The 121,025-nt window shown below is 33.3% G+C and overlaps 18 protein-coding genes, 1 long non-coding RNA gene and 1 other non-coding gene across 43 annotated transcripts; 13 read left to right on the top strand and 7 right to left on the bottom strand.

The window, feature by feature from the left end:
- Positions 1-1,418: 1,418 nt before the first annotated feature.
- LOC107406443 (pentatricopeptide repeat-containing protein At1g19720) lies at positions 1,419-8,583 on the top strand. The gene is made up of 9 exons (XM_016013563.4): positions 1,419-4,214; positions 4,423-4,428; positions 5,226-5,463; positions 5,541-5,771; positions 5,973-6,482; positions 6,595-6,858; positions 7,045-7,521; positions 7,622-7,843; positions 8,000-8,583. The coding sequence occupies exons 1-9, from the start codon at positions 1,549-1,551 to the stop codon at positions 8,291-8,293; spliced, it is 4,908 nt and encodes a 1,635-aa protein (XP_015869049.2). The 5' UTR covers positions 1,419-1,548; the 3' UTR covers positions 8,294-8,583.
- Positions 8,584-9,290: 707 nt separating this feature from the next.
- LOC112490078 (uncharacterized) lies at positions 9,291-11,263 on the bottom strand. The gene is made up of 2 exons (XR_003054361.3): positions 9,598-11,263; positions 9,291-9,467 (listed from the first exon to the last, which is right to left on the bottom strand). It is a non-coding gene; the product is annotated as an uncharacterized LOC112490078 (long non-coding RNA).
- Positions 11,264-16,395: 5,132 nt separating this feature from the next.
- LOC107420502 (cytokinin dehydrogenase 5) lies at positions 16,396-23,031 on the top strand. Of its 2 annotated transcripts, XM_048475016.2 has the most exons (5): positions 16,401-18,060; positions 18,698-18,825; positions 19,275-19,550; positions 20,796-21,058; positions 22,163-23,031. In XM_048475016.2, exons 1-5 carry the CDS (start codon positions 17,451-17,453, stop codon positions 22,506-22,508), a joined length of 1,623 nt encoding a protein of 540 aa, XP_048330973.1. In that variant the 5' UTR covers positions 16,401-17,450; the 3' UTR covers positions 22,509-23,031. The 2 variants fall into 2 exon arrangements, with proteins under 2 accessions (XP_048330974.1, XP_048330973.1); XM_048475017.2 differs by lacking the exon at positions 19,275-19,550 and having other exon boundaries at positions 16,396-18,060.
- Positions 23,032-23,298: 267 nt separating this feature from the next.
- On the bottom strand, positions 23,299-28,158 carry LOC107435483 (uncharacterized). 5 transcript variants are annotated; one of them, XM_016047102.4, is made up of 10 exons: positions 27,669-28,157; positions 27,489-27,556; positions 27,267-27,363; positions 27,059-27,187; positions 26,717-26,825; positions 26,497-26,641; positions 25,871-25,913; positions 24,544-24,717; positions 23,811-23,967; positions 23,299-23,485 (listed from the first exon to the last, which is right to left on the bottom strand). In XM_016047102.4, the coding sequence occupies exons 1-9, from the start codon at positions 27,885-27,887 to the stop codon at positions 23,845-23,847; spliced, it is 1,107 nt and encodes a 368-aa protein (XP_015902588.3). In that variant the 5' UTR covers positions 27,888-28,157; the 3' UTR covers positions 23,299-23,485; positions 23,811-23,844. The 5 variants fall into 5 exon arrangements, with proteins under 5 accessions (XP_015902588.3, XP_015902592.3, XP_015902589.3 ...); XM_016047103.4 differs by having other exon boundaries at positions 23,485-23,619; XM_016047106.4 differs by lacking the exon at positions 27,059-27,187.
- A 2,636-nt stretch (positions 28,159-30,794) lies between these two features.
- LOC107435482 (probable ubiquitin-conjugating enzyme E2 16) lies at positions 30,795-33,635 on the bottom strand. Its single transcript, XM_016047101.4, has 6 exons — positions 33,474-33,635; positions 33,238-33,341; positions 33,040-33,142; positions 32,679-32,742; positions 31,123-31,211; positions 30,795-31,015 (listed from the first exon to the last, which is right to left on the bottom strand). The coding sequence occupies exons 1-6, from the start codon at positions 33,501-33,503 to the stop codon at positions 30,920-30,922; spliced, it is 486 nt and encodes a 161-aa protein (XP_015902587.1). The 5' UTR covers positions 33,504-33,635; the 3' UTR covers positions 30,795-30,919.
- Positions 33,636-38,010: 4,375 nt separating this feature from the next.
- LOC107420499 (BEL1-like homeodomain protein 7) lies at positions 38,011-42,685 on the top strand. 7 transcript variants are annotated; one of them, XM_016029476.4, is made up of 7 exons: positions 38,011-38,748; positions 38,878-38,954; positions 39,179-39,334; positions 39,455-40,501; positions 40,914-41,290; positions 41,411-41,471; positions 41,750-42,685. In XM_016029476.4, exons 4-7 carry the CDS (start codon positions 39,584-39,586, stop codon positions 42,344-42,346), a joined length of 1,953 nt encoding a protein of 650 aa, XP_015884962.3. In that variant the 5' UTR covers positions 38,011-38,748; positions 38,878-38,954; positions 39,179-39,334; positions 39,455-39,583; the 3' UTR covers positions 42,347-42,685. The 7 variants fall into 7 exon arrangements, with proteins under 7 accessions (XP_015884962.3, XP_048332137.2, XP_015884964.3 ...); XM_048476180.2 differs by lacking the exon at positions 38,878-38,954 and having other exon boundaries at positions 39,252-39,334; positions 39,465-40,501; XM_016029478.4 differs by lacking the exon at positions 38,878-38,954 and having other exon boundaries at positions 39,252-39,334.
- A 1,365-nt stretch (positions 42,686-44,050) lies between these two features.
- On the top strand, positions 44,051-47,732 carry LOC107435472 (BEL1-like homeodomain protein 11). The gene is made up of 4 exons (XM_048476183.2): positions 44,051-46,613; positions 46,728-47,107; positions 47,190-47,250; positions 47,373-47,732. Exons 1-4 carry the CDS (start codon positions 45,810-45,812, stop codon positions 47,526-47,528), a joined length of 1,401 nt encoding a protein of 466 aa, XP_048332140.2. The 5' UTR covers positions 44,051-45,809; the 3' UTR covers positions 47,529-47,732.
- A 360-nt stretch (positions 47,733-48,092) lies between these two features.
- Positions 48,093-52,557, top strand: LOC107435477 (uncharacterized). 5 transcript variants are annotated; one of them, XM_060817516.1, is made up of 14 exons: positions 48,095-48,590; positions 48,859-49,001; positions 49,199-49,315; positions 49,473-49,587; positions 49,767-49,904; positions 50,104-50,199; positions 50,310-50,423; positions 50,761-50,829; positions 51,066-51,136; positions 51,222-51,315; positions 51,541-51,669; positions 51,795-51,902; positions 52,132-52,198; positions 52,229-52,557. In XM_060817516.1, the coding sequence occupies exons 1-14, from the start codon at positions 48,213-48,215 to the stop codon at positions 52,270-52,272; spliced, it is 1,683 nt and encodes a 560-aa protein (XP_060673499.1). In that variant the 5' UTR covers positions 48,095-48,212; the 3' UTR covers positions 52,273-52,557. The 5 variants fall into 5 exon arrangements, with proteins under 5 accessions (XP_060673501.1, XP_060673499.1, XP_060673500.1 ...); XM_060817517.1 differs by having other exon boundaries at positions 48,096-48,590; positions 51,795-51,884; XM_048476182.2 differs by having other exon boundaries at positions 48,096-48,590; positions 52,132-52,557.
- A 1,076-nt stretch (positions 52,558-53,633) lies between these two features.
- LOC107435485 (peroxidase 9) lies at positions 53,634-55,497 on the top strand. The gene is made up of 4 exons (XM_016047107.4): positions 53,634-54,042; positions 54,265-54,456; positions 54,594-54,759; positions 54,862-55,497. The coding sequence occupies exons 1-4, from the start codon at positions 53,776-53,778 to the stop codon at positions 55,272-55,274; spliced, it is 1,038 nt and encodes a 345-aa protein (XP_015902593.2). The 5' UTR covers positions 53,634-53,775; the 3' UTR covers positions 55,275-55,497.
- A 1,056-nt stretch (positions 55,498-56,553) lies between these two features.
- Positions 56,554-61,084, top strand: LOC107420486 (uncharacterized). Of its 2 annotated transcripts, XM_048476133.2 has the most exons (7): positions 56,556-57,059; positions 57,285-57,427; positions 57,661-57,932; positions 58,271-58,425; positions 58,901-59,163; positions 59,911-59,973; positions 60,518-61,084. In XM_048476133.2, exons 1-7 carry the CDS (start codon positions 56,786-56,788, stop codon positions 60,773-60,775), a joined length of 1,428 nt encoding a protein of 475 aa, XP_048332090.2. In that variant the 5' UTR covers positions 56,556-56,785; the 3' UTR covers positions 60,776-61,084. The 2 variants fall into 2 exon arrangements, with proteins under 2 accessions (XP_048332092.2, XP_048332090.2); XM_048476135.2 differs by lacking the exon at positions 59,911-59,973 and having other exon boundaries at positions 56,554-57,059.
- Positions 61,085-62,023: 939 nt separating this feature from the next.
- Positions 62,024-66,226, top strand: LOC107435476 (26S proteasome regulatory subunit 10B homolog A). The gene is made up of 10 exons (XM_016047094.4): positions 62,024-62,221; positions 63,233-63,352; positions 63,695-63,831; positions 63,992-64,153; positions 64,293-64,379; positions 64,476-64,562; positions 64,653-64,790; positions 65,295-65,486; positions 65,564-65,662; positions 65,914-66,226. The coding sequence occupies exons 1-10, from the start codon at positions 62,122-62,124 to the stop codon at positions 65,986-65,988; spliced, it is 1,197 nt and encodes a 398-aa protein (XP_015902580.1). The 5' UTR covers positions 62,024-62,121; the 3' UTR covers positions 65,989-66,226.
- A 645-nt stretch (positions 66,227-66,871) lies between these two features.
- LOC107420503 (uncharacterized) lies at positions 66,872-69,390 on the bottom strand. The gene is made up of 5 exons (XM_048476289.2): positions 68,834-69,390; positions 68,520-68,660; positions 67,698-67,817; positions 67,306-67,401; positions 66,872-67,213 (listed from the first exon to the last, which is right to left on the bottom strand). The coding sequence occupies exons 1-5, from the start codon at positions 69,050-69,052 to the stop codon at positions 67,109-67,111; spliced, it is 681 nt and encodes a 226-aa protein (XP_048332246.2). The 5' UTR covers positions 69,053-69,390; the 3' UTR covers positions 66,872-67,108.
- A 3,114-nt stretch (positions 69,391-72,504) lies between these two features.
- On the top strand, positions 72,505-76,166 carry LOC107420494 (uncharacterized). 2 transcript variants are annotated; one of them, XM_016029465.4, is made up of 8 exons: positions 72,515-72,832; positions 72,955-73,047; positions 73,318-73,396; positions 73,504-73,582; positions 74,277-74,316; positions 74,409-74,543; positions 74,876-75,013; positions 75,574-76,166. In XM_016029465.4, exons 1-8 carry the CDS (start codon positions 72,633-72,635, stop codon positions 75,863-75,865), a joined length of 1,056 nt encoding a protein of 351 aa, XP_015884951.3. In that variant the 5' UTR covers positions 72,515-72,632; the 3' UTR covers positions 75,866-76,166. The 2 variants fall into 2 exon arrangements, with proteins under 2 accessions (XP_060673642.1, XP_015884951.3); XM_060817659.1 differs by lacking the exon at positions 74,876-75,013 and having other exon boundaries at positions 72,505-72,832.
- A 600-nt stretch (positions 76,167-76,766) lies between these two features.
- TRNAL-CAA (transfer RNA leucine (anticodon CAA)) lies at positions 76,767-76,850 on the top strand. The gene has a single exon. It is a non-coding gene; the product is annotated as a tRNA-Leu (tRNA).
- A 653-nt stretch (positions 76,851-77,503) lies between these two features.
- On the bottom strand, positions 77,504-81,653 carry LOC107420500 (uncharacterized). 3 transcript variants are annotated; one of them, XM_016029484.4, is made up of 7 exons: positions 81,382-81,653; positions 81,134-81,209; positions 80,069-80,160; positions 79,746-79,784; positions 79,204-79,619; positions 79,078-79,112; positions 77,504-78,960 (listed from the first exon to the last, which is right to left on the bottom strand). In XM_016029484.4, exons 5-7 carry the CDS (start codon positions 79,532-79,534, stop codon positions 77,995-77,997), a joined length of 1,332 nt encoding a protein of 443 aa, XP_015884970.3. In that variant the 5' UTR covers positions 79,535-79,619; positions 79,746-79,784; positions 80,069-80,160; positions 81,134-81,209; positions 81,382-81,653; the 3' UTR covers positions 77,504-77,994. The 3 variants fall into 3 exon arrangements, with proteins under 3 accessions (XP_015884970.3, XP_015884967.3, XP_048331381.2); XM_016029481.4 differs by lacking the exon at positions 80,069-80,160; XM_048475424.2 differs by lacking the exon at positions 80,069-80,160 and having other exon boundaries at positions 79,078-79,109.
- Positions 81,654-81,793: 140 nt separating this feature from the next.
- Positions 81,794-83,983, top strand: LOC107420492 (protein TIC 20-I, chloroplastic). Its single transcript, XM_016029463.4, has 3 exons — positions 81,794-81,951; positions 82,671-82,840; positions 83,185-83,983. The coding sequence occupies exons 1-3, from the start codon at positions 81,809-81,811 to the stop codon at positions 83,820-83,822; spliced, it is 951 nt and encodes a 316-aa protein (XP_015884949.3). The 5' UTR covers positions 81,794-81,808; the 3' UTR covers positions 83,823-83,983.
- Positions 83,984-88,538: 4,555 nt separating this feature from the next.
- On the bottom strand, positions 88,539-90,340 carry LOC107420484 (bZIP transcription factor 44). The gene has a single exon (XM_016029453.4). It carries the CDS (start codon positions 89,391-89,393, stop codon positions 88,920-88,922), a length of 474 nt encoding a protein of 157 aa, XP_015884939.2. The 5' UTR covers positions 89,394-90,340; the 3' UTR covers positions 88,539-88,919.
- An 11,911-nt stretch (positions 90,341-102,251) lies between these two features.
- LOC107420498 (mitogen-activated protein kinase homolog NTF3) lies at positions 102,252-106,248 on the bottom strand. 2 transcript variants are annotated; one of them, XM_016029473.4, is made up of 3 exons: positions 105,544-106,248; positions 104,730-105,158; positions 102,252-103,340 (listed from the first exon to the last, which is right to left on the bottom strand). In XM_016029473.4, the coding sequence occupies exons 2-3, from the start codon at positions 105,150-105,152 to the stop codon at positions 102,645-102,647; spliced, it is 1,119 nt and encodes a 372-aa protein (XP_015884959.1). In that variant the 5' UTR covers positions 105,153-105,158; positions 105,544-106,248; the 3' UTR covers positions 102,252-102,644. The 2 variants fall into 2 exon arrangements, with proteins under 2 accessions (XP_015884959.1, XP_015884960.1); XM_016029474.4 differs by having other exon boundaries at positions 104,730-105,154; positions 105,544-106,247.
- Positions 106,249-108,421: 2,173 nt separating this feature from the next.
- Positions 108,422-113,453, top strand: LOC107420491 (AP-4 complex subunit mu). 4 transcript variants are annotated; one of them, XR_009639103.1, is made up of 13 exons: positions 108,422-108,732; positions 109,312-109,406; positions 109,812-110,015; positions 110,453-110,569; positions 110,661-110,789; positions 110,999-111,125; positions 111,502-111,605; positions 111,707-111,811; positions 111,948-112,042; positions 112,131-112,218; positions 112,398-112,490; positions 112,574-112,647; positions 113,131-113,196. XR_009639103.1 is itself a non-coding variant. In XM_016029462.4 (13 exons), the coding sequence occupies exons 1-13, from the start codon at positions 108,675-108,677 to the stop codon at positions 113,227-113,229; spliced, it is 1,356 nt and encodes a 451-aa protein (XP_015884948.1). In that variant the 5' UTR covers positions 108,423-108,674; the 3' UTR covers positions 113,230-113,352. The 4 variants fall into 4 exon arrangements, 3 of the variants coding, with proteins under 3 accessions (XP_060673610.1, XP_015884948.1, XP_048332207.1); XM_016029462.4 differs by having other exon boundaries at positions 108,423-108,732; positions 112,430-112,490; positions 113,131-113,352; XM_060817627.1 differs by lacking the exon at positions 113,131-113,196 and having other exon boundaries at positions 112,574-112,648.
- Positions 113,454-117,682: 4,229 nt separating this feature from the next.
- LOC107420497 (alcohol acyltransferase 9) lies at positions 117,683-120,995 on the top strand. The gene is made up of 2 exons (XM_016029471.4): positions 117,683-118,305; positions 119,827-120,995. Exons 1-2 carry the CDS (start codon positions 117,877-117,879, stop codon positions 120,769-120,771), a joined length of 1,374 nt encoding a protein of 457 aa, XP_015884957.3. The 5' UTR covers positions 117,683-117,876; the 3' UTR covers positions 120,772-120,995.
- Positions 120,996-121,025: the final 30 nt, after the last annotated feature.

Genomic DNA, 121,025 nt, shown 5'->3' with positions numbered 1-121,025 from the left:
TGATGGAAGCTAATAATATTGGAAATGAGCAACGCCAACCAAAAATATAGACTTGAGAAGTGCCATTGCAATTACCAATAACCCGGCAATGAATGAAAATCATTTCAGCCGCTTTTTTTCATTTACTAACAATTTTCGATAGAGTAGTTATAAAACTAGTAGATTGATCTATAAAAAAATCTAATGATCATTTTTTTAAAACATAAACGAAAATATAATTAAGAAAAAACTGAGATGGCCTAAATAAAAGCTGTTGTGCATTTTTAAGAGAAGGACAACGGCGTTGCAGTTTACGATGACTGTTTTCAAAGATAGCGTTGTCCCCCTTTTAAATAGTTAAGATTAATTCACATGCGGCTGTCAAAAAGCAAAAAAGTTTTCTTAGTATTTATGGCTCATAATCATAGAGGACAAGTGTTGCATATTGATGTTTTTAAATCCACACATTATCATTCCTGAGGTTGACGAAGCTTGCTTCAGTTCTTAAGGCAATTCAGGTGGCCATTGCTTTTGGGTGGAAGTGTGTGTATTTTGAAAGTGATGCTTTAGCTGTTATTTAAAGCTTGGAGAATAAAGATAGAGGCTCTCTTCATTGGTCCGCTGATTATCTGTTTGGCAATCTTTTTGATCTTGTTTCTGCTTTTGATAATGTTTCTTTTGTTTGCTTTCATTAAAAGGCTAAACATGCACATATTATTGGTTAATGGGCTGCTTCTAACGAATACTTTGTTTGATCTATTGACCCTGGTAATATTCCAAAGTGTTTTGTTGATTGTACGATTCAGGAGTGCAAAATTTGAATCTATGCTCGGTTTTTGGCCCTTTTTGATTTGAATGGAATCCGATTTTCTAGCAAAATGAAATAAAATGTACCCGATGTTTTAAAAACATCCATTAATTATGTATAACTTAGCTGATAGTTAACGCGATTATCAAAGAATGCGAACTACTTGCCTCTCATATTGGATAAATTCTGACTAAGACCCACGGATATGCATCTAATACTGTCAGTGTCAGTCCTCCACTAAACGTTTGAAAACAAAAAAAATAGGAAAAAGGTCATACACTAAAAATTATTGGTTTTTTCGGTGAGTATATAAATTATTGGTTACAAGAATATTTGTATATCAATAATATACATAAATTTATAATAACAAAGTTAATATTTATAAATTTTTGTTTTTAAATTCCCATGCACTTCCGAATGAGTGACCATTGTATTTTTCTTTTGGCCAAAAATATTTTTTATTCATGTCTGTGTTTGGACTTTGGAGAAGAAAATTCGACGGACTATATTTTTTTTTTCTTTTTTTTGTCTTTTAAAAAAAAACAGATTTGATATCCTGTTTACACGTGGCAAAAAACTATTGACTAGATACCGAAGTGTGCGAGGACTAACGGCTGCGGGGAATATGTGCTTGGGCAAGTGATGTAGCTACCACTCCTTTGCATTATTTCAATCTCTTCTTCATCCTCCCAACAAGCTCAACGATGAACTAAAAACATAGAAATTCGAAACCAGAAAAAAATTAAAAAAATAAAAAGAAAATGTTACATATTTCAACAATGGAAAATCTAATTGTCCCATGCAGCTCAAAAGCTCCCATAGCAGCTAAACCATCCGAATTCTCACCAATCCCCACCAAGTCAACCATTCCTTTCTCCAAAGAATCCAGTTCAAAGTACCCAGATGTCCATTTGAATTACCTCTGCAAAAATGGACGCCTCAGCGAGGCCATTACAGCTCTAGACTCCATTGCCCAACGTGGGTCCACGGTAAGACCTAATACTTTTATCAATCTACTCCAGTCTTGCATTGATACAAATTCTATACACCTGGGTAGGAAGCTACATGCTCGTATCGGTCTGGTTGAGTCACCGAACCCTTTTGTCGAGACTAAGCTAGTCAGCATGTATGCGAAATGTGGCTATTTGGATGATGCCCGCAGGGTGTTCGAGCAAATGCGCAAGAGGAACTTATTCACTTGGTCTGCAATTATTGGTGCGTGCTGTAGAGAGCGAAGATGGAGGGAGGTTGTGAAGCTTTTCTACTTGATGATGGAAGATGGTGTCGTTCCTGATCATTTTTTGCTTCCTAAGATATTGCAGGCTTGTTGTCACTGCGGGGATATTAGGACAACAAAATTGATACATTCTTTGGCCGTTCGCTGCGGTTTTAGTAGTTCAATTCGTGTCAGTAATTCAATTTTAGCTGTGTATGCGAGATTCGGGGAACTGAGTTGGGCAAGGAGGCTTTTCGAAAACATGGATGAGAGGGACCGGGTGAGTTGGAATGCAATTATATCCGGGTATTGCCATCAGGGTCAGAGTGAAGAAGCTCATAGGCTGCTTGACACTATGACAAAGATAGGGATTGAACCGGGTTTGGTAACTTGGAATATATTAATTGCTAGTTACAACCAGTTAGGGTGTACTGATGCCGCTATGGAATTGATGAAGAAAATGGAGAGTTTTGGGATAAATCCTGATGTGTTTACTTGGACGTCTATGATCTCTGGGTTTGCTCAAAACAACAAGAGAAGCCAGGCGTTGGATTTGTTCAGGGAGATGCTTTTGGCAGGAGTAAAACCAAACGGGATTACAATTATAAGTGCAGTTTCTGCGTGTGCATCTCTAAGGTCGCTTCAAAAGGGGCTGGAAATTCACTCTTATGCCATTAGGATTGGTTTCATTGTTGACATGCTAGTTGGAAATTCACTCATTGACTTGTATTCCAAGTGTGGGGAACTGGAAGATGCTCGAAAAGTCTTTGATATAGTAATAGAGAAGGATATCTACACTTGGAACTCGATGATTGGTGGATATTGCCAAGCTGGGTACTGTGGCATGGCTTATGAACTATTCATGAAAATGCGGGAATCAGATGTACCTCCAAATGTTATCACATGGAATGCGATGATCTCAGGATATATACAGAATGGAGATGAGGACGAAGCCATAAATCTCTTTCAAAGGATGGAAAAGGACGGCAAAGTTAAGCGGAATACAGCATCTTGGAACTCTCTTATTTCCGGCTACCTGCAGCTTGGTGAAAGAGACAAGGCACTTGGGATATTTCGACAAATGCAGTCCTACCGTGTTAGTCCCAATTCAGTTACTATCTTGAGCGTCTTACCAGCTTGTTCAAATTTAATTGCAGCAAATAAGGTAAAAGAGATCCATGGTTGTGTATTTCGAAGAAACTTAGAGTCTGAACTCCCTGTTGCAAATTCACTAATAGACACTTATGCAAAGTCAGGGAACATGGAATATTCAAAATCCATATTTGATGGATTGTCTTCTAAAGATATTATAACTTGGAATTCTGTTATTGGTGGTAATGTTTTGCATGGTTGTCCGGATGCTGCCCTTGATCTATTTGATCAGTTGAGGATTTTGAGACTCAAACCAAATAGAGGTACCTTTGCTAGTCTTATCCATGCATACAGTCTCTCTGGACAAGTAGACAAGGGGAAGCTAGCTTTTTCTAGCATTTCTGAGGATTATCATATTATACCAAGTCTAGAACATTATTCAGCTATGGTAGATTTATATGGCCGCTCAGGTAGACTTGGAGATGCAATGGAGTTCATTGAAGATATGCCTATCGAACCGGACTCTTCTATTTGGGTTGCTTTACTTACGGCATGTAGGATTCATAGGAACATAGGCTTAATATTGCATGCTGGGAACCGTATACTTGAGTTAGAATCAGGGAATTATTTGATTTATCGCCTATTACTACAGGCATATGCTATATCTGGTAAGTCCGATGATGCTTATGCTTCAAAACTGAGAAAGCTTGAAAAAGAGAATGGAAGAAATAGATTTGTGGGTCAATGCTGGATTGCAGTAAAGAACAGAGTCTATTCATTTGATGCAGGTGATCGGTCTAAACCAGATCTATATCCTTGGATACAAAACGTAGCAGCAAAAGTAAGGAAACCCAATTCTTATGATGATTTCGCCATTGAGGAAGAAGAGAAGGAAGATGTGAGTGGTATCCATAGTGAAAAGCTTGCAATTGCATTTGCCCTTGTTGGCTTCTCATCTAAGCCCCGAACTATACGGATGGTTAAAAACCTGAGAATGTGTGGAGATTGCCATAAGACAGCCAAGTATATCTCTGTGGCATATGGGTGCGAAATTTATCTGAAAGACTCCAAATGCTTACATTATTTTAGTAATGGGCATTGTTCTTGTGGAGATTATTGGTAAGATCCGGCTTCATCCAAAAGGAGCAAGATCGTTAAGAGGGGTGCCGATTATGGTTCAAGCTGTTTCTTGGTCTTGCAGCTTGCTATAATTTCTACTAATGTGATTTTTTTTTTTTTAGAACGGGATACCTCTCCTTTCTCTTGATTTCAATTGATTATTTGGAAATATATAGTTCCTAGATGCTGACCCATGCTTTATGAACAGGCTTCCGCAAAAAAATATCAAACGATGGAAAAAAAAAACACTGGAGAGTATTTATATTTTTCTCCAAGTTAAATTGTTTATAAAAGAGAAGTAGTGACAAAAAATAATCTTGAATTCATCTTTACTTTAATTACAGTTAATACGACTAAGTTTCCGCTCGTTTACGTGATGCATGAAGCAAGTCAAATTTGCAGAATTGTTTCACATGAGAAATGTTAATTACGAATCTGAGTGCATCAATTTTTCCTATCACCTGGATCTTGAATATGCAAGAGTAAAAAGCATTTCAAATAAAAATAATTCTACAGAGACAAACAAGGTACGAGATAGTAAGATACCATGTCCATTGAAAGTGTTTACACAGTCAATTTTATCGTTGAAGTAGATGAAATGGTACTTTGAAAAATTAAAAGAAAGAACGGCATGATTTAGTTACAAAAACTCTGGGAAGAAATCGGCGTAAAAAGTATGTAACGGATTTGAACTAAAGAAAAAGGGTGTTTTTAGCTTTTTGATGGAGACACAGTTGATACACCAGAAAGATCAATTCCCTATCATCCACAATGATTGATTGCCCTGTACGTGTCTGATGCACAGAGAAAATGCTCCATATATTCCAATATGAGAATAAAGGGGTGGGCTGCTAGTTTTGTTTGGCTCCATTTTACGAATTCAATTTGTAATGCATTAAAGCCAAGTGATTGATTCATGGCAAGCACTATATGAATGTCTGTTACAAATGCCTTCTAGCTAGCAACAATAATGCTCTTTTTTTCTTGTCAGGAAAAACTATGGGGAATCTGATTCTTGTTCTTTCAACCCTTTCCGTTGTTAGTGGAAACCAGAATTAGCTTCTTCCACACGAGGGTTGAAATCTTTGTTTTCTGTGGACATAAAGAAACACCCTTTTTGGCTTCTCATAAATCCCCCACATTTCTTCCCGTTCTCAGCACACTCAACACTACTCCTTCACAGGTGACCACTCAGATTCAGACTCAGACTCAGGCTCCTTCACCACTTTTGACCACTATTCCAAAGATGGTAATTATACTTAACTTGTTACTTTGAAATGATTTACTACTTATCTATGCTTACTTAGAATTCATTGTCTTCTGTAGGACAAATTGCTTTCGCAGACTTTTCATGATTCAGCCAAGAAACCTGTAACCGTTGGACCGTGGGGAGGCGACGATGGTGTTGCCTGGGATGACGGAATTCATTCATCGGTGAAGCAGGTGGTGATAACTTATGGAACGGCCATTGATTCCATTCAGTTTGAATATGACGATAATGGAAACTCCATTTGGTCAGAGAAGCATGGTGGACGTGGAGGTTACATAACAGACAAGGTCAGCCTTTGATTTTCTTCTAGTGTTGCTCAAAGTTGAAGTGGATGCCCATTTTTAATTATTTAGTTACATACCGGTGGTTCTTATATTCTTAATTCTCTTCAAGTATTTCTCATGTACAATTAGTATAGAATTTGAAATTTCGTTGCTAATTGTTGATGTTCAATTGGCACTACTTATAACACAAGCTATACCTTACAGGTTAATCTTGATTGCCCAAATGAATTCTTGACCTCAATTCAAGGTTATTATGGTAGAATAATTGCATGGGGGCCTGTTTTACTTCGATCTCTCACGTTTAAAAGCAACAAGAAAACATATGGGCCATTTGGCAATGACGAAGGAACAAGTTTTTCACACACAATGAATGGAGGAAAGATTGTTGGGTTTCATGGCAGGTCTGGTTGGTATGTTGATTCAATCGGGGTTCATCTATTGCCTCGTCAGCAACAGAACTCCTCCAGACCTCTGGTACATACACAGAGTCGATGCATCTCTACGGGAACTGATAACGTTGGATTCTCAGTAATACAAGGTAATATAGGCCAAAGCTATGATATAATTCTTGCTGTCAAACAGAGGGAAGATGTAAGTTCTAAGCCTCTATCACTCAAGTCAAACAAAAATATTAAGCTCTCAAAGCAGTTCTCTAATGATTCTGATCAAGACTCTAGCAATAGTAGCAGTAGTGATGAAGAAACCAAAGAGAAGGTGATGAATTTTTTATTTTATTTTTTTTAATGTTTCTTTCATTTGAAACTTTTCATAAATTTAATTCAGTCATTGAAGAAAATAAAATCATGTTTGATGATTTTGTGTGTAGAAAAGGGCAACAACCAAGACTCCTGCTGCCCAAAAAATGCCTACTGTGTCAAAAGTTCCCTCCATGGTTGATGGTGTGGTAACATATGGTCCCTGGGGTGGTTCGGGTGGTTATGCATTTGATGATGGAACTTATACAGGCATCAAACAGATAAACGTTTCTCGCAACATAGGAATCGTATACGTCAAAGTTTTCTATGATAAAAATGGAGAAGCTGTACCAGCAATCAGACATGGTGGAACAGGAGGATTCAAAAATGACAAGGTAGATATTAAACTAAACTCTTACACAATTTGATACAGATTCACATGATTTTTGTGATCTGGTGGATATGGATGATTGAGCCTCACAGTTCCTCTCCATAAATACCTTAGTATATCATTCTTGTATATATATATATATATATATGACAAATTAATATTAACTCACATTTGGTTTGGACATTTGTAGATAATCTTCGACTATCCAAATGAAATTTTAACCCATATAACAGGCTCATATGGACCTGCAATGTACATGGGGCCTAATGTCATCAAGTCACTCACTTTCCATACCAATATCAGAACGGTTGGCCCATTTGGTGATGAACAAGGAAACTCTTTTAGCTCCAAACTGAAAGAAGGGAAAATTGTTGGATTTCATGGGAAAAGTGGTTTGTTTTTAGATGCTATTGGTGTGCATGTAATAGAAGGGAAAGTACCTGTGCCTGTCAGAAATCCTACTTCTAGTGCAATTGTTCCTGTGGGTAATCCTCCTTCTAATGCAATCTTTCCTGTGGCTAATCATCCTTCTAATGCAATCGTTCCCATGTCTAATCCTCCTTCTAAAGCAATTGTCCCTTTGGGTAAGCAACCTGCTATTTCTGAGATTGACCATCCTCAATGGCCTAATAAACTAGTTTTGGCAAAGCGAGGACCGGTTGAAGAGGTAAAAAATCTATAACAAAATTCGATTTTGCATGTAAGTGCTCGTTTGATAAACGTTTATGTTTTTTGGTACATTTTATTTATTTATTTATTTATTGTAGGTTGCTTGTGGAGTAGTGAAAGAACCAGCTCCATGTGGGCCAGGACCATGGGGTGGGGATGGAGGGAGACCATGGGATGATGGGGTATTTACTGGGATTAAGCAGATTTATTTGACAAGAGGACCAGAAGCCATTCACTCAATCCAGATTGAGTATGATCGAAATGGACAATCAGTTTGGTCTGTTAAGCATGGTGGAAGTGGAGGAAATATAATGCACAGAGTAAAACACCCTTTTTTTTTTTTTTTTTTTTTTTTTTTTACAACCTTTTTAACTATGTTTTTCACTAAAATCTGAATCTCAAAATCTCCAATTTCAATGTTTCTTTAGCAAATTTATGCACAGATTAATTAGAGTGAATTTTACACTATTTTGCAGGTGAAATTGGAATTTCCACATGAGGTGCTCATTTGCATATCCGGTTACTATGGTAGTATTGACAGAGATGAGAGGCCTAAAGTTATAAAGTCACTAACATTTTATACGAGTCGAGGGAAATATGGTCCGTTTGGTGAAGAAGTCGGAACATTTTTCACTTCTACCACAACAGAGGGCAAAGCGGTTGGATTCCATGGAAGGAGCAGCTTGTATTTGGACGCCATTGGAATTCATATGCAACACTGGCTTGGTAATCAGAAAACCACAAAGTCTTCCCTCTTCAGAAGATTTTGATTTTGGCATTTTGGGACCAAAGTAAGCTATCACGTAATAACGATACAAAAAGTATAGTACGAACTTTTAGAGGAAGTAAAATAATGCTCCGGTTGTTTCCTCTTTGGGTTGGAGGAGAGAGAAAAAGGAGAAAATTTGGGATTCAATAATGGTCTATATGATAAATGAGCCCAGTACTTGCTTGATTCGAGGCTAGAGCCTTGCCTGTATACGATAATTAAGATTCTTGTTAATGATTCCTAGTTCAGATTGAGTCTAATTATTCTAATACTCTTCGGCTCTTTGCTATCTTTTTGGGCCTCTTACTTTAATTTTTCCTGTATATATATATATATAATTGTATTCTTGAGATGGGCTATGGACTGTTGGGCTAAGCTAAACCAGTCCCCGTTGATGTGGGTTCGTAAATGGGTCTTTTTTGGAGATTGATCCATTCAATTATTGGGCCATCCCATGGAGAAGCCTAAAATACGAGATATAGCTTATCATGCTAAAATATTGATTTTATTTCCCTTTGTATCCATATTTGGGATTGATTTGACTTTTAGGTATTTAGAAAGGAATTGGTCACTGGATTGAGCATTTGGGAGAAAGTTTCGACACTGGGATTGCATTTTAATTAAGTTTAAGAGTAACAAGAAAAGGCGAATTTAAGCTGCTACTCTTTTATTTGGAAGTTGCTTAACCCATTCGAAACTCTTACTATTACTAAGCCTATAATAGATTATTTTACCCACAAAAAAAAAAAAAAAAAAAAAAAACACCTGTAATGGATTAGAGAATATTAATAACGTCGGTGCTGCGTAATTATCCTTATAAATAATTTATTGCATGGCTAATGTATTGCTCCTTTAGTTCTTTCCTGATAAATGGGTTTTCATCCCTCCCATCCACTTCAATTTAAAATTGGGATGGGTATTAATGTCAGATCTAAATAATTTTTGCAAAAAAAAAAAAAAAAAAAAAAAAGGGGATAAAATTTAATTAAATGACAATATTTTCAAAAGTAAACATCTAAACCTTCATCAATCATTGAGTTTCGATTCATAAAAGAGAGAAACATCTATCCGAAGATACAGGAGGAGCCATGGCCCTCCTCCAAGCAAAAATATTTAATCATAACAATTGAGGGCAAGCCTAGCCAATTCATGAGCCACCTTATTTGTTTTATGCGCTGCGGAGAAAACACACAAGCCATTATTTATGTGGCAGTCTTGGCAGTCTTTAAGTGGCGAAACTACTAATATTAATGACCAAAAATTGAAATTGAATTTGGATTTTTATTTAAATTCAAAACACTACACCTGAATGTATTTAAGCATTATTTGACAGCTTGCTATGAAGATGATACGCCTTTGATGGGTTTGGCAAGTTTGCAAATAAATGTAGCAGAAAAAGAGTGCTGCTTGTAGCATTAATAGACCATATATGAATTGTAGCATATAGTTTGGTAGACCTAATTAAATGTGGAATTAAAGTAGTTCGAGATTCCGTAGAGCAGAGTCTTATATGCTACGAAATTGACACGGGACACCTATCGCAATCGAAGGTATTAATATGCCACTTGCATTCTCTAACATTAATTCCAAAAAACAACCTCTCTATATCAGACTATAGACAGTCGAATCAACTTATATATTGGGTTTGGTATCAATTATTAATAATAATACTGGACCAAGATTCTGTGGTAGATTTTATTCCCCTTGCTTTGCCCTTTTCTTTTTTTTTTGCATGGGGGACTCAATTACGCATACCATACTAAAAAATCGTCAAACATTCAATATTTATTCTTCTTTATATATGCTTTGTATATCATTCGTCCTCTACCTCACCAGGTTTATTAATTACTGTATATATTATATATTATATATCATATATTCCATAAACATATTAGAAGGAATAATCAAAATCTCAGAACCCCTTATTAATTATTAAGGGTTACAAAATATCTATATATATATGTATATATAAAGAGTTTTGATCTAGTTGCCCACATATATCTGTATATAAGTAGATAGTTAGCTAGCTATATGCATAAGATTACTAATTAATAATTAATTATCTTCCAAAGCTTTCCACCAATCTAACACCTTCATCCAGAAGCAATATCCATCTCTAAATTATTGCAATGCGTGCATGTTTTGAAATCCCTCTTCATTGTTTTGTTATATAAGGAAATTTTCAGAGTTAAAACACTTTGCTTTCAGTTTTTCTCAACAATCAAATTGGCCGTACGCTGTCTAAGTTCTTTGGATTGGATTCAAATTCCAATACAACTCACGTGACTTAGTTTTATATATGCTTTATATTGGTATCATTTCAAGCTCCAAACTTACTATTTATAGCAGTTTGAACTCACTGTTCCATACGACATTATGAGCACAGCCATGCATATATGTTACACCATATTAAGGGGATGAATATGGCCCAGGATTCAGATTGCCATGATTGATGCGCTAGCTAATAGCTGTATATATATATATATATAACCTCTACGACCTTTATGGCCATGGAGTTGCTATCAATTGGTTATTTTAGTAGTGTTCTAGTTCGACTTTTGTTTAGAGATGAAAATGTTTGGCTAACTCTATCCCATATGCAAAAGTCGATGATCATATGAGGAATACAATTATTGGTTTCATAGTCAATTAATAATTTTGATTTCTTTCCAATTTTTGAACACTCTTTTTCTACGAACTTGTAATTGTCGGTTGGTTTTATGTGCTTGGGAATTGGGAAAATGAAATATGAATTTAGTCTTTATTTCGATGCATATATGTTGAGTTTTCTACACTACGTACAAGAAAAGACTTCGTATTGAAATGTTAATTTGTTTTTATTGAACAGCTTTTAATTTATGTCTTTCATGCTTCACTATCCTCCATTAACTTAGTTGATACGTACATTTGGTTGAATGAATTGTCCAATTGATTTAGATTTTTCCAAACACTTTACATGCATCTATCAAATCCTAATTGATCATGAGAAAGATAAGACCATTCTGCTATATATGTGTGTGTATACATATATATATATATATATATTGCTTTATTAACAGTAAAATAAATACTACTCAAAAAGGTACTATGCATGCATGCATGCATATGATGCTTTGCTCATTAAAAGATAAAAGTAAGAATAGATGAACCAATAATTATAATGAAAACAATTGGGAATGAGCTGTAAAATTATGAAAAGTGAGGAAAGCAACCTTTTTTACTTCTCGGATTGAATGCACTTTTTTTGTATCCTACTTTTTTAAAGTCTACCTATATGGATCCCTCTAACTCAGTAGGGCCATGAATGGTGAAGTTCTATATGATTTGGCTAGCCTACTAATTAATAATTATAAAATAAAACCCAAAAAGAATAAAAAAGAGATAAAGTAATGAGAAGAAGAATCTAATCCAAGGAATAATTGGTGTCAGGTAGGAAAAGAGGCAAGCAAAAAAAGGGGGATGTTTTTGCTTCTCGAGCTGCTTTGCCTGTAAAGTGAGAATTGTGTTGGTCCACGTAGCTACCCATTGGATTTCACTTTTGCTAGAGATGAAACTTTGGCAGTAAAAAGGATAAATTATTTGGCCTTCACCAAAGACAGGTTGAAGGAATTAATGATGAGGGAAAGACATACACTCAATACTTTTTTTCATATTTCTTTCAATTTTGATTGTGAAATTTGATTTGATTTGATTTCTTACACGTGGGAGGTGGAAACTTTAAGATATATAGAAAGTGGGCCCCACTGTCGGGTAAATTTTGTAGGTTAAATGCATATTAAACTAGCTTAGTTTTAATTAGAGATAGAAATTTATATGAAATAGTTGAGTGACAAAGTGGTTATTTTGTTTGACAAATGATTATGATTCAAATCATCAATTTTAATATTTATAAAAAAAAAATTAGAAGGAAAAAGCAAATAAATATAAATAAGACTTCGGAGGTCATCTATCAATGTAGGATTTGCACTAATTGCAATCAAATAATTCAAATGCATGTGTTGCCAGCTAGTGTTGGAAGCAACAAATATAGCAAATTATAGCTTAGTAATGCAATGCAAGTTGCTTCCAACCCAATTGGTGGACCCTCTCATCTATAATTAGATGAGTCTGTAGTTGGAAGAAATAAGCAAATATTGATAGAAATCTCTGATATATAAAATGTATACCAATTGAATTCTCAATTTGGTCTTACTTGACAAAATTACAAATTTAATTTGACTAAATAACAAAGAAAATATTGCCCACTTGCTTGTCCATCGTATCACCACTACAATATTCCCAAGTCAGTACAAGAGTTTGCATTCATTGATGATTTGGAGGATGGAAAATAAATAAATACTTGGATTTCAATTTTCGAAGCCCATGATCCTTTTATATACATATTTTCTAAATATATATTGTTTGTGGATGCTCTCTAGTTATGTTCTCTCTAATGTATATATCTGAAGAGAATGTCGTATTCTGAATGAACCAATAAACAATAAAGCAGAGGAAGATATTGAGGATAGTGTTTGCATCGCTGTCATTCCAACCTATATAACTTATTTAATTATAGTTTTGGTGAATAAATTAATTGTTTGATTGTGTTGTTTTGTAGGTTTTGGAAAAAGATTAAGATCCCATTACTATATTTTTAACAATCCACCGTTACAATAAAAGTATATTTCAGTATAAAAGTTGAACATGCATGTGGTTAAATTAATAAAGTTTCCTTATATCTTATTTGAGCCCCAATCTATATATGATAACTTGTTAATTTTTATTCCCCTGCCTTGGACGCCTACTCTTTAATATAAAAGTAACCCACTAGCATCCACAAAACGGAATAGCTTTTGATTTATATAACTGATTTTTTTTTTCTTAAACTATATATAATTTATATATATATATATTGCTGAATTATATAAATTATTGATATTTTGACCATAAAGTTTTTCCCTACTAACATTTATGCTACGATGCACATAGCTAATTCCTAGAGTTAGATAAAATATACGTTGATGAGTTAGAGACATCTCACTCGTGCGTGTATGGACGCGCGCATATTTAATTATTAATGTATAAACCCAAAAAAAAAAAAAAAAAAGGGAATCGAGATTGTAACCCACTTCTATCTCCTGTCCTTAAGAAAGATCGATTAAGATCTTCAACCCTGAACTTCAAATCTTCATCGTTTTTTGTAAACGATTACAAAAAGCAAAATATATATATAAGCCTTTTTTTTTTTTTGGGGGGTAAATTATATATATATATATATATATATATATATATGTTCCTGTGGAACTATGGTGGTTAATAATATATGGCTGAAGCCGAATGATAAATATCCTTAAACTTCCACGCTTTCAATTTTTGTTTCTTTCTTTCTCAAATATCCCATATTTCGCTTTTAACATTTATTATGAAAATTAACGAACAAAAAGATAAAGGAAATTCATTTAGAAATTTTCCTGATTTATATTTCAATCTATATTTTTTAAAAAATTATCACTAGCATTTTATCTATTAGTTTTTAAAAAATAACATTATATTTTTATAATTTTATTTAATTTTAAAATTATCAATAAAAACTAATACATGAACCTGTTTTTAGAGAACATGAAAAATAAAAAGAGATCAGTGATAAAAAAAAAAAACTTAATTAGTCGTTCATTGGGTTTTGAAGGAGGTTAGTGATGTACACAAATAAGTTTTCACGTACGCATGATTTTTTTTTAATATTAATAGAGATTAATTAGTCATTGTTTCAAAAAAAAAAAATATTAATCAGTCATTCATTTTAACATTAAAAAAAAAAAAGTTGAAGTACGGAATTGGAACAGTAATAAAAAATAAAAAATGATAATCATGCTATTCATTTATTTATTGAGTTTTTGCAGATGAACAATGATATAAATGATAAGATATTAAAATTGTGAAAATAATTGAGAAAATGAAGGCCAAGGGGGTGTGGGGGTGGGGTGGGGTCCTACACAACATGACGCATAAGTGTTTAGTCGTACAATTTATTATCCAAACTGTATCTGACTAGAAAATATTTGTCATTAAGCAGCAGGCAGCGCTCATGTTGCAATCCCAAGTGTGAAGGACAATAAGAACTGTGATGTACATATGGCTGTCGAGGATTGGCTCCATTTTTTAACAAATGAGTGGTTTTTTAATTTTTTTTGTTGCCCTAGACGACATAGACAATGTAATAGAGACCATCTTTTTTTTTCTTTTTTTTTTTTATATATTTTTGAAATCTTCCTTGTCTTTTTGTTTTTGAACATACAAACACTGGTTTTGAAAACAATTTAAATTAAATATTGCCCCTCGTTTAAAACATTGATTTGACTATCGAGCACTGGGTTTGAGTTGTTAGAAGATTAATTTCCACTCCTTTTTTTTTTTTTTTTAATGAAATAGTTCAACTGTTCACACTATGATTGAAAATGCGTATATGTACACCCAAAGAGTACGTGCCATTGTTTCGTCGAACCAAATGAGTATAAGATTTACCAAAAGAAAAAAATAAATAAATAAAAAAATAGAAGCAAATGAGTATACGGCACCGATTATATACATATATAACAAAGAATAGAGATACTATTTAATCTTAATTATGATGGTCTTATGGTTAGGTAAAAATCCATATTTGTCTCATAACTTTTTGCAGTTTTTCATTATCACACGAAGGTACATAGAATTATCATCCACTTTAGCTATAATTAATAGTTTGTAATTTGGCAAAAAAAAAATTCCACGTGTTTTTTTGGCTAAAAATAAATAGGTTATTTAATTCTGTTCTTTAAATCATTTTATATATACAATATTATGGTTGAAAATTATTATTATTATTTTATGAATGCCAGAAAACTTGAACTCTATTCGTTTAAAAATTAAAAAAATTTACTTTTGATTTTTGAACCTTTAAAATAAAAATTTAACCTTTAAAAATAAAAAATTTAGTCGTTAATAACCGCAAAAATTGTGAGAACGAATTATAAGTGAATCCCAACGAAAGGGCTCATAGCAGCCTTTTTTTTCTCTTGCTGAAAATAGTAAGCAGAAAAACTGGCAAAAAAATGGTGATCCACATTGACATTGGTAGTGAAAAAAAAAAATAAAAAAAATAAAAAAAATAAAAAAAAGAAAAAAAAGAAAAGGAAAAAGGAAGAAGCCATTGTTGGGTGGTCCAAGAAAAGTTCATCAAGAGCTTGAAAAGGTTCATTTATTGATTAGACAATCATTTTCATTCGGCCGAATTGGCCCTATCCGAGAGGTAGACAATACCATTCGTTAAAACCAATTAGAGATTTGGGTCCCTCTTAAATAATGATTTTTTTTTTTTGGTCATTGCAAAATTTTAATTGTGGAGACAACTCAATCTCCTCTATTGCTCCAATCATAATCTACCTTCACTTCAGCGCCAGCCTTTTTATGCTCCTCAATGCTATGTACAAGTTAGCTCATTAAATGCTTTATTGCACTTCATAAACAAACAAAAATAGTTACTCTTCGACATTTTAATGAGATCGATCCGCTGAATTTTTCCAAACCTGTTTCTTCCAGCCAAAAAGAAAAAAAAAAAAAAATAATAATAATAATGAAAAGCAAGAAAACCATAAATCCAAAAGTTAGGCGCCAAAGAGACCCACTTGGCAATTGACATTTTTGTCATATATAGCTAAACTAAAATTGTAGAAATACCAAAAAAAAAAAAAAAAAATTTGAATTGACTAAACTATAAGTCTATGAGGATAATAAATCAAGTGGAATATAGCCCAAAAAGTTGAGCATAACCAAACACCTACTCAAACATCCACTTGGGATGTGTGGCTTCAACACTGAAAACAAATGTTTTTTTATTTGAACAAAAGAGTAATTCTCCAAACACACCCCCTTTAAATTTGTTATTTGCAAAGAAGTACTACCGTTGTTTGTGATTGGGTATTTGGAAACTGCGCATACACAATTTATAATCTAAGGCTTAGATTCTGTGATATTTCTAGGGAATTCAAAAATGATAGGCTATGTTTGTAAAATATAATCAATAAGTGATTACGACCCCATCATTTTCATATTTAATAATTAAAATGATGAGTCTCGAAAGGGTGAGTTTAGAGGGAGGGAATCTTTATTGGGTTACAAATTGCAAAAATGCAAATGCATTAGAAGGGAACGCTAGGCTAACTTCGTGGCAGAGAGATAGATAGATAGATAGATAGATAGGAGTCTGTTTTCTCCTCCACTCTCACAGAGAGAGAGAGAGAGAGAGAGAGAGAGAGAGAGAGAGGCACAGGGTAGCAGGGTCACAGCACCCACGTGAAGGTTCATTTGGACACGTCCCCACACAGATCCTCCGTATCCAAAGGTGGGCCCCACACAGACACTCAGAGAAAAAAAAACACACACTTTGCCCTTGCGCTTCCTAGAAGAGAGGGGGGTGGGGTCCCATAAAACTGTACAATTCCTTCTGCCCACACGTGTCCACACGCCCTTGCACGTGAACGGCCACGTGTCCCTCATTCCCTACCACGCACACACCTCCCTTAGCTAAGTAAAGTCCTTCCCCCCGCCCCAGTCCTTGTCCTTTAAATTGAGAACCTGTACGTTATATCCTAGACACACCCACAGTCAGCACTCAGACGCTGTTGCTTTGCTCATTGCTTTCCTTTCCATATTTTTCATTTTTCTTTACGAAAAAAAAAGAGAGAGAGAGAGAGAGAGAGAGAGAGAGAGAGAAATTTGAAACAGTCCAAACATTTGCCGAATTCCTCGTTGCCTCCTTTTCTGCCCATATAAACACTATGTATTTATATATATATATATGTAGCAGAAACCAAAAAAAAAGAATCCCAATTTGTTTATAAATGATATTATATTTGTAACAAAAAAAAAAAAAAGGGTTTATTATGAGAACATAGCAGCAAGGGAATCTGTGCATGTTGCGTAGAAAATCTTTAAAGTGCAATCCGGCTTACGTTAGCCCCACGCCTACCCACAACGCTGCCACAAGATTTTGTTCCCTCCCGATTTGCACCACCAGTTCAACCGCCTGCTCAATCTTTCCGCCGGTGTGCGCAGTCTTCTTATCCTTCACCACCACCTCCTTCATTTCCCTATAAAAACACCAACACCAACAAAGCTACATACATAGCGTCGTCGACCTAAAAATGGCTACTAAGCTTCTCATAACCTTCGCTATTTGTAGATTGATTGTAACCGTTGGACTGACCCTGGACCCTACCGAGCTTCTCCGTCTCGCAGTCGAGGGTCAGCTAAGCCTAGACCCATCCGACTTGGAAACGGCTTCGCTCGATTTCGGTATGATGGGCCGGGCCAAACCGTTAGCCGTTCTGCATCCGGCTTCCGCTGAAGACATAGTGAGGCTCGTCCGAGCTGCCTACGGTTCGGCTCTTGGGTTCAGTGTGTCGGCTAGAGGACATGGGCATTCCATTAATGGGCAGGCCCAAACGACGAAAGGGGTGGTGATTGAGATGAGCGGCTCGTCGAAAGGGAGAGGAACACAAGGTGGCTACGGTAGTAAGCCGGCTCTGATGCTGCCTCGGGTTTCGGAGACGAAGAGGTATGTGGACGTGTGGGGTGGAGAGCTTTGGATAGATGTGTTGAGGTCCACTATGGAGCATGGACTCGCACCCAAATCATGGACTGATTATTTGTATCTGTCAGTGGGTGGAACACTTTCTAATGCTGGAATTAGCGGTCAAGCTTTCAATCATGGACCTCAAATTGCCAATGTTCATGAGCTCGACGTTGTTACTGGTACTACTCTTTAGTTTTCTCTTCTGTTTCTTTTTTTTTTTCTCTGTTTGCTGTTCTATGTTTTTCTTTCTAGCCAACCACTGTTTTTGTTTCCTATATATATATATATTCTTAGAATATCTCTAAGTTTCAATCTTCTTGAATTAAGTGGCTTACTTAATTTTTAAAATTAGTATGTGTTTTTAAGCTATATGTATAAGATCCACCTTTTTTTTTTTTTTTTTTTTTTTGGGTGTCACGAAGTATTAGTGTCCATGCATGAACAGTATGTTTAGGCCGGTATATATCTGTTCTCGATTTGTCTGCTAACTTTTAATTTTAATATTATGTTGCTTGGTTGATATTCCAAGTACGGGGATTTGATATCTTTATTTGTTTAAAAGCTATATAAAGAAATGTTGTTATTAATGTTTTTTCCCTTTTTTTTTATTTTTATTTTTACCAGAAGTATAACTTCACATGGGGTTCTTTTGTTGTGTCTGGATTTATTATATGGTAGAACATTCCGACATTATGTAGTTGTTGCGATGGCTAAAACTTTGTCTGAGTTTGATTATTATTGATGGGATATAAATATTATATATATTGTAGAATTTCTCTGACACCTAATGAATGCGATAAACCCTTTATATAACAGGGAAAGGTGAGCTCTTTACATGTTCAGAAAATCAAAACTCAGAGCTGTTCCACGCTGTTCTTGGTGGTCTAGGTCAGTTTGGAATTATCACGAGGGCTAGGATTGCCCTTGAACCAGCCCCTCAAAGGGTATCTCTCTCTCTCTCTCTCACTCTCATAAGATTATTTGAAATGGGTATTTTTCTTTCTTTTTCTTTTTTTCTAGATTTTTTCTTTCTTTTTTTACCTTTTTTTTTTTTTTGGGATAGAATTTGAAATGGGTTTTTTTTTGGTTTCAATGGGTGGGACATACTTTTTAGCAAATAAAATTTCCTAGTATTTGTTAATGACAAAAACCTAAAAAGCAAAGGTATCATGACCTAAAAAGAGTTTTAAGGAGGTCGGGGTCCATTGAAAGCTTTTTAACCCATTCAAACGGCTGTTCCATAGCTGGCAATGTTGTAGACGGGTCCTTTTGCCTCTATAACGTGGTCTCTTTCTCATCTTGTTGGTGCTCTTTATATATATATATATATATATATAAGAAAAATGAAAATAATTTATTTCTTTATTTAATTATTATTTGTTATTTTCAATAGGTGAGGTGGATTAGAGTCCTGTATTCTAATTTCTCAGCTTTTACTAAGGACCAGGAGTTTCTCATCTCTCTGCATGGACAACCTTCCTCTAAAAAATTCGACTATGTTGAAGGTTTTGTTATTGTAGATGAGGGCCTTATTAACAATTGGAGATCCTCTTTCTTTTCCCCTCATAATCCTGTTAAAATCTCCTCTATCAACTCCAATGGAGGTGTTTTGTATTGCTTGGAGATCACCAAAAATTACCATGAATCCACTTCGGATACTATTGATCAGGTATAGCACCTATTTAATTTTCCCATTTCCTAATAATTAATATAGAATAATTATTAAAAAATCCTATAAAAATATATTTATAGGTCATAGTTTTTCTTCTAAAACAATATGTATTCAAAGTAGGTGGCTTTGGCACTCTTATACCTGATAATTTTATTAGGGCGTTGGTGGTGACATTGAGTCTATAATAATAGCTATGGCCGTCTTCTAAATATGACCATTTTGCAAGCTAGCTGTATTTAGACAAAGAGCTTTAATTCGTTTTTATACAAAAACCAGCGACCTTTGAGTGGTGGGCCTAATCTGTCCCCGTATGGTAACATCATGTTTGGAACTTTTTTATCCAAAGCCAGTACCGCCTACTAAAACTCATATATTAAAAAAAAACAATAAAACCTAAATAAAATATTAATAATAATATTTCAATTTGGGTTTGATACAATTGAAAAATAAGATGAACATAAAGATAGATATATTTATATATTGGTTGCTTCCATTTTTTACGCTGTATTTATATACTACCGTGCATGCTAAAGCAACATCTATTATAATTGTATCATGTAGTGTAAACTTGGTGCTTCTAGATACTTGTATTTTTATAGACTTTCAAAATTTGACGTCGATTAGAGAAGGAAGTTTTAAATATAATTCCAACTAACCCTGTTGTTAAATTTTTAGCTTTCATCAAGGTTGTAACTTTAAATAAAGCATTGTTGTTGTCGTTCTCTTTGTTCGCTTTACACCTCCAAACCAATCTGAACCAATAATTAATTAGATTGATAAACTTTATGGGTGACCCACAAAGCTTAGATTATATGGTTGAGATTAGTGTTCAAGTGTATAGTTTTTGTTAGTGTAGTAAGCAACTGCATAAAAAAATACAATAAAACATACGCAAGAAAACATGGAAGATCTTCTGCAATCTATTTTCCCATTTTAATCCTAAGATTGAAGGCAACTTTTTCAATATTTTATGCTTTTTAAATATTACTAAATCTAGGCCGTCCATCCACCCGATTATTCTCCTTTAGTTTCTTTCATTAGTCATATAATTAATTAAAAAAATTGATTTGAAAAATCGAACTTGTCCTGACAAAAGCAACAGTTTGGTAGCAGCTTTCTTTTGTGTACTTTGGTTTTGTTCTCTTTCTTTGACATAATTACGGCACACACAGAATTTGTTTAATTACGATTTCTTTTTTTAATTTTTGTTATTATTATTTTTTTTTTGATGTTATCTGGCAGGAAATAGAGGCGTTGTTAAAGAAATTGGATTTTATACCGACATCAGTCTTCACAACTGATCTTCCTTACGTGGATTTCTTGGACCGGGTCCACAAGGCCGAGTTAAAACTCCGGTCCAAGGGTCTCTGGGACGTGCCCCACCCGTGGCTAAACCTTTTCATTCCCAAGTCAAAGATTTCTGACTTCGATAAGGGAGTGTTCAAGGGCATTTTAGGGAATAAGACAAGCGGGCCCATTCTTATCTATCCCATGAACAAGGAGAAGTAAGTTTCCAGATGCATATGATCCATCATAATACACCTTCCTTTTCATTTGCATCCCATGCGTGCAAATACAGCGACATATATGTAATGCTGCTGCATACATGCACCATACTAATACGTATGCATATTTACTCATAACTCGAAACGTCATAGTTTTGGCCTCCTCTTCAGGTGTCGTATTGTTGACCCAGCTTTCCTATAACATTCCCACATGACATATACATAAGGGCATACCATGCATACAATGCAATGGGATTATGAATACATACATACATACATACATACATCCATATATTCATTCACACATACATGAATCATCACATGATTCATGTTGTCTTAGAAAATACAATATGACACATATAATAAACGATATAATTGCTAAGCGAATCTTTTTAATAGTACAATATGTGGCCCTCCCAATTAATAATTGGGAAAGGGATATTAGTTACTGGGAGATTAATCTTATCAAAAAAATCGAGGGTTCGCACGAGAATATTCTTGTTAAAATATAAAAAAATTTAGGTGGTCCTTATCAATAATTATAACAAGAATCCTTGTTAGATTTCTCATTCCAATTATCAGATGGCTATGCATGAGTGTTTGAAATTTAGTATTGAATTTAATTTCATGGATAAATTAATTAAGGAGGAAACGAATATGCCTTTTTTTACTCCATGAATCATATAGTCGGGAGCGCTGATTTGTTTTTGCCAGCCAAACACTTGCCCCACATGCACGAACACTTTTTGTTGTCTTTCTCTTCTGGTTGACTGAAAAACGATCAACGGTGCTGATCATCCAAAGGGGAAGATTCTCATGTCAGGAGATCTTCTGCAGGGACCCACTGATGGGATGGCATCCATGTCCTGTTACAAAGTGGTTCCAGAAACATAGCCGTTAGTACATGTTAACGGCCAATCACCCCCCACGGGCATCGGGTCCCACTGATTCACTCTAAACCATCATATCCCAACTACCATCCCTCTCTCTCTCTCTCACACACACACACACACACATACACACACACACACACACAAGCACACCGGAGAAAGGTACAATACAAAACGTGTTTTGCTAATTTCGCTTCTTGGTGGTGGTGTATAGGTGGGACCAGAGGAGCTCGGTGGTGACACCGGACGAAGAAGTGTTTTATCTGGTGGCATTTTTAAGATCAGCTTTGGATTCCGGGGATGAGACTCAATCCCTCGACTACCTCACTAATCAGAACCGTCAGATTCTCAGATTTTGTGATGATGCCGGGATCAATGCCAAGCAGTACCTGCCCCACTACACTACACAGGAGGAGTGGCTGGACCACTTCGGCGATAAGTGGGCCCAGTTCTATCAGAGGAAGATGGAGTTTGACCCCCGGCGCATTTTAGCTGCAGGCCAGCGCATTTTTAATCCCACCCCGCTTTCCAATAATATAAAAAAATTAGCTTCATGGTGATGGTGATGAATATCATCACCGTGACCAAAAGGCATAGTCTACAATTGATCTTATACAATAGTCATCCAGGGTTATATTCTTGTACATACAAATAGATGTTTTGGGTGGAAGGACTTTCAAGGAGGCTGAATTAATAGAATTATTTTAGTTAGGAAATTAGGGAGGGTTTTTTTACGGTGTGGTGCGGTAAAGGTAGTTTTGGTTTTGTCAGACAACAACACGTATCGGACGGTGCAAAATGGGATCCAAATGGTGGGGTTTGTGATCTTGCGGTGCACATGTCGTGTTGTAGTTAGCAGCGCCCATGATCCCGACAGCCCGTCTGCTTTTGTCCCCGAGTCTTGTCCTTTAGCTTCTTCGCACACAGCTGTTTTCGGTTCCGTCCATCCTGGATTGGGATGATTTTACCGTCTTACCCTTTTAGTTTTGTCGCCGTAATTCATAGGAAAACATCATCTCACTTCTCTTGTAAATAAAATGATTTTGATCGAAGTAATTGAGTGCAAAAATTTTTTAAGTTGAATTTCTTCCAACGGTTTTAATTTTTACTCTTATCAGTGCAATTGTGATGGTTTGGCTTCAATCAACAACTTGATCCTCCAGCATTTTAATTTCAGTCAGCAAATACATGATTAAAAAGTTTCATGCGGTAATTCATTATGGTAAGTCCTCTCCCCCCCCCCCCCCCGCCGGTAATTCACTATGGTAAGTCCCCCCCCCAAAAAAAAAAAAAAAAAATTACTAAACAAGAAAACAACGCTAAATTCTTAGACAAGTAAATTTTATCACATATGAAAAACATCCTTTAAACTAATTAAAATAATAACGCTACAAGTTGAATATCCGTCACATTAATCCAAATAGAATCTTCTAACCTTACAATGCCCCCACTTTGTCCTCAACATCCCCTAGCTTAGGAAACCAGTTATCTTCACAACTGGCATGAAGAAAATAATGTACATGAGTTATCTTCGTACCTGAAAGGATAAAAAAGAGAACCTTGTCACATCCTGCTTTATAAAAACCACAACATGATCCATGTGCAAATTCGAAGAATGAATACAGAGTCTACAGAAGCCCAGTGTCCCACAGTTAACGCCTGGTTGACATTCTAATGCAAAGGACAAACATGATTAAAACATCAAGCATTAGCTTCTCTGTTTTCAAGAAAATTCTCGTGAGTCACATGCAAATACATTGTAGGTGTGAATGGAGATTTGGTACACCGCTTTGTGGAAAGTACGGAAAGAAAAAATGATGCATGCAAAAATTTCTACATATACAAGCAATTAAAAAGCTTACCTTTTTTGTTTTTTAAGCATGCAAAATATTAATCTCACTGCGGCCCACATGAATCTAGATCATCCTCTGACCCAAGTTGCTTTCCGAATTTCTTCAATGCAATTGAGTATATGGTTTTCCTTCTTGCTGATGTTCCACTAGCCACTAATTTGACAGCCTATGTGCAAATAAGATCTGTTAAAGACAACTAATTCATGGCAATGTCAAGGCTCATCATCAAGGATCAACGTAAAGATCAGTACTCCATAAAAGGTAGAAATGACAGCAATAAAGTCCCATTCATTTAAATTCAATAACGGGCCTAAATTTACTTATGAATAATTTAGTAGACAATTATTTATTTGGAAATGTCCCCCAAATTTTCTGGAAAAATAATTTATCATAAATATCACTATTGTTGTATGATAAACATTTCAATAAAAATAGTTTTAAACAAATTTAGTGACCCGGCATGACAACTTAAAGAATATTTTCTATCACCATAAAGTGGCTTAAATAATATTTTCTATCACTATACAGTGGCTGAAGTTTCATATTTCAAATGGTTCAGTACTCTTAATTTCTGATTTGGCATTCTAAAGAGAGTTGAAACTAAACTGGACATATAATCAAGCAAAAGAACAGATATATATATATATATATATATATATATATGTATGTTTCTTTTTTTACTTCTTCTGATTTAAAGAAAAAAAAAAAAAAGAAATGTAACTTGAGAAATTTAGAAGATTACTGTGGAAAGACTATGTCCATTGTAGATCAAATTGCGTAATTCATTCTCAAGCTCACTTTCTGATGGAGTTTCAACTGTGGGATTTTCCTTCCCTTGAATTAATAGAGTAATTTCTCCCTTCGGTTGACGACTTGCAAATGCTTCTTTTGCTTCCTCCAATGTACCCCGCCAAAACTAGTGAGGTATCATCAACAACATTATATAAAATATATCAAGGCCAAAAACATAATAAAATTAACAAATGTACAAATTAGAACATGCTAGCATATCTTCTTGACCACAAGTATGAAATCCTTAAATTTTCACTACACAAGCTTTCCATACATTTGCTCTTGAATAAAATTGAAAGCAAGATTCTCAAGAGATAGAAATGAAAGCATTGTTCATATGGTGACACAGGTGATCTATTCCAAATAGTAGTAGGATCAGGGTCCTAGGTGATTTCATGAAATCACTCTTATCAACAATTAGCAAAGGTTTACCATGATTTTAAGGAAATGTATCAGCAGCATCATATAGTTTATTGAATAATTGTATATCACAATCCACATGCATTTTCCCATAGAGGTTAATTTAATTATGTAATAACCTAATTATTAGTATCCAGTAGACAGGAACCACCACAGAATTACCTAATTTTTAACTAATTATTTGGGACACAAGAACTTAGACCACCAACTGCTTGACAGCCTAAACAGCCTCACTTCTTTCACCAGGAAAACAAAAAAGAAAAAGAAAAAAAAAAAAAAAAAAAAAGGATGAAAAAAGACAAGCGTCACTTCCTTTTCTTCTAAAATGTCAGATTTGTCTCTTTTACAAATGAGAAACTTCATTTATGAGTTTAGACATTTCTCCCTATACTTTGGACCACATACGAAGGCATTGAAGAATTAATCTCAGAAATAGAAAAGTCACTCTGGAGTGCCTGATTGGCATCCTAAATTAGTTATCCAAATCAATTAGAAACTGAGACATTCATATATTGCCAGATAAAGGACCACATGAGCAAGATCCACAAATAGATTCTTTAAAATTAAATCTAAATTGAGCCAAAATGATTTTGTTAAAATATGATAGAAAACATTTAGAAGGTCAGACATCATCCAATTCGTCATGGATGTAGCAGGAATATTTGAAAAAAATAAAATAAAATAAAATTAACAAGCTAGTTTCTAGTCAACATGACATCTAGTATACTAAAACCCACATAAGAATATAAAAAAGTATTTAAAAATAATACAGAGAAAAAATAAATAAATAAATAAATAAATAAAGCCAAAGAATATTAGCAAGGTACGTATAAGGAGAGATATCATTTACAACATACCTCTTCATGAACTTTTGTTATTTCACGAGCTATGACGCATTTTCTGCAACACAATTGTTTTAACAATTAAAACCAATCACTAGAACTCAATAATCTATCAACAGAACTAGTAAATTGGCTAATGCATATAAATTCTCCAATGGACATTGATTTTGTGATACCATTACAAAACCAAGTCACAAGACTAAATGACAATGAAAGTTCTAGCGGACTGATTTTCTTATTTCTATTTCAAGATGAATAATCATGACTTGGTTTAGTGTATTTGTCTGTGCATGTCTATGGTGTACGAAAAACATGCAGGTGGGCAACAAATGCTTATCACTCATGCAATGTGATTGACCATATCATAAATAGAGGCTCAATGCCTGCTATTCTTTTCATGTATCCGTTTCTCCAACATCTCCTCATTCTAAAGTCTCCAGCATATGTCTCAATTATTCTGCATAGGTCTTGTCCACACATTTCAACTGCTCTCTCTACATATACACAACATCATCCCCTCTTAGATGATGTTAGATAATGGTGACCAAGGATGATTTTGATGTAAAGAACATATTTAAGTAGTCATACAAGTCAACTGAGACAATATAAAATGTCAATCAAGCAGAGAATATGACAATTACCTTGAATCCCCAAATAATGAAGAAGTTTCTTCAAGAAACTGGTGAAGCTTGTGCGGAGGGACATAGAATATTTGTGTTGTCGCCTCATTTGCTGAAACCACTAGCCTTTCTCTTCTAGATCTAGCATGCTTAGGAAGAAATCCAACTGCAGCAGTATATTCGATTTTAGCTCCATAAAGTGTAATACATCAAATCCACCAAGAATCCAAAACAAACCTACCAAATGTGAACTCATCAGTGGCCAGACCAGAAGCAGAGAGAGCAGCCACAAAAGCAGAAGGCCCAGGGATAGGAATAATAGGAATATTTTCGTTTGCACATAACTTTGCCTGCATCAAAATTTTTATATAATAAAGTAAGTGAAGACACTCAAGCTAATTCCGCAAAACAATCTGACTTGGAGGAAAAACAAGAAGACATAAAAACCTAATAAACAATAAATTTTAGGCTATGTCCGTCTAAACTGTTAAGACTCTTCGAAACAGAAGATTGGCATTAGTCCTATCCATGCAAGCAAAGTTGCATATATATAAAAAGAAATTAACCTGTTAGGAAAACTGACCAATTCGGTACCAGGAGCACTGATGCCTGGTGTACCTGCATCACTTACGAGTGCAATAATTTCACCTTGTTTCAACCTCCTTAACACTGTTTGTTCCCTTTGAGATTCGTTGAATTTGTGATAGCTTAGCTGTGTTTCTAAAACCACAAAATCAGAATGGAATTTGGAACCAAAATTGGACTATGCTACAAGGAATCAAGAAACTCACAAGGGGAGTTTTGATGTTGTAATGCTGCAGTAACCTCCCCGAATGCCTTGTGTCCTCTGAAAGTATCACATGAGCTTCTCTTAACACGCGAAGTGCCCTACATTCCCAAATATTGCAGCAGATAAATACCGGATTAAAATTATAAAAAAAAAAAAAAAAAAAAAAAAAGAAAAGAAAAGAAAAGAAAAAAGTGAAATAGTTATGTGAAATTGAAACAAGTACCGTAAAGTGATATCTTCGAGATTTCCAATCGGTGTTCCAACAAGATATAAGCCGGGTTTTAATGGACCCTGAGACAAGAAACATACCAAAACAAACAGAATTTACATTTGCTTGGAAAGTGATAACATTATTACTATGTCTCGACCAAACAGAGCCCTAAAAATGGATAAGAAATCGTACTTGCTTGGATGATTCATGGGGGATTGTATTGGGAAGTTCTGCGCAACTTTGAGGAGTGGAATAGAAGGCGAGGAAGCTAATTTTGCTAGGGCGGAGGGTAAGCGATTGGGCAGAGTTGGACGCTGTTTGAGTGAGGACAACGTTAGGAGGAGGTCTGCACCGCCATGAAAGAGCTTCGGTGAGAGAAATCGCCGTCACAGGAAATCGTCTCGTTAACATTTGCGCCTCCTCTCCTCTCCTCTCCTCCTCTGTCGGTGTAACAGTGAAAGCAAACAGCAGAAGTTAAATGGATAATTTTGGCTCCAAGGGTTTGCGACTTCACACAAACTGTTTGTGAATTCTCTGGCTTCCCACTCTTCTGCTCGCCTAAAACACAAAACCGTCTAATGCTCTGTTCACGCTTACACGAGTCGCTTAAACTTGAGGACTTGTTTACTTCGCTTTTTAGTACGGACTTCTACGGTCCGGTGAGTCGGCTTTGGATGGTCATAGAATTACTTTATATATATATATATATATATATATATATATATTAAAAAAATAAAAACAATTTAAATTAATATATCTATACTATAGGTATATACTATAAAGGAGGAGAGAGGTAATTTTTGATTTTTTTACTGTTCATTTTGGTCCAAAACGGCATTCCTCCTATGTATTTTGCCAATATGTTTTTGGTTTTTTTTTACTGTTTATTTTTTTCTCATATTGTTATTTATTTTAGTTAACTTTTTTTTTGGGAGGGAATAACTTGTATGGTCTTAGCTTGATTTCAATGTTTACTCTTACTATTAAATTTGTTTAATTCAGGTCAATAATGCCTATGTTATTTATTTTATTTACAATATTAAACATAATTACAAATAAAATAATAATATTGTCTATTTTAAATTTTGTCTAATTTTGTCAAAATAAAAAGAAAGTGTGTAATTTTCACTTTTTGACATATGGAAAGGAATTTAAACTTTAATAACTTAGCAAGTTTTTTAGTTGCACTCAATTAAACACTAATTCATCAAAAGATGTTTAAATCATTATTTTAATATAATAGTGGTGCTAAAATGATAAAAAGTAAATAGTTGTGGTAAAATACAGTGGATATGCAACATAATATGATAATAGTCATACATAAGAGTTAGATATTATTTCAACATTAATATAAAATCAGGTTCAAATATCCATTTTATGGTTTGGATGAAAAAAGTAATATATAATAGAAGTGTTATTAGTAATGCAAAAAAATAGAAATAAATAAAAAGAGTAAAAATAAAGGGAGTACTGTCAGTAAGAGTTGGATAATAAAGCCATAGATTTATATTTCCATATTTTATTATTATATATCATTTTATTCTAAATAAATTTTAAGGATTTTTATAAAAAAAATCAATAATAAAATTATTGTTTTTTAAATATTAATTCTTAATTTAGTAAAGTGTTATCTCAAACAACACTTATAACCATACAAATTAGAAAATATCATTGAAGTATTACGTTTTGACTACATTTTGGATTTGATATTTACCATATTTGAGTATTGAAGTGTAACAATGCTGTCTATAAGGACAATCAAGTAGCTCTCCTCACACATTGTTTTTTCAAGATCAAATTCCCCAACTCCAATAAGAAATTAAAAAAATCAAAATTTTTATTTAGTAAATTACTTGAAAATAAAAAAAAGTATAATATAACGAATAAATATAAAAGGAAGAGAAATCAATGGCTTAGTTAAGTTAATAGAAATATAACAAATATTAATATTTTTATCTTTTTTACTATATGATGAAAACATAATCCATGATATATGCAAACATCTCTCTTACAGTATGATGAGAGTAGCGGGAAAAAGTTTGCTCAACATAAAGACGAACAAAGAATGCTTAATTGGCTATTATGAAATATTATTTACGTCAATATTGGAATGATAGACAATTGTAACTTTTTGTATACTATTACAAAATACTTTATTTTTAATATCCTACATTAATAGCACTAACATTAATATTTTGTAAAATGCAAGATGTAATAGAAAATAGTTTAAATATTACATATTTTTCTATTAAATCTTGTAATTATCTTATAAAAGTATTAATTTTGCTAAAATATCATTATTTATAATGCAAGTATTTTGTATTTTTACTGTTCATTTAATTTTTTTCTTAATAAAAGAATGTTCTATTTTCTACAAAAATAAATCACTCTTCATGAAATGCTTTATATGATTATTTTATTCAAACAAATTTTCTCCTTTCTATTAAAATAAAATTAAAAAAACAATTAATAAATAGATGATTTTTAAATTATATTATCATAACAATCATAAAATTATTTTAATTAGAAATATTTTATATAAACTATTAAATATCTAAATTTTATATTAAACCACATGCATCGCACGAGGCCAGACCTAGTCCTTTATTTAAAAACTACAATTTTCATCTTTTTCATATAATTTTTTATCACTTAAAAAGCATCTCCAATGGCTTGGCTCTTTGGATCGCTAATTTCCCTTTTTTTTTTTTTTTCCCCATTTATATATATATATATATAGACATTGCCATGGAGGCTATAGATTTGCCATTATCAGTTTGTTTATTTTTTAAAAATTTAAAAATAGATATACATATCATTAATTATTTAGAATTTATACAGTCACAGAATATGAATTTTCTTCATTGTCTACAAATCCTTACAAATCCTTTCAACCAATGTGTCAGAATCACATACATAACAACCCACAAAGCCACTTGAGACGCCCTTATTTATTTTATAGCCATAAGGTAATACACCATTGCCGCATCAACAACCAATATTTCTTTTAAAGTGGAAGGAACAGAGCTAAATTATAAAATCAAAAAAAAAAAAAAAAAAAAAAAACAAACGATTATAAAGTTTTAATCAAATTAATCTTCTTTGCCAAATCTCAAAGGTAAAAATTAGAAGAGCACTAATATTGTTTAATATTTGAAAGTACACGGGCTAAATAAATTGTTCTTTTAATCAGCGAGTCGTTTAAACGGCAATGCAAGATTATGGATTAAACTAAAACATTTACCAAAGAGAGAACGACAGTACAACATACCAGGTATATGCAAAATGGATGCAAATGCAACACATGCGAGTAAAGGGTTGCTGAATCTTTTATGGTGGCAGTACTCTTTTCCACCAACCACCAATCTTGATAATTAGTACTTAAAACTCCATCATTTCTTTTTATACATATTAAATATTTTATTAATCCATTACATATAAAATTACACTTTATCATCGTGAAACCACCATCTGGTCTCCTTCGGAGATCTCCCATTCCTACAGTTCTTCACATAACGATCATTATCAGCAGGGCGTTGCTGCAAATTCCATGAAAAAAATTCTCATCAATACATGAGTAAACTATGTACTTCGCGTAAAGTTACAAGCGTGAAAGATAGAAATTTTGAAGGCATTGATTTAGTACCTTCACAGTAGAACTCGATAACATAGAGAGAATGCTTATACAGATTGAACTAACAGTCATAGCTGGCGACCATGAATCATACAGGATATCTGCAAACATAACAAACGCCTCAGATTTTGATACTAATTTCTCCCCAACTTTATTATATATGGAGGAACAAAACGAGAACAAAAATCAAAGACATAGTCATCTTTTCATATTTTACATTTATAAAGACTCTTGCTTCTTCTGTGTTCAGACACTTAAGTTGTTTGAAGAAGCGAGTTTATAAATACAATAATGGCTTTAAAACTAGTGACAAAGTTCGCCTACCTTCCTACTTACTCATGTCCAATAAGCATTAAATACCAGAAAAGTTAAAGTTCTCCATTGGGTTAGCAAGAAAATATTAGAACTGTTAATCTGAAAATTATGAATCTAAGTGGGGGCCAAAAAAAGGCTGGTAACCTCACTTAGCCTCCAAGCCTATATTCCACAGGGAATGAAGTAAAACAGTTAAGAAAATAACAGACTTAAAATTACCAGCAATCAAAAAGAAGTTTAGACAGAACGAAATGAAGAAGCATAACAGATTAGGAGTATCCAAGTTACATTTCTTCATTTATGGCTCCTTCACAGATAAGTTTAGAAAAAATATGACATCTACAAGGAAATATACAGAAACTATCATCAAACATGTTACTTTCTTTATCCCTTACCATCATAGAAATGTGAGATGGAACATTAAGTATGGCCAGTCAAGTCTTGCATGCTAGACGTAAATGTAAATATTATGGATGACAATCTACCCAAAGTTCATTTTAAATTGATAAGATCCAATATTGTTAACATTCTTATAAGATTAAATTGCAAGAACTTTAATACCATTAAAATGCAACCAGCATTGACGTGCCAGAAAAACCTATAGAGCTTACAACTAGATGACAAATTCAGAGGCTAAAATTAAAAGCTCTCATCCACAAATACAAGCTTTATGTGTACATTAGTAGTTGGTCCAAAGTCTCCAGATGCAACTTTTGCCACCTGGATGCTTCCCTCTAATACTCACCTTATCACAACTACTCTGGCTTACACTTACCTCATATAGCCTCATATCACAACACTTACAATGTAAACATTGTAAAGCAAACAAAAAGAATGTTCTATTTACAAAAACTGAAGCTTAAAAATAACCTATCATCACTTTTCTTGAGCACTAGTTTCACCAGTTTGGTCCTCAATGGTCAAAGTTGCATGCACTACAAATTCTAATTAGATGGTAATAAACTTACCCCAAAAAAAATAAAAAATAAAAAAAAAAATTATGACATTTTATCAATACACATTATTAGCTATGGGCATAGAACGTCATCTTGATGAAATGGAAAAAGACCAGAATTTAAGTTACAATCCTTTAAGATTAGCTAACCATGTAATTCAACATTTAGTGTAATGGGAAAGAAAGGATATAATTACTGAAAATTGGTTCATGTTCATAAATGCTCGAGTATAAACGAACACAGTAGTGAAGCTAGAGAAGATGAAAAAGAACGTAAAAGTTAAGACTACATCGGTACCTAAACAGATGTGGCCATTGCTATAGATGTGAGGATGCAGGGGTGCCGGATGGAGAAAAATCACCTGGCAGAGCAATACAAAAAATGTTAGTACTATTAAGATTTTAATAACATTGAGAACAATTCAAACAGAAATTTCATTTAAGTCTCAGTTTGGTTGCTAAGAAAATAAGAGAGAAAAACACACGCGTATTTATTTGTTCGATTATCTGAAACGCTAAGAAACCTTCCCAAACACACACAATGCAAATATACAACTAAATGGAACCCAATAACGTTTAATTTAATTTAAACAACCAAAATAACTGGAACGAAAACCAAATAGGGAATTGAGGGGAAAAAAAAAAAAAAAAAAAAAAACCTGTGGTGCTTCCATAGGGTAATGCTCGGGAAAATCAACTTGAAGCTGATATGTTTCATTAGCGTACAAAGTCCCAGGGGCTCCATTGACTTCGATAACCCATCTTTAATAAAAGCCAAACAATAAAAAATAAAAAATACAAAATAAAACCCAGAAGTTTTCCCAAAAAAAAAAGTGGAAGAATTCTAAGAGCAAAACCTTTGAAGATTATCAGTAACTTTGTGTTTGAATCCGGTTGGAGGATTAACCTGCCACTCCACAAGTTCTTTCTGAAGCCTATTGCAGGCGATCTTGCTTAGAGCCTAAGCACGTCAAACAATTACGAAATTTACATATAAAGTCCAAATTAGGGCTTTACAAAAAAGGAAAATAATAATTCTATCTATATATATATATATATATGCAAAAGTCGAAAGGTAGAGGAAGGAAAATACCTTGCGTGAAGAGGCAGAGGTGCTTGTCATGGCTTCTTAAGCAAGCGACTATGGAACCACAAAGACGAAAAGAAAGAGAAGAGACGAAAGAGAGAGGTTGACAGCACGGTCCCGGTCCAGGGTTTTGGGTGGTGTATTTGAAATGGGCAAATCTCTAATTTTTTATAGTTTTTTTTACGAGAGAAATTTACGATTGGTCCTATTAAACCATTTTTTTTTTCTTTTTTTTTTTTTTTTTTTTTTAAGGAGCACAAATCGGACGCTCCCAAACTCTTAAGATCGCGTTTTTGCTTTGTCGCGTACGTACATGTTATCATCTACGGGACCCGCCAAGGGGGAGGCTTCCTAGCAAGATGATCTTGCCATGTGGCAACCACTTGCGTAATTTCCGTGATCGATGGTGATCAACTTTTTTTGTCCTTTTAATCTTCATTTTTTAACCCCTCCGTTGGGTCTTTTAGAATTTGCATCGCTGGGACTATATAGCAGTTAGTCGTCTTTGCTCCTTGACTTTCTGAGCCTGTCCTTATCAAGCCACGTCATTGAATTCTTTATTTTAATTATTTTTACAATTTTACTAATCAGGTGAGGTCCCGCTCCCGCGTAAAATGTCGGTAAGAATGGGAAAAACAAAAATGACATTTTGTATTTTTTTGATTTTATCTTATTTACAATAACTTTTGAAAAATAAATTCACCTTTATAATTAAATTAGAATGGCAGGAGTAAGATTCGCAATAAATGAATAAATTAAAACATTGCGATTCGCAATAAATGAATAAATTAAAACATTGCGTTAGTTGATACTAACAAACAAACAAACAAATATTATAAATTAGTTGGTACACATTTTTTTGGTAAATAATTAGTTGGTTCTCATAGTATTAATGGATAAAATAATATGGTATTAAGTTTTTTTTTTTTTTTATAGAGATATGTGTATTAAAGTTCATTTTAGTTCAATTATTTAATCATTACTTTTATAAATAAAAAAAAAGTATTTAAAATAAATATATTTTGTTGATAATTTAATTGTGTGTTATATTTACAAATTTTAATCAAAATATATTCTGTAAGTAGAATTCAATTTAGTAATATACTTTGTTCATATACAAAAAACTTTGGCTTAAGCTTTTTGGTGATAAAATCGTCCTTTTCATAATCATGCGCCAAAAACAATAATTACTTGCTTTAAAACTTGCCAATAGAAACTCCTCAATGCTTCTATTTAATCGGTATACATATTTGATTAGCTTTAGTTCTTTCTTTTTACGATGGACGAAAGAAGATTTGACGCCTATAAATCAAATCAAAGGTATGTGTCTCCATTGACAAGTGACAAGAGTTTTGTATCACTTTAAAGTTGCCCAATCCAAAATAAGCCGATTTATTAGTATATCCATCGTTTCTTTTTTCTTTGTAAACTCCTACAACCCAATACTACAATGGTGCCTGGTTGGCGTCAAAGAGAAAAGAATCACCATTTTTTCCAAAGTCCATCTCAACTACCAGCTTCGTTATGACCTTCACTCCAAGATAAAAGAGAGACAATAAAACAACAGAGGATCCCTTTAGAGTTCAGCATAGTTACAACCAACCTCACACACTCATTGCACCTTTAGTAACATTTTAAGCACGATTATTCTTTAACAAAATTTAGACCAACCATCCTTATTCTTTTTGACCCAATTATATATATCTTTAGGGTTCTCTCAATATTATTCCATGGTACCGAAGAATTGGATTTAACATTTATAATAACCTGATTTGACTATTCAACTCGTGATCAGTTTAAACCGAAATTTCCTTAAGGCTTCCAAACCAAGTAACATCGAATTTTTTTTGATTAACCAAAGTTGACCGGGAGACCGATTACAACAATTGACCCCAACTCAAAAATTTCCATGAAGCAACAACTTTCATTTTTTTGATAAACTAAGCAACAACTTTCATGGACAAAGGAAACCAACATCAATAGCATATTAGTACTTTCGTCCAAAGATCAAAGAAACCAAAAACAAGGAAGCGGACCAGACAAAAGATTTGTAGTTTGAATAAAATTCAAACAAAAATTAACGAAAAATTTATAGTAATCTTCTAATTAAGGTTTATAAAGTTTAAACCTTGTTTTACCAAATATATATATATATATATATAAATATATATATATGTATAAACCTTAAATTTATAGTAATTCACACTTCTGAATTCATTGAAAATAAATTGCCATAACTATTCCTTATGAACTCGATCAAAAAATCCAACAACAGATTTTTTTAAATCATTAAATATTATTAAAAGATGTGGAAACTAGTTAATATTGAGAATGCATATGAATTATTATTATTAATATAGTTATTACTATCAGAGAATGCATATGGATTTATGAGAACATATGGATTTATGAGACACATATTACTCTCACCATCCTTAGTTTGGATATGAATTAGCATAACAATTTATTATGTAGCGCTAGCATAATTCAACATGCATCTAAATTATAAAGTACCACTGCATATGAATTAGCATTCAAGCCCGTATACCTGCCCAATTCAAATAATTTTCACTTTTTATTTTTTTATATTAAAAGTGTGAGAATTTAAAATTAAAATTATAGTTTAAAAAACAATAATTTTTTTATTAATGGATAGTATGAGAATTTAAATACAGAAACATTATTGAAAAAATAATAATTTTATTACTGGATTGTCTTTACATAAACTCATTTAAGTTAAGGTACTTTGAACAATCCTTAACACCGTTAACAAATAATTTTTTTAATGAAAGAAATAAGTATATTTAATTGTATATCATAAAATCAATATGATTACATAGAGAATACCCATCTTAAATAATTTGGACATTGAATATATCAAATGTAACTCAATCAAGGAAGACTGCTTTTTAGGTTTACCAAAAAAAACAAAAAAAGAGAAAGACTGCTTTTTAGTGTAATAGCATCCCAACTACCACTATGAATAAGATCAGCAACTTACGCATTCAATTAAGCTATTAATTAACGTTATTGTTTATCCTTTATGATATCATACAACTTTTGATTTGAATGTTCTCAACCTCTTTTAATTATAACAATTTTCAAATGATTGAACTATCCCAAATGACTTTAGATTTTTCCGTTATTCTATTTTTTATTTTTATTTTTATTATTATTTTTTCATATGATCATTGTTCATTCAGTAGCATATTTGAAACTATTTACATAATTACCATACACATATTCAATTTCTTTCGTAAAGAGCTTTTCAAGAGCTAATTAAGTTTCAATTTTTTTTTGAAAAATATTTATTTAGATTTTTGAAGTTTCAAAAAATTATCACTTACTTACCCTTTTGAGGTTGAAATAATTATCATTTAGCACAGTCAAAGTTAATTTTTGATAAAATTAATTTATAAACAGTCGTCTATTTTACCCTTATACATCAAAATAAATATTACATAATTATTCTATCACACAATTATTTTATCATTTATTTTATAATAGTGTATATTAAAAAAATATCGTTTATTATAAATATCGTTTATATAATGACAAACAATATAATTCGAAACTGATAAATAAATTGCAATTTGTGATATATATTATTATATAAAAAGATCATAAAATAAAGTTTTGATATTTATTTTGAAATTAAGAAGTGAAATAGAGTTTTCAAAAATGAATTTATCAAAAAAAAAAAAAATCAATTCTAACAATGATAAATAATGATTTTTTAAAAAAATTTATGGAGATATAAATGATGGTTTTTCAAATATCAGAAATCAATAAATTTTTATTAAGTTTTGAAGGTGTAAATATGGTAAATTATGAAGTATGTATATTTGTTAAATTATCAAATTTAAAAGCTTATATATGGAAGTCTAATGCTCTAAATTTAAGAGCTTACACAAACCTCAACCAGTTCGTTTCAAGACGATCTTAAAGATGCACTCTCTCTGTCGACGTGGTGCATTTGGAAGTGTTATTTAAGAATTCTCTCCAAAAGAATGGTGCAATTTTGTTGACAAAGAAAGGATAACCTCTCCTTAACAATTAAGTTGTCATGCACGCTTTGCATGTGTTGATACCTGTGGTACTTCTTTTAGTAATTAATTACATATATACTTTTTGAAGATAAGTAAATAGGACAAAAATATTCTTGAAGACAAAGTAATCTACAACATTGTGTCGTACTATTGTAGCCCATTTTTTTCTTAAAGTTATTTTATTTATTGTAGGTTTTAAAATTTTGAATTACATGAATTAACTAAGAAAAAGAGGCTAAGACGCAAATTAACAAGAACTTTTCCAAGGAAAGACAGCTTAAAAATTACCAGTAATTAAATTAAAAGCTAAAATAAAATCAATTCAAATAGATAAAAAAAAAAAATCTTATTTTATAATGCTCCGGAAAAAAAAAAGAAAAAAAAACGTGAACATAAATGAGTTAATATTTTGTCTCGTTCTCCACCACATGCGTGCAACTGTTGAATCCTGTGGTCGTCTTCTCTACAACGCACACGTTTACCCCGGAGTTTTGTCGTTCACATGTACTGAAAACAAAACCAAATGCACACAGCAAGCTCTGACCCTTTTTTTCTTTTAAGAAAATTTATTTTTATTTTCTCGTAGTTATTAATTTATTATTATATTAAAGTGGAAAAATTCAAAGACCAATCAGATGAGAAGGTTGGAGATGCTTTCGCAGTCTTGGCAAGTTGCAAGCAAATGGGGAAGGAAAGAGAAGAGTGGTTTTATGCGTTAAAAGGAGGTTTAAGGGAGTGTTTATAGGTCTACCAACTGGTGGTTAGGGGCTTTGAACCCTCTTAAGCAAACCAAACTATCCACCAGCCATGTTTGCTCCATTTATATTTTTCCATGTTTTTTTTTTTTAATTTATTTATTTTCTCTCGGAAAATTCTAGGCGCGTTTTTGCCGTGTCACACGTGGGAAACTCTGAATGATTGGTGAAGAAAAAAAAATTTTTATTACTATTTTTTCCATTAAAATATAAATAATAATTAATTGTAGTTGGTAACCACTGTTTTTTGTGCAATTTTAATATTTTTTTAATTAATATATTAATATTATTTTTTGAGTTGGTGCCGTTGTTCCAATGATAAGGAGGTTGGTCTTGTGTGAGACTATATCTCTCGGGATTGGTTATTGTCTCCGTTTGGGGTGGATTTGTGTTGGCCGACGATACTAAATATATTTTCTAAGCTTTCCCATTTGCTTCCCACTAGAGGCGCATCGTTCCTCTTTCTGGAGCTTTCAGGTATTTGAATATTTTATTTTTCCTTTATTTTTTTCTTCTTTTTTTCTACTTTGTTTGAGATTCTAATTATGAATTTGTACTGTTATTTATTATTTTGCGGATGCTTAATTGGGTTTTATGAATTTTTAGTTTAGTATGATAGCTTCATGATGATGCTGATGATTATCAGAACAGGTTGTAAAGAAATAGAAGTTATATTTTACCATGTAAGGCTTTTAAGCACCTGGATAATTTGGATATGCTTTTTTTTTTTTTTTTTTTTTTCAGTTTTCTTTTTCTTTGTTGGGGTTTTCTTCTGGTTCATGGTTTTATGGGTTTCAGGGGATTTTTGTTACTCTTCAAGATTACCTTTGAAGATGGTCTTTGAATTTATCTGCGATTACTCTGCTGTCCCACTTGCTTCTTAATACTACTTCTAATTTTGTTCTAGGCGTGTTTGGGTTCTCCATTAGCATTGGCATATTCTCAGTGCTGATTTTATCTCCGGCTACTCTTTGATATAGTTAGCTGGTAGCTGCTCTGTCGGTCATAAAGTAATTTGTTGTGAAAATTAGTAGACGCAGTTTTCTGGAAATGACAAGAAACGGTAACAGCATCTGGTCTTTACTAAAACCTGATAGTGTATGCTAAAAATAGTAATTTTAAATGGGAACTTGGTTGTGAAAATGTATGGGAATTTAATGGATTTCTTTCTTTTCCCTGATAGGACTTTGCAGCTGATTCTAAATGGACATCAACAATTAACATTATTAGATGAATTCAGATTGTGAAGAGCGTTTTTAACTTTTATCATTCAATCACACTTGAGGATCTTCAGATAGAGGAAGCAAAAAGAATGGCTACTCATTTGTCAAATTTAAGCAATCCCAAATACGACCTGTTGACTCCGTATCCGGGAGATGAGAAATTTGCCTCTTATCCCAAACCACCTTTTGGTCCTGGAAACATGATGATGTATTTAAACCAAGCTTCACCTGCCGGATCATACTCAATGATTATGCCTGTTGGTTCTACATCTTCCAACAACTGTGTTGATTCTGTTGAAGGAAGAAACGAGATGATGTTTATTCCTCCTATGGGTGATCCTGGTGGAAGCTCTGCCAATGGGGATACCTTGGCTGTTCCAAGGACACAGCTACCTGGGTCTCTGAATGGTGAACAGAATGTTCACTATCAGGGGTTATCTCTTAGCCTTGGCACACAGATTCCATCTGCAGTTTCTTTGCCTTCATTTCCTTACCAGTGTCCAAATCCAAATCTCTCTTCGGTTTTGGGTACGTGTATACCAATGTCGGTGAATGATGTGTTATCTTGTAAAGATGATCAGAGCAATCCAAATGGGGAGTTGAGAAATGTTGAATACTTGACATCTGGTTTCTTTGGAGGGGGTCATAACGCAATCAAAACAGAGGGTTTCTACAATCAACTTTGCTCGGTTAGCTCCAAAGAGATGAACATTGGACAGTACCCATTTGAACCATCAGGTGTTGCGCACAATATCTTAAACACCAAATACCTCAAGGCAGCACAACAATTGCTTGATGAAGTGGTAAATGTCCGGAAAGCTTTGAAGCAACCTGGATTGAACAAGCAGGGGATTGGTTCAGAGACTGATGGGAAATCCAATCATCGATCTTTACAGATATCATCAGATCCTAGCGAGTCAAGTACTAACTCTTCTTCTGAGCTTTCTCCTGCTGAACGACAGGAGTTGGAGAACAAGAAGACAAAACTTTTGTCCATGCTGGATGAAGTAAGCCCACTGCCTGCATAATTTGATAATTTATTAGATTTTTTTTTTATTTCCTTTTTAATAACAATATTTTGGTTTAGATGATTGTCTATTTTCACCATCGAAGATAGCTTGGACCATAATGTGTTTTTCTGCTATGTTTTTAATCATCTATCACTAACAAATACAAAACGGTAGACAATAGGAAAAGCTTTTGCATGCAGCATGCTTATTGAGGTGTATGGCATATGGCTTTACAAAGTCCAATCTGGTAGTTAACAATATTAGCCATCTTTTCGGTTATTGCAAAAGTTTTATAGCTGTTATATACATTTGCTCTCTTTGATCACTGCCTAACTTTTTGTTTCAATATTCTTGATTTAATTTATCATATTGTTTGCTCTAAGAGGCACTTGTTTTGCCCTTCTTGTAGTTAGATGGAAGATATAAGCAATATTACCATCAGATGCAAATTGTGGTTTCATTTTTTGACAATGTTGCTGGACCTGGAGCAGCCGAACCATACACAGCGCTTGCTCTAAGGACAATTTCCTGCCACTTCCGCTGTTTGCGGGATGCAATCAGTGGTCAGATTCAGGTGATCCAGAAAAGCCTAGGGGAGCAAGGTACTCCAGCAAATGGTCAAGGAGGAGCTATACCTCGTTTACGATATGTTGACCAGCAGCTCAGACAGCAGAAAGCAGTACAGCAGCTTGGTATAATGAGAAATGCTTGGAGGCCTCAAAGGGGGCTTCCAGAAAGCTCTGTTTCCATCCTTCGTGCCTGGCTTTTTGAGCATTTCCTTCACCCGTATGTTCCTGGACGACTATTTCAATTTCTTTTTTTTTCCTTTCAATCTTTTTGGCTCTGAGAACACGTATCTGGAACTTTGATCCACTAACAATTTGGTGTTTTTTCTATGTTCACCAGTTACCCAAAGGATTCAGAGAAACTTATGTTAGCAAGGCAGACGGGGTTGACTAAGAACCAGGTAAGGTTGAATCTATTTTTGGATTTCTGGACCATGAGTACTTGGTCTTTATTTGGGAACTAACAGTCAAGGGGTTGGTCACCTTAAAATTAAAATTAGTTGCTATTCTTCGAAACCTGTCAAATTGTGGGGTTGCTTTACTTACACTTCAAATCTGCAATGAGTGCCTTGTTTTGCCTTAATAAAAACTTCGGTTATATATATATACACACACACACCAACACACATATACATATACACATCATGTTTATTTATTTTGTGGGCCGACTTGTAATTAGGTTGCAAATTGGTTTATAAATGCACGGGTAAGACTTTGGAAGCCCATGGTTGAAGAGATGTACAAAGAAGAATTCACCGATGCGGAGTTGAATTCTAAATTGTTAGCAGAAAACGCGCTCAATGAAGCGAGAGAGTCCCAGAGAACTGGAACCAATATCGACATGGATCAAGTTCAGGACCGTAAGGCAGAACTGAGCGGACCAACAGGCAGGATAGCTGTTCAAAATGATAGTTTTCATGAAGGCAATACAAGGGATTCTGGAATGCCAAAATTACAAGGCGATCATAGCCAAAAAAACCTATATAATATGGATGAAACTTTCCGGATCAGCCAAAATGGTGACAGGAATCTCATGGCCAATCCTGCAACGTATGATGTATCAGAGTTGGGTAATTTTGCAGTTGGCAACCAAGTGTCACTTTCGTTGGAGCTCCGGCATTGTGAAAGTGATGGATTTTCTACGTCCGGTGGGTCCCACGTAAGAGGCAATGATGCGGCAGCAGCAACAGCTTCTCTGGATTATCATTGCGTGGATGCTGGGCAACAACAATGCAGGTTCAGCAATCCCCATCTGTTGCATGATTTTGTAGTGTGACATTTTCTTTTTCTTTTTTTTTTTGGCGTCTTTGTCAAAAGGAGGACTAAAACTTGGTTTGTTAAAAAAAAAAAAAAAAAAGATAATTGCCTGTGCTGTTAACGTCAGAGAGCTAATAACCGCTTCCAATACCCAATACAAATAGGGATTTAATTTGTACATAGATATATTTGATACCAACTTGTGATATTACAGAGATTGGTGGAACTCTTAGGCTTATTTGTAAAGATAAATATGAAAATAAGGAAATTCGTTTGAAGCTACTCTCGAACAATGATGTGGATGTACCATAGTTTTGAAATAAATGTGAAATGGGGAAAACAGTGGTTTGTCTGTAAATTGGATATGCTAATAAGTTCGTTTATGTTATGTAACTGATGGTTCCAGCGTAATACCCATTATGAATTTTGGACATTTTTTATGTCCCTAACCGAGAATAGATAGATTCTTGTTTCCCTGTGATTGCACTGTTTTGTCTTTTAGTTGTGACATGCTTTTTTTTTTTTTTTTTTAAATTTTTAATTTCCTTCTTTTTGTAACCCCTTGGTCTCATCATTCCCAAGTTGGGTCTCTATCAATTCACCAAAAAAATTAAAAAAGTTGGGTTTTTTACTAGCGTCGAATCATCTATAGTTTAGACGCAAATTTTAGACTCTTCATTTTGAACACTGCTAATGTTTGATCTCAATTTTCCATATTTGAAAATTTAAAGAAAAAAAATTTTAAAAAAATTACAGTTTTGCATTATTATCTTTCAAGTATGGGTTTCCATGTAACGAGGTCCTTTATTGGATCAAATTCTGGATATTAAATATCTCAAACAGTGAAAAAGGTGAAAGGATGGAGGGAAGGTGGATGAACATGTACGTGTTCAACTTCCCATACTCGGCTAGCTAGTTTGAAAGTTGAAACCAACGATATATAGTGTTTGATTGCCGGCGGCTTGTTGTCAGGGGCTGATTCTTCCTAGCATAGTCGGTAAAATAGGGCATGTAGCTGAATCTCTGACTTGTACCACTTTCCTATGTTATTTTTTTTTTTTTTCTTTCTTCTTGGTGGTGGCAATTTATTCCCATTCCTTAACCCTTAGTAAAGCTTTCTTTTAGTTCTTTCAACAAGCAAAATTTTGTTATATTACTTCAACACCAAGCTTTACAATGGACGACGAGAGTACTGTTGCATTGATATGTGGAGAAACTTATCCAGATCACTAGATTTTTTCTCTTAATGTTAATAAAGTAACAATTTTTCTCACCCAAATATATGATTTTTTTATTTTTTAATTTATTTTTTTTAGAATGGGAAAGGGAATCAAGATTCGAGTGTTTATCCCAAAGCAATCAATATTCACGGGGACAATCCTGGCTGAAAAAAAATTTTGGCATTTGAATTTAATTTTTTTTTTTTTAACTGAGGATGGTTTCAGAAAAAATTTGCAGGGTTGGCAGAGACAGCTTTAATCTATGAAGGAGGTGGCCCTTTTTTTGGGGTTTTGGGGTTCCTATTAAACAATAAACAACAAACTTACGGAAGGAGAGAGTGACAACTGTAGGAGGCCAAAGGAACAAAGATGGCAATCATTACTAAAGCATCCAAACGGACCAACCCAAAATGCACCTAGAATCTCAGAGCAAAAAAAAAAAGAAAAAAAAGAAAAAAAAAAGCACCTAGAATCAGTCTTATCAGCACACCAAACCCCAAACCCCAACAAGAAACAACAGTAAAACCATCCATCTCTCTCTCTCTCTCTCTCTCTCTCTCTCTTTTTTCTTTTTTTTTTTTCCCCCTCTCTAAGCGCAAAAACCCATTTTATTTTCTATTCGTTCTTGGAAGATTGTGATTTCAGTGTCCTTTCAACGTCTCTATATATGATTACATTAGCCTACAGGAAAAAGTTAGATATTCTCATATGCTGCTTACAAATGCAGACTCACAAGCTGACAGTCCTAGAACTGGAAGTGTGCAAAAGATAGCCCACTTTTTCTCCTCCTTTTACAGATACTGCAGCAAACCTTACTGTACACAACAATTCAACATTTTAGGTCTTTCTTCTCTCCTCTCTCTCTCTTTCACCCTGTGACTAGAGGGAGACGAGAGATGTACACTGTTTTTAGCTGCCAAGTACTTTTGAGTCTCCCGAAGAAATGTAATTTCATGCACTAAAGCTGGACGATTCTTGCTTTTCCTTATATTGTATTATAGTCACAGAGCCTTGGGGGACCATTTGTATTTGTATTTTTACTTTTATTTTTATTTTTTTGGGTGGTTTTTTCACTTGTCTGTCAAATTTTCTTCAATTTTTACTTAGCCAATTAACTTTGATTCTTTAAAGAAGTAGCAGAAGTCGGTCTTTAGGATTGACAGCTTTATGCAGCTTAGAGATAGAAGACCTGGGGAGAGAGAGAGAGAGAGAGAGAGAGAGAGAGAGAGAGAGAGAGAGAGTAATAGAGAGTTGGAGGGATGGTTCTTTGACTTATTATCAATTAAGGTATGCTTGCATTCATAGATTGGTTCTTTGCTGTTTGCTTTGGTATTTATCTTTTTTCTGCTTTATAAAGAAAAGTGAATATCATTTTTAGCTTTTGGTGGGTCTCCCTTATCACAATGTTGAAACTTTGTTAATTCTTCTACTCGGCCAATCAGGGGTTGAAGTTAGTTGGCAAAAAGTCTAATTACCATCATCAGTTTGTCTTGTTTTCAGCCCTTCCGGTCCCCGTACGTTTCCTCCTTCCTTTTTCCTCTCCTTCCCTTTGACGATGAAACCCTTTCACTTACCCCCTCTTTCTCTTTCTATCCTACTTCCTAATGAATGGTACAATATTTTACTGTGTCAGTTTTATTTTTCAGTTTTTCCAGCCCAAATTCCTCTCAGATTTACTTCCACTGAGTTATTTTTCTCCTTTCTAATGGATTTTGGTTGTCAAATGTGATCCAAACAAAGTTGATAAACTCCAGTATTTGATTCTAAAAAAAGCTCAGGCTTAATAAATTCAGGATCCTTTTTTCTGGTTCTTTAATTCAGTAGCTTTTAGGTGCAAGTGTTCGGTACAGAGATTTTCTCTCCTAGTCTCTTAGGCCTTCACCTAGAGATGGGTATTTATCCTTAATGATCCAACAACTTCGTACGTGTCATGTATTAAGCGCACATGGAAGCCCCAGCTTTTAAGCTCTCTTTTAGAGCGTGCTCTTACCAATTACCGCTTTGAGAGTCAGTCTTTGTGAAGCTCTGATTCTTCGCTTTGCACTGTTGGGTTTTAGTACTCGGTTCTTTGAATTCTCTCGTCCTTGGTTACGCGCCTTATTAGATTCTCTGCCCCTTTGATATTTCCTAATCAAGTTATGCTTCTGCTGCTCCAGAGCAGGACATAGACAACTTGGGTTTGTTTATACGACAAGCAGACCAACTCATTTATAGTTTTCAGGTTCCAACTTCTTTTTTTTCTTTTTTCTTTTTTTTTAATCAATGGTTTCACAAGATTCTCCTCCACATCCATCTTCAAATATTCTTCACCAATTTATTATATCAGACTCCATTACCAATCAAACCCAGTTTGAAAACCAACAATTTGATCCTTATGGGTCTACTTTCAGAGGTGGTATTGCATTTCCTCCATCTCTGGGAGTATTGCCAAGCATTCAATCTCTTGGGGAAAGAATGTCTAGATCAATTGACCTTGTCCAAGCTCCAAGTGTGGCAGAGGAATCCGAAATCAGCCAAACAAGGCATTTGATGGATCTTCTTGGAGCAGCAAATGAGAGCAATCAACATGCCCAGAGGCTCTCTCTGTCTCTTGGCTCTCACATGTTTGTCCCTCCTGTTCAATATAGGCAGAGGTCCTTGAATCCAGATCTCATGAACCCCAGTTATTTACTATCTGGAGAAGAAGCTAGGGAAGCTTGTAATGTAGGTGTTGGGCATGTAACCGATGACTACTCTTTCGCAGGAAGCGGACTCGCTTCGTCTTCAACCTCTTTAAACCGTCCTTGTTCCACATTGTATGGAGCAGAATCTTTATCCACTGTTATTGGGCAGTCAAGGTATTTGAAACCAGCTCAACTGCTCTTGGAAGAGATTGTTAATGTGGGTGGGAAAGCAGTTGAGATAAGCAACGAGAAATATGTAGGGAAGTTATGCGGTGGGGGTCGAAGAGGAGCTATGAGTCTTTCATCTGAACTAAAAGCAGAATTGTGTAGCAGTGGGGTTGTATCAGCTGATAAACATGAATTCCAGATGAAAATTGCAAAGCTTATTGCCTTGTTGGAGGAGGTAGGGTCAATTAAAAACCTTTATTCCTGATCCTGCAGAACCTGTCAATTTTGTTTTGCAAAAAATTACAGATTTAATTCGAAACCATGAATATTATTACACTCCATTTTTCAGGTTGAGGGAAGATATGAAAAGTACTACCATCAAATGAAGGAAGTTATGGCATCGTTTGAAATGATTGCAGGCCTTGGTGCTGCAAAGTGTTATACAGCTTTGGCACTTCAAGCTATGTCCAGGCATTTCTGCAGCTTGAGAGACGCTATAGTCTCCCACATAAACGTCGAAAGAAGGAAACTGTTGCAAGATTTGCCAAAAATCAGCACAGGATTATCACAGCTTAGCTTGTTGGATAGAGAATCCAGGCAAAACAGAATGTCTCTACAACAGCTTGGAATAGTCCAAAGCCAAAGACAAGCTTGGAGACCGATCAGAGGGCTTCCTGAGACCTCTGTGGCAATCCTTCGCGCTTGGCTTTTTGAACACTTTCTCCACCCGTAAGCAGCTTCCAGTTTGTAATTACATTTTGAGAAACTTATTATCTTCCTCTGGTTTTTGACTCTTGTGGCTCGCATACAGTTATCCAAGTGACTCTGAGAAGCTAACTTTGGCATCACAAACGGGCCTGACCAAGAACCAAGTAATTGCATTTTCTCTCTGCTTTCCATATATTGTTTCATTCTATGCCACGGAATTGGTTCTAATGGCTATGGAAATGTGTACAAAATTTTATATATATATATATATATATATTTTTTGCAGGTTTCAAATTGGTTCATAAATGCTAGAGTCCGGCTGTGGAAACCTATGATAGAAGAAATGTACAAAGAAGAGTTTGGGGATTCATCAGAGGACTCCAATCCATTGGTTAGCGGTTCCATGACAGGGGAAGCCGTCACGGACCATGAAGAAGATTGAAGTTCGAATGCAGTTGAAGATATCATTCAGATGTTGAAATATGAGTTTGTGTCCAGGAATTTTTAAGTGTCTCAAAGTTGAAACTACTCCTCAGTCTTAGGTTATTATTTTGTTGGATGAATCCCACACCGACTGGGAAGCTTAAATTTTTGATTCGGACTTTGTAGGGAAATGAAATGAGAGCATTTCGTTCCAAGTTTTATCTTCTTGCTATTTTGGATTTTTTAGTTTTTTGGTACCAGTTTGATCAGGTTGAGATTCGTTCAAAATATTATTATTTTAGTAGCATAAAATCTAACATGGAGTCCATAAAGTACATAAACACAATCAATATTCAATGCAATAAGGATGAAAAATAGATAAAAATTAACAAAATATTTCTAAAAGGAGAAGTTGTGTGGTTAAAAAATGAAAAAAATAATCGACTAAATACTGGTGTCTTTTATTCAAAAAAAAAAAAAAAATAATACTGGTGTCCTCTTTAGTAGAACACCACCAATAATCAGAACAAAACGACAGTGCATTTAGATTTGAACCATTTTATTACCCAAAAAGAAAAAAAAAAAAAAAAAAAAAAGCCGTTAAAAATAACCACAAAAACGACCTCCAAGTCCAAACAGACTGCTTACAGTGCACCAGTGTTTGGTTCCTCCAGCTTGGGAGAGACGGAAAGCAAATCCTATCATGAGCGCATGTTTTTGTTCCTCACTGATTCGTCCCTCACCTCAGTTTCACGAATCCTATCTTCGATGGCTATCCGTAAGCCCTAATCCCCAAAATTTCCCTCTCATTCACAGAAAGTATCCTAAGATCTCGACGAGAATCTTTGCCAGAGTTCTGCAACAAGGCATCGGGGTCGTATCCCCCGACGACGTATCGTTGAATAACCCAGTGGTTGATGATACCAAAGAAGAGGAAGGAAAAGAAGTTGTCCATGGAGCACTCGATGGAGTCGCAGATGCCAAATCCGAAGAGAAGGTCCGTGGTTCTTCGAATAGGGTTAAGAAGAAGGCCGAAGAAGATGAAGGATCAGATAGGTTTAAGCTTCGGAACGGAAGGGAGGTCCGTTTTCACTTTTACACGGTTCCATTTTAATTTGAGATTGTGTTGGTTTGGCGCGAAATATATTAGGCAATGAACAATAAAGAGAAAGAAAATTTAGATAGAAGGATTTTTCTTGGTCCAACTATACATGTATTTGGACATTTCGAACCAATGTTTTTAGTCAATAGGCAATATAAACTTATTTTAAACACAGGACAAGGAAGAAAAAAAAAAATTTATTTGTACAAGTGAGAAGTAATGGAAAATTTTTGTATTTTATTTTTAGGTTTTTGAAGAGAAAGCGTACCTTGTAGGAGTTGAGCGCAAAGGTGATATAAAGGACTCATTTGGTATAGAGGATTCAATCAAGGAACTTGCCCAGCTAGCTGACACTGCTGGGCTTATGGTCGTTGGTTCTACATATCAAAAGTAATTATCAATTCAGTGCAACTATGCTATTGTTATGTGCCTTGGTAGAAATATAATTATATATGTACTCTAGCATTGTTGATTTTCGTCAAAATACTCATTGTTTATGATATGACGAAGAGGTCTCGTCTGTGATCATTTTTTGTTTTAAAATATTTGTGCGAATCGTTTGTTCGTTTATTCTATATGCATTGCAGACTAGCTTCTCCAAACCCAAGGACATACATTGGATCCGGAAAAGTAGCGGAGATCAAGAGTGCAATTCGTGCTCTGGGAGCGGAGACTGTAGTATTTGATGATGAGCTTTCAGCGGGGTAAGAATCAAATATTTGACAGATTCTTCGTATCTGTTTATATCATATACAGATTGAACACCCCAATTGATTTATCTATTCTTCATGCATAATTATTTATGATATAAAGTTTGTAATATGTATTTATTGTTTTGGGGTTTAAATGTCAAATTTCCAGGCAGTTGCGTAATTTGGAGAAGGCTTTTGGTGGAGATGTTAGAGTTTGTGACCGCACAGCGCTCATCCTGGATATCTTTAACCAGAGGGCAGCAACACATGAAGCAGCTTTACAAGTATTTTTTTTTTTTTCTTTTTTCTTTTTCATGCTTTTTAATTTTTAGTCAGTAAATTGTATATTTATTTTTCATACTTTATGCCGTTTTGTCATTTTACCTGTTTATCTGACCATAAGTCATAAATAAGAAAGAAAAAGTTATCAACATTTTCATGCTCAAAATTATGATATTTCTAGGTTGCATTGGCACAAATGGAGTATCAGTTACCTAGATTAACAAAAATGTGGACTCATCTTGAGCGTCAAGCAGGAGGAAAGGTTAAAGGAATGGGTGAGAAACAAATTGAAGTGGATAAGCGTATCTTACGTACTCAAGTAAGCATCTTTTTTATCGAATCATAAATGTTCCCGTAATTCCCAATTTCCTATTATAATAATAATGTCTACTTTCCTAATGAGTGTCCTTTCTCTGGACGTTTGGGATATCATATCATTTGTTCCTTTCAGAGGCTATCTTACATTCTTTTTTGCCACTGAAAATTGATTTTTTTCTCTAAACATGTTTGACTGTTAGATCGGTGCTCTCAAGAAGGAGTTAGAATCCGTTAGAAAACATAGAAAGCAGTACAGAAGTAGGCGTGTTTCTGTACCTGTCCCAGTGGTGTCTTTGGTAATTTTTTTAAAAAAATTTTTTTTTTATTGGTTTAAAGTTGCAATTGGAAGACTGCAATTACCTATTGGTTGATTGTAGAAGCTTAATGCTCTTGAATAAAACTTTAGGTTGGTTACACGAATGCTGGAAAGAGTACACTTTTAAATCGATTGACAGGAGCTAACGTGCTTGCCGAGGATCAGTTATTTGCAACACTTGATCCAACTACTAGAAGAGTTCAGGTCAGGCAATCATATTCAGGGAAACTTCTTCTTGCAATATGATTTTGAGTCATATAATATTTATACAGTCATATAATTAGATGCAACTTTGATTTCATGGTGTAGCAAGTGGGCTGCGGACTGTTGAACCATTGCATTGACAGGCTATTCCATCTTTAGTTTTTCTATGACAATGGAATACTTTGTAGAGTCTATAGCCATTTAAACCTTTTATGCTGTTCTGATCATTATTTTCTTTTTGAGAATTACTAATTTGAGTACTTTACTGGTTTTGAAGAAAATTTTAAATGAGTTTGTGGTGGTAAATAAGATGCTGTTTCACTGTCTTGTTTTCTAGATGAAGAATGGGAAAGAGTTTCTTCTCACGGATACAGTTGGTTTCATTCAAAAGTTACCGACTACACTGGTGAGACACTATTCAACTTATGGATGGATCTACCACTATATTTCTTTTCACAAATGTGTGACTGGATTTCTTCCTTCTCTCGTTTCTATTAATTTTAAATTCACTGTTTTTTTTTTTTTTTTCCCTCTCTCTCAAAATTTTTATTTCACTCCTTAAAAAAGGTTTTGATGAACATCAACTGAACCTTAATGTTGAATTTGAATAATGTTGTCACTAAGGCCAATACCTACTTGCAGGTTGCTGCCTTCAGAGCAACATTGGAGGAGATATCTGAGTCATCACTGTTGGTGCATGTGGTGGACATCAGGTACAATTTAAGAAATCCTGTTAAAGAGACATATTTTTGATGACAGAATTTTTTTTAACCTGTTGGATTTTTCCATCTACTTCAGTCATCCCCTGGCTCAGCAACAGATAGATGCTGTGGACAAAGTCCTATCAGAGCTGGATGTGTCTTCAATTCCAAAGTTGATGGTCTGGAACAAGGTACAAGGAAATGTTTTCGCTGGCCGCTCTGGTTCTAATCTAGTGTCAAATATACAACTTTATTATTTCCTCTTTATATGTGGATCTGTATCATGGTTTTAAGTTGTATTTAAAATACTGGGCTTATAGATAACAGTAATCATAGACTATATTATTCATGTCGGTCCAAGGTTTTTACCCTGCAACTTGAACTGATGCTTGATCAAGTGCTTCTACTTATGTCAGGTTGATAGGGTTAGTGAACCGCAAAAAATTAGGTTAGAAGCAGAGAAGAGAGATGATGTTGTTTGCATATCTGCTTTGAATGGCGATGGCCTGCTTGAATTTTGTGATGCAGTTCAGGAAAAATTGAAGGTAAATAGTAGACATCAGTATTTGTATTATAGCTTGGTTAGATGACATATTTTGCTTCAGAAAAGTGAAACACAAATTGTTAAAGTCTTTTTCTTGTTGAATGAGGTAAACTTTTCGTATGACAGGATTCTATGATATGGGTTGAAGCCTTGATCCCTTTCGAAAATGGGGAGCTTCTTAGTACCATCCATCAGGTTGGAATGGTGGAGAGAACTGTAAGTACATTGAGGATGGTGATTTGGTCTTTTACATTGCTTCCTTTATCTTTTTGTTATTATGCATTATCTTTAGAAATCAGGATTTTTCGATCAATACTTAATTAGTTTTCACCGGACAAACATTCAATATAAGAAATAGAAAGATGATTAATGCTTGAACTTTTAATATTTATTAATAAAACTGTAGTTCGCAATCTGGTTAGACATTAATATCTTATTTCATTTTCTTTCCTGAATTTTACAGGAATACTCAGAAAATGGGACATTGGTCAAGGCACACGTTCCCCTTCGGTTTGCAAGGCTACTTACACCAATGCGGCAATTGTGTATAACATGATCGCAATTTTCTTTGATGACCTGTATAGCATCAAGAAGGGTTTTTTAGTATTGTTCCTGAGCAGAGAAGTTTTGTACTGTTTCAACAAGTGAAAGAACAGCTTTTGCCCTGAGAGGAGAAGATGGGAGAATGTAATTATTCTGTATATATTTTATAGTAATATTACTCTGTTCAACAACCAACTCTTACCCCTTTTTTTTAGAAAACAGATTAGAAACTAGTAGTTAATTACCCGCTGTATTTAAGAATAATTTTGTGACTCATATACTTAAAACACTTAATTAAACCGAGGCTTTTAAGCAGCTCCTCGAAATCTGGCAGGAGTTTTGATGAGATGGTTGAGGTTGGTTAGGAGTATGCAATTTAAGGTGACAAATGCTGAACAAATAGGAGATGAATTTGTACTAGGCTAGAACATCGAAATAAATATCCGATTTCATAAAAGTGGAATGTGAGTAACCATCTCTACATCATTCAACACTAAAAACCGTTTATGATATATAGCCGAAGAAGCAGTCCAACTTAATACATCATATGGTTTTCTAACCACTATCCAATATCTAGTCCAATGGGTTAGCTCAACTGGACATGTCGTCAACGCCAACCTGTATGCAGTTTTGCTACGTTTACATTACTAAACCTTAAAAGAGCATATGAAATGGTAAATGCAATTTTAACATCATCATTTTATATTTTGGCATTAACATCAGCATTCTAATAGCAATTTTAATGTCAAATTTGAGCATGTGAATTTTACGTTAAAAAATAAAAATAGTAAAAAATAGTATTGTCAAATTATAAATATTATTAAATGATTATTGGATCCGTTTCTACCATTAAAAAAAATAAAAAAAATTAATAAAAGGTTTAAGGGCTGGCATATCTAATGGTTGTGTGATCCAATTTTCAAATTTGGCATCACCATTGAAGGCACCAATTGGAGGTAAAATGTTAAAATTTAACAATGGCACTGCCCAAATGGCATATGCTAAATTTAATATCTGTTATGGGTTGAAACCCTTGATTTCTACGTTATAAATGCAGGAGGACATTTTCAACAACCGGTTCTTTACAACTTTAATTGTATATATATTCTTTATTTTCAAGGAGATGGAAAAATATATGTAAAAGTTTATTGAAATTTGAGCAAACAAAATTGCCAAATTTGGATTCGTACCTGGAAGTAGAAGGGGAATCTATACAATTCCTTTTTTTTTTTTTTTTTTTTTTTTTTGGAGCAGGTAATACCAGAAACACTGTAACTCAAACCCATCTCTCTCTCTTTTTTAACACACTTTATCATAATCTCCAACGTTAAAACAAGACTAATAGAGACGAGAAATTGGAAAAAGTCAGAGTTGGGCTACTCGTGTTAGGTATTCCGGAGAGGATTTGGTAGGAGAGTGGTTGATCTGATATATATGTACATATATATATATATATATATATAGAATACCCCTTTGTCTCTATAAACATACTATCAATTTCCAGTGAATAAGGCACTACTTAGACACTGTAACTAGCTTTTTAATACTTTGATTAAGCTTCCATATGGCAGTCTTTAGCGTGACTCTGAGGCTTGTGGCAATTACTCTGCTCTCAGCCACACTCTCTCTGGCTCACCCTGGTTTCAACTTTGGGTGGGGTGGACATGGTGGAATATTTGGAGGGTCCTTTGGTCTCTTCCCAGAATTCTATCAGTTCTCTTGCCCTCAAGCTAATGATATTGTTCTCTCAGTGTTGCAGAAGGCCATCGATAAGGAGCCCAGGATAGCTGCCTCTCTGCTTAGGCTTCACTTCCATGACTGTTTTGTTCAGGTTAACTTCAAATATATATATATATTTATATGTTTCAGGTTATCATCGAATATATAATAATTTTGACAAGTAAGAAGAAAATAATAATAATAATAATAAAGCAGAACAAATTTTATAAGTAAGGAAGTTGTGACTTTGAAACGTTTATAGTACAGCTTGTTAATTGCATGCATGCACATAAATTTTAATGAGCAAGGCAAATGTGTGTCAAAAATTGAATAGGGTTGTGACGCATCGGTGCTGTTAGACGATAGCGCGACAATAGTGAGTGAAAAAAAGTCAGGACCAAACAGAAATTCCCTCAGAGGATTCGAAGTGATCGACGAGATCAAGGCCAAACTGGAAGAAGAATGTGCCAGTACCGTCTCTTGCGCTGACATTCTCGCTCTTGCTGCCCGCGGCTCCACTGTTCTGGTAAATCAAACACCAATTATATATTAATGCTATATTATTAATTAATATATATATATATATATATATATTTTTTTTTCTCAAAGGAGTTGTTATACAATTTCTAAGCTTTTTGGGTTATGATGGTGATGATGGAGCAGAGCGGTGGACCCAACTGGCTACTGCCACTGGGAAGAAGGGATTCAAAAACTGCAAGCCTAAGTGCCTCAAACACCAACATCCCAGCTCCAAACTCCACTCTACAGAACCTCTTAACTTCTTTCAACCGCCAAGGCCTTGATGAAGCAGACCTCGTTGCACTCTCAGGTTAAGGCTTTGGATTATTATTCCAATTTAATTTATTTTCCTACTATAAAATTTAACATGATTTATCGTTTTTTTTTTTTTTTAATAAATTATAATATATAGGGGGGCATACAATTGGGATGGCACGGTGTACGACATTCAAGCAGAGGCTGTACAACCAAAATGGGAACAACCAACCTGATGAGACTCTAGACAAATCCTACTACCTGGGTTTGAAATCGGTTTGTCCAATATCAGGTGGGGACAACAACATCTCGCCGTTGGATTTTGCTTCCCCTGCCAGATTTGATAACACCTACTTCAGACTCATACTCTGGGGAAAAGGACTTCTTACTTCGGATCAAGTCCTTCTCACAGGGAATGTTGGGAAGATAGTTGAGCTGGTTAAGAGCTATGCAGAGGATGAAAATCTTTTCTTTGACCAGTTTGCTAAGTCAATGGTCAAGATGGGAAATATTAACCCTCTCACTGGATTTAATGGTGAAGTTAGGAAGAATTGTCGCCGACTTAATTAATGTTAGAAAAAAAAAAAAAACTGTTTGGTTTATTAATATTGATTATAACTTTGCGTGTTTGGCTAAAAGAATAATGAGAGTTTCCAGTGGTAAATTAGTAAATGGGTGTTTGTTTTCCCGTGTTGATGATTAAAGCGTAAACTCTTTAATATTTCTTATGGCGGAATATGATTTTGTAGACGAATTTGTCTGTTTCTTCGTTTAAGAGGAAACTTCTTTTATCATCTGGTTCAGTTCTAATCAATTTCACGTAGTGCTTCGTAAAAGAGAACATGTAGTAGGAATGCAAAGCGTTTCAACTTTCAACACACGTGTGCTTCCATCTTCTAAGAGGTTTATTTCGGTTCAATTGTAGTACTTATAGTACCTCCGGGGGTTATCGATAAATCAGAAGTTACAATTGATTCTTTTTTAATTTTAAAAAAATTATTTTATATAGACAAAAGTGATATTATTATAATGAAAACCGTACATAATAAATATCACTTTTTTATATATATTTTTAAAGTATATGAAAGATATTTGTGATAAAAATTTTTACTTTACATCTTTTTAATTCCTATCTTAAAAACATACAATATAATTAAGACATTTAATATAATAGATTTTTAGTTTATATCTTGTTTTGTTCATGAATCTTATATAAAAATATTATATATTTATTTATGAATAAACTGCAATATCATATCATTTATATATATAAAAAAAAAATTATGTGACATTTCATCATTGTATACCACCGGTTATATGAAAAAAGTTTTTCCTTGGTACATGAAGCTCGCCAAAATAAACAGAATCATTTTTACTTTTTATTAAAATTAAACAAAGTAGCAGCACCGGCTTAACCAAAGTATCAATGATATTCTTTTCTTTCATGACGAGTCTATGACTTTTTCATCTCCACGTCTTCCAACTGGGTACGCTTCCAAAATGTTCTTTCCTCACTTGTCTTTGCTTCATGTTTTTTCTCATCTCTTTATTCCCTTTTTTTTTTTTTTTTTTTTCCCTTGCTTTTTTGAAAATTCAATTTTACGCTTAAAGAATGTAACGTGGTATTTTTTATACTATTAAAGTGAAACACAGCTATTGGCAAAGTCGTTTGCTAATTTGTCATAAAAGACTACAAACATGTCGGACTTGGATGTGAAGCCCAATAATCACGGCCTACCGTTGTGCTGCGTTAATTAGAAGCCCAAGAAACCTAATTCCTAAGGAAACCCAAGTCTGCCGTATGAGTGTTTTAAAAGCCCAAAATAATTATTTAAGTCTGCATAGCGCTTATCACCGCAAACAGATGGTTGAAAATGGAGGTCAATTCCTAATTCACATGGTGAAAGTTGGTTATTGTGAAACATAAAGTGTGGTGGTCGAGATGAGTAGATCTTCCACATGTTTTTGTTGCTGTTAAAGATCTTGAAGACGAACTCGAGCAATGCCAAAACACATACTGTTTGATATTTTTCTTTGAGATTTTGAAATCAGTAAGAGAGAGACAGAGAGACAGAGAGAAAATGGGTAAGGAAAAAAATGCCTGGATGGGGATGCAGAAGAAGCGGTGGGCATTGATGGTTTTGGCTTTGTTTTCTCTTTCAACGGTTATGGTGTTCTTCATGAGGACGGCTTTCGATTCGTGCAGTGCAAGTACCAGTACCGGTTTTGGTGGAGGAAAAGTTAGAGAGCCTGAGATTCACTCGGACGATCGACTCCGAAGTGTTGCACCGAACCCTCTCCAATTCATGAAGTCTAAACTGGTCCTCTTGGTTTCTCATGAGCTTTCATTATCCGGTAATCTTTCTGTTTTTCATTTTTTTTGTTTTTCTTTTCGTGTGGGTATTGAAAGGAATAAGAAAAGTTAAAAAAAAAAGAAAAAGTTGAAGCGAATTAAAAGTGCTTAAAATTGAAGGCTTTCTTTTCTTTCTTTTTTTTTTTTTTTTTGGGTTTTTTGCTCTTTCCATCTAACAACATTTTTTCTTTTCATAAATTTTCCACAAAAAAAAAAAAAAAAAAAAGGAGGTCCATTGTTACTTATGGAGCTGGCATTTCTATTAAGAGGTGTTGGCGCGGAGGTTGTTTGGATCACTAACCAGAAACCAGCGGAACCTGACGAAGTGGTCTACAGCTTAGAGCATAAAATGTTGGACCGAGGAGTGCAGGTTAATTTGATTTTCTGAAAATTCCTAAAATTTTGCCATCCTTTTTTTTTTTTTTTTCTTTTTTCACAAAAATAAAATGGGATTTTACAATGTTTTACCAGTTATGGCACAAGTGCATATTGAGCAATTTTTAGGATCTTTTAGATTTTGTTGAATATATATATATATATATATATATATATATTTGGTAGTTATTGGCCTTTTGATTGTGGAATTTTGATAAAAAATGTTAGGTGTTCAATGCAAGAGGTCAAAAGGCCATAGACACAGCTCTTAAGGCGGATTTAATTGTTCTGAATACTGCTGTTGCTGGGAAATGGCTGGATGCTGTACTAAAGGAAAATGTTGCTCAAGTTCTTCCAAAGGTTTTATGGTGGATTCATGAAATGCGGGGGCATTATTTTAAAGTGGAGTACGTTAAGCACCTCCCTTTTGTTGCAGGTGCCATGATTGATTCGCATACAACTGCTGAATACTGGAAGAACAGGACTCGAGAACGCCTACGGTATGTTCTTCCGAGATCAAATGACATACCTCGAACCCATTTTCATTTCATTCCTGTTTGCGTTTACTCTGTTAATGTTGAAACAGATTTGTGGTGAATTGTTGCTTTCATTGTTCACCTTTCGTTTCTTGCTTCAACATATACTGAATTGAGCGCTTTCAGAAGGATTATATGACTTGTTTAAGCATGTGCTGTGTTGGAGTGGGATTTTCTTCTTGCTATCTAATTCTATAAATTAAATTATGTTTCCCATAAAATATTTCCTTTTGTTGTACCTTATTCCATAAACCTTCCTCAATCTCATTTGTTTGATGTATACGTTTAATTGTGCTTTCTAGGATTGAAATGTCTAAAACTTATGTCGTGCACCTTGGAAATAGCAAGGAACTGATGGAAGTTGCTGAAGATAGTGTATCAAGGAGGGTTCTTCGTGAGCATGTACGGGAGTCTCTTGGAGTGCGAAGTGACGATCTACTCTTTGCCATCATAAATAGTATGCTTTCCTGGTTTATATAACAATTAACATATCCTACATTTGCCTGTTTGATTCACTTAATCTGCATCAGCCTGTATTCAGTTTTGGTTTGATATCTTAGATTGTTAAATTGGGTCCTTCCCTAATAAATTTAGTTAACGTTTTGCATTGCACTCATTATATTGGGTTGATGAAACTATTTTGGGTTATTTCCAGAAAATGTGCTGATTTAGTCTTGTCTTCTTTCATTTCCTTGTATTCCTTATCAATATCTGCATTATGTTACATGGACTTGGCTATGGGTCACGCCTAGTACAACTTTGATTTATATCTCTGGCCCATAACATTGAAAATTCTGCAAAATTTTCCATTTTAGTGCTCTGTATTAATTCTACAAAATTTATAGTGCTCTGTATTAACTTTACTTACTTATATTACCCCTCATATATTGAAATACAATATTTTCTGAGCAACATGCTTCCTCTAATTGCAGGTGTTTCTCGTGGGAAAGGACAGGATCTATTTCTCCGTGCATTTCATGAAAGTCTGCAGTTGATCCAAGACAAAAAGTTGCAGGTGCCAACAATGCATGCCCTTGTAGTGGGAAGTGACATGAATGCTCAGACAAAGTTTGAAACAGAACTGCGAAACTTTGTATTAGAGAAAAAGATAAAGGATCGTGTTCACTTTGTGAACAAAACCTTGACTGTGGCTCCTTATCTGGCTGCCATTGATGTTCTTGTTCAGAACTCTCAGGTACATTCTACTAACTACTAAGATATCATGCTAAATGTTTATGACTGATTCTCTTCTTCGCATTTTTTTTTTATTTTTTTATTTTTTTAACCCTACTTTTTTAGCCAACATGAAACTTTGAAATTTACCTTTTTATTCATGCCTGTTCTATTTTTGGGATTAACTTTTATGAGAAACAAGGTGGAATGTCTTCCTTTTCCTTTTGAATGTCCAGCATTATTATTCTTTACTTCTTGCAGTAGGTGTCCCATCTTTGATCCTGGGGCTTGTGTCAAGCATAAGGTTTTTTTGCATGATTGCATCCTCTATACTGCAGGAAAAGGAGGGATAGGATCTGGAATAAAAATTCACACACCTAATGCTTGAGCATATCAGATTGCCATATGCTTCTGACATGAGCTCTATAAAGGTTTTCTTGAACCATTGCTAGATATCATATGATACTTAGTGGAGTCCAAACTCCCTTATCTGATTGTGTGCTGTGACTTCTGTCGATACACACTGTACATGCACACAGACACCAGAATGGAACATACTAATATGACAAATGTTAGGAGGGCGTGAGAATTGGTTTATCTGTGTTACCTTTGTCTTTTATTCTTGGTTAGCTTACGTTAGAAACTGGGCCACATTATGATATCTCAGCTTCATATCTTCCAATTGTCTTTATGCCATTCTTGTGTTTTTCATCTTCACAAATTTCCATTAACTACAACATATGAGGCTTAAATTCTTATTCTTGAGTAGGCACGGGGAGAATGCTTTGGAAGGATAACAATTGAAGCGATGGCCTTTCAGCTGCCTGTATTGGTATGCCTGTTATAACTAAAATAGTTTCTCTTCCTCTGTATTGTTGAACTATCTGAATGACCAGTGCACTGTTGTTCTGATATCCTTCCAATTTCCTTCCCCAAATTGTTAATCATTCATGCTATACCAATTTTACAATTTTATATTGAATAGCTGTTTCCTTGCAATATAAAATTGTTTTGTTTTGCATCAGGGTCTATGCAATGGATTTCCATAAGGGTCTGTCCATTTCTACGGTTTTGTTTGGATCCTGATAAGCCCCCATTTTCTTATAAGTCGTTATCTGGCATGTTTAAGACCCACTTTCTGTTCCATTATTAGATGAGTGACTTAACTTGTGTACAGAATCCTACTTTCTAACAGTTTAAGCTTTTGGAATTAATATAAATTTGAGAACGTACAATGGTCCTTATGTATGTATTGGTAACTTTCTGTTGTTATGTACGCATGCCCTTGTGTATTTTGTAATTTTGATGTATTGGTCTTTAATTTTCCAATCAATGGTAAATCGTGTTTCCATTCCGTGCATTGAAAAATATATCAGGGAACAGCCGCTGGGGGCACGATGGAGATTGTAGTGAATGGCACAACCGGCTTCTTGCATCCTGTTAGTAAAGAAGGCATAACTCCGCTGGCCAATAACATTGTGAACATGGCCACACATGTAGAGAGGAGGCTGAGAATGGGCAAGAAAGGATACGAGCTGGTAAAAGAGAGGTTCTTGGAACAACACATGGCACAAAGAATTGCTCTGGTTTTGAAGGATGTGTTGCAGAATGCAAAGAGCCGTGCTGATTCTTAACTTGCAAAGCACTTCACTATTCACTTGAGCCAAAAAAAAAAAAAAAAAAAAAAAGAAGGTCCACCAATTAATTTCGATGGGATTGGGACTTGGGACACATACAATGTACTATTTTAAATTCCTTTTTGTACCATACGTAGGAGGAGTTTCCGTAAATAGACAAAGTGAGTCGTGAATATGGTAGTCATTTTCTCCTTCCCGTAAGGTATACTTTGGGAGAAGTGTTTGATTATAAGTGTGTGCTTGCTTTTGTAAATCACCTTTTTGTAGTGGATCGATTTTGGTAAAGCATGCTTCATTTTTAGGTTACATGGATTTAGAGAATTGATTTTGGTCCTTTTTTATTTATTATTTGACGAAGAAGGTTTTTTTTCACTTTTTACCGTAAATTTTCAAAGAGATGAAGATAATTTGAATGTCTTGGATCCGAGGTCCGGGTTCCTTTTCCTGGTTTCGCCATACACCTCATAAATCATTTTATTTTTTATTTTTTTTGGGTGAATCACTTTTACGTGTTTTGAAAACAAAGGATTGCTTTTATTTATCAGTGAGTTGCAATAAAATAATTAATTGTGTTTATTACAATGAAAAATAGGATTCGTATACATACGTGTGCATGGCAAAAAAAAAAGAAAGAAAGTATAATGACAAATTATGGTGCCCTCAAATTAGAGTTTTTACCATCCAAAATAAGTGAATATAAAATAATTAATTGTATTTTTTATTAATAAATAATTAATTGTGATTACAATGGAAATAGGATTTTTATAAGGAGTGCAGGAAAAGAAAAGTATAATAATAAATTATAGTGCCCGGAAACTATATTTTTCACCACCCAAAATAAATGAATATATTCTTCGAAAAAAAACAAATAAATAAAGACACTTTGGCTTATTTACAGAAAAATAAATAGAGCAACGTAATATATATATATATATATATATATATATTCTTAATTATAGATAGTGATTGTGGAGAAGGAAGATCTGGTTTAATAATTAGGCAGCACAATCCATCAAAAGAGAGCAAAAAAGAAATAAAAGGAAAAAACAAATCACTAAAATTTTCTGTACAAAATAATTTATGAACTTTTTTTTTTTTGGCCCAATAACATTTGAACTCCACTGACCCTAAAAATAAAAAATAAAAAGATGGAAAATAGCATAAGTATGTGTTCTGATATGACCTAGAAAACAATATTAGGAAAAGGAAAGGGTAATTTAGCAAATATAAGACAACCGATATAGAAGACGCAGTCGAGGAGGTAGCTTTTTAAGAACTCTCTCTCAAGCCAAGCCTGAACGTTTCTTGTTCCCAAAGATTTCTGAGCTGGAGAAAGGGCAAAAATGAGCGACACTGAAGATGTAGTCCGACGTCGTAATGCGACGGCAGAATACCGCAAGAAGCTTCTCCAGCACAAAGAGCTCGAGTCTAGAGTTCGATCTGGTCTGTCTCACACTTCAGACCCTAAATTATTACTTTGCGGCTATTCGTCCAATTTTTGGATTTGGTTTTCGCTGATTCTTTGATTTTTAGGGTTCTGTAATTGGATCGCAGTGTTTTAGGCCACCTTCTTTTTCCCTTTCTTTTTTTAAAAAAAATAAAATTACTAGGACTTAGGGTTTGTTCTATCTGTATCTTACTGAGCTTTCTCATTCTTGTGTTGTTTGATGTAGCTGCCTTATTTGATTGATTGGTTTTGTAACTATGGTTAGAATGGGAGGTATGCATCTAGACGTTGGGAAATCGTATAGAGAGCTCAATCTAGGATGTTATGGAAAGGAGAAGTGTGGATTTAAACTTGATTCTCATTTTAACTTCTTCTTGTGATGAGCTTTGTTAAGCTCAGAGAATCGATTTATAGAAATACATAATTTGACATTACAGAAGTATGGGAATGCAACTGAAGTTTTAGGGGAAAAACTAAAAAAGATACTTCATGTGAGGATTGTGTTAACTAGGATTTATGCATAAATCAACTAAGCAAACATTAAAGTCGAACAAATACTGAGATGATAGTTTAAATTTGAATTGGGTTTGATATGAGGTGCAACTAAGGGACTAGTTTGAACATGTGGGATGCTTTTCAGTTTTTTAATATGACAGGTTCTTCATGTGGTTCCCTGGTTATCAACCTTATGAGTTATAGATATGGTATACCATGCATGATGATATTAACTTGTTTAGAATCATCAATTTTATCAAGTGCAAAAGAATACCAAAGCTGTTCATTAATATCATCAAAAGTAAAAGAATACCAAGCTGTTCTGAATCAGCATTCATGATTTTATATTGTTTTTTTGTAATGAAATATTGTTCTTTTACGTCTTTGTGTGCTATTGCATGCATCCCTATAATTATATAGTGAAACTCCTTTCATGAGTTGTGATTGTGTACTTGCTAATCTGTTATTTCTTACTGGTGAAATAATATTAAGTTAGAATTTCTCATTTCCAGTTAGGGAGAATTTGCGAGGTGCAAAGAAGGAATTTAACAAAACAGAAGATGATTTGAAGTCTCTTCAAAGCGTTGGGCAGATCATTGGAGAAGTTCTCAGGCCTCTTGACAATGAACGCTGTAATTACCCTTTTACTTTTATGGCCATACTGAAATCTTTTTTCTATAATTTCTAGATATTGTTTGCATAAGTATAGTTGCAATCTCAATTTCTCATAATCTTCACCATTTCCTCAATTTTGTTTCTCTTAGGCTCCTGTACAACTGTTCTGTGATATAGCAAAAATTATAGGAGCTCTTGATGTTAAGCTGTTTAACAAGATTATTGTTCTTGTATTGGAGTAAAAATTTGGCACTGTTTGGAATTCCTTTCTGGATTTTTTAGTGGAATTATCAGTTTTATTTTCTTGATTTCCTACATCTTTGAATCATTCTACAATGTAATTGTTTGTGTATTTTTAGTGATTGTAAAAGCAAGCAGTGGACCTAGATATGTGGTTGGCTGCCGAAGTAAAGTGGATAAGGAAAAACTTACTGCTGGAACCAGAGTGGTCCTTGACATGACAACACTAACAATCATGCGGGCTCTTCCACGTGAAGTAAGTTGTTACGATCTGTTATCCACATCACACTGTCAATTAGATAGAGATAAAAGTATAGATAACCAATTTCTCTTCAAATAGCAACTTTAGTTGCAATTGTGAAATCAAAAGCAATATGCTCGTTCTTATTAATTTGTGAGTTAACTTGAATTTCCAGGTTGATCCAGTTGTTTATAACATGCTTCATGAGGACCCTGGTAATGTTAGCTATTCAGCTGTGGGTGGTTTATCTGATCAGATCAGAGAATTGAGGGAATCAATTGAGCTACCTCTTATGAATCCTGAGCTGTTCCTCAGGGTTGGGATTAAACCTCCTAAGGTTATTTTTCTCCCTTCTTTTTTTGGGAAGTGTGTAGATATACGGTTTATGTGCTGTATTATCAGCATTTGAATGAGCCCCTTACTCCGTGGTAGAATAATTTTTTGACGGGTGAACCTTTTCTTCTCTTCTCTTAAAGGGTGTTCTATTATATGGGCCTCCTGGTACGGGCAAAACATTGTTAGCTAGAGCCATTGCAAGCAACATTGATGCCAACTTCTTGAAGGTTAGAAATTATTTCAGTGTCATGGTTTTGAAGTTCTTCGCATTTCCATTTTTCCCCTAATTCTTGTATATTATACCTTTGTTTTGCCTGATATAGGTTGTTTCAAGTGCCATAATTGATAAGTATATTGGAGAAAGTGCAAGGTTGATACGTGAAATGTTCGGCTATGCTCGTGATCACCAAGTAAAATATCTACTTGTTTATTGTGTATTTTTCTTTATAAATGTTACTCTCTCAAGATTGAACTTTAATTTCTTGCTTCTTTTGATGAAGCCCTGCATTATATTTATGGATGAGATTGATGCCATTGGTGGGCGTCGATTTAGTGAGGGTACAAGTGCTGATCGTGAAATTCAAAGAACATTGATGGAGTTACTTAATCAGCTTGATGGATTTGATCAGCTTGGAAAGGTATATCCCAATTCAAGATTGCATCTTAAAGGCAGAGAACTTGTATTTGCATGCTCACACATACACCAAGTTGTAAGGTAGAATGCTTTTGTAAAACCATCCTAGAATAAAGGCCAGAAAAGGGCTTGGTTTTGAGGGAGTAAGATACTTACGAGTCATCATTATCCTGTACTGTTTGTTAGTAGCATATTCTTAGATAGAGTTTACTAGATGAGAAGGAATGATGTGGTCGGATCATTTATCGCATGCCCTTAGTATGGTTGGTTGATTACTATTGAATGGAGTCATTTAATTCTGCTGATATTTTGCTGTCGACTTTATTTGTCCATTGTTTTATATGTGCCTGCTTTAGTATTTCCTTTTTTTGTCAGGAAGCATTAGAAATAGTGGCTTACCTTGTTCATAGTGATGTATTCTGTATTCCTGAATATAAACAAATCATCAGACTAGTTGTGTTTGTAAACCAAAAAAAGAGTATTGATTGTTTTTATATTGGTGTTGCAGGTTAAAATGATAATGGCAACAAATCGACCAGATGTTCTTGATCCTGCACTTCTTCGCCCAGGTCGACTTGATAGGAAAATAGAGATTCCTTTGCCAAATGAGCAATCAAGAATGGAAATTCTTAAGATTCATGCGGCTGGAATTGCCAAACATGGTGAGATAGATTATGAAGCTGTTGTAAAGCTTGCGGAGGTGAGTTAGTATATCTTGTGCCAGTTCAATCTAAATATTTAGACAATCTTAATTTATTCAATCTGTAATTGTTTTAGGGCTTTAATGGGGCGGATCTTAGAAATGTTTGCACGGAGGCTGGAATGTCAGCAATTCGTGCAGAACGTGACTATGTTATCCATGAAGATTTCATGAAGGTAAGGCTTAAGCAGTTAATTTTAGACTATCTGGGGGGAAGTACAAAGGAGCTTTCTCCCTTTTCTTTTCTTTCTCCTTTAGTAGATTTCAAATTCAAACTGCATTACAGAATCCATTTAGAAATGTATTCATAATACTTGAAACGGGTTGCTTTTCGCGGTGCCTATTCATTTGTATTTTGCGTAAACATATGAGCATAACGAATGCATGTAATTGAGACTAAATTTATCTTCTTTTTATAAATGTCCAGGCTGTTCGGAAATTAAATGAAGCAAAGAAACTTGAATCAAGTGCACACTACAATGCAGATTTTGGGAAAGACTAGGACTGTTCTTTATTTCCTTTTCCAAACAGTGGATGGATATATATATATATATATATATATTATATCCCTGCATCTTCATTTTGTATGTCTTTTGCTGGATATTAAACGACTTCAAGGATAAGAAAGTTGCAGAAAACTGGAAGGTCATTTGCTTATCATCAAAAGTAGATGTCATTTATTGAATTTGTTTCTTTAAAACTGTTCGTATTTTCAAATAACGATTTTATTTGCCGCGAGACATATTTTCTTTCATCTTTTTATTTTATTTTTGATCAGAAATTGTTCCGCCAGTCACTATTAAAATCTGCTTTTAATTAATTCACCGTCTATATTAAAGTCCTTTTCAATTGATTTACCAACTATATAGGATTTAATATTAGGAATGAGAGTATACTAAGGGACAAGGAGAAGCTGGAAAAGGTTTTCTTTTTTTTATTTTTAATTTTTTTTTAAATTAAAAGACTATGGTTTGTTTGGTATAACTGAAGAAAATAAAATTTTAGTGTTTGTTTGGTATAATTTTTTCTTTGGGATTAAAAGTTTCTATGTGAAAGTCAAATTTTTTTATTTTTTATTTTTAAAAAATAAAAATTTATGGAAAAAATTAATAAGGATTTATTGATTAAAAAAATAATTTTTTTAAAAGAAAAATTTTAATTTTATATTTTTTTAGAAATTTTTTTTTGTATGAAAATTTAATAAATATTTAATACAATTTTTTTAATTTATCATCAAGCATTTGGTACAATTTTTTTACTTATAATCAAATATTTATTATTTTTTAATAATAAATTTTTTTTAAAAAAATTTATTATACAAACATATTAATATTAATGTTTCTTTAAAGAGAGCTTTTAGATATTTTCAAAGCAACTCCAAAGTGAGCACCAAAATCAATTAATCATGGAACTGAATTTGCCGGATAGAATTTTTACTCTTCATCATTTCCGCGTCACTGATTGTACACAGAATTCTAATTGAATCTTCTGGGCATGACTCTATTCCAGTGGTAAAAATGACAGCGGGTTCTTTTTGGATGTAAATTATAAAATGTTGCACTTTTTTTTTTTTTGGGGTAGTAAATTTTACAATGTTGCTCTTTTTGTGCATAATTAGCCAATTAGGCAACCTTTAAATTATTCCTCTTGGTTAATTTGTATTTGACCATCCTTGCTATCTTGTAGAACCAGAAGGCGCTGACCAGCTGCAATCCCACGGCCATGATCTGGAGAAAGTACACAAATATTTTTTAAAAACATGTGGAAAAGTTGCTGTTTAGGGCTCCACCACTACTGCTTTTGTTTGTTTAATATGTACCTTTATTATGAGAGGATTGCTAGTTGATAGGGTCACGTAAAGGATGTAAGGGCCAGCTACCATCCTTGCAATGGCAAATATCACTGCAAATAAAACCTTAAAATAAAAAAAATAAAAAAATAAAAAGTTAAATCTGGCTTCTAAAACTGAGCTTTGTGGGGGTTTGAGGAAATGTTATTTATTTATTATTTTTTATGTTTTGCAAGAAAATTCATATATAAGTTTTCCTTCCTTGGACCAGTTGGTCAAATTTTAGAAAAGATTCCGGGTCAAGAATAAGAAGATTTAAAAAGTGAATTCGGATTCTTGAAACTTCAAAGACAACCAAAATAAGGGATAGACATACGGGTATATAATATGCCTAAGAATGGTAGAGGAAATCTTTAACTTACATCAGCTGCCAAGTTAAGATCGGTATCCCTGTAGCCTAGCTCTTTGAGAAGTTCTCTTAAATGGAGGAAAGGGCTGGAGAGCTCTGTTACCCAGAGTGCTGCTACCAATTCTGATCCACACTGGAAAAAAATGGCATAAACAAAAAGCCTAAAATCATAATCCTACATCAAATATAAATTTACAAGGTGATCCCCGGATTCAGCTTTTTTTTTTTTTTTTTTTTTTTTAATATAGGTTCGTTAAATATCACCCACCATCAATCTTCTTCTTAGTTGCTTCCTCCTTTCAAATTGCACTTGTTTGAAATTGAAATTTGAGTTTTACAATATTGTTCAAGTCTTCATTGTACAGTACTTTTTCCTTGTTATAGGAAATAAATAAAAAAGATGGGATCCATTTTCTCTCACTTCAATAGAGCAACTCCCTCTCAAACACAGCTAAGCTACTGAAAAACAAGTTTGCTTCTTCTAAACCAAGACTGACTTTATCATATCTAGTTCATGGGGAAAGGTTAATTTTGTTTTCTTATTTCTGTTTCTATCGGGATTTGTGGGTATTATAGTTTGGACACGCTCTTTGTAATCTATAATCCTCTTTCCTATTTCTAATTAAATATATATATATATATATATTGGTCAAACTAGTAAAATATATTCGCTAGGAAAATGGTTAAATTGTGGAGTATGTGGCCTAATGCTATTGGAGAGATGGGAAAGAAGATTATTGGAATTCAAAGACGAAAGAACCGTTTTAGATTTGGTCATTGAAAAAACTTCTTAACACCAATATCAGACATTGAAAAAAACACACAGAAAATTTACCTTTTCATAGACAAGGCCAGCTCCAATTCCAATGATGCTGACTAAATGATGGAAACAATTGTCAAGACTGAATTGCTTGTCAAAGAGGCAACATACCAGATCATAGATGAGATAAGAAAGGCTCACGGCTAGTGCTCTCATCTACTTTCAAAATCCACCATGGTTTTTATTAGGAAAAAAAAAAAAGGTCAAAACAAATTTTTTCATACAGAAATTCCCAATCTAAGCTCTCCAACACCAACCATTGCAAAAAAAATACAAATCTTGCTCCAAAGAGATCTAAAAAGACAAACTTGGGTTTGGAGAAGATTTACCTGCTGAGGAGAAGATTTCAAAGCTACAGGGCAAACAGGGCATTTCCAATCTTCAACAGATAAAGAAGATAATGTCACAGCCAGAATTGCATGGGTAGTTGAAACTAGACGGTTGCAGAACTCAAATGAGCGGTTTGGTAATGATTTTCTAATCAGCAGAAAAGCTGTTGTCCATGAAAGAACTCCCAAGAGAAGGAGATTTCTAACATGGTCTTCCATATTTTTCACTTTCTTTCTTCTAAAGGGAAGGCATCCAAAAATACTTGAAGGGCTTGATAGAAGAAGTAAGTTGTGGTGTACAGAAATTGAATGCTTTGTCTATCTATAAATGGTTGGAAACAGAAGCAAGAGATCTAATTCCAGTCTATGTCAAAACAGAAAAATAAAAAGCAACTCAGAAAAATAAAAATAAAAAATGAATGTGAACAGTGTGAAAAATTAGTTTACATTTTTGTAGTTGAACCTCATTAATGTTAGAAAACTAAATTTAGGTGGAAGTGGATAGCTTGTCAAGTAACCAAATTTATTCCAATTCTGGAAGAAACTCTTAACTGGCAATTGCCATGAAAATGTATTATGTAATAGAAACTTGCACCCATAAACTCTTAAACAATGATTTGAAATTTTATAGAATTTTTATTCCCATTTTCTGGAAAAAAAAAAAAAAATTGAGTATGATTTTGAAAGATGTTTGAAGTCCAAGACAGAGATTGAGTGAGGAGTCACTTTCAGGTAGTTGAAGTAAAGCATTAAGTGAATTTATCAGAGAGAAAGAAATAAGTGAATTAAATAACACAGCCTGTTCTTCAAAATAATATGAATGAGGTGGTTGAAGCGGATTTTAATGGTGGCCGAATCTTAAAAAAAAAATGTGTGTATTTATTTGTGGCTGCAGTTCTTTGATAATTTTTGTTATGTATTTTCTTTAGACCAAGTATTCTTGGTTTTTACAGTTTTTAACCAATAACATTCTGGAATTAATAAAGAAACGACAGATAATTTGTAGTAGAATATATATATATATATATATTCTATTCCAATTATATATAACATGTAACAATGTAATTGACTGTTATAAAAAAGTTCAATTTTTTATATTGAGATTTTAGTATAAAAAATGAACACATAATTAAATGCATTCAAGTCATATTAGCCAGCATAGATCTCATTGGTTTATTACTGACAAATAATAAAATTTTCATATATATATATATATATATAATTTATTTAATGAATATGCATCATTTTCTAATGCAAACTTTACTAAATCTGATTTCCAGCGCCTGGACGCACTTTGATTTTGAGACTTTAAGCCAGCTTTTTCAATTCCTAAACGGATAGCTTTAATAATTAAATATTTTTCTATGTGTCTATAAAAATAAAAATATGAATTCAATAGTTGAGTATTTCTATATATATTTATAAAAATATGAATTTGAGTTACACAAAATATGAAAAATTTTAAATAGTTTATAAATTAAGTAATTTATTCCAACAAAAAAAAAAAAAAAATCCCTCTCATTAACCAGGAACTTATATTAATTCTCAGATTTGATGAGAACCAACCAAGTTTTCTTTCAAATCTACATTGCTCTGCATTTATCTACTCTCTCTCTCTCTCTCTCTCTTTTTTTTTTTTTTTTTTCCAAGGCATCTGATTTCCAGCCAATTTACAATAATGTTAGTATTAATCATTTTGACTGGACATGATCATTCATTGGGCCGTGACGAGTAGGCCTTCTTCAACTTCTTTCCAGTCCAACAAGGCCTTTCTACACATTTGTTTGCAGCATTGGGTTTGTCCTGAATATCTAATCGGCCAGGCCCTAATACCTCCTCCAATTTTCAGACCCACTATTATTGTTCTGTTTCACCGAACAAAGAAAATTTGTCCACGTTTAATCAAAAATTATTACCCTACAGGGAGGCAAAACTATAAAAAAATTGTCTTCTAAGCTCCAAAAGGTCCACAATTCATACGGAGATTTTCTCCATAAATGGAAGATGGCCTTATTACTTCCCGTTTTACAATGAAACCACTTGTATGTACTCAAAAACTCTTTTAACACATCTTTTATTTCACCAAAATACATATATATAAAAAAATTTTATAATGACCATATCTAAGTCGATACTTTTTGAAAAAATATGTTATTTTTGCATGACATAATAAAGCTGATATTTTTTTTAAAAAATATCGGTTTAAATATGATCTATATGCGGATCAATCTGCATCATATATATATATATATATATATGTATATCTTTTAAACGTGGGATACATATGGCTTCAATGAACATTTCCTTTTATTTGCCAGAGAACTATCCAAAAGCCTCATTCTCTACAAGTCTTCTACGAAAACTATCTTGGTCTTTTGCTTTTTACCACTAACTAGGCTTAGGTTGTCCTAGACTGAAAAAAAAAGACTCTTCTTTTGGGATTCGTTTACTTATATATTTTTGGGCCTCAGAAATAGAAAAAATTCTATATACGTAGTACAATATTGCTTAGAGCTAATTGATGGTCGCCGAATATTGCTGATCGAAATTTAAATCCTTCGTTTGTAAATATAGATATTCAGATGGCAGCAATCAGCACAACAGCGAGAAACCAGGTGATTTTCCGAAGAAGCATTCGACCTCATTCGGTAATGGCATTTTTGGTAGAGTACTTATGCTTTATCTTGGAGCTGTTGGAGAAAGACAAACAAGTAGAAAAACTTTTGGGAGTGGTTTGTGGCATTCGACAAGTTTTTGTCTTTTTTGGATATCAAATTCAAACTGAGTCGCAGAAGAGTAAGCTGTAAAAAAGCAAAGGTACCATTGCTACCGGTTCCACCACCCAAATGGTGAGCCTCATATCTTGAACAGAATTCGAGGCATATATAATGGCACTGTCCGTACTTCACCTTGTTGGCACAATAATTTCGTTGATGTTCCATTCTGCTTACTTGGTTTTGGTACCATTAATTCTGGCTGGACTGGAATTGATTCCACACGAGGCAGCATACCATACCACATATTTCAAACTCAATACTGCTGTTGATGATCACCAGGAAGAAGAAGTGGCACAAAACCAAGGCCTCGTTTTTGATGTTGAAGATGCCGCCCAACCACAAACACCAGCTGAAAGTTACCAGAGTCTCCATGGGTACTCCTTTAACATAACCAGAAGAAATTCAACAAGTTGAAATTAATTAATAGCTAAAGAATGGAAAGGATAATTAAATATATCCAATGTGATCATTTTTCTTTTTCTTTTTTTTTTTTAATAGAAAATGCGTAGACCGATGAGTTACATTTTAAAAACTTAAATATAATTTTAAGCGTCTTTCTTCTGATTTTGGAACTTGGAAATTAATGTCAAAAGTATAATTATTATTGAATTAAAGTGCATTCATCTGTATTGTTCTGTGTTACATTATGTAAAAAAGAAAAAACAAATTAAAAAAAAAAAAGAAAAAAAAGAAGAAGAAGAAGGAAAATGACATTGTTTTTATTTTTTTTTAAATTTTTTTTTATTATTTTTTTTTTGTGGGGCTGAGATTGGCTTACTGTTAATTATTGGTCCGTTATTAATTATTGAATATGTGGCATTCTTTTTTTTTTTTGGTAATTATATTTGGCATTCATGTTTGTTTAGAGTGTATAAACACTGTTTTGACAAATTAATATCGAATTTCCATTTCTCTCCCAAAAAAAAAAAAAAAAAAAAGAAGTTATTTTTCTGGATTTAGATGCAGGGAAATATAGAGAGGGACGGACAAGAGTGTGAGACGGCGAGTAGTATTTGTAGTAAATGGTTGTGTCTGTGTGCCATACAACATATGCGCATAGCGGCATAGCAGTTGGTCCATCTTGGACCCGCTTCGCTGCATCTTACAAATTAACACGTTTCGTAACTGATTCATGGGAATCCAAACCTCCGAACCGTATATTTTTTCTTGGGATGGGTTTCGTCGGCCAGTTCTTTGCGCAAGAGCTCAAGAACCAAGGATGGTAAGTCCTTTTCTTTTTCATTTTGGTTTTTCAGGGTATTGATTTATTAATACTCGTCCGCTTTTGTTAAAAAAAAAAAAAAAAAAAAACTTGATGATGTGAGTGGTTGACTATTATATCAGGGCTGTCTCTGGAACTAGTACGAGCATTTTGAAGAAGAAGAAACTTGAAGATAGTGGATATGATGTTTTCCATTTTGATGCAAATGAACCAGAGTAAGTTTATCATTGTTGTTTTTAACAGGGATAAGTCTTTAACCATTACAATAATCGATTAAAAAGAAGGGGGGAAAAAAAATGCATTGAACACTTGAATATAAAATGGGTATGGTACTTGTGCAAATTGTTCAAATGTTAATCTATTGTGGCAATTTGGATTTGTCAGATGAAACTGTATCGGTATCTATCAGTATAATCTTTCTTATGAGACTGGCTCTTATTTGGGTTTGTGCTTATATTGGGCAATTTATGTTGTTTACTGTTCAGAACAAGCATCCTTGAAGTTCTGAAATATCACACACACATGATTGTTTCTATCCCTCCTCTTGTGGGTATTGGTGATCCGGTAAGCTTGAAGTATCTTCCAAATTTATGTTGAACAGTGTTTCTGTTTGCAAGATGATTGTTTTGTCTATAAAGCTATTTTGGACACACTCTCTGAGAATTTTTTAGATGCTTCATCATGAAAACCTTCTAAGGAGTATACTTATGGATGGAAATCTACAGTGGCTCTGCTATTTGTCATCGACCAGTATGTTGTATATCATATATATCCTTCCTTTTATATTTATATTTCCTTTGGATGGAAGATCTTTCTTGCTACTTTTAACTGGCTTATCCTTGTGCTTACTTTTCAAATAAATTAGATGGCTGTGCTATGTGCTACTTGTGTCTTATAACAGCATTCAGAATTTGAATGTCCCTCGAATCCCATGTATCTAACGAGCCCTTTTGGCATATGGAATTTTATAATATTCTAGTGGAAAACTATTTGTTGTTATAGCCAAAAGTCATAATTGGCAGCAAATTTAGTCAACTATTTATAAACTGTATTCTAAGCGATACTTGATTAATAGTATTAATACTGGATCTTATATGAAAACAGGAAATTAATTGCACTATTTTATTGGATAGAGATTGTGTGGATGCTGTTATATACCAAGTAAGAATCATATATACAAATATACAACAAACAGATGAATTTAATAGGTAAAGGTACACATAGACCATAGGTAGTTGTTGTTTCTTCATATAAGCTGCATTATGCATGTTCTTTTCTTTTCCCTTTGATGAGAAGTAACAATACTAAAAAGTATCTTAGAGTTATATTTCTAATCTGATACTTGCATATGTCACTTCTACTCCTGGAATCAACTGGTTATGATTAATTTTAAATGTTTCTAAATGTTATTTTTAACTTGGAAAAATTTACTTATATTTTGCAGGTGTATATGGAAATTGTGGTGGTGAATGGGTCGATGAGGAGTGAGTTCATCTAAACTAATCACATTTGTCATGCCAACTGTTTTCATGATAATCTGTTGTCAATTGTCCCTAAATACATTGTGGGTTGGCAGCTCTCCTACTAACCCCTCAGGTGAGTTGGCTAAATTGAGGTTAGCCGCTGAGAAGGGATGGTTTTCACTTGGCCATTATCTTGGGATTTCAGCAAATGTTTTTCGGCTTGGAGGCATCTATGGTCCCGGTAGAAGGTTGTGATAAATATCTTGTGATTGTCATAACCTCATAAGTTAGTGCTTTCAGTTTTGAATTTTAAGTTAGTATTAGATGCTCTTTGGCAGTATCTCTTGGCTCAAATTATTTTTTTTTTTTAATTTCCTATTAATTGTTATCCACCTAAGCATAATTTTTTTCCAGAATGTATGTTGACTTAATTTTAATGCATTCCTTCTTAGGTAACCGGCCTTTGAAATATTTCTTTTGGACATTCTACCATAAGGGGGAAAACATTTGTGTCTAATTTTTCCATGCTAAGTTTAGGTTACTTTAGTTTAAATCTCTTTTTCATTCTTTTTCATTACAGTGCAGTTGATACGATAATCAAGCAAGAAGCCTTGTCAAAAAGTCAGAGATTGAGAGTACGTAAACAGTACACGTCAAGAGTTCATGTACAGGACATCTGTCAGGCCCTTAAGGCCAGTATTTGTGCATCTACCCACAGGTTGGTTTGAGTTGCAACCTTGCTAAACTAGTTCAAAAATATCCTGTTATAAATAGTTTAATCTAGTTGTGAGGTAGCAGGATAAAGTGAAGTCATAAAGCTTTAAAATACTTAAGAAGTTATTACATAATCTCTCTGTTTAACTGAAACTAAACTTCAATTCAAAGGCCTACATTATTCAAAGGCCTACATTATGCAAAGGCATATCATTATTGTTCAATTTCACCCTTTTTAATGACCGTATATGCCATATTTGTTTCCTAGACACACCGTTCTTAGCTTGGGCTGGAGTCCAAAAATGATCATTTTACTTGTCTAGTTTTATACAGAACATTAATTCATTTTTGGAACTTCACATGCATGTCTAGAACCCTGTACACAAAAAATTGTGAGCTACAGCAGAGGTTTTCACCCTCTTCCTGGGCTATCCATTTTTTCACAGCAAATTTAATCAGAACTTTTTAAGTTTATTGGAAGTGAATCATTTTACTCTTTTCTGCTATCGATGTCAGAACTGGGCAAAGTATTTTCCAATCACTCATGGGTTTTGTCATTTTCAGAGAATTGTATAATATCGTTGATGATGATCCAGCCCCTAGGGAAGAAGTATTTGCATATGCACGGAACTTGATAGAGAAAAAGTGGCCCGGCCAACTCAAACAGTTTTCCAATCAAGATGAATCTTTGGTTACTGTCAAGAAAGAAGGTGTACTTGGTGAGAAGCGAGTTTCTAATGCCCAGATGAAGAAGGAACTAGGAGTGAGGCTTCTTCATCCTAGCTATAAGTCAGGATTGCAGAGCATTGTTGATCAAATGGAGAACCCTTTTCAATACAGTGCATACAGTTCATGATTAATGAAACCATCAAAACATCTAGATTAAAGATCGAATTATTTCAGAAGCTGCAGTTCCATTTAATCGTGGAGAATAGGCACGTTATTTATTTATTTATTTATTTTTCTGGATTTCTTGGTATGCTTTTTATGTTGTTGCAATACAAGTGCCTCGTAAATGTAAATGAAAATTGTACTTCATTTTGTCTACAACATTTTGTTGTCCGTACGATGCGATACGTGTGGGCGTCTCAAAATGTCTTAAATGCGTTGTTCACAATTTGGCAAATAAAAATCATGGTATACAGGCCTTTTGTTTAGGTTGAATTGTGTGAAGATAGGACTTGCGTTGGATTAACAAACTGGTGGTTTAAGCTTGCCTGATTGCTTAAGTAAGTTCCTTTATCTCTACTTATAAATGGAGGTGCCAATGAAACAAGTCTAATGGGATTTTTCATTCCTGTTTCCATATCTCAAGAGACTAATTAAATCCTAAATTCTCCGTATAGTGTCAAAATAAATAATTAAAAAAAAATAAGTGCTGAATTATCATGCATTTTGCATTTTATCCTTCAAATTAAAAAAAGTGTCACATTATTCCCTAAATTATTATCTTTTATCACTTTAGATCAGTTATGGAATTTTTTTAACAGATGAATTTTATGAAATTATATACAATTAATGTAACTTTAATAGAAAACTATTTTGTTCTATTTTATTTCATTTTGAATTGGTGTGATGGATAAAATTGAAAAATTGAACTAAAGTGACAACAACAACAAAAAATAAAAATAAAAAATTTATGGTGCAATGTAACACTTTTTTAAATTTGATGGGTAGATATGTAATGATTCAGCGGCATAAATATACTTTAACCATATATTAGTTTTCTAAAATATAATTGATAAGTGTCACAACCTGTTAGGATGGCCGAGTGGTCTAAGGCGCCAGACTCAAGTTCTGGTCCTCTTACGAGGGCGTGGGTTCAAATCCCACTTCTGACATTTTTTTTTTTATTAATTTTTTTTTACCCTCTCTTTTTTTATTTAAATTTTTTTTTTTAATTGACTAACTGCGGTGCTTTTGTACCTAATGAATAATGACTACATGGCAGAAAGCGTGTCGATGCCCCTGTGCCAGTGGTAAGGAGTCAAAATTCTCAATTTAGGTCCAAGTCCACAAGATATCTAAAAGTCTCAGAAAACAAAAACTCCACGTAGAACAACCATTCATGGAGCAATGATAGCATCCGAGGCTAAGGAAAAAACCTGGAAGGTAATGTCCAATAATTGTTCTCCTGTCAGACGTATTGACTGAAGACTTGAATTACGAGATATGCTTCATCTTTTTCTTCAATTTACATATTAAAACAAAATAAAATGAAAAAAGGTTTTTCTTGTGTTATTCCTACACAAACTAGTTTACGCCTTCTTGCCCACAGTAATATAATAATAATAATAATAATAATAATAATACATGTTTGTTTCACTGTAATTACTTGGCAGATCTCACTACCAAAACTAAAATTCAAGGGAGGGAAAGGAGAAAATCCATTCCTCATAAAAATTGTCGGTGACATGTAACTAAACAAGCTCCATAGAAAGCCACGCCAACTAATCTCTAGCACAGCGTTAAGCATGAAATAAATGCAAGTATAAAAGCCTTAAAATCGACATTTACTAACATTGAAATGCCAGACCGTATTAATCCTTCACATATATATACATACAAATAGACAAATAATTGAATATTATCCTCGCCTCTTTTCAAACCTACAATAGAATGAGCTTATTGGCAAAGTTTTCGTTTCTATTGTCTAGACTTTCAGTGCATCATCTTTTAACTTCAATTTGCATTTATATGCAGAGCCTTTCACTAAATTTGACAACACATACATCGTAACAACCTCATCCATTGCATCCCTCTCTTTCTGCCCATTCTTGGCAACTATATAAGGGCCTTCTTTTTACATTTAGCCTCCACCTCATAGAATCAGTCACCAGAAAAACCCTCAAAAAGGAATTTAAAATGGAACTAAATTTTATTAGCTAAGCTAGACTACAAATTAAAAAGGAAAAAAAATTCCTAATACCGGTATAACACCTCTAATGATACCATTGTTGGCCTATATTACCAGAGCTACGGAACTCAGTCCTTGCGATATCTAGCCCAAAAGCCTTTCTTCCTGGTTGAATCATTTTCTGACAGGGACCTACTCCACTTGGAACCAAGGGAGAAGTGTCGTTTCAAGAAAGGCTTTGCAAAGGAGCCTCTCGAGCTGGAACTGGGTTCCATCTTTAGACATTTTCCTTTTCTGTCAATGCTACCTTGGTGATCAAAAACATCAAAATCACTGTCAAAACTATCCACAACTCTATTTCTGGATATCCTATGATTTTTTGCCTTTGAATCCAATTCTGCTCTCATCATAGCTTTTCGTGACATCTTTATGAATTGCTTCTCTCCAACCAGACAAATTGGGCAAGCCGGGTCATACTTGTCGGCCTCTGGGGTCATTGTTTCCAAACACTCAGCATGATAAACATGTCCACAGATCAACACAGCAACCACAGAGAGGTCTGGGCCAGCAATAATTTTCTGGCTGCTCCATGAAGATCTCTCAGTTAGGAGCTTAGAGCAGGCTACGCAAGACTGCAAATCTATGGAAGGGGAACATGAAAACCTGCTGCTAGATTCACTTATCTTGCCATGAATAGAGCCCAGGTGCTCACTATCAAAAGACCACCTTTCTCTTTGAGAAGAGGCCACAAGCTCAGAAAAGGTGCGCATAGACCAGCCATCAGAGGACCCAACTTGGGATCCAGTTGCCAAGTCATTGCTGCAAGTAGAGAGTACGAAAGACGGTCTTCCTTCAGAAATTGAGTTGTTATTTGGTGCTTTCAATCCCAGGATTCGACTATCAGAAACTTGTCTTAATAGCTGGTGTCCTGGTGAACGACGGGCACGTCTTGATGGGGTTGAGTTGGGAAACAGTGGATAACAATGTGTGGTCATAGGATCTGCAGTTGGTGTTGAAAAAGCTGAAGGTATGGAAAATGAAAGATTTGGTGCAGATGAATCAGCAACTCCAGGCGATTCTACCAAATTCTTCACCTGAAACACATAAGGGAACCGGTGAGACATTGACCCAAATGATGATGAGAAGGTTTCAGCAACAAAAACAAATAAGGCCCATGATACTAAATCCAACTTCAAATGAATCAGACTCACCTCTGAAGAATAATTGCTTGCCATGGATAGATCTGCTTCAATTACATATTAAATTGTCAGCATAAAACAAAAAATGAATAAGGAAAAGTGATGCAACACAAAGAGCAAGCAAAAATTAAAGTTTACCTGAAGATGAAGTCATTAAACGTGTAACCATTCGTCCATGAACTGGAGACTTTTGGGAGGTGGGTGATTCAAAATTCTCCATTGGGCTACCTGCATCTGAAAAATTACCCCTTTCAGAACCTAATGGCCCTTTTAACTCCATGCTAGCATTCCTGCTGATTCCATGAGAAACTTGATACAAAGGAGTATCAGTTTCACCAGCAACACGACCTCGATTATCCCACCGGAAGCTCCATGATGGTGAATATATGACATTTCTATGTACAGTTTCACCTCCAGTTCTATTGGGGTGTGTTCTTTCCCTCGCAGCCACACAACAAGCTGACCCCATGACAACTCAGATACTGGAGGTCTATTGTAATAGCTTCCACACCACAAGAAAATGCAAAAGAAACAAAATCTGACACTAGATTCTCCTGTTTTTGGAAAAAATGCACAGTAAAAATCAAGTATTAATCGAGATAAAATCTTTTATCAATCACTAATCAAAAGGATATGCATCTAAAGATGAAGGTTTTTGAACAAAAAATTTCAAAACCTACCTCATATCATTTTCTCATAGAGCACCACAGTACTACACCCTGAAAGATAACAGACGAAATATTTAGTACTGCTCGGTAAATAACATTAGGAATGGTTTAATCACCAAACACAAACTTCAAGTAGAAATTTTCGAAACTATTCCTCCTTGGAAAAATCTTCTTACAGAAAGGAAGGGAAAAAACATCGTTCACGTGTTCAATAAACAAAAGTACTTGGGGAATCAGCATGTGAAATTTCATCAGACAAGCTAAAGAAAAATTAAACCTTTTAAAACTAAACTGAAGGAAAAGGGAAAATTCTAAAATATTGCACGTTTTAGTACCTCAAGAACACTAAAACAACAGCAAGAAGATCGACAATTTTCTTTGAAAGGTAGAACAACTGAAAGCATCGCATCTCTTCAAAATTCCATATCTATATCAATTTGACATTTCATGGTGTGAGATCAACTCCTATTACTCCAGAGAAGATAGATAGCATACAGAGAGAGGAGAAAAAAGAAAAAAGAAAACAGAAAGGGGGAAAAAAAAGGGGCCACTTCCTAAAACAAGAAACCCAGCAAAAAGGAAAACTGTCTTGGCATATCACCTTAACAGGCAATAACAATTTCAATTCTTTACAGAAATGAGAACGTTGCATAGGGCAGAAAACATGAGATGCATTCAGTAGAATCAGTACTATAATTCTTCCAGACTAAATGTGATGTGATCTTCTGCTCTAAATGAAAATGCATCACCAGATGTGTAAAACTCTTGTGGATTCAATTACTATAAGATGCGAAACTAAACACAGTAGGCACAAAAAAAAGCTCAGAAAATACAAGGGATTGGACGGTACTTTACAACAAGAGGTTCCCCTTCCTAAAACGACCATAGAGAACTTTCATCTGGGATCAGATACTGCAAAAGCAGCTATGCTAGCAAAAGTGATATGAATCAAGGATTTCTATTCTAGGAAAAAAATAATAATAATAATAATAATTCCTAACACTATCATCTAAATCTGTAACATAACAAAAGTTGGTCGAAATAATATCAATATGTTAACGCAGAAAAACACAATCTACTACAACATAAAAATAGAAAACTAATACAATGGAATTTAAATAAATTTCATATATGCTTTTATATTCAAATTCAAAAACCATACAAATCCAGCTCCACTTGAGACCACAAGTAAAATAATTCTCCAGCAACTGAGAATGAAAAACTTTCACAGTGATACGGACGCGATAACCCTCTAAATTAGAGACGTAATTAACATCCCCTCCATCTTGTGAATTCTGAAGTATGTACGTAATTATGAAAAATAAAAGAAAATATGCTTATGAATGTTTATATGCAATTTATTAAATGCAGAGAACAAACAAAAACCAGAAAGAAATTACCTATAGGCTATAACAAAGATTCACCATTTCCATTGCAAAATAGCACAGTGAACCTCAAACGAAATGCCCGAAAGATCTGCAATTGAAACCGAAAAGGAAAATCAAAATTCGTCAGGAACGAGCAAACGAAAATCACAGAACAAAATTAGGGTTTCTAATACGACAAAATTAGCAGGAACGCATAAATAGCAAGAATATAAAAATAAAAAATAAAAAATGGGAAAGTGGAGTCTCTCTCTCTCTCTCACCGTATAACTTGCCTTAGGGCTTGTTCTTTCAGAGAGCTGTAAAACTCTTCATCATAGTCTTCGTCGAAGCGACGAGCGAAAGGCCAAAAAAAAAAAAAAAAAAAAGCTAAAAGCGTTTTAAACGGTGTGGATATGACGGAGTTGGAGCTTTGGATTTCGCGGCAGAAAGGGACGGCGTTCGTTATGACGAAGTTAGGGAAATGGAAGTGATATGTGTGAGTGACCGGGCGAACCCAAAAAAAAAAAAAAAAGAACTTGGGAAATTGTGCCACGTTTATGTTTTGTTTTCTTCATTAATTTTATTTATATGCACTTGAGTGGCCCGACCCGAACTGGCATTGACGGGTTCATTCAGTCAACACATTTCATAAGAGAGATGTCGTAGTATTATTGGGTGACTTTAGATAACCCATGGACCCTTCCGCAGATGATCACTAAGAATGAAATTACAAACCTAATCTACCGGCCCCTTTTTCAGTCTCTCTGGGACTCTTCTTCGCTTCTCTGCTCCGTCTTGTGGGTCTCCATTTCCAACTCTCTTTCGCATTTCTCTGGTCCGCCTCCGAGCTGGTAAGTTCATTTCGTTTTTTCTTTGTATATTTTTTTATTTAACATTGAATATCTGAATTTGATAAAAAAAAAATTTTTTTTCAAGTTTTTGGGATTCTTTGGGAGAATCGTCTGTGGGCCTTTTTTTTTTTTTTTTTTTTTTCCTTCGGGACTAACAGTCGAAAAACAATAATTTATCGTTTTCCTCCGGTAGAATTTAATTATTGGGTTTTTTACATTTCTTTTTCTTGCTTCAATTAATTTGCAATTGCATGTCTGAGCATCTTATCTTGTTTCCTGGAGAAAGTGAAGAGTGACACTTTAATTTACAAAAATAAAATCCGATAATTGGTTTATTTCGTTATCATATGGAAAATGATTTGACTGGGCACCAACTTTTAGCATCGTATTAAGTTTAATGTGGTATTCAAACCCAACCAGAATCTCATGGTTTAGTCAGTTCCTGCATACCAAATTGCAGACTTTATGTGTTTGGCTTTCAGTGCCAGCTAATGTAGTGCATTATGAATGATGTAAAATTATAAACATTGGGCTGGAATATTGAATTTCGAAAATAAAGTTTATGGAGGTAATAGGTAAAATGAAAAAGACAATGAAAGGGAAATGATAATGTTGATGTAGATAGCTCAAGGAGTGTTTCTAGCTTTCTGAAACCGTCCTATGTGAAACTCCTAATATCCTTATTTTTACTTGATAAAGCTTTTGTGAAATTGGATCAGGTACCTGGCTATGATTCTAAATGGATGCATCATGCCCACCGTTTGTGTGTCAGTAAATTCCAGAGTAGATAGGTCATCGGTGCCCAGATGTTCTGTCTCATCATGTATTCCGCGTTTGCAAGTGAAGGCTTCTTTTCCGAGCGTCAGCTCAAGGACACCACATCAAGAGGGTAAGCATGGTTCTAATAATGTACTGTATAGAATTACTCTAGAATTCTTTTTCCTGTTTTTCACAGTTTCGTTTCAGGTTCAGACAAAAGGGTCATTTTAATTTTATTTTATTTTATTTTATTTTTTAATTTGGAGCTCTTACAGTAAATGGTACTATGGTGAAATTAAAACACAATGGAAACATCAATGGCATTTATTATAAAGCTAGAACATTTCATAATATGGTAAAGATGTAGACACCAGGAACATTTGAAATAATTGACTTATAGTAAAGGTCCATACAAAATAAAATGGTTCTCGAATGTTTATGCTTGTTTATTGATTCAGCACTCTGTGATTGTAGCTATGCCAGTCCTGCACCTTGCAGCTGCATCAACCCCACTTTTAAGTGGGGATCGAGGTAGCTTGTTACACACTATCCCTATGTTACCAAGGCGTTGTGGATCTCGAATGTCGCCTCGAGCATCTAAGGATGTCCCATACAGTTATCGGTATCCTCCGATGACTAAAAAGCCAAGATGGTGGTGGAGGACGCTAGCATGCCTGCCTTATTTAATGCCTTTCCATGAGACATGGATGTATGCAGAAACGGCTTATCACCTGCACCCTTTTCTAGAAGACTTTGAATTCTTAACATACCCATTTCTTGGTGCCATTGGAACATTGCCTAGCTGGTTTCTGATGGCGTATTTTTTTGTTGCATATCTTGGAGTTGTGAGGAGAAAGGAGTGGCCCCACTTTTTCAGATTTCATGTGGTGATGGGCATGTTATTGGAAATTGCACTGCAGGTCATAGGGACTGTGAGTCGTTGGATGCCCCTTGCTGTATACTGGGGCAAACTGGGAATGCATTTTTGGACAGCCGTTGCATTTGCTTACCTTTTTACGGTCATTGAGTGCATCCGTTGTGCTCTTGCTGGTATGTATGCTGACGTCCCTTTTGTTTGTGATGCTGCATATATTCAGATCCCTTATGATTAAAGGTGAAGGAATGTAAAAAGAAAATTTCAGCCAATCAGTTTGGCAAGCTATTTGAGAGCACCTTTTTTTTCCTGTTGAAACTGTGGTGTAAATTTTTTAATTTGCTCAGCTGTGTTTATGTGTTGTATCGAGATTAGTCAAATAGCAGTAACTTATCTGTCGATCGTTTCTCCTTTGGTTTTAAATGTTAATTTCACATGCTGCTCATGTATCTGTCAGTATTAGTCGTAAAATTGGAGTTTCAGTGCTTCCTTCAAATAACCATTTAAAGTCTTCCTCTATAGCACAATTCTTCCTCATTTCGCTTAATTTCTCTAATTTTAACATCCTGGTGGTCCAATGACAATTTGATATACCAGGTTTTCCTATAACCTGGAAGAAAATTTGTTCAATTACATGAATTTAACACCATCTAGAAAGCATGCGGTCTGTTGAAGTGTATCTCATAAAGTTCATGTTTATCTGTGAATAGGTTTCGTTCTATTTTAATTGCATAGTTTGTTGCATTTTTGTTCAAACTAACCGGTGATCCTCTTAAAGAAAAATGTTTATTTTAGCTCTATGTGATATAGATGATCATCATGCGTGATCTTAGGAATTTTGGCAATTTTTCTGGAAATCTTTGGGGTCAGCTCTGGTATTTCATTTGTATTGGGCTGAAGATCCTCAAGTCCTACACATGATCTTCCTGTTTTCACCCAGAAACTAATTCCCAATTCAATTGGGATTTTTTCCTTTTCATTTTCTTGGAATTTTTGGGGCGGGTTGGGTTTGGATTTTACGAGTTTTTTTTTAGCTAGGTCCATTGGTATCCAATAGATATAGGATTAAGCCTCATTCAAGCCCATCCAACCTATCTTTTTCTCGAAAATAAAATTGGAAAATTGCTATGTCAGAGCCTTGTAGGTACTTTCGGTGAAGTGACAATGCATTTCCAGGTTCCAACATAGATAAAATGTTTGAAGGCAAAATTTGTCTTACACACCATGATGCAATTTATTAGTCATTACCTCTGAAAAATATGGGGGGAATTAAAATAAAATTATATACGATGAAGAAAATTTTGGGGATATTTACAGTTTGTGGAAGATAGTGAGCGTGTGTTTTGCACTAATTTGTGTAATTGTAAGGGCATATGTCAATTTTAGACTCGCATCATCTTCTTTGTTTGCCTTCCATGCTGCAACCATTTCTTAAAAGCATACAACTCCAAAATTATTAAAAATAAACAAGGTGTTCTTTGGTTTTCTGACTTTTGATTGGGATTGGATTGCCATTGTCCTTGTCATTGTAATAATTCGTAAAACTGTTCAAAGAATCTTCTATGAAAAATGAGAATTTTGTATAACCATCTGAATGGCCCGGAAAAGAAATAGATTAATTCAATTTTACCAACCAATCCTAATTCGTTGTTTATTAAGATTGTTATCTTTAAATATTAATGTTGATTCAGTCGTTTGCTCCTCTGTATATGTATATAATTCTTTGTTTTCAAAAAAATTCTCTAATTAAAGTTATGGAAGTTGTTTTCTCAGGGGGGGCAAAAGAAAAGGCATTATGATCTTTATTTTCTTTGGTCTTTGTTTTTGGATTTAAAAACAAACCCAAAAAAAAAAAAAAAAAACAAAACAAAACAAAACAAAAAAACAAGTAGAATGCTGTCTCTTTCTGTTGAGAGAAAAACTCCAAGTCCTCCACCTTACAAAACTAAACTATTAATAAGTCTCAATCTTTTGTTTGTTCATTTGTTGTAATTAAAGTGTTTATGAGTGGCAAACAGACACCCCAAACACTCTCTCACGCTCTTTTCCAACATCATCAAACCCAACATTTTACTCTCTAAAAAGACACCATAAATTACCAACTCCTCCACTCAACAAAAGCGTCTGCCATTGATATAAAATGACATTGTTTCCATTAATTAAAAAATCATAAAACTTAATAGCGTGATTTTTTATTTTTTTATTTTTGGTTCTTTAATATTAATTTAATTGGCTTGCCTCATGCTTGATCATCATCTCCTAATTAACAATGTTTTATCATTTTTACTAGTTCATATTGTAATGGCATGCAATCAAAATCGATCATCGAAAAGTCATAGCCAATGATTTCATCACCCTTTGCTTCCTCTTTTAGATAATATTCCGTCGCACTCTTATTAAATATACCATCCTACCTAAATTCACCCACTTGCTTATTGCATTTTGCATGCCTTTTCTTTTCGTTTTTTAACCTTTTATTGATGGTTGGTTTATGGGTTATTGGTTTACCCTGCTTTCCCACAGCATGAGTTCTCAATCAGTGACAATTATTTCATTCATTTCAAATCAACAATGAAGCATTTTTCACTTCAAATTTTTTTATACCTTTTCTCTGTTTTTGGGGGGTGGAGAATATATATATGTAGATGGGGACACAATAAATGTATATGCTGTTTTCTTTATCCTTTTTCTAAATGATTTTCCACCGGTGGGTTCCACTAAAATAGACGAGAAACAGGAGTCTAAAAACGTCAAGCTAATTTTGGTAATAATTCATTAATGCATCGGCCTGGATAGAAAATTGAGATAACCATACATACGATCCTCTCCAAATTGCTTTTTGATTTCATTTGTTTATTATGTATATATGAAATTATTACTTAAACGATAGAAAACAAAATACTATTTTTTCTCAATCTTGCAAACTAGAAAAATTTTGGTGTCAAGGACCTGCCATGCCAACCCATATTATCAGAGCAAGAGGATCAAGAGAATCAACACTAAACAAGTACATAACCTGTACTCTTTAGTACGTATAATATTAATTAATACATAATATTGGAGCTGTGGCGCCAAAAAAGGAAGAAAATATTTATTAAAAAAAAAAACGAAAACAAAAACAAAAAGGTAGGTTTCTCCTGCGACCGAGCTTAATTCTGACAGCACACCATGCACTTAACTTTTTCACTACCTGTTGCACTACGTAATGTAATTTTGGTGTGCCTTTTTACTGTATTTGTTTGTACTCCTTGCTTTTCTAGAACTTGTCAGCTATAACATTAAAATTTTTTTTTTAATGAAATATTTGATAAAAATAAAAATATTGAATAAAATTGATTTTTAAAAATTAATTTTTTAAAATTTAATTTTTTGATAATAAATTTTTTTAATAATTTTTTGTTTACAGTATTTGATTAATTAGAGAAGAAAATAGAATTTATAAGTAATTAAATAAATTTATATATTAAAATTTAAAAATAAAATTATATTTAAAAAAATAGATAATATCAATTTTTTAGAATATTTTAGAATGATATATTTTTTAGTAGAATTTATTTTCTCCGTCAGTTTTTTATATTATTAAATTTATTTTTTATTGAGATTTATAAATTTTTTTTGTTAAAAATTATCCAAATAAAAAAAAAATTATTTTTTTAAAAAATTTTATATTCTCACTAACTTTACAATTACCCAAACACCCTATCAATATCTTAATAAACATAATTTCAAAGGTATAAAACAAATAATCAAATAAATTAAATCTAGACAAATTGAACTTGCTCTTTTTCCTGCGAATTATCGTGGGAATATATATTATTTACTTATTTAAGTGAATAAAAGACCATACTCTGTTTTGATGTTTATTAGAAAGTCCTTTCTTTCTTTTTCTTTTTTCTTTTAATTTTTATTATCCATTGCTAAAGCGAGGGCACCGTCTGCACCATTTCAAACACAAATATGTGACTGTTTAATTAACTCATTGGACGACTGGCCAAAAAAAATTATATTTAACTCATTGGATGCTATCTATAACGTCCATACTTTAGTGGACTACTCGTGAATTTGGTGGACACAACAATAAGACAAAATCCTTGGTTTGTCACGTTTTAGCAGAAATCTTATTGTAGATTTAGATGCATTGAACCAAGGCACGCAATTATAATATGAACGCCCAATGAGCCGGAAACAGGTACAGACGAAAAATAGATGGAAAATTTATTATAATATGTTTTATAGGTCTACTCCTCTGTATTCTTCCTTGATATATTAATTTAACTTGTCAGCATCCCCAATAATTACACTATCACGTTATCTGCTCATACGTGATTTGTTCTTCCTTCCACTTTTACCCACAAAAGCAACTTGGTTTGTCAGAAATGGGAAATTGAATTTTTTTTTTTTAATCACTATTATCTTTGGATATTTGAGAATTTTGAATTTCCGGCAAAAAGAAAAAATAATGGTTTTCTGTTCATAAAAAGACAGAAAAATTGAGGGTTTAGTCTTTTATAAAACATATTCATATGTATTAAGTCTTCAAATAGAATCTCATCAATGTTGGAACTAGTGTCTTTAAAATAATTTTTGCATAAAAAAAGCAAAATCGAAAACTTAGATCAAATTCATGACTAATATATACTGTGATCAGTCTCACCTTGTTTTATGGGACTAGGGCTTTGCGTAGATACTAGAAAGTAGAAGTTTTTTTGATCATGCAAATAAATATGTGTGAAAATAAGGTATTTATTTTCTATCAATACCAATTCCCCATCTAATCACAAATCATCTCATTAAGCATGTAATATTGCCCCACAAGCATCCAAAATCTCGTTTCATGCTAGAATTTCTCATATTTTTGTGCGAGAAAGTGAAGGACAAAACTTCTCCATGAAAAAACAGTTCAAAAGAAATTTAATCAGACAAGGAAGAAAAATAAAACACACACAAACAAAAATAAAAACAAAAAGGTCATGAAAATTAAGATTGAAATAATTATATAACCACCACACCATGAAGAAGGACCCATTTACACAAGAAGAATCCAGTTACTGGGTCCCTCAATGTCCTTTGAGAAACCCTTTTTCTAATTCCGGAACCCATTTTCACACAGTCAAATTATCTGACCTAGTTACCAATATTATAATAATAATATATATAACTATCAGAACAAAAAAAAAAAAAACAAAAAAAAAACCACCCTGTTTTCTTCCTCTCCACTCGTTGAGACCATAAAACAAACACCATCAATAAAACCAACAAAGACAAATAGAAATTGACCAATCTCTGCACAAGGCTTTTTGAGCCAGCCTGTATGACAAAGATGATGTTGATGATTTTAGTACGGGAGCATATCTGCAGTGGCCATGATGGGTTGGTTAAAACAGAGCAAATTCCAAGGGTTCATCAAAGTTTCCGCATTGTTTTGAAGGTTATGATGATCAGATTCAAGGACTCCATTGCTGTTGTTGTTGTTGATATAGTTTAAGATGTCATTAAGAGATTGGAGTCTCTGACTGAGTTCAGCCATCTGAGCACGCAGGACTGAGTTTTCAGATTCAACCTTCATAAGGTCTCGGGTGGTGAAGTTTATCCTCGTGATAATTTGATTGCTTTCTTTTCTCAGCTGTGCAACTTGGGCCACCAGTTCATCCAAGTGTTGCTGTTTTCGCATTCGTGATCGCCGGGCTGATTCGCGGTTCGATTGCATTCTTTTCCTTTTTCTCTGATCCATCAGAAGCTGCAAGTCTTCTTCTGAACCAGAGTTCTGAAGCTGAGTGGAACCTGAGGAATTACCACTAGAAGAGGCCATATAATATATATATATATATATATGTATATCTACACCCAAGAAACTGATTATAAGTCTCCGAAAACCCAATAATATTAAGATTTTCTAGAGAAAGTTATAAAGACGCAGGTCCCAGATACCAATAAAACTGTAGCTAATAATGTAATTAATATATATATTATATGATATGGTTATGGTAAATATATTTCAGGGAGTGATTGAAACTGACTTATGAAAAAACATAGAACCAGTAAAGGAACACAACAGAGAAAGATTGAACTAAATGGGTCCTGCGTCTGAGTGAGGAATTTATCATAAACCCTGAACGGAGGATTTCACTGACTACTGGAGACATGAATTTCAAACATTAAGAACAGGATATTGATCATCAATATTTTCCCAAGAAAAAAAAAGGAGAAAAAAAAAAAAACAGAGCAAGGAAGAGAAACAGAGTTTTTGTTTTCCTGCAAAAGATCTCAGCAGAAATCAAAAACTTTTGCTGTGAAAGGTGTATATTTTTTTTTCCAAGGGAATGGAAAATATTGGGATTTTGTTATGGAATCCCCCAAGAAGCAAAGATTCAATAACAAAAGCCCAGAAAATCAAACCCCCCAAAGAAGTAAAAAATAAAATAAAAAAGCACAAACCCACTGTAGGGTAAGAGAAAAACAGAGGAAAACAGAGCAGAAAAACAGTCTAAATTTCCTAGAACAAAACTAACAGAACCTCGACCTGCTCGAAGAAATGAGAAAACAAAGATTTAAAGGAGGAAGGAGAAAAGAAGAGGAGAAGAGGCTGTTTATGGTGTTGAGGAACCATTTTATAGGACAAAAAGGCAATGGAAATGAAAATGAAAGAAATTTTGAGAAAAATAAGAAATAAATTTATATTATATAAAATAAATAAATAAATAAATAAAAAGGAACAAAAAGAAGTAGAGACAGTAGAGAGTAAAGAGCATTGGAAACTCCTTCAAGCCTTAGAGGTAGTTTGTTGGGGGAGGGCAGGAAAAGTTGATTAGGCATGTAGGGTGGAGAGTGGAGACGAAATTTCCGCAAACGTCCAATTCCAGCTGGTGGCCAGGGGGAGCTATTAATAATTATTAAATATTTGTTACTCTTTTTTATTTTTTTATCTCTCTTTCACCGCTGGTATCAGATTTAACCGTTCAACAGTAATTTATTTTGAGGTTCCTTTACGGGATGGTATAGAAGATTACCGTGTCATAAGAAGGCTAATCAACACTTTGATTGCCCTTCGGAAATGGAATAGGTGACATTTTGCCTTATCACATAAGCAAATCAACAGCTAGAAAAGAAGTTGGAGTACATTAAATTCAGTGAAGGGGCTGTTAGTACTAAGCAAAAGCATGAGGGAATGCATTAATATATAAAAATCTCATGAATTCTGGTTGGCTAAGGGAGATAAAAACACTAAAATATTCTATTCTAGAGTCATTATGCGGAGAAGGCACAATAGAATTTATTTTATTTTCAATGGCAATCAATGGTTGAATCTTAACAAGCATGTGTCAAGTTATTTTCTAAAAAAATTTGAGGAGATCTTTAACATATGCAAAAAATCAGAAATTGATATGAATCCCTACTATCGAGGAAATCAGAAAAAGTGTTTGGTCCTTACACCCTCTAAAGCCCTTGGGCTAGATGCAGATTGAATTAAACCCTTCGGTGGGTTTTTTTTGTGCGTTAATGCAAATTGAATTACCAAAAAAAATAATAATAAAAAATAAATAAAAAACAGTTGTTATTTTGACCAATGGAACCTGAATTTAACAAAAAAATAAATATTGCATCAGCCTTCCAGTTTATCAACATACTTATCAGAAATACATGTGCCATCGATTAATTAATATATTACTAAAATAATTAATATATTACTAAAATATTATTTGATTAGTTAACATATTATTTAAAAATAAATAAATAAATTATTAAATAAATAAATATTATTGAATATAAACTAATTAAATAACAATATATATTTTTTTGATAGATATGTTAGTAGATTAAACGATAACAATATTACTATTCTTTAACCAAAAAAAAAGGCAAGGGATAAAGATGGTATAAGAAGTTTGAGCAAGGATAATTTGATCATTTAAAATGAAAGATTGATATGGGCCTTAAATCATTTAAGCTTTGTTTGATAGGAAAATGTATTTGAAAGTTAATCAATCAGGCTTTTTTTTTTTTATTAAGCAATGCACAAATTTTATTTACACCGTTTTGTCATTATTTTACATAAATTTTATATTTTTCTAAAAATCATTATTAATTTAATTTTAATTTTCTAAATATATTGAAATAGGTCTATTTGTTAGTTTTTATCAATTAAAAGCCAAAAAAAGAAGTTAAAAATCCGATTTTATGATTGAGTAAAATTGTAAAAGTACAAATTTGATCTTTAATTATTAAAATCAACTAGTAAAAATTAACAAAAACTTATAAATTAGTCTCTTTTGATAACTTTTAGAATACTAAAGAGAGACAAATAATGATTTTTCAAAAACATTTCTAGGATATAAGTAAAATAATGATAAAATTGAACGGTGTAAATGAAAATTTCACATAACCAATTAGGCTTCTTAAAATAATAATGATAATGCTAACAATATAAAAGCTAGTAGATTCTATTGAATTCACTCTAAGTTTGGCAAAAACCTCTTAGAGCATTGTCAATGGTATTGCATTTTATTGTTGCATTATCAATTTTTGGCATAATAGTTGTTTTAGACTTCTCTAATAATAAATTGCAAAATATGTCAATTGTATTTTTTGTATTAAATTTGGTATGAAAAATGCTATTGGTAAAGTTTGAAATGGACCTTATTATTATTATAATAAAGTTTATGAGATTTATACCATTTGTTAATATAATTTAATTTTTAATTGTTAAAAAGCAACATCGATTGGTGCCATACTTCAAAACATCTCAAACATTTATTTAAATAAAATTTTTATTTGTCAATGTTATATTTTAGCATGTATTATTGGAAAGACCTACTAAAATTTGATATTGACATCTACTATTTATAAACTTCCTCTAAACAAAATATTTAATCTCCAATTAATAGTTACATGGTCGACTACTTTTGCTTATAGTTATATTTTTAAAAATATAATACTTTATATTCACAATCACGTGTGAAATTAATGTGCAGATTTTATTTGTTATGTGAAGAAAATGTACACACACACACACATATATATATATATTTATATCATATAGGTTACCCAAAAACCTAACTATGATTTGTAGCATGGTTAGCCAAATGAAAGAGATATCATATAAATTAACAATATATTTATATTTGATATATGTTAGATTTAAAAAAAAAAAAAATCGAACAATTTAGATGGTTAACTTCTTATTTTAATGATAAATCATGAAAAGACATAAACTAATTCCAAAACTTTCTTTTCACTAGTTGTTATAGCGTGTGAAATTTTTTTTTTTTTAATCTCGTTTTAATAATCAATATTATATTAATTTAATTCCTAGATCAGAGTAATAGGAAAGATGGCATTGGATTTGGTTCTAAATTGGGAACATGATGAACTCTTCGGCAGAGAAAGTTACAAAATTTCCTAAGTCAAGAAAAATGGTATCCCATCTATTTTCTAATTTTTTTTTTTTTTGACACTATATTTTCTAAACTACCCATATGCAGCATTTACGGCAATAATAATAACTAGACGTTTCCATGGCCATTTCTTCTATCTTTTCTTTTTCCCCTTTTTTTTTTTTCCCCCCTTTCTTTTTTCTCTTTTACGTTGGTCCATTAGTAGTCCAATCACAATCAATGTATTCTTCTGAAACTTAATGGATTTACCCAAAAAAAAAATGAAAATAAACTTAATAGAGTGTCTACCAAGTCAAAAAGGACACTTATGTGCATGTTTTTTTCAAAAGGCAAATTCAACTACATATTATATGTATTTCTTTATGTTTTAAAATTGTTGTGTCAAAAATCTCGTTGAAATAAGATTATACTGATTCTTGTAAACCAAGACCAACTAAAAGATTCATGCCACCAACCAAATGTGTCTCCCAGCTTACCTTTTCTGGTTTGGAAAAGAAAAATTTTAAAGTATGGTACTGTTGAATTGAATTTATTGTTGAATTTAATTGACTAACTTGGTAATTAATAATATTAAGATGCATCGGTATTACCCCTAATGGAGCAACGCAGAGCTAGAGATTCCTACCAATAAGTTCTCCAGATTCTGAATCCTGTAGCTATACAACTAGCTAGCTGGCCAGCTTTAATAAAAATCAAAGACACGTTTTTACCACCACGACTTCGAAAATTAGTGAACGTCATTCACTTTGGGAAAATACCCAATTTGACCCGATTAACATGAATATCAAAGAATGTAATTCATTATATGCGTTTTCAATTAAAAGTAATCTATGACACATATTTAGTATTTACAATACGGATGCGGCATATATACAAGTGATACTTTATTTTCATTTACCAAAGTGTGATACTTTATTTTGTAAATATTATAAATAACTGAAAGATCAACCATGATCTGGACGTACGGAATATCAAGATCTATTAGACTCCTCTGGGATTGTGGTAAGTCTTTTCCTGGTAATGGATTGTGGTTCAGTCTAGCTCAAGTCTAGAGCAGATATATATATATATATATATTATATTCCTAGATTTTCACCGAATTAAGTCTAAAAGTATATATACATATGCATGCATAATGCATGTATAAATTCATCCTCGTAATCAAAAGACGCACAGCTAATACTAATAGTTATAAACAAGGAGGCTGCTCGTGATGAGCCTGTTATTTACTATCTAGCTAGCGCGTGGTATACTGCAGTAGTAAAACATATTATTAATTTTATTTTATTTTTTAAAGAAAAAAGGTAAAAGGAAAAAGGCAAGGAAAAACTTTGGTGTGGGGGTCGGATTTCACAAGTTTGAAAGCTAATGGGACTTAACTTGAAGGAAAGACTAATAATATAGCAATGGCATCTAGAAGCAAAAAGATGACAAAATAATCTGATTGGCTTCTGTTGACAAGTTTTGTTGCTTTTTGATATAGAGAGAAGACCTAACTTTTTAACTTATGCAATTAGAAATTACTTTCTTCACTTCCAACATAAGGAAAAAAAAAAAGGAAAAAAGAAAAAAAAGTGTGCGAGAGAGAGAGAGAGAGAGAGAGAGAGAGAGAGAGAAAGAAGATGATAGACAGCCCTCCATCAAACCCATCATCATAAAGCAAAAGAAAAGAGAGAAAAGACTTAAATATAATGGCATTGGGGATCCTTTTCTGATTTTACTATGATCCTTTCTTAATTTTTATACCATTTTCAAGCTTATGCTCTTTTGTTTTTTTAACCTTTGCAACTTGCATATGGCTGTAGAAATAGGATCTCCTTATTTATTTAATCTGAGGGCCGGTTGTTTAATCTGATAGTGACAATACAGGCATATGTGGTTGCCCCTTCCACCACCACAATGGCTTTTTTTGGAATAACTAATAATATAAAATAAAATAATATATATATATATTTTTACATTATGGAAACGATCCATGAAAAGGAAATTGCATCTTTTAGCAAGTAGGGATAATATACATTAGTGCAGACGAATTTATGTGCGATTAATATAAAGGAGGGCCTGGTTTTGTGCATCAATAGAGATTTACCAAAAGCATATGAAACTTGAGGTCAATTATTGTAGGAGGATTGTAAAGTTTTTGTAGTGTTTGCTATATGTGTTTTTGTTGAAGACAATTTGACAGAGAGATGGCAAAAGAAACATGGTCCCTCTGAGGCCAAGGATAGGAAAAGAAACGTAGTGTCAGCAAATTGGCAAAAAGATGATTTAATGCAAACGGAGAGAGCACAAATGGGGTATAGAGATTGCACAGCCTACTACTCTCACGGCACAAGCTTTGGTTCTTTTTTTTTTTTTTTTTGTGCTATAAATGCCACAAGCTTTGTTTCGGTGCACTCTTGAAAGTGCTTTTCTTAGCTGGGAACTGGCCGGCTTTGGAGAGGACAGTAAATATCCCCTCTTTTTCTTTTTTTTAGTTTTTGGAGGAATAAATTTGTCTCCATGCTTGTTATAATAGAAGTAAATCTCTCTCTTTCTCTCTCTCTCTCTCTCTCTCTCTATATATATATATATATTTGTTTTTATTTTTAGGGTTTATAACTTTCTTTTAAATCATGAAATGGGTCAAAGCATTTTTTTTACTATATATTATTCGTTTTCTCATTTTCTCATGGGGCATGTTGATTAGATTGGACGCCAATCACAGATAAAGACACATATATCCCTTAACTAATTGCACATTTTTTCAATTATTTCCCCTACCATTCTGCATTCTCTGAAATATTGCATCAGTATGACATGAATATTGTTAAAAAAGAGGGTTTGGTAATACAGTGTGAAAATTCATTGAAACTTTTTCTGTTTTGTATTAATTAATAGTTTAAAATTTTATATTTTTAAACAAGTTATTTATATCTTTTTAAGTTTTATATATCTATTAAAATAAATTTATTTATAATAATTTATTGTTTAAAGTTAAAATTATATTTTTATACTGTTAATCAATTATAATATATTAATTTTTAATTTTTATTTGACTTTTAATAGGTAAAACTTATAAATAACCTGATAAAAACTAACACATATATAAGTCTGTTTTCAAATGTATAGAAAACCGAAGAAGGTTAATAATAATTTTTTTAAGATAAAATTGAAAAGGTATTTTAAATCCCACAATCTCTCAAATGTAAGTCGAATATTTTACCAACTAAATCCATCTCATTTTATGCTCTAACATATATGTAGACAATAAAAGTTTTGTATATTATTTTTCACAAACTTCTTTTGTGCGTAAAAAGATTTTTAATTATTTTGGTCAAGTGAAATAATACATGAACAGACAACGTCACTAATAAATTACTTAATGAAATTGTAACTCATGATTGAGTGAAATTTTAAAGTTACAAAATCTCAATTTGTATTCTTAAACAACTATCGATAATAAGTTGTACATATAGTTCGATCTGTCTACATATTTACAAGAGATAATAAATAAAATCTATTAGCTAAATGGGAACTTAAGGTAGGCTGAAGCCAAATAAGATAACGGTTTTTTTTTCTTCTTTTTTTTGAAAAATAAAGCACGAGGCTAACTGCATATAAATGAGATGTAAAAGATTTGATACCCCTTAAGAAACTAAACTCACAAAAATTTATTAAAAAATGCAAAATCCATACAAAATTTGGTAGGAAATTTTGCAATAGCTAGCTGTGGTAAACTAAAGATGGTTTAAATATTTCATGCATGTAGAATATTTTTTGAAATAAGTACATAGTATAAATATTTATATATATATAAATATATATCTATATATATAGTCTGTCTATAGTGCGGATGGTCTTCATGCGGACCACAGTATTGGTGGCAGTTTTTCATAGTATTGGTGATGATTTTCTAAAAAATCGTTGTTAATACTATGAAAAACCGTCATTAATGCTGCGATCCTCATGCGGACCGTCCTCACCATAGAATTTCTATATATATATATATATATTTAAAATTTTAAAATCTAATTAAATTTAAATATTTATGTGACAAATGTTTATTGGTTGGTTGATAAGTTATTATATTTAAATTTCAATTTAAAATGTTAAAATAAATTATTATAATCCTTTAAGGTGTATCACGTAAAAATCTATTATATGCATAGGGGTTTATTTATATATATTTGATACAATTATTGGAGAAATTAGCGACTCGCTTTTCATGTTTTTGTTGGTAAATGACTCGCTTTTCATGTTGAATCTATTTGGTGCGTGCTTTCCCCTTTCGATTTGACACAAATATATAAAATAAAATAAAAAGTTAAAAAAAAATGGCTTTATAACTTGAAAGCACGAAAACAATTACGACATATTTCCACCTAAGTATCAAAATAGGCCCCACAAGTCATAATACAATGGTGATGAGGGAGATCTTGTAGACATGTGGCTGGAATCTTATGGTGCTCAAGGTATATTCTCTTTTTCTTTTCTTTTATTGGTAAATGCTACCATGTGAACATGTGAAAACCTTCTGAGTCTACCCTTTTTTTTAATGACTTTTTTTTTTTTTTTGTTTTAATGAAATTCCAGTTTAAGTAAAAATAATAATATACGCTCAAAGTAGGCCTTTATGCACGTATACGGTAAAACAAAAATTTTAAGCTATTTTAGTAAAATTTAAATTTTGATTTTTTTAGAATTTTTTTTTAACTTATATGAAAATTTAATAAATATTTAATATAATTTTTTTATTTATAATTAAATATTTATTTTAATTTTTTTTAAATATCTATTAAATAAAATTTTACAGACTAAAACTATATTTTTATCAGTTATATCCAACGAACACTTTTCAAACCTTTTTAATTTCTCCATAATTTTAGTTTAATTATTTGTTTCTTTTTGCTGATTACTATGCGATTTCTTTTTACTATTATTTTCTTTTTCTTTTTTCTCTTTCCTCTTTCATCCACCATAAGGTCTAGTATTAATCCAATATACCATTTTATAAGAAGTGGCTTTTGCCATCAAACAAAGATTTTGATGGAGGAAAGTTGAAGGAAATGTAATATCTGGAACTGCAAATAGTTGCTTTCAGCACCCTCAAAAAAGAAGATGCTAGATCGGCATCATTTGAGCCATGATTCTCTACAAAATTATATATATATATATATATATATATATAACCATTAAATTGCTTTTTCAGGTGCTGTTATTTTCTTTTCTTTGCTTTGGAGATTGTTTGGAAGCCAAGCGAAAAAGAACAAGTCGAAAATTTTGTTATTTAGGTTTTTAAATTTATTTAATATCCCTCACGATTTTGTATGTGTGTGTGTATATATATAAAAAAAAAATTTTAAGTCAAGACCATCTGTCTTTAAATTACTTTAAGAAGGATATCATTGATTTGTGGGATAAATGCAAGAATATAATTAATAGTTATTCCATAGATTTAAGTTTTTCTACATTCGGTGTATATTAAAATTTGAAAATAACTATTCCATAAAAATAGGCAAGTTTTTATATGAAAGAATAGCTATTCATTTTATAACAAAATCATAATTGTTATTCATGTAGTTTAATTTAGATAATCTTCAAAAATATACTTACCACATTTTGATAAATTTAGATTTAGATTGATTATACATAAATAAATATAAAGATAATTGTTTAAATAATTTATATCAAATTTGAAAATTTTTGAAAAAAATATTTCAAAAAGGCTAAGTTTGATTCTCATTCAATATTTTTATTCAATATGTGAACAAGAATGACCATCTTTTTTCTTTTATCATTTTTTTATTTTTATGAATAGTTATTTTTATTTTTATGGGTAGTTATTTATAATTTAAAAGAAATAGCATTTTATGTACTATAAGTCATTTATAAAATTTCAAAATTGTATTTATGGTTTATAGAATTGCATATAAGCCTCATTCTTCCCTATTAGGATTTTTAGCATTTCTATCCCATTCTTATAATTACAAATATAATTTTCAATTTTAACTTTTGAAACAATTACTACAAAATTAATAACGAAAGTGATGATAATAAATCATCTGGATGTCATGAGTATAAAATAACTATACATGGAGAGAGAGAGAGAGAAAGAAGGGAGAGAGATATCAACATAAGTGAAACTGATATGGTCGGTTGGTAGGGACAGACAAGGTCCATTTTAGCTTTTTCCCTTGGGGGGTCCCAAAACAAGTACCATTATTTTAGTTTCTGTAGCCAATGATTTTCGCATGCTTGCTTTTCTTACTATCTTCTTTTTCTTGAACAGATATTTTAATTTTCTCAAAAATTTTGTTGGCCTTTCTATTCGAAGTTTGTTCACAGTACGTGTTGCTGTGAAATTGGAGGACGTAGTTGATGATGCTTCATTCATTTGACATAAAGGGTACAAATTATCCATTTATCTAGAAGCGTGCCTTCCTTCCCTTCTACTTCCATTTCTTTTCCTTTCCCTTCTCTGCTTAAATTAACTCTGAATCAAGTTCATTAAGTCCCTAAGACTAACATACAAACCTTAGCATACAAGCTTGATGCTGATATATAAAGCTATTAACTTTAGCAACCAAGCACGCATATATATATATATATATATATATATCTCAAACAGCAAAAAGCTTTAATATCCACATATATCTCAAACTTTTTTGCAGCTTTATTTATCATCTTTAATATTCCTAGATTCTAAAAGAAAAGCGCGTAGATAGGGATGTGATTCATATGATGATATGATCGATAATGCAGGTCAGATACAAGTAGTGTAAACGTACTAAAAGTAATAGAACATAGGGTGGTCTTGTCTCACATCTTTCCGAGTCCATGTTACGTTTTTATTTTCTTCTATTTCTCTTTCCTATTAGTCCTTTCAGATCTGCATTCTTTCTCATGGTAATTTTTTACCCTTAATTTTTTTTGCTTGCATTGCATGCATGCATATATATATACGATAGTATAAATTATAGTCAGAATTATATAATTAACATTGTTTATGTCTTTCCTTAATTATAAGATTAGCAATAAAATGTATAATTTTGCTATCATAAACAAATATAGTGTCCAATAATATATAATCTGGAATAATATACCGTATAAAATACCTATAATCTGAAAATAATAAGATATCAATTAGCTTTTTTCACAAATAAGTTGTATTAATTGGCATTTAATAAAAAATTATGATTCTTTCAAAATTTTATTTTTGGGAAATATCTATATGAAAAACATCCCATTATGTTGGTAGTGGCTACAATATCGGAAACACAGATTCCAAAAGCAGAGACTGGCAGAGGGAACTCAAAAAAAGAGGAGAGAGATAAAAAAAAAAACAGATACATAGGGTTCGTACATGAAATCCTACTTGCAATCTGTCAAGCAAACAAAGCAGTCAGCTATCCGATTATAAGAGGATCCTCTAAAGCAAAACCCAAAGCGGTCAAAACTTGGCAGCTCTACTGTCTTAAATCATCATCAGGTGGGGAAACTAGTAGGTATATATTATAGCCTGTATAGGCATGTTTGTGTGACTTTGTTAAAACAAAATAAAATTTCAAAAGCTGATCTACAAGCTGACAAAAGAATTCCATTATGCTTTCGCGCAACTTTTGGAAAATCAAATCTTATCGAATTGCATCGAATTTCTTTATTCATGCATCACAATGTACACATTCATCATCATCTACCACTAGACAACCTTCATCTTTTCATGGTACTAATTAACCTAAGTTGGTATTTCACTCTCAAGCCCATAAAACCACTAAAAAAGGACCATTATTCATCAAAGAAAAAAAAAAAAAATGAACATTGTTCTCAACATGACCAACTTCAATTATTCCCATATACAGTCTAAAACCGTCATTTAAACCATATATTCACTTTGTCAAATTAATATTATTATAAGAAATCTACATATATATATAAATATAAAATATATGTTCACACCGTTCGATGTGAAGATATATGTATGACATGATTATTTTAGTTGATTCCAGTAAATGAATTTTGAACCAAAAAAAAAAAAGAATATATATATATAGCAAACCTAAAAAGCCATTTGCACAGTCCTATAAGTAGGTTGTCGCGAGTAGCCCCCTTACATAAAAAAGGGGTGGAGAAGATGGTCGGACAAGCCGAAAAGCAGCAATTGGAAGCAAACATTTGGTGAAGAGGGTGTGCATGCAAGTGGAGCCACCTGAAGCCAAAATGTGCCTGCCCAATTTGCTTCTAGAGACTCATAACACAACAAAATCAATAATGGACCCCACTATTTCCTTACGGCTGTTTTATTTCCTCATTATACATACATGAACCCTTTGCCCCAAAAAAATGAAATTTCTCGATATTATCATTATTATCGCAATTTGAGAGATATATCCATAATTGTCAATTGCTGATCTAAATGAAAGTAGAACGTGAACTTCTGACATCTTGATTAAAATACAAATTCCTTATCCACTTATTTGTGTTTTTTTTTTTTTTTTTTTTGATAAATTAAATTGAAAATTTTTTAGCACCAAACTTGACCAAATTCAGAACCTAATTTTTTATTTATTTATTTATGTTCACATTAAATTAACTGTAGATTTACCATTAACTACAAATGCTTTCAAAGCCAATGTTATTTCGGAAAAGAATTAAGGTGATCTAATATTAGTAGTTTTATAAATTTCAGTCCAATCAAACTCAAATTAACTCTATGGTTCAACCAAATCCAATTCATTTAACTTCATTTTGGAAAATGATTAAGCATCAAGCAAATTAACTTCGTTGAAATTTTTCTTCCAAATTAAAACTTAAACGTAATGTTTGGTAATGTAAAAAGTTGGAAACAAACAGAAAAAAGCCATAATAATAAACAACGTAATGTTTACTAATATAAAACACTTACAAAAAAAAGCCCATTGGATAATGCTTCTTGACTAGATGTTCGGCTTCAAGATTAACTACAGATCCAGACAGCCAATTGCTTTGTTCCACTGAAAATGGCCAATGATTACTTTTTGTCATTGGGCTTGCTCTTCCATTCTTTTGTTCTCAACTTGTCACGAATCCTTAGCGGTGGTGCTTTTGTTTCTTCGCATTGCTTGCTTCATTCAATGTTTACCGTGTCTATTAATTAAATAGGATTTTTTTTTTTTTTTTTTTTTTTTTGTTGTGGCACCAAAAATTAAATTATTGGACGAAACATTTATCTTGAGGGGGGGGGAAGAAAAATCTAGTAATTAGAGCTTCATATTAATGTAAATAGCAAATATAATATAACAGCATCGCAATACTAGTTCAATTAAAAAAACAAGTTTCATAGAAAAGCTGATTGTAGAAGTTGGATCATACAAAATTGCGTCAACATAAAACAGTGTCGTCATAAATCAGCTCTTAATTTACAAAACAAGAACAGGTCTCAATAACCATACAAACACAGCACACCTATATACAACTTAAAAAGAGACCAATTACCATGCAGAGGCTCAGGCTCAGTTACCATTGACAAATAGATTCAAAAAAAAAAGGGGGGGTTATTTCACAGAGTCACAGGAAAGCTAACCATTTCATGCTGCTTCAAGATTAAAAGACGAAGTCGACAAGGGTTCTCTAAGATTAACATAAAAATAAAGCTACTTAAAAACCAGAGCCATTTTCCAAGCTTCTCCATAGAACCTAGAAAGAAGAGGTTAGGATATCACCTCCACATTCGCTGTAGCAGCTTCAGGATGGTAGTGAACCATTTCTTTCCACATCATCTCCCTTATCATCTCTTCCCCTAAATCCTCATCTATGTCAAGATCAATCGGTACCTGGGCCGGAGGGTTGGAACTAGGATCGTACAGTGCGGACATATAAGGGTGTTGGAGAGCATCACTCACGGCGATCCTCTTTGAAGGGTCAAAAACAAGCATCTTTTGCAGCAGATCAATTGCCAAAGGATGCGCATTGGGGTAAAGATGCGAGAAGGGGGTCCCTGGGGTATATGGGATTGATTTAATGTACTTCTTTGCCTTTGGATTGTCTATAAATTCAAGATCCTCCTCTCTCTGGCTGCCAAGGATGTTAATTATCAACCTGAGCTGGTTGAGACACTCTGTACCGGGAAAGATGGGTTTCCGGCCTAGCAGCTCAGCAAAGATACATCCAACAGACCACACATCAATGGATGTCCCATAGTTGTCACAACAGAGCAGGAGCTCAGGTGCCCGGTACCAGCGAGTGACAACATACTCAGTCATGAATTGGCCCTTACCATTTCTAGTACGAGCTAGCCCAAAATCACATATTTTTAAGTCACAGTTTGCATTGATGAGAAGGTTTCCGGGCTTCAAGTCACGATGGAGGATGTTAGCAGAATGGAGATACTTAAGGCCTCGAAGCAACTGCAAGGGAAATTTGATTAGTGCAAGTAAAAAAAGGCTTAATCAAAGTTCAACTAACAAATGGAGATTTTAGAACCACAAAATTCCCCAACGTGGTTCCAAAAATAAAATCCAAAGAATCAAGAGAAATTTTAATTCCCATGAAAGGAAATTAGTTTATAAAAACTAATAAACAGAGTCACACCATCAAAGGAGTCAAGCTAAAAACGTAAGAAAAAATAGATTATTATTTAACATTAGATAAAGCAAACAAATCAATAGTAGGTCATTAGAAATCTCGTATAGAGGGTTTGATTATCATAAGTGTAAAACAGTCTTAGGATAAAGTTTATAGTTATACTACTTATGCAAATACTAGTTTGCAATCAAAATGAATGATAAGCAAGAATACTAATTTAGGAATTATCACGCCACAATTTAAACGTTTTACTTTTACTTGTCCTCTTGTTCTTCACCTCCCTTTTATGTCATCATTTAGCTTTTAAAATAATATATATATATATTGAATTTTGATGTAGTAAGGACACCATGAGAATCTTATAGTAAGGATATCCAATGTGGCAAACCATATCACCCATGTTGGTTGCCACATAGGAAAAATAAATTATCAAATCACATTTAAAAAATGACAATTAACCTTTATAACAGTTACGAATGGATCCTGTGCAAAAATGACGAGGTTGTTGTATCCATAAGCTTGGTCCAATGTAGAACCCTTGAGAATACACCTCCATATCCTAGGTTCAACTAGGCATAGGTAAAAATCCGTCTCCCTTTTAGTTTAGAATACATTGTAATTCCTAACTAAGAAAATTACAAATTGTTTCTTCCACATTAGAGTTTATTTAAAAATAGTCAAAAACATATTTAAATAAGATGACATCACTTAGATGACAAGGCTTACCAAATAGGATGATGTCCTTACCATAAGATCTTACCGCATCCTTACAATATCAAAATTGTATTGAGAGAAAGAGAGAGATATGCCATAGATTTGCATTTAAACAATAGATCTCTGTACAGTAAGATGTATTTGAGGTGCTAGAGGCAGTGATAACTATGATGATTTCAAAAGTGGAGAGAAAAAATTAGTAAACTTTGACAAAATTCAAAAAATGGACGAGATTATCAAAATTATGACGGTATAAATGCTGTTTCCAATCTCAGGAGTGACTTGAAATCTGTCGTATGCAAGCCTCACGAAAAACTGATTAATATAGTTTGACTTCTATTAGATCAGCTTTCAAAACAGTAGTAAGATAGAGAATCATTTACCAAAAAAAGAATCATGAATCATTTACCAAAAAGAGAATCATTTTACCCAAAAAAAAAAAACAGAAAAGATGGAGAATCACTTTTTCTACACGATCAGCAAATGTATGTATGTACCTGAAAGAGGAAATACTGGCAGTGGTCATTGCTAAGTGCTTGAGAAGACTTGATAATCTGATGCAGATCTGTATCCATGAGTTCATAAACCAAGTACACATCCTTGAAACTCTTCCTATGAATAGGCATCATTACGTCCTTCAAAGCAATCACGTTGTCATGTCGAAGATGACGAAGAAGCTTGAGTTCTCGCAGGGTTCTCAGAGCGTCCACACGGTTCTCAAACGCATTGTTTATTTTCTTAATTGCAACTTTCTCATTGGTTTCCCTGTTTATAGAAGAGCAGACAATGCCATATGCACCTCGACCGATGGGCTTGATGGGCTCATACTTAGTATCAATCTCGAACAAGGTCTGCCACATGGAATAGTAATGCTTTCCTTGTGATCCAATCCCATTTGGAGGCTCTACTCGAGTTGCCATCCCTTGCTTAAAAAAAAAACGAAAAAACATAAAAAACACAAATCAGATTCTATCAAATAAGTAAGCATTCAAATTTTACCATTTCTCTGAGTTTCAACAACCATAGTATTTCTCGATTTTTGAAATCAGATTGGCAAAATTTTTGCTCAACATTCAAAACCCAACTGGAAATTTCTTACTAAAGAACAATGGAACTATAAAGAATGTTACTTTTTAGCTAAGGATAATATTCCATATAATTTCTCTTTCCTTTTATGAACAAAACAGGAAAACAAAGAAAAACGCCTGCTTTACCACCACTTGAGCACTCTTTGATGTAACATACTTTCCTAAACAAAAAAAATTAATCCGATAATTTCTAAACCCAGAAAAAAAAAAATCATAATTTTACCTTTAGAATAAAAGACTGACTTGCTTGTTTCCCGATCTTCTGAAAACCAAAAAACAAAAAAAGAAGTTCCTTTTTATAGCCAACAAACGCACTCTTCTTCTCTCTTATTTTCCCGCGACATCGCTTTCTCAACAAATCCAATTAGCTCAGAAGAATCCGATCCCATCGCTATCTATCCCACATCCAAATTCATCACCAATTTCTCCGCCGAAATCAACCCGCCAATTCTCAAATAACTCTCAGATTTCTCCAATTTCCCGCAAAATAATTCATCCAATTTTTTTCCCAAATTTCACAGTCCAGTATCCTTGGGACAGCAACTACTCAGCAATTTCGCATTTTTTTCATATTCCCCGTTCGGAAAAATCTTCAGAAAACCCTAGTTTCAAAACTACCTGGCTATGAATTTCGCGCCAGAACCATTAATCCTCTCTTTTTTTTTTCCCCTTTTTTTTTTTTTTTTTTTTGTGTTCCTTTCACCTGAAGCTCCGAATTTCCGATCTGCTCGGACAATCCGATTTTCGCATTGGTGAATTGGACAACGAGGACTCTCTGCGCACAACAAGATTCGTTATCTCGTCGCGATCAGACCAGCAAGCCAGCAACAAAATAATATGGATTTCCTTTTTCTTTTTCCATTTTTTTTTCCCCTTAAATTTATTTAATATTTATTATATTATTATTATTTTTTTGCCTCATGGATCTTACGCTCGGATTCCGCTTTTGTAACGCTACCAACGGATATTTTTTAACCCAAGGTAGGACCCATCTGAGGGATTAGATATTAGGCGGCCTTCCTCAACCCGAACTGGTGTTGGTTTGCGGGAATTATGGACAAAACGACGAAGTTTTACGATCCAAAAGCCATTGAGCAGGTTTGTGAAAAATATCACCGTTTTGGATTAGACATGGCATATTCTTTGTTTGGTTCGCGTGAGGAATGTTCTGGTGCGTTTGATGCCACTTCAATTTGCTGTATCGTCGCCAATCACCTTTTTCTGCTTTCTATAATTTCTGTTCCACGAAAATAATAATAATAATGATGATGGTAATTTTCCCTTTTTTTTTTTTTTTTTTTTTTTTTTTTTTTTTGGGGCCTTTAGTTTTTAGTACCTTTCTTCAGGCCATGAACGATAGCTACTGTTTTATCATATTTGTCTTTTCGTTTTGTCATAAATTAAAGAACGAGTATGGTTTTTATTTTTTGGAAAGGATCCAATATATATTATTTGAAGAAAAGGGTTCTCTCTTTGTGAAGCATACCAACGTGAGCAATTTTAAGATTTGTGGAACAATGGAAGCAAGTATTAGATTATTAGCTTTCAATGTGAAATCTGAATAATATGCAAACTATTAAATCATAATTAAATGTATAAAAATTATTTATTATGTCTCACCTAATTAAGTGGTTTTATAAATAAATAATACATTTTATATTTAAAAATTCACAAAAAAGGACCATTTTCCTTTATATTGTTTGGCATAGCTTGTATTATATTATCTTAATCGGTTTATAATTTTTACATAATATTTTATAATTACAAATATGGAAAATAAAAGTCTTAGTGTTTTTTTTTAAATTGTTTTAAATAAATTCAAATTTTATAATTTTTTAGAATTTTTTTTAATTTATATAGAAATTTAATAAGCATTTAATACAGCAATTTTAACTTATATAATATTCCATTGAACATTTAATATAATTTTTTTATTTACAATCAATATTTATTAATTTTTAATAATAATTATTTTTAAAAAAATCTATTATATAAAATTTTATATATTAAAATTTTATTTTTATTAATTATAACAAATAGATCGAATGAAAAAAGTGTTGGTACGACTTAATGCAAAATATGATTTACCTTTTGGGATATTCATTAACATTAGACAACTATAATACATTCTATTATAAATGGTTCTATGATTCACGTTTAGACAGATAATGAAAATTATATTTTTAATCTATTAATAAAAACTACTTAATTTATATGCTACGATCTGTGGCAAACTACAAAAGTTGTTATACTGTTAGCAATAATTAAAAAAAAAAGAAAAAGAAAAAGAAAAAGAAAAAGAAAAAAAACTATACAATATTAAATGAATTATAAATTCATATTGACATTGATGTTTTCTTATTTATAGCTATAATTAATGCACATGATACACGTGTACAATAAGAATATATACAATACAAAAAATTACCCAAACAGAAATATATATATACGATGCAATCAAATGAGAAAGTGATCATATTTAACACACAAAAAAAAAAAAAAAAAAAAAAAAGAGAAAGTGATCAGACTATGGTTAATACGAATTTCAACAAAAAGTACAATTTTATTTTTTGGACTTTTATAAAAATTGTGGAATGAGGCATTTATTTCCAAAGCTTAACATCATCAATATAGCATTACTTTCATATTTTATAAAAAGGAAGATCTGGATAGAAACCAAATCTAGAATAAAAAAAAAGAAAAATTCTAGTCTACATGCCGAACCATGTCGCAGCTGGGCTGGTATTTGCCATGCCCCCTTTCCATCTCCACCCAGGTTCATTAGCCCAAAAAAATAAATAAATAAAAAATAAAAAATAAAAATCTAGTCTACATGGAAAGAAAAAAAAAAGAACTAAAATAACAAAAATATCATTTTCTTGAAAAGATCACAAATAAAAAGTCATTTTTTTTAACATTAACACAGAGATCACAAATAAAAAAGTCATTTTTTTTATATTAACCTAAAGATTAATATTTTCCGTACATGGCAAAACTAGTGTTCAGCTGATATGTAAGTGCTGTTATTTTTATTTCTTTTTGTTTTTAGTAGTGTTAAGTTTATATAACTCCATTCTTTTATTTTTACCCAAAAAAAAAAAAAAAAAAAAAAGGCAAAAACACTATGGGCCAGGTGCATGTCTCGTGACTCCTGAAGACGTGGCTGCGAAAGAGGTGGTTTGGTCCTGACAAAGGAGGAGAGTCTAACCGGATTCCACACGGAACCGTTGAACTGTGAAGGCCTTGAACCGCCTTGAAAGCTACAACGACTGTAATCGAAGGACTTGGTGGCCAGAGATTTTAGAGAGAAAGGGAGCTATCGGAAGCTCGGCGCAGAAAAAACTGTCCGCAGCCATGATCTCTCAGTTCTTTGTGCTTTCTCAGAGAGGCGACAATATCGTCTTCCGTGACTGTGAGTTTTCCTCTACATTTCCGATAGATTTCATAAATATTCTCCTTTGATCTGTTTAATTTCCATTTTTCGTCCATGAATTCGTTAATTGTATATTTCTAATCCGATAATTCGACATTAAGTTCCCGAAACCAAACCTTAGTCGTCATCACCATCGTCGATAGGGCACAATTAGGTTGGTGAAATTTTGATGTTCTAAGCTAAAATGAGATTAAAGATGACTGTTTTTGAATCGATGAGCGTTAAATTAGTTTTTGTTTTAGGAACGCATGCATATTCCCAATGCTTGGCTGGACGAAAATCAAAATCATCTAATCTATGTTTCTCTTAGTAGCCTTAACCTAGAGAAATTATACATTGGACAATTGAAGGACTGGAAGAATGAAGGAGAGCTGGTGATCAGTAATAAGAACGGAAATTCTGACCTTGAATTAGCTACTTTTATTTTTTTTCTTTTGCATTCTGGCTGAAGATGGGTGAAATTTCAGCTATCCATGCTTTAGTTTTCTCAAACTCGATTTATGAGTGCCCAAGTGTGCATTTAACCATATGAAATTATCTTTTTCGCAATGCATGCAGATCGCGGTGAGGTACAAAAGGGAAGTGCCGAGATATTCTTTCGCAAAGTGAAATTCTGGAAGGAAGATGGAGAAGGGGATGCACCACCTATCTTTGTAGGTCATGTTATTAATGCAAAGTCTAGTAAATGTCTGTATTTTCTTTTCTTTTTCAACAGATACGTTTTCATGCAATTTTAGATTATCGATACTATTTTTTGGGTCTTTTTGCCTTCCACTCTTTCTTAATGCAAGGGCTTTGTTTCTTAGATTTATCTTTAAGGAGTGTTATTATGTTTAAAATTGTGTTTTTCAACTCCTGCCTCTACATGGCTTACGCTTGTAAGTTCTTGCGTTGATGCTGGTGACCCATTCGAAATGCAAAATTGTAATGCATAAGAAACCGTTTCTTTGTCCTTTTTCTGGAGTACATGTAGTTCAGTAAGCATTTTTAATGTGTCAAAATCTTAACCTCTGCAAACTTTACTGATAGTTTTATTGTCTCATCTGTGTTTCCAATAGAATGTAGATGGTGTAAACTACTTTCACGTGAAGGTTGCTGGGTTGTTATTTGCTGCTACAACAAGAGTCAATGTGTCACCTTCTCTTGTTTTGGAACTTTTACAAAGGATTGCACGTGTTGTTAAAGATTACCTTGGGGTCCTTAATGAAGATTCACTGCGGAAGAATTTTGTGCTTGTGTATGAGTTGCTGGATGAAGTTATTGTAAGTACATTTTCATATATTTACACTGTTTGACTGTTCACTTAGTGAGTATTAACAAACCAACTAAACCAATCAAAGAAATCATGCTGACTTATGAACGATGGTTTGTAGCAATGAATTGTTGAATACATTGCTCCAATCATGTAAATGGGGTCATCCTCAAAAGCATAGGTTACATTTTCCAAGGTCATTTTAAGTGATGCTCTTTATATATCACAATGTCTGCCCACTCCAACCACCCACCAAAATGCAATGTAACTTCCATGAGTCAATTTCATTTCAGCATATAATGGTGTAAATTTTCTTTTTGCTTTACTTTTGTTGAAGTTTTTGCTTAGCTTTGATATCTGGATGGTTCAAAAATATATTCCCATCATTGCAGCAACAGGAATTCTAGGGCTTGAATTTTAACTGTTTAATTGTTCTCACTATGCTAGGATTTTGGTTATGTTCAAACAACTTCAACTGAGGTTTTGAAGTCTTCCATTTTCAATGAGCCAATTATGGTTGATGCTGGCCGTCTGCCACCCCTTGGTCCTGCTGCAATTTTCATGGTATTGTTTTATGATAAGTTGCATACTAGAGGATTTCGTGGTCATTAATTAATTTGTGTGGTATCATTGACTTGGACTCATATATCTGCAGCAAGGGTCCAAAAGAATGCCAGGGACAGCTGTCACAAAATCTGTTGTAGCAAATGAACCTGGGGGTAGGAAAAGGGAGGAGATTTTTGTGGACATAATTGAAAAAATAAGTGTTACATTCAGCTCTAGTGTAAGTATCAAATGTTTTGGTGTGAGATTTCATTTATTTCCCTTTCATTGTACTTCAGATAACTATTAATTTTAGAGAAAGAAACCAGAAGTTCAAGGACTAGGGAGACTACATGCAAATTTTAGTATGGGACAACCAGGGCAGTGATGGAGCAGTTGACAGCTTTCCATATGAATTCTAATAGGAAAATTTTTAATCCTCCTATACAGGGATATATTCTTACATCTGAAATTGATGGCACTATCCAAATGAAGAGTTATCTTACAGGAAATCCAGAAATTCGGCTTGCTCTTAATGACGATTTGAGCATAGGAAGAAGTGGAAGGTCAATCTATGGTATTGCTCTGCAATCTCTTTCATATTCCTGTGATTCTTTATGGTGGTAGGCCAACATTATTGATAATATGGATGGTTTAATCTAGAAAAAATTGATTCATTAATATTTTAACATGCAACTAGTTGCTATTCAGGCTCCCTGCTGGAATGAAGAATTGCATTTCCCTATTTGTCATTATAATTGTTTCTAAAAAGAAGATTTGAAATGAGGGGGACACATTTTGCCGGATCCAATCTTCCTATCAAGGGATGTCTTTCCTGTGTTTTTGTTTAATGAAATAGACTACTTGTTAAGCATGAGTGTGATATATAGTCGTATTCTTTTGTGAGGAGGTTTCTATTGCATTATCAATTCAATCTGCTTTTTGCCTTACAGACTATAATAGTTCATCTGGGTCAGGGCCGGTTGTTCTAGATGATTGTAATTTCCATGAATCTGTTCATCTAGATAGTTTTGATATTGACAGAACGCTTACACTGGTGAGTACAAGTTGGATATCATTGGAGGCATTTAATACTTTTAAGGGATCATTACCTATTTCATTCTCAGTCTTAAGGTTAATATGTTGCTATTTTCTCAGATACCACCAGATGGCGAGTTCCCTGTTATGAATTACCGCATGACTCAGGAATTTAAGCCTCCTTTCCGTATTAATGCGCTGATTGAAGAAGCAGGACCCCTTAAGGTGAGTAAATCTTCTTTTCTAATAAAGTTGTTGCTTCTTAGTTATTCCACCTTAAAATATATGCTATATTATTACAGGCTGAAGTTATAATTATTCTTCGTTCTTCCACCTTAAAAGATATGCTGTATTCTTATAGGCTGAAGTTATAATTAAAGTGTTTGCTGAGTTTGCCTCAAGCGTCATTGCAAATACAATTCTTGTACAGATGCCACTGCCAACATATACAACTAGGTAATTCAAATGGTGGATTTGCATTCCTTAGCCATTTGGTTTTCTGCAGCCAGCAATGAGTATGTCATCTTTCTCGGAAACATTTCAGGGTTAGTTTTGAGCTGGAACCTGGAGCAGTCGGAAACACAACTGATTATAAGGAAGCAAACAAAAGACTTGAATGGGGTTTAAAGAAGGCAAGAATTCCTACTTTGTTTCTTTAACTTTTTGTATTGTTATTCACCTTTTCTTGGGGTCTATTCTTATTCCTTGCATTGGAGGTCAAAGTTCCACTCTTAGATATAGTCATATGAGATTGTTTTGCATTGGAGGTCAAAGTTCCACTCTTAGATATAGTCATATGAGATTGTTTCAGTCGCTGGAATCAGTAATGGTGTTGCATTGTAGATTGTTGGTGGATCGGAGCATACACTACGAGCAAAACTGACATTTTCACAACAATCACATGGTAATTAATTAATTTCTTTTTATTGTACTTTCATATTTTAATACTTTAAAGAGATGTAGTTAATGATTGATTTCTAAATGTAGCAAATATTACCAAGGAAGCTGGACCTGTTAGCATGACATTTACAATCCCAATGTATAATGCTTCAAGGCTTCAGGTGAGATGTTGTTTGTGCCCTTTAAGGTGATGATGATGTGAAGCTATATGATAAATTACTGATTATGATTTCTAATGTTTTCAAGGATCCAGTGTTAGAATGCACAAGATCTGTAGACAGTAATGGTTGAAATCATAGTGTATTTAGTGTGTGCAGTGTCATGTACCTTGTCATACCAGCTGGTTTTATTTCATGGCTTAAGACCCTTCACCATTGTTACAATCATTTGGAAACATCTGTATTTTACTAGGCTACATGATAAAATGGGACTAGAGTCCAGATGAACGAGCTATATTTTAAATGCAAAGCAAGCAATCTAGTCACTTAAGTTGATTGTGGTTCAGGGGAAATTAAGCCCACTATTGTGTTACGGAACGACAAAACAAAATTTAAGCGTTTCTATCTATAGTTTTTACCTTATTATTATTATTATTATCTCTCAATTAATTCTTAAGACGCCATTTCACCATTTTCTCGGTGTAGGTAAAGTATTTGCAGATAGTGAAGAAGTTGAAGACAGACAATCCATACAGATGGGTGAGATATGTCACACAGGCGAATTCATATGTTGCCCGGTTGTAAACCTCAGTATTCTCAATTTTTATCGTTCCTTCTCTTGCTTTAATCAGCTTCTGTAGCACTAAATTTCTCCAGAAGTGAATGCTTTATGCTCTTTTTATAATTGAATTTGATATTTCTTCTGTATATTTGGCTGATTGTTATTAAGGTAGCCCTCTGTCTAATGGTAGAGAACTCGAAAATGTCTAAATATAACACCGGAACTCCAACTGTGCATTATCTTTCAATTGTAGAGAAAGTCTTGCGTTTGGGGCATATATGCCCGCCAAGTCTCTAGATGGGTTTGAGGGGGAACTGGATTCTGTTTTATCCCTAAATAAAGTTAATGAAAAGAAAGTCGGATGGTCTAATCATTCGGTTATCCTCGGAATAGTCCATTATAAATATATTTTCTTAAGAAATTGTAGATTCCAAAAGGCTAAGCCGGAAGAAATTAATCAGATACCATTGAGATATACCACTAATCTAGGCTAGATACCCAAGCATTCATATTTCAAATTCAGGATTATCTCGTCTCAATGTAAAATTTTTACCTAGAATTGCTTTAGGAATTCGATGCTAGTTCCATTGCTTTTATTTTCTGTCAAAGCTCGTTTACCTTTTATTAATGATGACTATATTATATAGATTTATTTTGACTAATTGGTTTCGACATTAGGAATCAAGTCTAATCATTTCAGTCACAAAAAAAGAAATTATAGAAAAATGGAGAAATCAGCGACAGCTTTAGATTTTATTTGGTAGAATAATGCTGGAGTATGTATTTGCGTAGCATAAAGGTGATTGATACTTTAGTTTTATTTACCACAAAGTCGTAGTAGGGAATGAATTCCAATTCAATGTAGCAGCCGACCAAAGTATATGAAACATGATATTTTTAATCAAGCTTAAAGATGCCCCATCTAGTTTGAAATGCAAAAAGAACTACAATATTTTATCTTTCTTTTAACCAGCTTTATTTATTTTTATAATGTTCACTGGTTCTCGGAATTTTGCGGTGCCAACTTGAATTCGAATTCAATGCTTCATGATTGCGAGTTTTTTTAGAGTAATTCATGCATTGTATCTCGCCGGAAGAACAGATGATTTGACATGTGGTCGGAACCTTTACAAATTGCCTAATACAAGCTTTAGTTTTTTTTTTCGTTTTTTTTTTTTTAAACAAATTATCTGATGTAAACATAGTTGGAACTTATATTTTTATGAATATAAATAAAAACGTTCAACCAATTAAATTACCTGTTTCATCAGCTTTAGTCATTTTTAGGGAGCTATTAATATAATATAAGAAACAGCAAAGCAGAAAAAAAAAATAGTTACAGAAAACAAAAACAAATTTTCTGCGAACCAACAATAGAAAAAATAAAAATAAAAAATAAAACCGAAAAAGAAGAAGAGGATAAAAATATTTACCCAAAAAGAAAAAAGAAGAGGGTAAAAACTAATATTTTCAGTGCGCGAGCCTTGGTCGGTTCAACAAGTACAGTTTTACGTACGAAAAAAAATTATATTATAAAGTTAGTCGCTTTATTGCTCAGCGACTACCCCTCTTTATTTAATTTTTTTTCTTTTTATTTTTTATTTTTTTTCCAACTGACGGTATCTTTTGCATCATCATCGCTTATCAAGATCTTGCTTTTCCTTTGTTTACGAAAAATTGAGTTTAAGTGTACTTTTCCTTTTGGCTAAGAAATCTGTGTTAGTGTACTTTTTTTATTCTCACCTGGGGCAAAATTATTCACGCTCAAACGTTTTAAGAACTTTCTGTGCTGTTTAAGCAAAAATAAATAAATAAATAAAAATAAAAACTGACCCTGAAAGACACATAACAGCATGTCAATCAGATTGACACTCTGGCATTGATGATGGAGTTCCCCAACCTACAAACACCTGAAAATCATTTTGTTTTCCTTTCTATCTAACGAGAGGCTGAGGTTAAATGCAATATATATCTACATTTTTCATGCTTTTTTCTTTTCTTTTTTTTGGTAATTGTACCTTTCATTTTTCATGCTTGGTTGTGCACAAACTGGGAGATTTTATTATTATAATGTCCTTGAGAAAATATTAGCGATAAGATGACAATATTAATTGTGAATATTTTGTTTGACTACACGCATTTTAATCAGATTCACCAAAAAAGGAATGCATTTTAATGAAGTTAGTTGAGATATAAGAAAATATTGATACGCTGAGATTTTTCAGTATCTGTTTAATTTACTGTGAGCCATCAAAAAGAAAAAGTATCTGATGCTTTGTTGAGCTGACATGAATAATAAAGATTTTGAAGGAGCTTAGCAACATGTAGAGTTGAATCTGGCCAAAAATAATTACGAGATTTTTTTCATTCTTATGCACGTTGAAGACAAAGACTTTCTTTCTTTTTTTTTTTTTTTTTTTTTGGCTGAGATAGAGACAAAGATTTGAGCTATTATTTCAGTATATCTCTCTCTCTCTCTCTCGATATATATATATATATATATGTATATTTATATATATGCTTGTAATACCAAATTGGTTTCAATTTTACATAGGACCAGTCAGAAACTAAAAGAAGAAGGGAAAATACTTGGTATATACGGATATATTAGTTTGTGACATTTTCTTGGTTATTTTTGGGAACCAAATGGATAATTTTGGGTCTGCTGAGTTTGCGACGCATCAAGGAATGAAGGCTAAAGAGCTTGTAGTGGAAAAAGTATTAGTGCTATACATCAGTGGAAGACGATGCCAAACAGAACGTGTGTGTGCTAGTTAAGTTTTTTTTTTTTTTTTTTTTTTTGGTAGATAGTGTGCTATTTAAGGTTGGTGAGCAGTCGAAGGACAAAAATGTTTTTTTTTTTCGTTTTTTGTTCTCACCAAAACTGTTGTTTGGTAAGAACAAAACAGAACCATATATATAGCACCTCGACACATTCATGTCCTATCATATAATTAAAATCCCACCTCTGATATTTTTATTATACATATATATTATAAATATATACTTGCAATAAAAAATAAAACAGATATTTTCTGTATTTTTTTTTATTTTTTTTAAATTGCAAAAGTAGAAATATGAAAATGTCGCTGTCTGATGGATGTCTCCCTGAAAATTAAGGTATTTTTTTTAATTATGTTCTTTGTACAAGGCAAAATTCTTCCTAGACATCTTTATATATACATGACTTTTATTGTTACCGATATAGATATATAAACATTTATAATTTTTTATTTGATGGTAGCAAAATAATTAATTATAATACAAAAGTCTTGGTTCTTTGGTGTTCCAGATACTGATTGGCATAGTCTATCAAATTTTGTGTAATTAATATCAAGTCGTCAAAATGAATAAATGAATAGACTACGCAGCTGTTGACGTGACATCATTTCTAACAAAAGAATATTAGTTCAGACTGTAGGATATATAAAAACCATGTAATTATCTTGTTTTCTTTTTAAAAAAACTACGTAAAATTACAGGCCAATCTATTCTATGTCCGTTTGAACTCCAACCAGCCAAAAGGAAAAATAAAAAAAAAATGGAAAAAAAATCTTTGGATTAAAAAGTAGAGATAATAATAAGTGAAAAAGTAAATTTTTCTTATTTTCTCTTCTCATATATCAAACATTATAGTCCTGTTTCAAATCAGGTAGTTAAATGTATGCATTAAGTCCGAGTTTAAGTTGATATGCAGTTTCACATTAATTTGTTTAATGTACATATATGCATCATGTTTTGGGGATATTTATTCAAAAGTTTGATGGGTTACCTACAATTACAAACAATATCATGGAAGAACAATACGAACAATATCATGCAAGAACAAGTTACGATTTACAATTGGTTGAAATAACTGGCAAAGTGGGGTTGCAAATTTTCCTGCAATTATGAGACTTTTCAAACGTAAATAAGTAATATTCTATAAACAAATTAAAAGGTATATTATCTTATTGCAAAATTGATTTTCTTTATATATATATATATATATATATTTTAAAGAGAATGTTTCCAATTCAAAATCATTCTCGAAAAAAAAAAAAAAAGGGTTAGATTTCAAATTCCTTACTAACTATTAGCGCATAGGTAATGAAGTTTCTTTTAATGGCACTTATGGATCTATTAATTATATGAATGTAATTAGCAGTATTTAATTTATACCTTCTAATCCTATTCATCAAGCCCAATGTTCTATTTGCTTAAAATATTGCTAAAAAGCAAAACAAGAGGTACTTTTTAGGACCTATATTTATTTGTATTTTGTGGCAAGTGTGCTAATTTAGAAAGGTAGATCTTAGGACTTAAGGAGGTCATATAGTTAGCAACATGCAGACGCCCTCTTCTTAGCATCACTCTTGTAAAGGAATCTCATCGTACCATCATCATATCCAACCGTAGATATTGTTTTTCTTTTTTTTCTTTTTTTTTTTTTTAATTTTATTTTTTTCCCCTACTCTCTACTTAGCTCCATCTCTCTCTTTGGTGCCTTGTCTTTGAATCAATTTCTCTTCCTCTTCCTCTCTCTCTCTCTCTCTCTCTCTCTCTCTCTCTCTCTCTTTCTCTCTTCCCCCCCTCTTCAACACCACTATAAACAAAGTACTACGAAGAAGAAGAAGAAGAAATTATACCCAAGAAAAGAAAAAGGAAAAAAAAAAAAAAAGATTACAAAGATGTTAAAATCTGAAGAACTCCCGGATTGTTTCTATCCAACTCAACCTTCATTAATCTGCCCAAGCATCCAAACCCCAAAGCATTCCCTCTACCTCTCAAACCTTGATGACCAAAAGTTCCTCAGATTCTCCATCAAATATCTCTACCTTTTCCAACACTCTGTGAGCTCAGATTGCTTCAGATATTCTCTCTCCAAGCTTCTTGTTGAATATTACCCATTGGCTGGGAGGTTGAGACCCAGTGCTGAAGATGATCAGAAGATTGAGGTTGATTGTAACGGGGAAGGTGCTGTTTTCGCTGAAGCATTCATGGATATCACTGCCCAAGAGTTTCTCGAGCTTTCTGGCAAACCAAACAGGTCTTGGAGGAAACTCTTGTATAGGGTCGAAGCTCTCACTTTCTTGGATGTTCCTCCTCTCGTTGTTCAGGTAAAGAAAGATTAAATTAATTCAAGTCTATGATCTTCTTCTTCTTTTTCTTTCTCTCTATGATCTTCTTCTTCTTTTTCTTTCTCTTTCTTTGGAATTTATTTTTTTATTTTTTTATTTTTACTTTCTTTTTTTCTTTTTTACCTATATGTTCCTTTTGTTCTTTGTAATTTCTTTCTCAAAAGACTAAAACCACATTTAGTAGTTTATTTGAGCTTTCTTTAATCTTCATCCGGTAACATTAATATTTCTGTTACTCTATATATAAATATATATATATATATATATATATATATATATGTAAGAAATTAAGGAAGCTTAGTTTTGTTCCGTGGTTAATTAAATGAACGGATGCAAAAAAGGAAAAATTAGCATAATTCTGAGTTAGCTTATTTATTATTAGATCGCAATATATATAAGTATATAATATTTATAATATCCTATAACGTTGCCAATTATAGATAAATATTATAGTTCCAAAGCTATTGTATGAACTTTCTCTTTCTGTCATATATTCCAGGAAGTGATGTTGCTGAGACAATCAGATTTTAGTTGCAGAGAGAGGCAAAAAAAATATAATTGGCTTATCTTATATTATTATTATTATTATTGTTACTCTCTCTACGAGCCCCCTCAACAACCCTAAACAAACCACGACGAGTCGTTTTGTGTGGTCAGTATTTTTTACCTTCTTTGCTTTCCTTGGTCTGCCACACCTTCACTGTCCCACACCAGCCCATCGAGATTAATTAGGTCTTTTCAGCTTCTCTGCAAATATATATATATATATATATGCATATATATATATATGTACATCACCAGCGTTTATTAATTTCTTAACACAAACAGTTCAAATTACCTGTGCTCTTTTGTGTAAAGTGGAACCACCACACCACCCCCACTAAGATACAATTTTTTTTTCAAATTCTTAATCAATCGAACATTTTAGTGATTAGGCAAACCAATCTGCTTCAATCTAACTAGCTGAAAATTTCCTTTTTGCCTTTTTCAACTTTTGGGTTATATCTGATTATTTTTTTTCTTAATTAGCTTACGTTTAAAGGGTCTGTATAAAAAAGGCCTATAATTAAAGGAGGGGTTATGGTAATAAAATGAGGGGTTACGGTTATTGCCTAAATGGGTTTGGTTATGGTGACGTGTTCTATATTTGCACCGTCTACGTGTTACTTTCAGGATAATGTCCAAAAAAATAAAAGTTAGACCGACCCCACTCTTTCTATCTCATTGCTTACTCTTCTCTCTTACGTTACTTTCACGACCCGGGTTGGTGTTGAGCTTTGGGTCGGTCGGTTGGTCCTTTACACTCGGACGGAGTACCCTTTTATTTTATTTTATTTTTTTTCAGTAAACATATACATATATATGTACACACACATATACATTTAATGGTCATATTATACATACACATATATATTTAATGGACCAATATGACCTGTCACTTTATTTTACCCTCCCGAACTCCAATGATTTTTATTTTTATTTTTTTAACCATTTTTATAGGTGACGTATCTTCGCTGTGGAGCCATGATCCTCTGCACCGCGATTAATCACTGCATATGCGATGGAATAGGTACGTCACAGTTTCTACATGCCTGGGCCCACATGCTCACCAAACCAAATCTTGATCTACCAATCTCACCCGTCCATACTCGCCACGTGTTGAAACCCCGAAATCCCCCGCAAATAACCTTTCCTCATCCTCAATTTACCAAAACTGCCACCAAGGACAACAGTAACATCCACGTGATGGACATCTTGAAATTCCTACAATCTCAGCCGCTCGTGCCTACATCCTTAACCTTCACCCCAGCTCACATCCTTCACCTCAAGCGGCAGTGCGTACCATCGCTAAAGTGCACTACATTTGAAGTCTTGGCAGCTCACACGTGGCGCTCCTGGGTTAGATCACTAGATATACCCCCCTCCCTCAATGTGAAACTCCTTTTCTCTGTCAACGTCCGAAAGAAGTTGACCCCACAATTGCCCCAGGGGTATTATGGGAATGGATTCGTTCTCGCCTGTGCTCAGACCACCGTGAAGGACTTGGTCACCGCTAACTTGCACCGCGGCGTGATGCTGGTTCAGCAGGCCAAGTCCTCTGTCAATGAAGATTGTGTGAGGTCAATGATTGATTTGTTGGAGGACAAAACGGTAAAAACGGATCTGTCCACGAGTTTGGTAATTTCCCAGTGGGCTAAATTGGGTTTGGAGGATTTGGATTTCGGACATGGCAAGCCTCATCATATGGGCCCATTAACAAGTGATATTTACTGCTTGTTTTTACCTGTTTGCGGCGACTTTGACGCCGTCAGAGTTCTTCTTTCGGTGCCGGAGAGCATGGTTGAGAAATTCGAATACTATATGAAGGATTTTTTGGATAAACAAGAAAATAATAATGGAGACAGTAACGGGTTATATGAAGAGGCTAATAACGGATTTATTTGAATTAAAAAAAGAAAAAGAAAAAAAAGGAACTCGCTCTTTGTATAATAAGCATGGTGATGGGAGCAACTTAATGTAATTTTCCTTTTTCTTTCTAAGAAAAAACATAATGTAATTTAAGTTTTCTATCCATCAAGTATATATATATATATATATATATAAATGTCGTTAATATGAATCACAAATCCTTAATGTAGTTTGTTATATGCATGCAAGTATAAAGTTTGATTTATAAAAGCTTTTTCTACTCAATTAAC

Source organism: Ziziphus jujuba, chromosome 5 (genome assembly GCF_031755915.1).
Source record: "Ziziphus jujuba cultivar Dongzao chromosome 5, ASM3175591v1".
In the NCBI taxonomy this organism is placed as follows: Eukaryota; Viridiplantae; Streptophyta; class Magnoliopsida; order Rosales; family Rhamnaceae; genus Ziziphus; species Ziziphus jujuba.
This window is presented reverse-complemented; position numbering and strand designations above follow the sequence as displayed.

What these genes read in the sequence shown, in the direction of transcription:
- LOC107406443 (XM_016013563.4), top strand. Translation starts at nt 1,549, where the DNA reads ATGTTACATATTTCAACAATGGAAAATCTAATTGTCCCATGCAGCTCA. An exon ending in GAGGTTACATAACAGACAAG is followed by an intron (nt 5,772 to 5,972) that starts GTCAGCCTTTGA and finishes TATACCTTACAG; the next exon opens with GTTAATCTTGATTGCCCAAA. An exon ending in GAGGATTCAAAAATGACAAG is followed by an intron (nt 6,859 to 7,044) that starts GTAGATATTAAA and finishes GGACATTTGTAG; the next exon opens with ATAATCTTCGACTATCCAAA.
- LOC107420502 (XM_048475016.2), top strand. Translation starts at nt 17,451, where the DNA reads ATGGCTACTAAGCTTCTCATAACCTTCGCTATTTGTAGATTGATTGTA. An exon ending in CTTCGGATACTATTGATCAG is followed by an intron (nt 19,551 to 20,795) that starts GTATAGCACCTA and finishes GTTATCTGGCAG; the next exon opens with GAAATAGAGGCGTTGTTAAA. An exon ending in TATCCCATGAACAAGGAGAA is followed by an intron (nt 21,059 to 22,162) that starts GTAAGTTTCCAG and finishes GGTGGTGTATAG; the next exon opens with GTGGGACCAGAGGAGCTCGG.
- LOC107435483 (XM_016047102.4), bottom strand. Translation starts at nt 27,887, where the DNA reads ATGTTAACGAGACGATTTCCTGTGACGGCGATTTCTCTCACCGAAGCT. An exon ending in GTGCTCCTGGTACCGAATTG is followed by an intron (nt 26,826 to 27,058) that starts GTCAGTTTTCCT and finishes ATTTTGATGCAG; the next exon opens with GCAAAGTTATGTGCAAACGA. An exon ending in ATGGACATAGTCTTTCCACA is followed by an intron (nt 23,968 to 24,543) that starts GTAATCTTCTAA and finishes ATTTGCACATAG; the next exon opens with GCTGTCAAATTAGTGGCTAG.
- LOC107435482 (XM_016047101.4), bottom strand. Translation starts at nt 33,503, where the DNA reads ATGACAAGCACCTCTGCCTCTTCACGCAAG. An exon ending in GTTACTGATAATCTTCAAAG is followed by an intron (nt 33,143 to 33,237) that starts GTTTTGCTCTTA and finishes CTTTTATTAAAG; the next exon opens with ATGGGTTATCGAAGTCAATG. An exon ending in ACCCTATGGAAGCACCACAG is followed by an intron (nt 32,743 to 33,039) that starts GTTTTTTTTTTT and finishes TTGCTCTGCCAG; the next exon opens with GTGATTTTTCTCCATCCGGC.
- LOC107420499 (XM_048476181.2), top strand. Translation starts at nt 39,584, where the DNA reads ATGGCTACTCATTTGTCAAATTTAAGCAATCCCAAATACGACCTGTTG. An exon ending in TTTTGTCCATGCTGGATGAA is followed by an intron (nt 40,502 to 40,913) that starts GTAAGCCCACTG and finishes CCCTTCTTGTAG; the next exon opens with TTAGATGGAAGATATAAGCA. An exon ending in CGGGGTTGACTAAGAACCAG is followed by an intron (nt 41,472 to 41,749) that starts GTAAGGTTGAAT and finishes ACTTGTAATTAG; the next exon opens with GTTGCAAATTGGTTTATAAA.
- LOC107435472 (XM_048476183.2), top strand. Translation starts at nt 45,810, where the DNA reads ATGGTTTCACAAGATTCTCCTCCACATCCATCTTCAAATATTCTTCAC. An exon ending in TTATTGCCTTGTTGGAGGAG is followed by an intron (nt 46,614 to 46,727) that starts GTAGGGTCAATT and finishes TCCATTTTTCAG; the next exon opens with GTTGAGGGAAGATATGAAAA. An exon ending in CGGGCCTGACCAAGAACCAA is followed by an intron (nt 47,251 to 47,372) that starts GTAATTGCATTT and finishes TATTTTTTGCAG; the next exon opens with GTTTCAAATTGGTTCATAAA.
- LOC107435477 (XM_060817516.1), top strand. Translation starts at nt 48,213, where the DNA reads ATGAGCGCATGTTTTTGTTCCTCACTGATTCGTCCCTCACCTCAGTTT. An exon ending in CTGTCCCAGTGGTGTCTTTG is followed by an intron (nt 50,200 to 50,309) that starts GTAATTTTTTTA and finishes ATAAAACTTTAG; the next exon opens with GTTGGTTACACGAATGCTGG. An exon ending in AGTTGATGGTCTGGAACAAG is followed by an intron (nt 51,316 to 51,540) that starts GTACAAGGAAAT and finishes TACTTATGTCAG; the next exon opens with GTTGATAGGGTTAGTGAACC.
- LOC107435485 (XM_016047107.4), top strand. Translation starts at nt 53,776, where the DNA reads ATGGCAGTCTTTAGCGTGACTCTGAGGCTTGTGGCAATTACTCTGCTC. An exon ending in TCCATGACTGTTTTGTTCAG is followed by an intron (nt 54,043 to 54,264) that starts GTTAACTTCAAA and finishes AAAATTGAATAG; the next exon opens with GGTTGTGACGCATCGGTGCT. An exon ending in AGACCTCGTTGCACTCTCAG is followed by an intron (nt 54,760 to 54,861) that starts GTTAAGGCTTTG and finishes TATAATATATAG; the next exon opens with GGGGGCATACAATTGGGATG.
- LOC107420486 (XM_048476133.2), top strand. Translation starts at nt 56,786, where the DNA reads ATGGGTAAGGAAAAAAATGCCTGGATGGGGATGCAGAAGAAGCGGTGG. An exon ending in AGGACTCGAGAACGCCTACG is followed by an intron (nt 57,933 to 58,270) that starts GTATGTTCTTCC and finishes TGTGCTTTCTAG; the next exon opens with GATTGAAATGTCTAAAACTT. An exon ending in CCTTTCAGCTGCCTGTATTG is followed by an intron (nt 59,974 to 60,517) that starts GTATGCCTGTTA and finishes AAAATATATCAG; the next exon opens with GGAACAGCCGCTGGGGGCAC.
- LOC107435476 (XM_016047094.4), top strand. Translation starts at nt 62,122, where the DNA reads ATGAGCGACACTGAAGATGTAGTCCGACGTCGTAATGCGACGGCAGAA. An exon ending in TTGGGATTAAACCTCCTAAG is followed by an intron (nt 64,154 to 64,292) that starts GTTATTTTTCTC and finishes CTTCTCTTAAAG; the next exon opens with GGTGTTCTATTATATGGGCC. An exon ending in TTGATGCCAACTTCTTGAAG is followed by an intron (nt 64,380 to 64,475) that starts GTTAGAAATTAT and finishes TGCCTGATATAG; the next exon opens with GTTGTTTCAAGTGCCATAAT.
- LOC107420503 (XM_048476289.2), bottom strand. Translation starts at nt 69,052, where the DNA reads ATGGAAGACCATGTTAGAAATCTCCTTCTCTTGGGAGTTCTTTCATGG. An exon ending in TGAAATCTTCTCCTCAGCAG is followed by an intron (nt 68,661 to 68,833) that starts GTAAATCTTCTC and finishes TTTTGAAAGTAG; the next exon opens with ATGAGAGCACTAGCCGTGAG. An exon ending in ATCTTAACTTGGCAGCTGAT is followed by an intron (nt 67,402 to 67,697) that starts GTAAGTTAAAGA and finishes TTTTATTTTAAG; the next exon opens with GTTTTATTTGCAGTGATATT.
- LOC107420494 (XM_016029465.4), top strand. Translation starts at nt 72,633, where the DNA reads ATGGTTGTGTCTGTGTGCCATACAACATATGCGCATAGCGGCATAGCA. An exon ending in TTGTGGGTATTGGTGATCCG is followed by an intron (nt 73,397 to 73,503) that starts GTAAGCTTGAAG and finishes AGAATTTTTTAG; the next exon opens with ATGCTTCATCATGAAAACCT. An exon ending in CTGCTATTTGTCATCGACCA is followed by an intron (nt 73,583 to 74,276) that starts GTATGTTGTATA and finishes TATATTTTGCAG; the next exon opens with GTGTATATGGAAATTGTGGT.
- LOC107420500 (XM_016029484.4), bottom strand. Translation starts at nt 79,534, where the DNA reads ATGGGGTCAGCTTGTTGTGTGGCTGCGAGGGAAAGAACACACCCCAAT. An exon ending in TTTAATGACTTCATCTTCAG is followed by an intron (nt 79,113 to 79,203) that starts GTAAACTTTAAT and finishes ATGTAATTGAAG; the next exon opens with CAGATCTATCCATGGCAAGC. An exon ending in CAAGCAATTATTCTTCAGAG is followed by an intron (nt 78,961 to 79,077) that starts GTGAGTCTGATT and finishes TATGTGTTTCAG; the next exon opens with GTGAAGAATTTGGTAGAATC.
- LOC107420492 (XM_016029463.4), top strand. Translation starts at nt 81,809, where the DNA reads ATGATCACTAAGAATGAAATTACAAACCTAATCTACCGGCCCCTTTTT. An exon ending in TCTGGTCCGCCTCCGAGCTG is followed by an intron (nt 81,952 to 82,670) that starts GTAAGTTCATTT and finishes AAATTGGATCAG; the next exon opens with GTACCTGGCTATGATTCTAA. An exon ending in AAGGACACCACATCAAGAGG is followed by an intron (nt 82,841 to 83,184) that starts GTAAGCATGGTT and finishes CTGTGATTGTAG; the next exon opens with CTATGCCAGTCCTGCACCTT.
- LOC107420484 (XM_016029453.4), bottom strand. Translation starts at nt 89,393, where the DNA reads ATGGCCTCTTCTAGTGGTAATTCCTCAGGTTCCACTCAGCTTCAGAAC.
- LOC107420498 (XM_016029473.4), bottom strand. Translation starts at nt 105,152, where the DNA reads ATGGCAACTCGAGTAGAGCCTCCAAATGGGATTGGATCACAAGGAAAG. An exon ending in GCCAGTATTTCCTCTTTCAG is followed by an intron (nt 103,341 to 104,729) that starts GTACATACATAC and finishes TTTCCCTTGCAG; the next exon opens with TTGCTTCGAGGCCTTAAGTA.
- LOC107420491 (XM_016029462.4), top strand. Translation starts at nt 108,675, where the DNA reads ATGATCTCTCAGTTCTTTGTGCTTTCTCAGAGAGGCGACAATATCGTC. An exon ending in AAGTGGAAGGTCAATCTATG is followed by an intron (nt 111,126 to 111,501) that starts GTATTGCTCTGC and finishes TTTGCCTTACAG; the next exon opens with ACTATAATAGTTCATCTGGG. An exon ending in AAGAAGCAGGACCCCTTAAG is followed by an intron (nt 111,812 to 111,947) that starts GTGAGTAAATCT and finishes GTATTCTTATAG; the next exon opens with GCTGAAGTTATAATTAAAGT.
- LOC107420497 (XM_016029471.4), top strand. Translation starts at nt 117,877, where the DNA reads ATGTTAAAATCTGAAGAACTCCCGGATTGTTTCTATCCAACTCAACCT. An exon ending in TTCCTCCTCTCGTTGTTCAG is followed by an intron (nt 118,306 to 119,826) that starts GTAAAGAAAGAT and finishes CCATTTTTATAG; the next exon opens with GTGACGTATCTTCGCTGTGG.